The 144179-nt window shown below is 43.5% G+C and overlaps 3 protein-coding genes and 1 non-coding gene across 8 annotated transcripts; 3 read left to right on the forward strand and 1 right to left on the reverse strand.

Moving 5' to 3' along the window:
• Positions 1–2682: 2682 nt before the first annotated feature.
• On the forward strand, positions 2683–20601 carry Kif7 (kinesin family member 7). Of its 5 annotated transcripts, none has more exons than XM_047539941.1 (19): positions 2683–2840; positions 4560–4896; positions 6729–6929; positions 7252–7645; positions 7843–8377; positions 8815–8931; positions 9529–9756; positions 10586–10719; positions 11140–11255; positions 11407–11559; positions 12722–12924; positions 14867–15064; positions 15422–15547; positions 15723–15899; positions 16999–17214; positions 17945–18151; positions 19243–19441; positions 19528–19674; positions 19889–20601. In XM_047539941.1, the coding sequence occupies exons 2-19, from the start codon at positions 4584–4586 to the stop codon at positions 20257–20259; spliced, it is 4035 nt and encodes a 1344-aa protein (XP_047395897.1). In that variant the 5' UTR covers positions 2683–2840; positions 4560–4583; the 3' UTR covers positions 20260–20601. The 5 variants fall into 5 exon arrangements, with proteins under 5 accessions (XP_047395897.1, XP_047395899.1, XP_047395900.1 ...); XM_047539943.1 differs by having other exon boundaries at positions 15726–15899; XM_047539944.1 differs by having other exon boundaries at positions 11410–11559.
• Positions 20602–38769: 18168 nt separating this feature from the next.
• Positions 38770–38876, forward strand: LOC124978329 (U6 spliceosomal RNA). The gene has a single exon (XR_007107366.1). It is a non-coding gene; the product is annotated as a U6 spliceosomal RNA (small nuclear RNA).
• Positions 38877–41403: 2527 nt separating this feature from the next.
• On the reverse strand, positions 41404–81616 carry Ticrr (TOPBP1 interacting checkpoint and replication regulator). The gene is made up of 22 exons (XM_047540519.1): positions 80926–81616; positions 76510–76789; positions 75184–75422; positions 73417–73663; positions 70656–70785; positions 68792–68931; positions 67697–67885; positions 64748–64899; positions 63607–63707; positions 63211–63304; positions 63054–63133; positions 62643–62882; positions 62028–62124; positions 58950–59007; positions 56746–56910; positions 50434–50524; positions 48635–48696; positions 47746–47880; positions 47001–47158; positions 43215–45390; positions 42949–43074; positions 41404–42124 (listed from the first exon to the last, which is right to left on the reverse strand). The coding sequence occupies exons 1-22, from the start codon at positions 81586–81588 to the stop codon at positions 42012–42014; spliced, it is 5736 nt and encodes a 1911-aa protein (XP_047396475.1). The 5' UTR covers positions 81589–81616; the 3' UTR covers positions 41404–42011.
• Positions 81617–117584: 35968 nt separating this feature from the next.
• Rhcg (Rh family C glycoprotein) lies at positions 117585–141299 on the forward strand. The gene is made up of 11 exons (XM_047541215.1): positions 117585–117771; positions 126433–126619; positions 128535–128685; positions 132577–132724; positions 133414–133580; positions 135486–135623; positions 135809–135945; positions 136451–136572; positions 136777–136850; positions 139607–139777; positions 141033–141299. The coding sequence occupies exons 1-10, from the start codon at positions 117585–117587 to the stop codon at positions 139751–139753; spliced, it is 1458 nt and encodes a 485-aa protein (XP_047397171.1). The 3' UTR covers positions 139754–139777; positions 141033–141299.
• The last annotated feature ends 2880 nt before the right edge of the window (positions 141300–144179 follow it).

Below are 144179 nucleotides of genomic sequence, written 5' to 3' on the forward strand. Positions count from 1 at the left end.
TGGTCCTAGTTGGAGACCACAGATCAGGTTCTACCTGATATATTGCATAGTCTGACTTTCTACTAATCATCACTGAGCAGTCTGTCATAAATCTAGCTTCCAAACATGGATTCACCTGTTTCTGTGGCATTAACACATATTCTGAACTACAATAGTTTCAAATATATTTTCTTATCTGCTTGAGCAACTCGCCCCACACTGCCCATCTGCAGAAGTGTCTTTGCTATGTCTGATGCTTTAAGTTTTCATATAAAATCATAAAATCAACTTACCAAATTCCACAAAAGGAAACTCTATAGACTCAACTTATTTCAATTACCTATAATTATTCTTTGCTCTTTTAATACCAATATTATTACTCATAGAAACCCCTTTTAGTTGGGGCCTTTATCCTTTCAGGAACATAACTCACATTTTAAAAGCATCTGAATTTTCTAACCCTCCACACAAAAAATTTCTAGTTCTTGACCTAGTAAGTGGAACTAATTATTTTTAATGGTGAATAGAGATAAAACCTAAAATTTGGACACTGGGGTATGCATACCAGATTTTTCCATGTGGGTATTAGTGATAGACATAAAATCATTACATGTTCATGGCTAAGAGTTAGGAAAAGTGTACTACTTTCTAAAGTCATGAATTCATATTGATAGTTCCAACAAACTCCAGCATCACAAAATTCTCTAAAACTTTTATTGTAACATAAATGTTTTAATTTTATTTTTGCAACTACTTAATTACTATAATTGTAATGATAATTATAATTATACTCCTCTGAAATGTGATTTCATCCATTATTATAACCTTTTGTAACATTTATGTGCATAAAAATTCAAGTTTAGTGCTCGGTATTATTAAACTCAGAGTCTTAAACAGATCCCTTTGGTTATCATGGTGGCAGGCTGCTCTGTGCCAGTGTCATTTAGGCCCCCATTGATTTAGAATATTTGGGGTAATCCTACAGCATGTCAGAGAACATCTACTTTTCCAAATCACTTGAATTTTTAGTTTCTCTTTAATTGAATTCTTGAATAGAATATGTCATAGCTTCTGGCAACTTCTAATAAATACATATTTGGTGCCCAAGTGATAGTCCTTCATGATATACCCATCAGGTGTCCAAGCTTCTAGCATGTGGTTTGGACATTGTGATGACTTCTCCATATCCACATGATTTCACATGGTTACTGCAAGCCAATTACAGTAACGCCATCCCCTTGCCAGTGATTAGCTCAGGGGTGAACAGGTTCAAGTCATGTGGCATACGAGATATGAAAGAAAACAGATCACAGGAAAGGATCCCTTGATCAAAAAAGCAGCACACAATGCTCATTTTTTCCTCTGAATGGTTTGTGCCAGAAAGTGATGGCAGAAAGGAATGTTGAAGGACCCAGTTTCAGCGAGGCACAGTTTATCATCCCAACTTATCATCCCAGTAACGTGGCAGGCTGAGGCAGGAAGATCGCAAGTTCATGTCCAGCCTCAGCAACTTAGTGAAACCCTGTCTCAAAATTTAAATTAATAAATAAATAAAAAGGATTGGGGATGTAACTCAGTGGTAAAGCACCCTTGGGTTCAATCCCTAGTATGAAAAAGAAAGAGAGAGAGAGAGAAAGGAAAGAAAGGACCAGGTCCTGGTAATGTTGCCCCTGACTCAGTCTGCTTGGGAGCCCTCCTCTCTCCTCTCAGCTAACTGTGAGAAACAGATGGCCTTATTGTTCAAGTCATTTCAAGTTGTGGCTTCTATTACTTGAGGTGAAGTTTTCCTAATATAGGAAAACTCTACCTGAAGAGAGCTGGCAGTTTCTACACCCTTTAATTATGCTATGATAGGCAATCTTTTATATACATAATAAATTAAATTTCATTACTACGTTAGAGTTCAATTTCTCTAAAGATATTTTAAGTGACAAATATGTTTCCAGAGCTTTCGTTTTTGCAGTACTGGGGATTGAACCCAGGGCCTCCTGCATGCTAGGCAAGTGCTCCACCACTGGGCTACACCCAGTCTCCTCTTTCCAGATTTTAATCAAAATTTGGCAAAGTGTGGTGCTCCCAATACAAACAATCCCTTGGAAATCAAAGAGAGCTTTTGTCTTTTTTAAAAATATATTTTTTAGTTGTAGATGGACACAATTCCTTTATTTTACTTATTTATATTTATTTATTTTTATGCGGGGCTGAGGATCAAAGTCAGTGCCTCACAGGTCCTAGGTAAGCACTCTACCACTGAGCTACAACTCCAGCCCTCTTTTGTCTTTTTGAAGACACCATCTCCTTAAGGCTGCACGTGTGGACACCCCTCTATGACCTCCCCTGGTGTCAAGTTTCCCTTGACAAGACCCTAAGATGCAATTCAATTTCAGGAATGCTAAAATGTGAGAAAACGAGTATTTTTTAAATGTGGGAGATGGAAGTTTCTGCGGACGTCCCCATCCACTCCCCACCCTCAAGAAGGATGGTTTGGCACTGGGAGCAGAAAACAGATGGGTGAAGAAGGAACCCTAAGCTGAATAGAATATTGTCTAGTGTCCAGTTTGGAGCCTTGACTTCTAGAAGATAGGGGGAGGACCTAGGAGGGTGTCAGTTTCTTCTCCAGCCCCGCCCCTCGGACGCAGGTCCGCCCCCTTTCCGCGGCCCGGGTCCCGCCCAGCCTGTCTGCTGCCGACTCCGCGGCGCCCCGGGCTCCCGCCTCCGCCCCCGAGAGCCCCGGCGGGCGGAGTTGCGGGTGAGAGGAGGGATATTTTGGGGGGCGGGGGTCCCGATGACGGCATCGGAAGGCGCCGTGTTAGGGCTTGGAGCCTGACTGCCCAGCCCGGACTGCCCCCGCATCCAAGCAGGTGGGTGTGGGCCCCGGTGGGGCTGGAGGGTGAGGACAGGGGTGACCGGGGAGGCGCACTAGCTCCCTACTTCGCAGGCCTGGGCGGGCGGCACTGGGACCCGCATGGCTGCAGAATCCTGACCCGGCTCCTGGAAGCTCATCCCTGGGTGGGCCGGCATCCTCCTTCCTTAAATATGGGGGCCGAGACTGGCATCTTGGGCCTGGTCAGGGGGAGCGATAGCCGAGGCTGCGAGGGCCCATTTGTAATCACTTCTTCAAACTTTGCAGGAGCGCCTGCCTGGTGCCTGCAGACTCCGGCGCGGGTGGAATTGTCGGGTTCCTTAGGGGCGCGGAGCATTGTGCAACTAGCGGGGATCCTGAGAAGCCCGGACCACCCCGGGCTCGAAAAGCCCACGGAATGGGGTCGGGGGCGGGCGCCTTGGACCCCACAGTCCTGAGAGGCAGAGTTACCACGGGTGTGCCTAGGGCTGGTCACCCAATGATTGAATGAACGAATGGTTGAGTTACACGTGCGGAGGGAGGAAAAACAGTAAACAACAAAAGTGTTTTGATTGTGGCTGGGGGACTGAAAAATTCAGTAAGAGGAGGGTGAATGGGGTAGTTCCTTGGATGAGGATTAATCGCTGTTTACTGGGCACTATTGGATCTTGTGTTGGGTGCTGGAGGATACCGCTCAAAGGGGACAAAGAGGGGCCCTGCCTTCCAACTCCTACTCTGGACCTTGGAGGAGACACGCCGGTAACTTGGCAATTGCATCGTGTGGTCAGTGGCCGGTGGGGGCAGCACAAGGGGCGATGTGTGTGCTGGTGCGGGCACAGCAGAGGAGTTTCCCTGACATCTGAAGAAGGTGGGCACAGTCAAAACCTGGAGAAATGAGATTTGATAATATTGAGTGGTTTTGAGGTTGGGGTCAAGAAGGTGAGTAGTTAAGGTAGGCAGTACCTGTTTTAAGGCTTATCTTTAGTTTTTGTCCTGTTAAGGTTGAATCCCAAGGGCAGTGGGGAACCTTTTTTGGAGATTCGGGTTTAAGCAGGGGAGTGACATGATTGACTGCCTTTGCAGTTTTGGAAGATGCCCCTTGCTGCTGTGTTGGAGGGGACAGGGAAACAAGGAAGAGGGAAGGCTGACCAGAGTCTGCCCATCAAGATATTAGTGGCAAGACCTGGGCTTTGGCACAATGGTGGGGAGCAGCTAATGAACTGAAGAGATGTGTAGGAGATGGAAGTGGCAGGATTTAGTGGTAGGAGCTTGGTCCTGAAAGATCTGTTTTTTAGAAGATGGTTGGAGGTTGATGATGTGACAAAGACAGAGACTATGGGAAACCCAGGCTGTGTTAGTGGGAGGACTTCCGTGGTGTGGTGTGGTGCTCAGAGTGTGCTTAGTGATGGTATATCCACATGTCTATTATCTGTGATAAGATCACAGAGAGGTGCAGCTGGAACACAGAAGACCCTGGGTATCAAGTGGAGTACCCCAGGCCTTGATTTGCCCATGTTGGAAACCATGAGATGTTACTGTGTAAGATTATATAATGGTTCTTGCAGCATTTGGGCACCAAGTTGTGCACAGAGGATGTTCTGAGTTTTAACTACCACCCCATCACACACCATCACTTCAAGGTCAGGAGCTGCATGATCTGGCACCAGGTCACCTGCAGTGTGAGTCTAGCTCCTGGAGTACAGATGCTAATGTCAGGGACTTTTCATTCTCTCCACAGGTCTGGGAGCAGCCCTCCCTCAACATGGGGCTGCCAGGGGCTGAAGAGGCCCCTGTGAGGGTGGCCCTGCGAGTTCGTCCACTGCTGCCCAAGGAGCTGTTGCATGGGCATCAGAGCTGCCTGCAGGTGGAGCCAGGGCATGGTCGAGTTACCCTGGGGCGTGACCGCCACTTTGGTTTCCATGTGGTGCTAGCAGAAGATGCTGGTCAGGAAGCTGTGTACCAAGCTTGTGTGCAGCCCCTCCTGGAGGCTTTCTTTGAGGGCTTCAATGCCACCGTCTTTGCCTATGGTCAGACAGGTTCCGGGAAGACCTATACTATGGGAGAGGCCAGTGTGGGTGAGTGACTGTGCTGGTGACCCTGTGCCCACTTTGAAGGGCATTGATGTCATCCTGAATTTTGACCCCTGCTCTCCTTGTTGGAGGTGAGGATAGGGGAGGGAATATAGATTTCCTAGACAGAGATCTGCAGCCCATCCATGGTGGGACCAGCCATATCAGTGGGCTGAATAGAAAGGAAGGGTTTTTGGAGGTGGGTGGATTTTGCAGGATGAAGTGAAATGTGGCCATGCAGTCTGGCTCTGGGGATCTCAGCAGAGGCAGGGCATGGGAAGTTGGCATGTCAGGATGACTGCTGAGGGTCAGAAATCTGCATTCAGTCCTAGACAACAACTGCTTTGGTTGCTGCATAGAGGATTGCAGGCTGGTTCAGTGAGGCTCTGGAGCAGAATTTTGAAAAAGTTCCTATGGGTCAGTTGAAGGAACTGTCCCCTTTTGAGTAACATAAACTGTTTCTCCTAGATTACAGTCTTAGTGCCTTCCAGCTGCTGTAACAGAATATCACAGGCTGGGTGACTTATAAACAGAATTTTATTTCTCACAGTTCTGGTGACTGGGAAGTCTCAAAATCAAAGTGCTGACAGAACTGAGGGCAAGGTTCCTCATGAACAGCTTCCTTCTCTCTAACCTTACATGATAAAAGAGAGAAGAGTCTCTCTCTGGTTTCTTTCATTAAGGGCACTGAATCCATTCATGTGTTCCATGACTTAGTCACCTCACAAAGTCACCTTTCCCTAAGACTAACACATTGAGGGTAAGGATGTCAATGCATGAATTTTGGGGAGACAAACATTCAGAACATAGCTGTTATAAGAGCTCACTTATTTACGCTGGAAGATGCAGAAATACACATGCACAAATTAACGTACTTGATAATTGCCTTTCAAAATCATTCACCCTGTGAGCATGCAATACTCTAAGAAAATTATTATACTTTTACTTTTAAAAAACTGATTATTTTATGCCCATTCTTTGGTATTCTGTTTCATTTTCTTATCAGTATATCATAGGACCAAAGAAGTAGCTCAGTGATAATGTGTACTTAGCATGCTCAAGGCCATGGTTTATCCGCAGTACTGCAAAAACCAACCAACCAACCAACCAAAACTAAATCTATATCTATGTCTATATGGATACCTATATATCATGAACATTCCTCTGTATCATTAAATGTTCCTTAATCTTTTTTTTTTTTCTTTTTTTTTTTTTTTTTTTTTTTTGCGGTGCTGGGGAATCACTCATGCTAGACAAGTGCTCTACCTAGGAGCTATATCCCCAGTCCTATTTTTTTATTTTGAGACATGGTCTTGTTAAGTTGCTGAGGCTGCCCTCAAACTTGAAATCCTGCCTTAGCTTACCAAGTCACTCAGAGTACAGATGTGTGTTACTGAGTGTGACTATTTTTTTGAAATGGCCACCTGGTATTCTGTTATGAATACAGATCTCCTATTGGACCCTAGGATGTACACTCCAGTTACTTCCTGTGAATAAATTTAGGAGTACCTTTAGTTAACCGAGTGCGTACTGTGGTCACGAATTTCCTGTCCTGGAAGTAATCAAGCCAAGGATACCTGATAATCCATCAGGGATGTAGTGAAGGATATACTTCATCATAAAAGAGATTGTCTAAACCATGAAAGGTTGCTTCCAACTTGTAAATTCTGTAATTCTGCCTGACCATCCTGGAGCATGGCCTACAGGCTGCCCCTCCCATCCTGGCCTCTACCACTCCATGCTGAAACCCCATCCTCCAGCTGCTGGCAGGGACCTAGGGACCTTGGGCCATGTCAGCTGTAGGCATGGCGGTAGGAGGTCCTGTGGTGTCTCCCCAGCCTCCCTGCATGAGGATGAGCAGGGCATCATCCCACGGGCCATGGCGGAGGCCTTCAAGCTTATTGATGAGAATGACCTGCTAGACTGTCTGGTCCATGTGTCCTACCTAGAAGTGTATAAGGAGGAGTTCCGAGACCTGCTCGAGGTGGGCACTGCCAGCCGTGACATCCAGCTTCGGGAAGATGATCGGGGGAATGTTGGTGAGGAACCCTGGGGTCCTCTGCTGACTGGAGTGGGGCATATAGCATGGCTGCTCTGAGAGTATCACTCACCTGTCTGGGAGGGGCACCACCTTAAGGGACACCCAAACCCTGGCTGGTTTTGCTTTAGTTTTCCCTGTCTCCAGAGAGGTCAGATTTGAGAGGCATTAATGTAGGCATAGGGGAACCTGGAGTCACCCCAAACCCAGAACAGGATGGGCAGGACTCCCGGACATGGGTGTGAGGGCCTGGGTCAGGAAAATCTGACTGATCAGTCCTAGGCTGCTTTTGCACCTGGACTTACAGTCGTCTGTGCCCACAGTGCTGTGTGGGGTGAAGGAGGTGGACGTGGAGGGCCTGGACGAGGTGCTGAGCCTCCTGGAGATGGGCAACGCAGCGCGCCACACAGGGGCCACGCACCTCAATCGTCTCTCCAGCCGCTCACACACTGTCTTCACCGTGACCCTGGAGCAGCGGGGGCGTGTCCCCAGCCGACTGCCCCGACCTGCAGCGAGCCAACTGCTTGTCTCGAAGTTCCACTTCGTGGATCTGGCCGGCTCAGAGAGGGTCCTCAAGACAGGCAGCACCGGTGAGCGGCTCAAGGAGAGCATCCAGATCAACAGCAGCCTGCTGGCGCTGGGCAATGTCATCAGCGCCTTGGGGGACCCCCAGCGCCGAGGCAGCCACATCCCCTACCGCGACTCCAAGATCACGCGGTGAGCTGGCGCACCAAACCACCCTGGGGGTAGGGGTGTTGAACCCAAAATAGGAATGGGTTTCCTTGACTTCTGGGCGCACTGGCAAGCGCAGTTGGAGGGCTCTGCCCACAGGAGCCGCGCCCAGGAGTAGCCTCTAGGTCTGGCTTGCCGTCTCTGCAGCCACAAGACCCTGACCCTCACCATCTCGCCCTCAGGATCCTCAAAGACTCGCTGGGCGGGAACGCCAAAACTGTGATGATCGCCTGCGTCAGCCCCTCCTCCTCCGACTTCGACGAGACCCTGAACACCCTTAATTACGCCAGCCGCGCCCAGAACATCCGCAACCGCGCTATGGTCAACTGGCGGCCGGAGGCCGAGCGGGCGCCTGAGGAGGCCGCGGCGGGTGCACGGGGGCCACCAAGGCACCGCTCCGAGACGCGCATCATCCACCGCGGCAGGCGCGCACCGGGTCCCGCAGCCTGCTCCGCAGCAGCCGCAGCTCGCCTGGGCGCGGAGTGCGCACGCTATCGGGCGCGCACCAACGCCGCCTACAGCCTCTTACGTGAGCTGCAGGCTGAGCCCGGTCTGCCTGGCGCCGCCGCTCGCAAGGTGCGCGACTGGCTGTGTGCAGTGGAGGGTGAGCGCAGCGCCCTGAGTTCCTCTTCTGGACCTGACAGCGGCATCGAGAGCGCCTCAGCAGAGGACCAGGCGGCGCAGGGACCTGGAGGGCGAAAGGTGGCAGAGGGCCAGGTGTGATCGCGGAGAAGTTTGGGGAGGAAGAGTGTCTTTAGACAGCCAGTTGTGCCCCTGCCTCTTGTTCTTTTTTTAACCTCACTGAGCCTCTGGGTCTCTTCCATCTATAAAATAGGGATAAACTTGGTACTATATCCTGGTACTATGTAAGAACTAAAGGAGTAACAAGTACCTAGCATACTATTCCAGGGTAAGTTCTTCTGATAATACTAATATTAACAAAAATATAATTAACACTTACAGGAAATGGCCCAAATGGCTTGCCCGGTGGGATCTGTAGTGCCCTCCCCACTAGTGGGTCCAAATCCCCCATTGCACTGCAGTCAGAGCTCTGAACAGAGTGGGAAGTCGTAGTAAGGAAGCAGGGCAAAGAGCCACGGCGTGCCAGCTCCTTGCCAGATTTGGTCCCTAAAACCTTCCTCCCTGCTCCACAGGAAGATGAGGGGTCACAGCAGCTGCTGAACCTGCAGAGTCAGGTGGCACGGTTGGAGGAGGAGAACCGGGACTTCCTAGCTGCACTGGAGGACGCCATGGAACAGTACAAACTTCAGGTGGGGCCATGCCCTTCCACAGAGCAGGGATGGCTTCTTGGGAGAGGGATCAGAGGAAGTCTGCCCTGAGTTTCCCAGGAAGCAAGGGGGTTAGCCAAAGCAGGGAACTGGGGGGCAGGTGTGGAGGGACACTGTAGAGGTATGGGGTACACAACATGAGCCAGTGTGGAGGTGAGGAACAGAAGTGTGGGTGGGTGTTGGAACTGCCAAGCAGAGCACCTTTTTGCTGGGTCCCTGTGAGCTTGGATGGAGGCTGGGACCTGAGGGGCAGCAGTGTGCACCTTAGAGCCAAACCTACCTGGATCAGCATTGCACCTGGCACCCTCTGGTGGCAGAGGTTGGAGGTGGAGGACTGGCGTGGTGTGAATGTGAAGAGGATGGGACAGGGTGCGTCTAGAGCTCTAGTCTCTGGGAGTGCAGTGGGTGGGTGGGATGGGAAGGGACTGAGAGGTGGTCAGGGGTATTTGGACTTCTTCAGTTTTATTGGGGAGGGGGTCTGGTCTCAGACTTGTCCAGTTTCCTATACTTCTGCCTGTCAGTGAGCATCCCTTCCCCTGGCCTCTTGAACACCTGTTAGCACGTGGACATGTCTTGCAGAGTGACCGGCTGCGTGAGCAGCAGGAGGAGATGGTGGAGCTGCGACTTCGACTGGAGCTGGTGCGGCCTGGCTGGGGGACTCCAGGGCTTCTACAGGGCCTGCCTCCTGGGTCCTTTGTTCCTCGACCTCACACAGCCCCTCTGGGGGGTGCCCACACAAATGTGCTGGGCATGGTGCCACCTGTCTGCCTTCCTGGAGATGAAGTTGGTCCTGAGCACTGGAACGAGGTGAGAAGGTGGTGAGACTAGGTGTCTGCTAGGCCTGGTAGGACTGGTCAGGCAGGACAAGGGTGATGCTGGGACACATGTCCCTCACCCATGTTTCCATGGCACCAGCTGTGATATAAGGTGTCTCTTTCAGCTGTCCCTGGAGGAAGGGCCAAGATTTGGGTGACTGTATAGGGCTTCTCAGAAGGGTCCAGTGCTACTGGGCATCCCTGGGATAGCTTGAGATTGCTTGAAGTGAGGAGGTTTTGGGTTCTGGCACCATGTGGAAAGCTTGTACACCCCTGGAGGTGGAGAGGTCATCACTTCAAGGCCACCCCCTCTGTCTTTGAATGGTTCTCTTTGCTAGTTGACTCTTCCATGAGCCGTAATCTCATTCCCTGAATCTTGGTCTCCTGCTTCTAGTCCTGCCACTTGGGGCCTTTGGACAAGTCCTCTCTAGCTCTGCCTCAAAGCTCTAGAGGTCATCTCACCTCTAAAGGTCTGGGAGGACTTGGGTTGGATGGAAATCTGTTTATATGTACCAGTCTGGGAGGGTATTGTTAGTGAGATAGGATTTGAGTGCTGATGATCTACCTATGAGCTAGAGCAGGTTGTCACCTGAGGAGAAACAGGTGCTATGGGAACCGGAGATGAGGAGGGAAAGAGGAGGCGGAAGGGGTGCTGGTGCCCCAACTTGAGATTGGGAAGACGTCCCAGTGGTGTTCCTTGAGCTAGATTTTTAAGGTTTGGCAGGGCACATTGCAGGAACAGATTTCGAGTAGGAAATGGATCATGAAGGATGTCCTGCAGGTACTTCTGTCCTGAAACCCTGATGCTCCACCCCCAACAGGTGACAAATGGCAAGGAGGCTGGAGCTGAGTTACCAACTGAGGTAGATAGACTGGGCAGTAGCTCTTCAGCTGCATCAGAGGAGGAAGTGGAGGAAGAGGAAGAGCTGCCCAGGCAGACCTTACACCTCCGCAGGTGAGTGGGACCCTCTGCCTGACCTGATAAGGACCAGCTCAGGGCTGAAGCAAGGCTGGATGAGGATGCAGGGAGGCTTCTCAAGTCCCAGGTGCTCCCTCCTACATGGCCCTTGCCATGTCTTAGGAGAGAGCAGACCAGGGTTTATGCGCTCTGGACTGTGAGGTCTTCTTTCTGGGGTCGGTGTGAGGTGGGGTGGGCCCAGGCCTCTTGGTGGTTCTCAGTGTCCAAGGCGGTCTTTGGTGCCTGGGACCTCCTGAGCTCTGCCCTTGCCTCTGAATTCTGCCAGACTTACATCCTGGGATCATATCGACTCTGGGGACTGGAAGACCCAGAGGCTGATCTTCCTCCAGGCCTGAGAGGGGCTAGTCTGGGGCAGGGGTTTGGGGAGGAATAGGGACTCCTACTTCTGCCCTCCAGAAATGGGATCAGCAACTGGAGCCAGAGGATGGGGGCTCACCCAGGGAGCCCACCAGACAGAAAGGGCCCAGAGCTTCACCTTGGAGAGCTAGACACTGCTATACCAGGGCCCAGAGGTAAGCTGGGTGGGGTGCAGAGGGTCCCCTCCCTTTATGCCTCCTCCCTAGTCTTGGGTAGGCCATCCTGGGACAAGTCCACACACCATGGCTGGCAGCCCCCTCCCCCACACTCAGTCTGGGTGATGACCTTGACAGTCTGCCTGTTTAGCAGTTAGTGGGAGCAAGGCCCCAGTTCAGACCCGCCAGGCCCTCGCCACCATGGCCTCTGAATGGCGGCTGGCCCAGGCCCAACAGAAGATCCGGGAGCTGGCCATCAACATCCGCATGAAGGAAGAGCTCATAGGCGAGCTGGTCCGCACAGGTGAGGGGTGAGCATTGGGGTGGGCCTCCCACCTGAAGGTGATTTCCTATCTATTACTTCTCCTGTGCTGTTTGAGAAGGTTCAGAAGTGTGATGGTTAGGAGAGGGGCCAGATGGCCTAGATTTGAAACTCAACTTAGCTTCTACTAGCTGTGTGATCTCAAGCAAGAAGCATAACCCCTCTGTGCCTCAGTTTCCTCATCTTTACCTACTTCATAGGTTGGTTGTGAGAGTAAAATGATTCAGTTCAGGTAAAGTGCTTAGAATAGCTCTCAGGGGGGCATATACCTGTAATCCCTGTAATTCAAGAGACTGAGAAGGAGGATCAAAAGTTCAAAGCCAGCCTCAGTAACTTAGCAAGACCCACCATGCCTGGCTATTGCTGGTATATTTTGAAGCAAATCCCAGACACAATGTCCTTTCGTCTCTACAACTTCTAGTATATCTAGAAGTATATCTTTAAAAATTTGGACATTATTTTACCTGACATAATGCCACTCCATTAGCCCAGTTAACAAAACTCATGTCCTCTTCTTTCTTCCTGCAGTGCTTGGAATCAAAAACAGGGCCTCGTGCATGCCAGGGAGGCATTCTGTCACTGAGAACTTATGTTCTCTTCATTCCCAGAGCATAAGCACCTTCCCTCAGTTGTTTGACAATGTCTTTACAGCTAGTTTGCTTGAAGCAGGCTCCAGACCCAGTGCGCACACACACATTATATTTGCTTTGGTCTCTGAAGTTTCCCTTTTCTCACCTCTTCACAGTCATCCTGTAGATTGTGCCAGACCCCAAATATCTTGGGTTATTCTGTTTACTTCCTTATGGTGTCATTTTAACTTGTTCCTCTGTCCTTCATATTTCTCATAAATGAATGTTAATTTTAGAGGTTTAATTATATGCAGGTTCAGGATATGTATTTGTTTTGGCACTTATTAGGTAAAAATAAAACAAGGTAACTTGTAATTGCCTTGGGTCACTGCTGTGGGTGAGGCTCATTTAAAAAGTGAGTTAATTTAAAGAAAATAGTCACAATACTGATAGAAAGGCTTGGTACAATCCATGCAGGTGTTTGTGGCTAACAGGAAACCTACCAGAGGAAGGAGTGGGTGGCCCTCTTTGGGGAGAGGGGTCACCTGTGCTGATGTGGCCCCACTCTCTTCCAGGAAAGGCAGCACAGGCCCTGAACCGCCAGCATAGCCAACGCATCCGGGAGCTGGAGCAGGAGGCAGAGCGGGTGCGGGCTGAGCTGAGCGAAGGTCAGAGGCAACTGCGCGAGCTCGAGGGCAAAGAGCCGCAGGATGCTGGCGAGCGGTCCCGGCTCCAGGAGTTCCGCAAGAGGGTCGCAGCTGCCCAGAGCCAGGTGCAGGTCAGTGTTGGGACCTTAGGGAGTGGGGGACAGGGGCAGCTGCGACCTCCCAGGATGGGGTCCCTCAGACAGTATACTGATTCCAGGGCCCAAGTCCACTGTGGAAGCTGTGCTTGCTTGGAACCTCATGTACCAGCCCCTGGTGGCTGATGCTAACACCCCCTGGGTCCCCAAGGTGGGGCTGGTATTGTATAGAAGCTGAGGTTGGCTTCATTTTCAACACATCAGAGGCAGAGAGGCAGGTCCTGCCTGAAGACCATGTAGGAGACCAAGAGAGGGTGAGGGGTGGGCATCCAAAGAAAAACTACCCTGCTGTTGTGCAGCCCTCCCTGCCTCCAGCCACAGGTCACCTCCCAGCGCTCCCTTTACCCCCCTTCCATCCCATCATCCCTTTCTGTCTACCTGCCAGTTCATGTTATCCCTCTTACCCATTATCTTTCTGGCCTTTCATCAGCTGATTGATCAACCGTCTGTTTACCACATGTGCACTCACCCTTCCATTCCCTTCTAGCAGTTTGCACCTTATCTATCTGTATTGGTGTGCTAAAGTAGCATAACACAGTATTTACAGACTGGTTGGCTTAAACAACGTAAGTTCAGTTTCTGTGTGTGAGAGAGATCCTGGGGATTGAACCCAGGGGTGCTGTACCTCTGAGTTACTTCCCAGCCCTTTTTTTTTTTTAATTTTTAGTTGTTGATGAACCTTTATTTTATTCATTTACTTATATGCGGTGCTGAGAATTGAACCCAGTGCCTCACACTTGCTAGGCAAGCACTCTACCACTGAGCCACAACCCCAGCACATTCCCAGCCCTTTTTATTTTATTTTGAGACTGTCTTGCCACGCTGCCCAGGTTGGCCTCAAGCTTTTGATCCTCTTACCTCTCAGTCTCCTGAGTAGCTGGGATTACAGGTGTGCACCCCCACATTAGAAGTCTAATTTCTTACAGTTCTTACAATTCTTACAGCTCTGGAGGCTGGAAATCTGAGACCCAGGTGTCCATGGGTCTGGCTTCTCCTGAGGCCTCTCTTCTTGGCTTGCAGATGGCCACCTTCTCCCTGTGTCTTTTCCTGACTCTCCTCTGCATCCCTGGTGTCTCTATCTCTTCTTAGAAAGACAACAATCATATTGGATTAGGGCCCCACCCTTATGACCTCATTTAGCCTTAATGACCTCTTTAAAAGTTCTATCTCCAAATATAATAACATTTTGATCTATGGAGGCTTGGGCCTCCACATAGGGATTTAGGGAACACAATTCACCCCATAATATTATCTGTCCTATTTTTTACCTTCACATGACCTGCTCACCTATCCATCAGTCCATCCACCCTTCCATCTATCCATCCCTCCCTCATTCATTTCTTCCTTTCTCAGTTCAGAGATCCAAGAGGTAATAAAATAGAGTGGTCAAGAACATGGGCTCTGAGGGCTGGGGAGATAGCTCAGTCGGTAGCATGCTTGCCTTGCATGCACAAGGCCCTGGGTTCGATCCCCAGCACCGCCAAAAAAAAAAAAAAAAAAAAAAGAACATGGTCTCTGGAACTGGACTGCCTGGGGTTGAATCCCAGTGTTACTTACTAGCTGCGTATTCTCGGTCAAGTTCCCTAATTTCTCTGTGCTCCAATTTCCTAATCTGTAAACAAGGGATAATAATAGTCAAACATTTTCATAGGCTTGTTAGGATCAATACATGGAGAGCGCTTATATAGTACCTGAAACATAGTAAATATCATACTACTGTTATTAGCATTTTGTTATTATTAGTCTGTCATCTACCCTCCTTTTTCTCCTTCTGCTTGTTCATCTATCTGTTCATCTGCTTGTCAGTAGTGCCCACCCTTGGTGAGTGCCAGGTGCTATGCTGGGCATGCGCTAGCTACTCGCCCCCAAACCTCCCCCATCCCCCTTCATGGCCCAATAAAATCTGTATGGGTCCCAGGCACTGAAGGAGAAGAAGCAGGCCACAGAGCGGCTGGTGTCACTGTCGGCCCAAAGTGAGAAGCGACTGCAGGAGCTGGAGAGAAATGTGCAACTTATGCGGCGGCAGCAGGGCCAGCTACAGAGGCGACTTCGTGAGGAGACAGAGCAGAAGCGGCGCCTGGAGACAGAGATGCACAAGCGGCAGCACCGTGTCAAGGTCAGGCCCTGGGTGCAGGTGGTGTCCTGACTGGAGCAGGAGGTGGAGCCAGGCTCAACCTGGGGCACCCAGACAGGCACTCATCTGCTCCCACCACTCCCAGCCATGTGCCATAGAAAGTAGCTCAGGCATTTTTTCTTCTGGAAATGAGGAGCATCAGGAAAGTGAGGGTTCAGGGAGGTGAAGCATGGAGGCGCCGGCAGATCTGGGGACAGGTGTTCACATCTGTTTGCTGGGGAACACTTGCAGGACGGTCTCAGGAGTTGGGCAGGCACTCTTGCTGGGGCATCACTCTGGGTAGCTTGGGAAGGACATGGCACTCTGAACACCCCCTCCCCATTGGGCTTCCTCCTCCAGGAGCTGGAGCTGAAGCATGAGCAGCAGCAAAAGATCCTGAAGATCAAGACAGAAGAGATTGCGGCCTTCCAGAGGAAGCGGCGCAGTGGCAGCAACGGCTCTGTGGTCAGCCTGGAGCAGCAGCAGGTGGGCGGAACTGAGCCTGTGTCCCCATGAGCTCTGCAGCCTGGCTGGGCAGCCCTGGCTGGTTGCCTGGAGGTTGGCTGCTGGGTCTGCCATTCTCCTCACTGGAACTCAGGGGGCCACCCTCTAGCCAGAGATGGGAACTGAGGTCCCTCTTTGCCTCCCCACTTTCCCTCAGAAGATAGAGGAGCAGAAGAAGTGGCTGGACCAGGAGATGGAGAAAGTGCTGCAGCAGCGTCGGGCGCTGGAGGAGCTGGGGGAGGAGCTCCATAAGCGGGAGGTCATCCTGGCTAAGAAGGAGGCCCTGATGCAGGAGAAAACAGGGCTGGAGAGCAAGCGCCTGCGGTCCAGCCAGGTGAGGTCCTAATAGGTGAGGTTTAGCCAAGTGAGGACCCTCCAGGTGATAACCCTGCCAAGTGAGTTTCTGCCAGGCAGTGTGCCCATTAGTGAGGTCTGGACAGGTGAACGTCTTCTAGTTGGTGTCCCTGCCAGGTGAGAGCTAGGTAGGTGGAGTTTTAGATGATTTCTTTACCAGGTAAGTTCCAGACAGGTGAGGATCCTGTGGATCCTCAGTAATTCTAGTACTTTAGGATATTTATGACACAGGTCCTGATGTGTGGGACACAAGTATCCATCCCACAGTCCATTTCACCTCATTAACCACCTATTTGGATTCTGTGCAGGTAGAATAGGAGGAGCAGGTGTAGGAAGTGGTATGGCCAACTAGAAAGAGACTCCCCAGACTTTGGAGGCAAGTAGGCCTGGGCAGGTGGACTGGGTCTACCTGGCATCATTACTCCATCTTGAACTCAGCTTCTGAGCTGGATTCCTTTTGTCAGATGGGATCAGAATGTAGCCATGAGGATTAGAGGGACTATGTCAAATCCAAAGCCTGTTGCAGCCCTGGTACTTGGACCAGATTCCTGAAGGCTTACAGATGCAGAGGCCAGGAGCACTGCCCCGTCATCATGGAGAGTTCTGACGTCCCACAGGTGTGGGGTGCTACTGAATGATCTGTAAATTCTGTTGACCATTAGTGCCCTGGCTTCCTCCCATATCAGCCTCCCAGAAAGGCTTTTGGGACTTGGTCATTAATTTCTCCTAGCGCTCTCATACACAGTCCAGCCAAGTCATCTCAGTGACAGGCCACAGCCCCCTAGCTCTGCCTTTGCCCATTTTATCACTTCTTACTGTTAGGGTCTCTTCCCTCTGCTTGTCTATATCCTCCTCCAGGCCATTTCTGAGGGCTCCAGCACAGATGCTCTGGTCCCTTGGGCCCCCAGCTCCCAAGTTTCTGTGAACTAAAAGGCCTTCTGTTCAGCAAACATCTGGATTTTGGGTTTTTTGAGGGAATGGCCTGCATCCCCTTAACATCCAGTAAGCTGGGCCCATTCTGTCCTACCTGAGAAGATGGTGTTTGCTCCTTCCCTAACGCCTGGTGATGCTGCCTTCAGGCCCTGAATGAGGACATTGTGCGAGTGTCAAGCCGGCTGGAACACCTGGAGAAGGAGTTGTCCGAGAAGAGTGGGCAGCTGCGACAGGGTAGTGCCCAGAATCAGCAGCAGATCCGTGGGGAGATTGATACCCTGCGCCAGGAGAAGGACTCTCTGCTGAAGCAGCGCCTGGAGATTGACAGCAAGCTGAGGCAGGGCAGCCTGCTATCACCCGAGGTACATCCTGAGGTGGCCGCCCAGCTCTGCTGTTCCACCTCAGCCTTCTGCTCCCATCATCCATCTGTCAATCTGCTCCCCTCAGCTTCCTCTCCTGGCTCTCTGTTGGCTCTGGCCTTGCTGTTGGGCTGCAGGCTCTCTGTGTGTATTAAACCCTGCACAGCATGGGAGGGGATGAGACGGCTGCTCCCTGCTGCAGCTCCCTTGATTGGGACATAGACTGGGCCTTGCTGCCCTCTCAGCCCCCCAGTCCTGTGCTGCTCGGACCCAGTACTCACATGTCTTAACTCTGCATGTGAAATCATGTCAGGATCATGTTTAGCATGCCTCATGGCCCACATGTGCCTGCTTCTCCAAGCAGAGTGAAAGCCTGTGCTGCACAGACTTACCCAGCAGACCTCAGGTAGCTCTGTGGCAGTCCTGCCCTGCCTTCCACTCAGTGTTGGGTGCTAGGAGCTCCTGAGTGTGGCTCACTCAAGAGGGTGGTATGCATTTGAGAAAGCCTCCTCCTAGCTGTTGCCATCCTCACTCTGAGTTGGACTTTGACCGCAGTGTCCCTATTGCTAGCACAGTGAGCAGGATTGCTTTTCTCTTGATGGGCACAGGACATTCTCATGTTGAGGGCACACTGAAGACTCTTGTGGCTGTCTTGACTGTTGCATGACCACTCAGGACTTTGATGTTCAGGAAGCCCAGGACTTTCCTTCCATGTGTGCCTCTCTTCCTGTAGGAGGAGCGAACGCTCTTTCAGTTGGATGAAGCCATTGAGGCCCTGGATGCTGCCATTGAGTACAAGAATGAGGCTATCACGTGCCGCCAGCGGGTGCTGCGGGCCTCGGCCTCCTTGCTGTCTCAGTGTGAGATGAATCTCATGGCCAAGCTCAGCTACCTGTCATCCTCAGAGACCAGAGCCCTGCTCTGCAAGTATTTTGACAAGGTGGGTCACCAGCCACAAGCCCTGCTGCCTCCCTCTTCTGCAACTCATGCCAGGCAGAGATGTCTGCTTGGCAACTCCAGTGAATACCCCATTTTCTTCTGAATGGGACACAGATCAAGACCACCTCCAGGCTCTAGTTCTCTAGTCCTCACCCTTTGGAAGCCAGTCTTCTTCCTGTTTCTGGTCTGATTGCCAACTTCAGGGGGTCCTTGCCCAGATCATGGGTCTCAAGAGAGGATGGTTTGCCCCCTAGGGACATGTCTGCAAATACTTTGGTTGTCGTGGTGGTGGGGGTAGAGGCCAGGGATGCTGCTAAACATCCTACACCACACAGGACAGGCCTTACCATCAAAAATCATCTAACCCAAACACTGATAATGCAGAGAAGTCCTAACCTAGATGCATTTCCACAGCTGAGGCTCTCCCCAAAAGCATAGCAACATGTGACTGGGAAAGGGTTTGAGACAGGATGACAAGTTCCATCTTGAGAACCAGCTCTGGTCATTTGGAACCACAGCCTGGAACACTGTTGAGAAGGTATCTGAAGTCACTTGGTTGGGCAATTGTTTTACTCAGCTTTTCTGTTCTTGTGACTGAAAGACCTGACAAAAACAATGTAGAAGAGGAAAAGTTTATTTTGGCTCACAGTTTCAGAGATTCAGTCTACAGTTAGCCAACTCTATAACTCTGGGCCAGAGACAGAACATCATGATGTAAGGGTGTGTCTGAGGAAAGTACCTTAGGATATGACAGAAAGCAGAGAGAGAGAACTCTGCTTACCAAGGACAAAATATAAACCCCAAAGGCATGCCCAGTGAACTACTTCCTCCAACCACACCCTACTGCCTATAGTTACCTATCAGTGACTCTCATAATCTAATCGTTTTTCACCTTTAATAATTCTTGCGTTGTCTCATACGAGCACTTTTGAGAGACACCTTATATCTAAACTATAAGAGCAGAAAAGACTCTGGTGATTTCTCAGCGCCTTCTGCCATGGGACCAGGTTTGCCAGCACTTGCTACCCGTGGCTGAGGGTTCCGTTGGGAATGGGGCTAGTGGGGGACTAAGCCTAGCTGATCTCTGGACAGGTGGTGACACTGCGGGAGGAGCAGCACCAGCAGCAGATTGCCTTCTCAGAGCTGGAGATGCAGCTGGAGGAGCAGCAGAGGCTGGTGTACTGGCTGGAGGTGGCCCTGGAGCGGCAGCGCCTGGAGATGGACCGCCAGCTGACCCTGCAGCAGAAGGAGCATGAGCAGAATGTGCAGCTGCTCCTGCAGCAGGGACGAGGTGAGCAACCACTGGCCCCAAGGCTGGAGGCCCTGGCTGCCTGCCTGCAGCCCCTCACCCCCGTCTTTTCTGCCTTTCCACACTAGACCACCTTGGCGAAGGGTTAGCAGACAGCAAGAGGCAATATGAGGCCCGGATTCAAGCTCTGGAGAAGGAACTGAGCCGCCACATGTGGATAAACCAGGAGCTGAAACAGAAGCTCAGTGGGGGGAATGCTGCAGGCCAGAGCAGGGGTGACTGTCCTCCTCCTTCCCCCGCAGCTTGGGTCTACCCTGCTGTGCCATCAGGCACATTCCTTTGTCTGGGGATACTTAGAAATCACCCTCACTTGTGTTTTTATTGACTCCATTTCTCAGATTTCTTATTGTGCGCAGCATTGGGAGGCTAGATTTCAGGGCCGGGTTGCCATCTCCATTTCTGATATGGATGTGCTGTTTTCTGTGACAGGTGGTGAGAGGAAGAACCTCTGCCTAGAGAACAGACCAGGTCCTGGAAGTGACGATGGGCTCCATGCAGCAGTGCCTGAACTTCTCTGGCAGTCCTCCCTCCCTGAGGGGGTCCCCCGTGCCCGGGAAGAGCCACGGGACTTGGTCCATGCCCCGTTACCGCTGACATGGAAACGCTCCAGCCTGTGCAGCGAGGAGCAGGGCTCCCCTGAAGAGCCAAGGCCGCGGGAGGCACCTGAGCCCCTGGTTGGGCGGGTGCTACCTGTGGGTGAAGTGGGTCTGCCCTGGAACTTTGGACCTTTGTCCAAATCCCGGCGGGAACCAAGAAGAGCCAGCCCAGGGATGATCGATGTCCGGAAAAACCCTCTGTAGGCCCTTGGGACCTTGCCTCAGAGAGAGAGTCCGTCCTGCTAAAGATGCAGTTGCCTGTAGTTTGCTTCTGTGAAGGACAGTCCTCACCTCACCACCTAAATCCAGGTCCTCATGTTTAATTGGAGTCAACAAATTTGGGCTAAAGCCCGAAAGAACTGGTCCTTTTCCTTTTTTTTCTGGGGTGCTGGAGATCAAACCAAAGGCCTTGTGCCTGCTAATAAGCATGTACTATACCACCGAGCTACACCCCACCCCTCATTTTTTAAAAATACCTAAATTCTGTAGGGCGCAGTGGTGCACACCTATAAATTTAGCAACTCAGGAGGCTGGCACAAGAGGATCACAAGTTCAAAGTCAGCCTCAGCAATTCCTGAAGGCCCTGAGCAACTTAGCAAGACCCTGTCTCTAAATTAAAAAAAAAAAAAAAAAAAAGGGCTGGGGATGTGACTCAGTGGGTAAGCATCCCTGGGTTCAATCCCTGGTACAAAAAAAAAATTAGTATATTTTTATCCTCCCACTTCCTTTCAGCTACAGTACCTGATTGTCAGCTGTTAACTTACTCCAGTTTCATGACAATTCCGGCTTTAAGCATAAGCCTATGTGCCCATAGTTCTCGGGTTCAGCCAGGATTGTCACAAAATATTCAGTGGCAACAGGGTGTCATTTAAATGGTCTTATGTAGATGAAGGAACTGGGAAATTTAGCATCTTTTTTAGAATTTTAAAAAACATTTCATAATAAACAGAAATAATATCTTGTTATGGTTTGGATCTTAAATGTCTCCTAAATGCTCTTGTGTTGGTCCCCAGCTGATGGTGCTGTTGGGAGGTGGTAGAACCTTTAGATGTGGTCTAGTGGAAGGAAGTTACTTCACTGGGGACATACCCTTGAAGGGGCTGTGGGGACCCTGGCCCTTCCTCTTTCTCTCTGCTTCCTGGCTGTCGTGAGTGAGCAGCTTGCTCCACTATTTGCTCCCCACCTGGTCTTCTACTTTATCACAGGCCCCAGAATGATGGAACCAATAGACCATGGACTGAAACCTTGGAAACTAGAAGCCAAACTTAACCTTTTCCTCCTTTTAAGTTATTTATCTCAAGTATTTGTCCTAGCAACAGAAAGCCAACACAGAAAATCGGTACCTAGAGGTGGAGCTGTTGTTACTGAATCTGCAGATTCTTTTCTTGCTCAACACCATCCACAAATAACCAAGCAGTTCAAAGAGCAGGCAGAAAATTTTATATAATGGCCAATAAATGGAGAAGGGGAGCTTATGCTCTTAAAGGTACCTTCTCTCCAAGGAGGTCTGGGTTCTGGGTTTTTACCAGAACTGGGTTATGAGGAAGTATAGTACTATGCTGTCATCAGAGCTTGCCATGGAAAGGAGAGGTTTCCAGGAACCAGGGTACCACTTCTTACCCCCTTAGTTTGGTCATAGTTGGAAATAGCAAGGCTATGGTGAATATTCTTCATTATAATGAGTTTATAATGAACCCAAGGTTATCTGGAGTATCAACATGTCATCTGGACCAGATTAAGCTGATCTGGAGCACCTCTCATTGGAAGTACGTAAGAACTTGGTGCTCAGCAGCTGGGAACATATGGTTATCAGCAGCTAGGCTTTAACTTTTGCAGGCATGTACCATCTGATGGACAGGACAGCAGACTGCCAATAACTTGGGGGTTCTGTCTGGTGAAAGTTGCTGTGACTATACCTGATGATGTGATTTAGAAGTATTTGGAACTGGTTTGCAGAAGGAGCTTGGAAAAGTTTGGTGATATATACTGGAGAAGGCTTAGAATTTTGTAAGCAGAGTTTTTTCTTTAAGAGGGGCTTTTCCTTTATTTTTCCCACATTTCTGTTGGTGCATTATGGTACATATTCATGGGATTTGTTGTTATATATTTGTACATGCACACAATATAGCAGTATAATTTCACCAATATCACTCCCCAGCACTTCCCCCTCCTACCCCACCTCCCACTCATTGGTCCCGTTCCTCTACTGATCTCTCTTTGATTTTCAGAAGATACATCTCTCTTTGTTTTCCTTTTTCCTCTCTAGCTTCTGCCTGTGAGAGAAAACATATCACCCTTAATCTTCTGAGTTTGACTTGTTTCGCTTAACATGATGGTCTCTGGTTCCATCCATTTTCCTGCAAATACCTTAATTTCAATTTTCTTTATGGCTGAATGAAATTCCATTATGTATATATACCACATTTTCTTTATCCATTCGTCCATCGATGGACACCTAGGCTGGTTCCAAAATTTGGCTGTTGTGAATTGTGCTGCTATAAACATAGGTATGCATGTATCACTGTAATAAGATGCCTTTAATTCTTCAGGATAAATACCAAAAAAACTATAGCTAGGTTATTTGGTGTTTCCATATCTAGACTTTTAAGGAGTCTCCATACTGATTTCCATAGTAGTTGTACTAATTTAGTCTCAATAACAGTGTAAAAGTGTTCCCTTTTCTTCACATCCTCTTCAGCATTTACTGCTATTTGTATTCTTTTTTTAAATTGTTTTTAGTCGTATATGGATACAATCCCTTTATTTTATTTATTCTTATGTGGTGCTGAGGGTTGAACCCAGTGCCTCACAAGTGCTAGGCAAGTGCTCCTCCACTGAGCCACAACCCCAGCCTGCTATTGATATTCTTGATGACCGCCATTCTGACTGGTGTGAGGTGAAATCTCAGTGTAATTTTGCTTTGCATTTCCCTAATTGCTAATGATGTTAAACATTTTTTTCATATATTTGTTGGCCATTTGTATTTCTTCTTTTGAGAAGTGTCTGTTTAATTCATTTGCCTGTTTATTAATTGGGTTATTTGATTTTGGAGTATAGCTTTTTGAACTCTTTATATATTCTTGATATTCATCCTCTGTCAAAAGAATAGCTAGCAAAGATTTTCTCCCTTTCTATCGGTTCTCTCTTCACATTCCTAATTGTTTGCTGTGTAGAAGTTTTTTAATTTGATGCAGTCCCATTTATTAACTCTTGGCATTATTTCCTGTGCTTTAGGTGTCCTATTGAGACCTATTCACAATGTCCTATTGAGTTGTTGTCCATGCTGAAAAACTAGAGTGTTGATCCTACATTTTTCTTTTCCTTTACTTGCTCTCTCTTTCTTTCTCTCTCTCTCTCTCTCTCTCTCTCTCTCTCTCTCTCTCTCTCTCTCTCCATTCTTCTTTTCCTTTCCTTTCTCTCTCTCTCTTTCTTCCTCTCTCTCTCTCTTTCTCTCTCTCTCTCTTTTTCGTACCAGGAATTGAACCTAGAGAGCTTAACCCTTTTCGTATATTTTATTTAGAGACAGGGTCTTGCTAAGTTGATTAGGGCATTGCTAAATTACTGAGACTGATTTTGAGCTTGCAATCCTGCTGCCTCAGCCTCCTGAGTCACTGGGACTACAGGCATACATCACCATGCCAAGCTTGAATCTACATTTTCTTCTAGGTGTTGCATAGTTTCTGGCTTACTTCTGAGGTCATTGATCTATTTTTAGTTGATTTTTTGTGCATGGTGATAGATAAAGGTCTAGTTTCATTTTTCTACATATGGATAACTAGTTAGTTGTTCTAGCACCATTTGTTAAAAAGGCTGTCTTTTCTCCAAAGGTATGTTTTGAACACCTTGTCAAGGATCAGATAACTGTATCTGTATGAGTTTGTCTGTATTTTCTGTTCTGTACCATTGGTCTATGTGTCTGTTTTTATGCCAGTACCATGGAGTTTTTGTTACTATAGCTGTGTACTATGGTTTGAAATCAAGTAGTGTGATACCTCCAGCATTGCTTTATTGGCTTAAAATTGCTCTGGCTCTTCTGGGTCTTTTTTCTTCTAAATGAAGTTTAAGGACTATTTTTTCTAGTGCTGTGAAAAATGTCACTGGTATTTTGATGGGGATTGCATTGAATCTGTGTTTTAATCAGCTATTTTGCCACTGTGACTAAAAGACCCAACCCAGAACAATTGTAGAGGAGGAAAAGTTTATTTAAGGGCTCATGGTTTCAGAGGTCTCAGTCCACATACAGCCAGCTCCATCATGGTAGAAGAGTATGGCAGAGGGAAGCAGCTTACATGATGATCAGGCAGCAGAGAGGGAGGGAGAAGTCTCCACTCACCAGATACAAAAACATACCCAAAGCCATGCCCTGAATGCCCCACCTCCTCTAGCCACACCCCTCACCTTCAGTTACCGCTCAGTTAATTCCTTCAGGTGATTAATTCACTGATTGGGTTAAGTTTCTTATAACCCAGTCATTTTTTCTCTGAACCTTCTTGCATTGTCTTACACATGAGCTTTTGAGGGATACACATATTTTGGAGGGACAAGGCAAGAAGGTTTGGAGAAGAAATGATTGAGTTGTAGCCTTAAGAAGGTTTGGAAGAGAAATGATTGGGTTATGGACTTAACCTAATCAGTTGATTAATCCCTGATGTGATTAACTGGTAATTGGAGGCAGGTGGGGTGTGACTGGAGGAAGTGGTTCATTGGAGGGCACAGCTATAGGGTATATATTTTATATCTGGAGAGTGGAGTCTCTCTGTTTTTTCTGATCATCTTGTGAGTCACTGCCCTCTACCACACTCTTCCATCACAATGTTTTGTCTCATCTGGAGCCCTGGAAAATGGAGCTAGCTGTCTATGGACTGAGACCTCTGAAACTGTGAGCCCCCAAATAAACTTTTCCTCCTCTACAATTGTACTGGTCAGGTCTTTCAGTCACAGCAGCAAAAAAGCTGACTAAAACAGAAATTGGTACTGAGAAGTGGGGTCATGGTTGTGACTAACCTGACCATGTGGTTCAGAAGACTTGGGAGCTTTTTGGAATGGGTGGGAGGAATTTTGAGATGCTTAGCAGTACAAGCTAGAAATGCTTTAGATTATTGTAAAGGGAGCTTAATGGCTAATTCTGGTGGGAGCTCAGAAGACCAGAATGCCAATAGGACCATGGACAGTGAAGACAGAGCTCAAGCGGGTTCAGAGGAGGAGTAGAGGTCATTTGTGATAAGTTCTGACTGAGATGCTATCTGTATTTTGCCCATATCCTGAGACTTTGAGGCTAATTTAAAAATGAGGGATTTCTTAATGTGGCAGAAAAAATTTCTAGACAGGATAGCATTCAGGTGGTGGCATAGATATTGCTGAAAGCTTTTAGCCAAGTTTATTGTGATAATCAAGCAGAAAGCAGAGCAAAAAGATCTGAAAAACTTAAGACTTGAAAGGCAGGAGTAAAACTGGGCCTAAACAAGTTGCAGTTGTTAAAGACATTACCGATATTAAAGAAATCCTGAAAACTTTGCCTAGAGACAATAAGAAAGATGACTTGAGGGCATCTCAGGAGCTGGTAAGACCACGCCATCTCAGGCTCAAGGGGGTAAAAGTGACAATTCTCTTGAGAAGTCCCAAGAGGGGAATCCTTCTTGCACAAGGGGGCCTAAGAAGTTTTTTCAATGTGTTCAGCCACCCAGACACTCAAGACTGCTGCAGCCAAGGTCCCTGGAGGCTTGGCTACTGCTTGAGAGGCAGACTTTGGCATCAACCACATGGTGCTGTTTCTGCAGGAATGCAGGATGCTAGAGTTAAGGGGTCATGGAGGCTTCTACCAAGATTTCGAAGGAAGTCCTGGGAGGTCAGGCAAAGTGCAGCAGAGTCTGAGTTCTACCAGGCAGTCCCTGAGAGGGCAAAGCATGGAGGTGTGAGGAGGAAGCCAAAGCTGCAGTGGAGACCCCCCAAGATTAAGAAATGCCAGTAACTGGGACATTGTCCCAGGAAAGCTGCAGGAATTGAGCGGAGACAAGCCAACAGAAAGGCTGCAACCAACAAGGCTCTAGGAGTGGAGCTACACAAGTCCTTTGGAGAGGACATCGTGCCATGTACTCCAGATACCAGACACACAACTACAGGACCTGTTTGCCCAGCTGGATTTTGGTATTGCTTTGGTCCCATCCCTTCTCTCTATGCCCTTATTTTTGTGAATGGAAATGTTTACTCTGTACCTTTATATATTGGATACTTATAAATTGCTTTTAATTTTACAGGAGCTCACAATGAGAGATTGCCTTGAGCCTCAAAGAAGACTTTGGACTTGAACTTTGAGCAATCTCAGAACTGTTGAGACTCTTGGGAATGGACTAAATGTCTTTTGCATTGTCAGATGAGTGTAAGCTTTTGGGAGCCAGGGGCAGAATGTTATGGTTTAGATGTGGTGTACCCCAAAAACTCAAGTATGAGACAATGCAAGAAGATTTGGAGGAGAAATGATTGGGTTATAGGCTTAACTTAATCAGTGGATTAATCCCTGATGGGATTAATTGGTAACTGGAGGCAGGTGGGGTGTGGTTGGAGGAAGTGGTTCATTGGGTGCATAGCTATGGGGTATATATTTTTTATCTGGAGAGTGGAGTCTCTCTCTCTGCTTCCCTTTGCCACACTCTTTTGCCATGATGTTCTGACTCACCTCATGCCCTGAGGAATGGAGTCAGCCTTCTATCGACTGAGACCTCTGATATCATGAGCCCCTAAATAAACTTTTCCTCCTCTACAATTGTGCTGGTTGGGTCTTTTAGACAGAGCTGCAAAATGACTGACTAAAATGACATCCAAACCAAAACAAACTATATATTGCTTTTGGTAGTATGACCATTTTAACAATATCAATTCTGCCTAGCCATGAACATGGGAAGTCTATTCATCTTCTGAGGTCTTTTTCAATTTCTTTCTTCAATGCTCTAGTTTTCATTGTAGAAATCTTTCACTTCCTTGGTTAGATTTATTCCTAGTGTGGTTTTTTTTTTTTTTTTTTGAGGTTATTGTAAATGGAATTGTTTTCCTGATTTCTTGGCAAATTCATTGGTGGTATATAGGAAAGCTATTGATTTTTGTATGTTGATTTTGTAACCCACTACTTTGCCAAATTTGTTTATTAGCTCTAGTAGTCTTGGTGGATCTTCTGGATACAGGGTCTTATCATCTGTAAACAGTGATAATTTGACTTCTTCCTTTCTAATTTTTATCCCTTTTATTTCCTTCTTTTACCTAATTGCACTGGCTAGAATTTCTAGCACTATATTAAATAGGAGTGTCTCAGATTTTTAAAGGAAATACTTTCAGTTTTTCCCTATTTACGATGAGGTTAACTTTGGGTTTTGATATATAGTCTTTATGATATTGAGGTAGGTTTTTTCTAGCCCTAGTTTCTTTAGCATTTTTATCATGAATGGGTGCTGAATTTTGTTCAAGACCTTCTCTGCATCTACTGTTAATGTGATGAATTCCATTCATTGATTTGTGTATATTAAACCATCCTTGCATCTCTGGAATAAAACCAACTTGGTTGTGTATACAATCTTCTTAATATGTTAATGGAAAAATCTGGTGGGAGTTTAGAAGGCCAGAATGCTGACAGGAAAGCAGACAGTAAAGGCCATGCTCATGAGATTTCAAATTGAAATGAGAACTCTATTAGGAATTGGACTAGAAGGTGTTCATATTATATTCAGACAAAAAACTTGGCTACATTTTGTCCATGCCCTGAGACTTTGTATGATGATGAGTTTAAAGGCAGTGGAATGACTGTTTCTTTGTTTTGTTTTGTTTTTTTGGCTCATGCCTATAATCCCAGCAACTCAGGGGGTTGAGGCAGGAGGATGGCTAGTTCAAGGCCAGCCTCAGTAAGTTAGTGAGATTCTCTGCACCTTAGCAAGGCCCTGTCTCAAAATAAAAAATAAAAAGGGCAGAGAGAGTCAAGATGACAGATCAGAGGAAGGCTGCATTTCTAGTTGCTCTGTGGCTCAGGATTCAAGCAGTAGGAGTACTGCTCCTCAGCAAGGTGGGTGAAAGAGAGAGTTAAGTGAAATTCAATATCAGTCAGAGCCTCTTAGAAACTCAGAAATTTGGGCGCATTGAACAAAGAGCAGGAAAGAGTACTTTGGAGCCAAGCCAGCTGCAGCAGCGGCTGTGGTGCTGGTTCACTGCAGACGGGAGGGATAAAAATGGGAGAGAAACACAACTGACAAATTTGACATGGAAAAACCTGTAAAACAGAAAGGTAGCCTGAATTCAACTGATCCAGAGGCTGCACGGAAAACTGGTGTTTGAAAAGTACTAAGTGTTTTTCAACCAGCAAGCAGAGAGCTGAGATGGAGAGCCATCTTAAGGGTGCCACAGTATAGCTTGCTGCTATGGGAGCCCAGGAAATCAGCAAACATTGCCATATTGTCCCAGAAAGACCTAATATGTGACCTAGGGCATACCTAGCCTCATGTGAGTGAAACAAGCACAGCGGGATTCAAGTCCAAAATAGGAGGGACTTGCTGTCCCTGAGTCTGGCAGCTCATGTGAGCAGCTGTAGGGTCAGGAAGCTGAATAGGTGGGCATGATTACACTCAGGGACTAAGCCTGGGAAGGCCATGTTTGTGGGCAGCAGAACATATGAAACATGTGAGGGTTGATGCCCCTAGAATTCTTGGGAGGCTCCTAAGATTCAGACTCCAGGCAGAGATTGGCATCTAATCTCTCCAGAGCAGGTACCATCCAACAAAGTCCCTGAGGTCTGATTAGACTTACACTTAATCCCCAGTCACTGGATCTCCCGTTTTAGGGGAGCAGTCCCTCCCTGGGAGTGCATTGATCTGGTATGTCCTGACAAAACTCCAACCAATGGTACTATCATTCTGTCCTACCTTATATTCGTGAGAAGTGACGTTAAAGGCTATTTCAACCAGTTTTATATTTAGATGACTCCAGTTGGCAGCTTGCGGGGTGCACAAAAAGGAAGGGGCTAACAATGCCCAGTCCTTGTTCTCTTGTGCGCTCTCTCTCAGTACATCGCCCAAGGCCAGTTGGGCAAAGGCGATGATGATGAATCCTCATCGACGGTTTGGGCCACCTCAGTGCAGACAATTCTTTCATTTTTCATCCAGAATCTTTTTTCCACCTCCAGGTGTTGTGGCACATATCTGTTATTCTAGCAACCAGGTGGCTGATGCAGCACAAAGTTCCAGGCCAGCCTTAGCAACTTAGTAAGGCTCTGAATGTGAGATTGTCTCAAAATAAAAAAGACTGGGGATATGGCTCAGTAACAAAGCATTTCTGGGTTCAATTCAAAATCCCCAGTACCAAAAAAAAAACAGGTTTTCTTCTTCTTCTTCTTCTTTTTTTTTTTTTAAGGTGTTCTTGCTGTGTTGATTGGTTTGATACACACATACAATTTGTTTCTTTTAGGTGAGGATTTGTGTGTGTGTGTGTGGTGCTGGGATTGAACCTAGGGCCTCATGCATGCTATGATTGATCTCCTTCTCCAGACCTTCATTTTTAAACAATTGTCATTTTTCCTTGCCTTTTGGGGGAGTTAGGGTTTTTGGTTTATTTTGATCTTGTTTCTCTTGTCTCTCCTTTCTTCTCTAACAGCCAAATTCTCTTGTTCTCTCTCTCTTTACTTTTTCTTGTTTTTTCTCCTTCTTCTTTATAGTCATAACTTGCTATACATTTTCTGCTTTATCTGTTTACATTTGGAACATTCTAAACTCTTTTACCTTCCCATCATTTTTTTTCTTTTAATGACATGCATTTTTACCATTTTTTAAAAGAACTATTTAGTTTATAAAACTCCTGCCCCCACCATTCATGTTGTCTCAGTTATTACCATGGTTGATGGCATAGTTGACACCTGCTGTTTAATGCCAGATCTAATTTATGACTATTTATTATTTTTTCTGTTGGCGATTGCTAACCCACCTTTCCTGTTCCTGTGGTAATTAGTGTTGTAGATGTCATAGTAGGCACTGGGTCTGTATTTTAATGCTATATTGTTTGCTTCAGTTGTTGCTATTGCTTGTTTCCCCTTTTCTGTGAGGTACTGGGAACCTAAGGGGATTCTAAAACTTCATAGTGTGAAGACTGCTGCTGAGCTAAACTGAGCCAGGAGACAGCAAACCTTGCTCCACACACAAATTAACCCCACTCAAACTTCAGCAAAACGTTAATACAAAGAAGAGACAAAGACTGTTTTAGTTAGCTTTTATGCTGCTGTGACCAAAAGACCTGGCAAGAACAAATTTAAAGAAAAAGTTTATTTTGGGGCTCAAGGTTTTGGAGGTCTCAGTCCACAGAGGGCTGGCTCTGTACCTCAAGGCTTGAGGGGGGCAGAACAACATAGTGGAAGTGTGTGGCAGGGGAAAGCAGCTCGGGAGGTGGCACCAGGAAGTAGAGAAAGAGAGAGCTCTCCTTACCATGAAAAATGTAAATCCCAAAGGCACACCCCAATGACCCACCTCCTCTAGTCACACTCTACCTGCCTACAGTTACCACCCAGTTAATTTCTTTCAGGGGATTAATTCACTGATTGGGTTAAAGCTCAATCATCTCGCCTTCAAACTTTCTTGCATTGTCCACACTTGAGCTTTTGGGGACATCTCATATCTAAATCATAAAAAACCTTAAACTAGCGACCAGGCCCAAAGTAGGAATGGCTAGGGTGGCCCTTGAGTCCCACTCATGGACACCCATTCCTAGAGAAAAAAAAAAAAAAAAGTAATACAAAGGCTGTGAGTACCATACCTATGAGGGGCCTCAATCTACATCACTCTAGGATACTTTGGCAAGAGAAGGCTGTGCCCTAAAAAGACCCACAAATGAGAGTCGAGCTGAAATTCATCCCAAAAGATACTTAAAACTCAACACAGGAATAAAGGAAATGGGGGTAAAGGTAACACAAGTTTGGGGTTGTGGCTCAGTGGTAGAGCGCTTGCCTAGCATGTGTGAGGCACTGGGTTCGATCCTCAGCACCACATAAAAATAAATGAATAAAATAAAGGTCCATCAACATCTAAAAAATATTTTTTAGAAATGATCCATGAATTCCAAGAGAACATGGAATAAATTCCAAGAGAACAACTGAATGAATTAGTATAGAACATGAATGAGATATCCAAGAAGTAGATAGAGATATTGAAAAAGAACTAAATAAAAAGATATTGACAAAGAACTAAATAAAAATCTTGAAAATGAAAGATAATAAATCAAATATAATGTTCAATTGAAAGTCTAATAGGGTAGATCATGCTGAAGACAGAATCTCAGAGTTGGAAGACAAAGTGGCCAACCTTGAACTTTCGGACAGTATTAAAATAAAATAAGTAACCATGACTAGAATGTTTAAGGAATGACATTAAGAGACCAAATTTAAGAATCATTGAAATTGAGGAGGGTTGTGGGATAAGGTCCAAACCTTGAGAATTAAATGGACATCTAGAGAGATGATCAAAAAAGAACCTTTCCATGACAGACAACTGAAATGGCTAACATACAGAGCAAGGATAGAATTTCAAAAGCCAAGAGAAAAACATCAGGTCACATTTAGAGTCAAGCCAATCAGAATTACTTCTGATTTCTCAGCATAAACTTTGAAATCCAGGAGGGTTTAGAACACATCACCAACAGTTGTAATAACTGCAACAACATGAATTGTGGGTACAGGAGTTAAATAAACCAAATAGTTCTAAAAGATGGTAAAAATACATTTCATTGATTTTTATCTCACTCCAGTCAGAATGACAATAATCAAGAATACAAGTAACAATAAATGCTGGCAAGGATGTGGGGAAACGGGTACACTCATACATTGCTGGTGGGACTGCAAATTGAGTCAACCACTATGGAAAGCAGTATAGAGACTCCTCACAAAACTAAGAATGGAACCACCATTTGACCCAGTTATCCCAGTCCTTGGTATATATCCAAAGGAGTTAGAATCAGCAAACTACAGCGATGCAGCCACATTAATGTTCATAGCAGCTCAATTCACAGCAGCTAAGCTATGGAAACAACCTAGACACCCTTCAACAGATGAATGGATAAAGAAAATGTCATACACAATGGAACATTACTCAGCCATAAAAAAGAATGACTTTATGACATTTGCTTGTAAATGGATGGATCTGGAGACTACCATGCTAAGTGAAATAAGCCAATCCCAAAACAACTAAAGGTCAAATGTTCTCTCTGACATGAGGATGCTAACACACAACAAGGGGATGGGAGAAAGGAAAAAAGAGAAATTCAAGGGATTAGACAAAGGGGAATAAAGAGAAGGGAGTGGGGACAGGAATAGGAAAGATAGTAGAATGAATCTGACATAACTTTCTTATGTACGTATATGAATACATCACAGTGAATCTCCACATCATGTACAACCACGAGACTGGGATCCTAATTAGAATAAGATATATTTCATGTTTTGTATAAATATGTCAAAATAGATTCTACTCTCTGTCATACATAACTAAAAAGAATAAAAATACATTTCAGGGAGATTCAAGATGGTGGACTAGAGGGAGGCTGCATTCCTTGTCACTCCATAACTTGGGTTTCAAACAGAGGGTATCTGTTTCTTGGTGAGGTAGTTTTTGCAGCTTATTGATCCCCTGCTGTTTACCCCATTTGTCTACTGGGATCACCTGCAGTCTGCCAGAATATTGACTACTTTTTGAGTGCAGATTGCTCACTGTCTGGTGACTACCATCCACCATTTGCCTGCTGCTTGCCTGCCCATTGCCTGCCTTCCACCTACCCACCACCCACCTCCCGATCATCCGACAGCAGTCAGCAGACTGACAACAGACCGCCAGTGGAGCACCAGTTGCCTGCTGTTGCCTGGAAGTTCCCTGTCACAGTACCTGCAGGTTTGGTTATGCATGGCTGCTGCCATTTTGAGACAACAGCCAGGACTTGTAGGACCCCTGGCCGGAGTGACTGAACCCCTTCTCCAGGATCCCTCAGTGTGACTGATCACTCCCTGCCTTTAGGACCCTCACATCGACTAACTGCTCCCTGCCACCAGGACCACTAGACTGACTGACTGCACCCTACCACCAGAACCCCCAGACTGACTGCACCCTGCCTCCAGGATCCCACAAACAGACCGACCACACCCCGCTTCCAGGACCCCTGCCTGACAAACTGCACCCTGCCTCAAGGACCTCTAGCCAACCACACCCACACCCCACAAGCTGCAGCTCACCATTTGCCAACACATTTGGAAGCCAGAGTGGCCATCTTGGATAATCCTGGAAGCTGTATCTCCCATCATAAAGTGGGGCAAATCCCATTCTGAGACACCTGCTGGAGACTGGAAGCTCATTGTCAGGTACTTCTCATACATTGGGCTATTGAAGACTGGGAGGTTTGAATACTATATGTGTACTATATGTGTATATACTATACTGTATGTGTAGATTTTCTTTTTTCTCCTTATTGAAAAAAAAATTTTTTTATTTCTTTACTTCTCTCACTCTTTTCCTTTTGTTTAACTGTTCCCTCAGTCTTTCTCCCTTTTTCCATGCTAACAACCGACTTCTTTTGATTGTACTCATACTCTTTCTATGATCTACAACTTCTTTATATTCTTTTCTTATCTCATTAACAGCTACATCCTACACCCCTCTGCATCCTCTTTGTCTTCCATTAGAAACAGAAAGACCTTATTGCAAATCTATTTGTTATACTGAAGATAATAATTGAACTCATTCTGTTTACTATGACAATTTTGTTAATGTCCTCATAGGGGCTATTTGGTCTAGGGTTGTATACTGTCTGAACTGGGCACTGCTAATATTGATCTCCCCCTTAAGGACAAGGTTTTGGAAACCTATAGGGTCACTATAAGCCTATAGGGGAAAACTTCAGTACTCCAGATCTTCACTGCTAGAGGGGAAGATACATGAACAACATGAAAAAACAAGGGAAAAAAGATCCAAACAAATCTAGATTTTATATTAATAGAATCCAGTGACAGTATAAGAGAAGAAATGTCAGAAAAGGACTTCAGATTATACATGTTTAAGATGATTTGTGAAGCAAAGGATAAGTTAAGAGAGCAAATGCAGGCAATGATCAAACCAATAAGCACTTGAAAGAGCAACTACAGGAAGCAAAAGATCATTTCAACAACGAATTAGAGATTCTCAAAAAACCAAACCAAAACAAACAAACAAACAAACAAAAAACACAATGGAAATCCTTGAAATGAAGGAAACAATAAACCAAATGAAAAACTCAATGAAAAGCATCACCAAAAGACTAGACCACTTGGAAGACAGAACCTCAGACAATGAAGACAAAATATTTAATTTTTAAAATAAAGTTGCCCAAACAGAGAAGATGGTAAGAAATCATGAACAGAATCTCCAAGAACTATGGGACATCATGAAAAGAACAAATTTAAAGTTATTGGGATTGAGGAAGGCACAGAGATAGAAACCAAAGGAATGAACAACCTAGTCAATGAAATAATAGCAGAAAATTCCTCAAGTCTGAGGAATAAAATGGAAAATCAAATACAAGAGGCTTACAGAACACCAAATGCACAAAATCACAACAGATCCACACCAAGGCACTTTATAATGAAAATGCCTACCATACAAAATAAACATAGGATTTTGAAGGCTGTGAGAGAAAAGCAGCAGATTACATGTAGGGCGAAACCAATACAGATATCAGCAGATTTCTCAGCCCAGATCTAAAAGCTAGAAGGGCCTGGAACAACATATTTCAAGCTCTGAAAGAACACGGTTGCCAACCAAGTATCCTATACCCAGTAAAATTAACTTTCAGATTTGAAGACAAAATCAAATCCTTCCATGATAAACAAAAGTTAAAAGAATTTACAAAAAGAAAGGCTGTGCTACAGAATGTTCTCAACAAAATATTCCATGAGGAGGAAATGAAAAACAACAATGTAGGTCAGCAAAGGGAGGAACTATCTTAAAGAAAAATCCATTCAAAGGAGAGATCAAGCCAATTTAAAAACCGAAAATAAGCCCAAATGACTGGAGTACAAATCATATCTCAATAATAACCCTGAATATTAATGGCCTAAATTCATCAATCAAAAAACATAGACTGGCAGAATGGATTAAAAAGAAAGACCCAACAATATGCTGCTTTCAAAAGATTCATCTCATAGAAAAGACACCCACAGACTAAAGGTGAAAGGATGGGAAAAAACCTACCATGCACACGGACTCTGTAAAAAAGCAGGGGTTTCCATCCTTATTTCAGATAAAGTGGACTTCGAGCCAAAGTTAGAAGGGATAAAGAAGGACATTTCATACTGTTTAAGGGAGCCATAAATCAGGAAGACGTAATGATCTTAAATATTTATGCCCCAAACAATGGTGCCTCCATGTACATGAAACAAATCTTTCTCAATTCCAGGAATCAAATAGACCATGACACAATAATTCTGGGTGACTTTAACACACTGCTGTCACCACTAGATAGATCTTCCAAACAAAAACTAAACAAAGAAGTCATAGAACACAATAACACAATCTATAGATTGTTACTAAATAACCTAGACTTAACAGACATATACACAATATTCCATACATCAAAGAGTGAATTCACTTTCTTCTCAGCAGCACATGGAACCTTCTTGAAAATAGACTATGTTATGCCACAAAGCAGCCCTTAGTAAGTGCAAAAAAATAGAGGTACTGCCTTGTATTCTATCAGATCATAATGGACTGAGAGTAGAAATCAATGACAAAATAAAAAACAGAAATTACTCCAAAACCTGGAGACTAAATAATGTGCTATTGAATAAAACATGGATAACAGAAAACATGAGGGAGGAGATAAAAAAATTCTTACAGGTCAATGAGAACAATGATACAACAAATCAAAATCTCTGGGACACTATGAAAGCAGTACTAAGAGGAAAATTCATTGCATGGAGTGCATTCAAAAAAGAATAAAAAGTCAACAACTAAATGATCTAACATTACAGCTCAAAGTCCTAGAAAAAGAAGAACAAAACAACACCAAAAGTAATAGAATTCAGGAAATAATTAAAATTGGAGCTGAAATCAATGAAATTGAAACAAAAGAAACAATTCAAAAAATTGACAAAACAAAAAGTTGGTTCTTTGAAAAAGTAAACAAAATAGACAAATCCTTAGCCACTCTAACAAAGAGAAGGAGAGAGAAAACTCAAATTACTAAAATTCATGAGGAAAAAGGAAATATCATGACGGACACCACTGAAATACATAACATGATGAGAAGCTACTTTGAAAACCTATACTCCAACAAAATAGAAAATACTGAAGATACTGACAAATTTCTAGAGACATATGCTCCTCCCAAACTGAACCAGGGGGAATTACACAATTTAAACAGATCAATATCAAGCAATAAAATAGAAGACACCTACCATCAAAAGCCTACCATTCAAGAAAAGCCCAGGACCAGACAGACTCTCAGCCCGAGTTCTACAAGACCTTCAAAGAAGAACTCATTCCAGTACTTCTCAAAGTATTCCAGGAAATAGAAAAGGAGGGAACCCTACCAAACTAATTCTATGAAGCTAATATCACCCTCATAACCTAAACTAGGCAAAGACACATCAAGGAAAGAAAATTTTAGACCAATATCCTTGATGAATATAGATGCAAAGATCCTTAACAAAATACTTGCAAACCATATCCAAAAACATATTAAGAAAATTGTGCACCACGATCAAGTGGTGTTCATCCCTGGAATGCAAGGATGGTTTAACATTCATAAATCAATAAACGTAATCCATCATGTCAACAGACTTAAGGATAAGAATCATATGGTTATTTCAATTGATGCAGAAAAAGCATTCGACAAAATACAACACCCCTTCATGCTCAAAACACTAGAAAATATAGGGATAGTAGGAACATACCTGAACATTGTAAAGGCTATTTATGCTAAGCCCATGGCCAACATCATTCTTAATGGAGAAAAACTAAAAGCATTCCCTTGAAAAACGAGAACAAGACAGGGATGCCCTCTTTCACCACTTCTATTCAACATTGTACTCAAAATACTAGCCAGAGCAATTAGACAGACAAAAGAAATTAAAGGGATACAAACAGAAAAAGAGGCACTTAAGCTGTCACTATTTGCTGATGACATGATTCTCTATTTAGAGGATCCAAAAAACTCCTCCAGAAACTCATCAATGAATTCAGCAAAATAGCAGGTTATAAAATCAACACGCATAAATCTAAAGCATTTTTATACATAAGCAATGAAACATCTGAAAGGGAAATGAGGAAAACAACTCCATTCTCAATAGCCTAAAAAAAAAAAAAAAAAAAAAACTTGGGAATCCTTCTAACCAAGAAGGTGAAAGATCTCTACAATGAAAACTACAAAACATTGAAGAAAGAAATTGAGGAAGACCTTAGAAGATGGAAAGATCTCCCATGTTCTTGGATAGGCAGAATTAATATTATCAAAATGGCCAAACTTCCAAAGGTGCTATACAGATTTAACGCAATTCCAATTAAAATCTCTATGACATTTCTCATAGAAACAGAAAAAGCAATCATGAAATTCATCTGGAAGAACAAAAGACCCAGAATAGCCAAAGCAATCCTGGGCAGGAAGAGTGATGCAGGAGGTATCACAATACCAGAACTTAAACTCTACTATAGAACAATAGTAGCAAAAACGACATGGTACTGGCACCAAAATAGACAGGTAGATCAATGGTACAGGATAGAAGACGCAGAGACATACCCACATAAGTACAGTAACCTCATACTAGACAAAGGTGCCAAAAACTTACAATGGAGAAAACGTAGCCTCTTCAACAAATGCTGCTGGGAAAACTGGAAATCTATATGCAGTAAAATGAAATTAAACCCCTATCTCTCACCCTGTACAAAACTCAACTCAAAATGGATCAAGGATCTAGGAATTAGACCTGAGACCCTTCACCAAATAGAAGAAAAAGTAGGCCCGAATCTCCATCATGTTGGCTTAGGACCAGACTTCCTTAACAAGACCCCCATAGCGCAAGAAATAAAAGCAAGAATCAATAAATGGGATAGATTCAAACTAAAAGGTTTTTTTCTCAGCACAGGAAACAATCAATAATGTGAAAAGAGAGTCTACAGAGTGGGAGAAAATCTTTTCCACACACACTTCAGATAGAGCACTCATCTCCAAAGTTTATAAAGAACTTAAAAAACTTTACACATAAAATACAAAGAACTCAATCCACAAATGGGCTAAGGAAATGGGCAGACACTTCACAGAAGATATACAGATGATCAACAAATATATGAAAAAGTGCTCATCATCTCTAGTAATTAGAGAAATGCAAATTAAAACCACCCTAAGATTTCATCTAACTCCAATTAGAATGGCTATATCAAGAACACGAGCGATAATAAGTGTTGGTGTGGATGTGGGGAAAAAGGCACAGTTGTACATTGCTGGTGGAGTTGCAAATTGGTACAGGCACTCTGGAAAACAGTATGGAGAGTCCTCAGAAAACTTGGAATGGACCTACCATTTGGCCCAGCTATCCCCCTCCTCGGTTTATACCCAAAGGACTTAAAATCAGCATACTACAGTGATGTAGCCACATCAATATTCATAGCGGCTCAATTCACAATAGCTAGATTGTGGAACCAACCTAGATGCCCTTCAATTGAGAAATGGATAAAAGAAACTGTGGTGCTCGCTTCGGCAGCACATATACTAAAATTGGAATGATACAGAGAAGATTAGCATGGCCCCTGCGCAAGGATGACACGCAAATTTGTGAAGCGTTCCATATTTAAAAAAATAAAATAAAATAAACTGTGGTATATATACACAATGGAATATTACTCAGCCATAAAGAAGAATAAAATTATGGCTTTTGCTGGTAAATGGATGAAGTTGGAAAATATCATGCTAAGTGAAATAGGCCAAGCCCAAACAACCAAAGGTTGAATGTTTTCTCTGATAACTGCATGACAATATATAATGAGGAGGGTGATGGGGGAAGAGAAGAATGAAGGAACTTTGGATGGTGTAGAAGAAAAAGGGGTCAGAGGGGTGGGGATGGAAAAATAGAATGAAACAGACAGTATTACCCTATATATATGTATGCTTGCCTGAATGGTCTGAGTCTACACTGTGTGCAACCACAGAAATGAAAAGTTGTACCCCATTTGTGTACAATGAATCAAATGTGTCTGTAAATTTTTTTAAAAAAATACATTTCATTAAGAGAAAAGAAAAAGTAAAAGAAAGTTTAGATTGTTCAAGACATAAACAGAGATAAAGCAGAAAATATCCAAGGAAATAACTGTTAACCAAATTAGTTACATCCATCAAAACTATCCTTCAGAATTGAAGAAAGAAAATCTTCCAAGATAAGAGAAACTAAAAGAAACTAAAAGAATTCATAATGAGGAAGGCATACTAAACCAGCACCACTAATACTATGTACAAGAAATAAAAACGTGTAGGGGGTGGATCTCATGGAAATCAAAGGGAGAGGAGTAGAGAAAAGGGACCAGTGGAAGGAGGGAGAGGAGAGAAAAGGGAAATACTAAGGAATAATATTGTCCAAAGAATATATTGTGTGCACCTATAAATATGTAACATATCTCATCATTATGTACAACTATAATGTACCAGTAAAATATGGAAAAAAGTTTTAAAAAATAAAAACAGCTAGGAATGTATTCACTGATAAAGCACTCCTGGTTCAATCCCCAGTACCAGAAATAAATAAATAAACAAATAAATAAATGTGCGTAATAGACTAATTAATGTGATGTAGAAAATTTCAAGGAAACACAATCAATGTTCAATTTGTGGCATAGACTTTGCTGGTAGACTTACAGTATTAGGAACAAAAAAGGAGTGCAGAGAGTTGAAAAAATTGCAATGTGGCCAGAAAGGGTACTGTTTCAAGTTACAATCAAGGAGGGTAGACATGTGTATCATTAAAAAGAAGCCAAATACTTTACGCTGCAACAATAGGAAAGATGCCTTGAGTGCATTTCAACAATTGGCAAGAAATCCACTACTGTAGGCTTGAGGGTGCAAAAGTATAAACTTCTTTCAAGTATTTTCTTTGAGAACACTGGGGCACCCCATTTGCCGTGGGCTACTAGGGATTGTTCCCTAAGATTCATTTCCTTCTGAGGAAATGAGGCACTCTGAGGCTGCTGCATCCCCCACTTAAGCTGGCCCACCCACTGCTCTGGTTGATGGCAGAACCTTACATTGTCCATGTGATGCTGGTTTTGCAGGTATACAGAATACAAGAATTGTGGGGTCATGGAGGCTTCCACCAAGATTTTAAGAGAAAACATGGGAAGCCAGGCAGTACATGGAAGGGTTAGAGATCCTGCAAGTAGTCCCAAGAGAGTGATACATGAAGCTGTGAGTGAAGCTGAAGCTGTAACAGAGACTCTGAGAAGTAAGAGACATCAGAAATGTGGAATGCCTCCTGAGGGAAGCTTCAGGTACCAAGCAGAACCAGCTAACAGAAGCCATGTGGGCTCCAGCTAGGCTATAGCTATGGGTGGGGCTGCCCAAGCCCATGGGGGCCCAATGCTGGACATGAGCTGAAGGATTTAATGGTTTACCTGCTGGGTTTTGGTCTTGTATTGGTCTGATTCCTCATGATTTCCCTATTTCTCCCCTTGGGAATGGGAGTTCACCCAATGCCATTGTATCTTGAAAGTATATAACTTTCACTGGGGGCATGCCCTTGAGGGGGCTCCTGGGACCCTGCCCTTCCTCTTTTTGCTTCCTGATTGCCACAGGATTGTGCTCCCCACCACAGTGTTCTGCCTTGGCATAGGCCCCCAAACAATGGAGTCAATCGACCGTGGCCTGAAACAGTGAGCCACAAAAAACCTTTCCCTTTTTTTGTTTTTGTCATCTTTGTCACAGGAATGGAAAGCAAACATACCTCTGAAGGGAGAAACAGGAGTTTTCACTTGAAATTTGATTTATAAGACAACAGGAGGAATCAGATCCGAGGTCACACAAGGCTTGAGTATTTTTAAGAAACTATAAGGGAGTTTTGAGTCAGTACAAAAAGTTGCTCCACAGGTCACTCCAGATGGAAACCACATGCCAGGTGATGGTCTCCCTAGGAGTGGGCAAGGACTATGATGTGAGTTGGTTGGCTCTCAGGATAGACCTTGAAATGTGGTTGCTCTGGAAACCACTAGAGCTGGACCCTGGTCCAAAGTAACCTGAGATAGTAACATTAAAGTGCTGAATGCTAAGTAGCCAGAGATGATTTTATTTTTACATGGGGAAGACAAAAATGTAATCTCTTTCACTCGCAGTCTTTAATTCAGTCTTTAATTTCACGTACTGGGCTTCACAGTTTACAAAGTATTGCTTGTGTCATATCATATCAGCCTTACAGCAACTTCTTGAGGCACCCCATGAGGTGCTCTCCTTTCTGTTCTCATAAGCGAGGCAGTGGCCCTCTGACTTGCCAAGGTTATAGTCAGGGTGTTGCTGGAATGGGATCCCATCTTAGTTCCTTGTCTCTGGTTGCCCAAGTTACAGCACCGCTGCACAGATGTTCACCTGACCTCCCAAACAATGGGCAGGACCAAGCAGTGGACAGATTCCATGAGGGGATTCTGAAGACCACAAGGTATTCTAGAGGTAATTTGAAAACTGGCTATGGAAAAAAAGGTTTGGGACCAAGTCACCAATTTCTCTTAAGTCCATGGGGACCTGGTTGACTTCACCTTCAGCTGTTGAACTTTCTTGATCCCATTAATCCCTGGTCACTCCTGTGCTGGGCACACTGCTTGAATACCTTGATACCAAGTTTGGAATTGCTATGCCTAGAGAAACTACTCTTGGAGCAATTCTGTCTAGGACATGCAGAGGCTCTGGTCAGGCTCAGTAGTGTTTGTAAGTCCTTCAGTGGGGTCCCATCCTAACTAGCTAATGAGCTTCTTCCGTGTATAAGTTCTGCTGAAGGGGCGCCTCCTAGAGAAGGCTTGACTGAATGGCGATTCTTCTGCAGTAGAGGGAAATACATCCACATCCTCATCTAGAAAAAGGTAGAAAAGTGACTGGGGACTGAACAAAAGAAAACGGGCTTGAACAGCAAAGGGTCACACACAAAAATAAACTTAAAAAAAAAATTAGTACTGCAGTGTAACCTACACTTGTGATAATGCTCTGCACCCTTCATGGTTGTGCACCAATTTGACAGAGTTAAACCACTGTGGAAATGCAAAGTACTAACATTTGAGTTTCTTCAATTTTTTGTATTGTACATTATTTTAGGTTTTGGATCTGTGGGGTTTATGGCTATTTTGCATGACTTAAAGAGACCCCCACATCCCATGTTCCTCCTTCCATGTTACAGCAGAAGAAAACATTTCTAGCCAGTGCAGTGAACAGTAAATTCTGTGTTTTTACAGAAGGGCTTGAGAAAGGACTCAAGGAAGGGACATCCTAGGGTCTGATGGATGATTATGATAGTACTTTATCATAATGAATGTTCAGAAAATATGGACATAACCCACTGGCAGGAATGGCTGTCTCTGAACACACTACCTACCACTTGTGTGGCCCAAGTGCTTTCCTGTCCAGATTCTAAGATTACATACAAATAGTGTCATGGTGTCCCAATGTTGTCACCATCTTCAAGATGGTAGGATCTTGAAGCGGTTTCTGTTAAGATGCACACAAGCTCTACTGTGGAGCTTCTCTGGGAAGAGCACATGACACTTGAGGCACAAAGCCCTCTATCTCATCCCCAATTCCTCCAGAACTGATTTGCTTGGCAACCCTGAGCAAATTTTTCAAGTCACACACAAGGGAGGACCATGGCCCTGATAAACCCAGGACCTTTAACAGGGAGATTACCTCTGGTGTCCTTGCTCTGAGAGGAAGGCATCTTCCCCTGAAACAGCAGCGGAGACTGGGTCAGAGCCTGCAGACCACTGGCTGAGAGGCAGCTCCGCACAGCACAATTGGGAGATGAGGTGGAGCCTGAGGAGATGCCATATGTTAAGTGCAGCCCCACAGGGCCCCAAACAGAGAAGCTTGGTCTTCCCAAGCTCCAAATGCCTACTCCCAAACACTCTGCCCGACAGAAACCACATGGCATGTGGATTTAAAAATAAACTCACCAGAAACAAACACCTCATCATCCCCAGTGGAGGGGAATAGTGGCACACTCTGACTTGGAGACCCCTCTTCGTGCTTACTGGCTTCTGAATCTTCACTCAGGGTAGCGCACACTCTTTTGGGCCCGCACTCAGCTTCTTCCTTAGCAGACAGGTGTCTCTTCCTGGAGCCCAACCCAAACTGTCCCCATGAGAAGACCTCCTCAGCTCTAGGAACACAGTCCCTAGGAGGTGACTGATCTGGCAGCTGACACACCCCCTCTAGCTCAAAATCCTCCAAGATGGGAGTCTTGTGGTGGCCAAGATCAAGACCTTGCTCCCTTCCCTCAGGCTCAAGCAGTGACAAGCCTCCAGGAAGGTCTGTACTGGCCTCACCCCGCCCAGCAAAGGGCCCAGTGCTGTAGTCTACTGCCCTCTTCCTCCGAGGCCAGTCTTTAATTGTGTCGGGTGTGGTCTTCCCACTGTGCTTGGGGGATGGAGTCCAAGGAACCCCAACATCTGTTTGAAATGGAGAGGGAGTACTGGAGGGGCAGCGGGTGGGGGTACAGGACTGGCAGATGTAGGTTTGTCCCCTGCTTTTGCCAGGTGTGCTGTGTGAAGGGCGGAGGCAGGGTGGTGACATGTAGGTGGGGGGTTCAGGTTTGTTGGAGGACCTGCTGCCTCTGGGAACACTGAGATCGGGGAAGGAGCCCTCCTCCCCTATGGGACTCTCTTCCTTTCCTATGGCCTCAATTTCAAACACAGAGCTGGGGTCTACCTTTTTAATCTTAAGCTTGGGAAGGCCAGAGGCTTGCATCTCCAGCTCGACCTCATAGGTCTGAGGGCTGGCAGGAGGCTTGGAATGCCACATGGAAGCGTCCAGGTTCTCCAGTTGTGCTGTGGCCTGGCACTGTCTTCTGTCTGAGGTGGACAGGGCATAGGATAGCACCACAGGAGAGCTGGGCCCAGACAATGGAAGAGGCAGAGGAACTCCAGGGTCAGACACAGAGGGCTTCTCATTGGCAACTTCTGTCCTGAGACCCTCACCAACTTCCCCCGGTGAGACACTACTTTTCACATGGTCATTCTCCTGGCCATGGTGTTTGGCTTCACTGAGCAGAGTGAGGTACTCCGTGTCACTTGCAACAAACAAAGGAGAAGATTCAAGCCAGTCACTTCCAAAACCAGGGACCAAGTAACTCTGTCCTTCAGGAGAAGACTGAGGAGACAGGTTCCCTTCCTTCTTGCACTTCCTAGAGCCTGTGATGGCAGCTGGGCTGTAGGCTGTGTTGGTCACAGGAACCACAGAGGGGCCAGACTGGCACTTTGAGAAACCTTGTTCAGGATTAGAGGTCTTTCTACACTTTCTCTTAAGTTTAGAAGGTAGTGGAGGTGCAATGGAGGCAGATGTAGTTCTTTGTGGGATTTTGTGGGGAGTTAAGGGAATAGGACAAGAGAGAGAAGTGGCTATGCTAGGTGACATCTGGGGCTCTTTCCAATCCAGTTCTCCAGGGGGAGGGGATGCCGTCAAAGCTTTTCTAAGTGGGTTCTTGGAAACATCATCTGTGGAAGAGGGAAACTGTTTCTCTGGGGAAACAGGTGGGGAAGAAGTATCTCCTGGTCTCTTTGGGGTTTTGACAGCTGTATCCTTTAGAGTCTGTGCTGGTTCCTCTGCCTGAGGAACTCTGGGAAGACAGGGCTGTTGGTGTTTTTGATTCTGGGGCATGCCCATGAGGGCTGCTGCCCTTGGGGGTGTTCTTAGGGAGTATCTAACAGGAGTCAGATACCCACTCCTGAGTATCTGATGGGCACTTGATGGAGCTGGGGATGCTGGACAGCAGAGGCTTTCTGGACTGGAATTCATTGAATATGACCATTCACAGTTTGGCAAAAATCCAGATGGCTGAGCACTTGGCCTGCTGGGAGTTCTTGGTATGTTTGTTTCAACAGGAGAGGCCCCTTCTCCTGCCAGGGAGGATCCTTTCTGAGGAGTGACTTTTGACGCCAATGGTGGCCCATAGCCATGTAAGGAAGGATCTTTTAAGGACTCCTGAGACACTGGCTGCTTTGCAGGTGTGGTTTCTGCAGGGGAGTTTTGCATTCTTTCTGGAGTATACCCTGGAGTCTGTGGTGTACGAGGGAGCCTTCTCAATGTAGTTTTAGGAATGCTTGGAGATTTCCGGTAACTCTTCTTGGGAGTCTGAAAAGAAAAATGCTTATTTCAGTACCTGATTATTGTAACCCATATTCTCTAAGCAGTGTCTCTGTAATCTCTCAGACAATTAGAAAAGCAAACTGGAGATTTAAAGTCAACCAAATGAATGCAAATGTAAAATTTACAAATTTCAAGTAGTAATGTTTCCTTCTCCAAAATGTGATTCTGATTTTACTTTTCCACTATTTCTAGGATCAAGCACTACATCCAACCTTGGTTCTTTTAGAACTTAACAATTTTAATAATTAGCAGACTATGGCTAAACCATGCTTTGCTTCTGTCTCATTTCACCACTCAGAACTATCATTAGACTTCTCTGCAAACAAAACAATGATTTCCTTTGCCTTCTATAGCCTCCAGGAGCCACCTCATCAGGCCTCAGCTCCATTCAATCTGTGTTTGCTAAATACCTACTATGTGCAGACACTTGGTGGGGAGAGCCATGGAGTCACATGAAGCACAGCAACAATATCTCAGAAAGGATACTCCCAACCAAAAATTTCCCTTCCTTCTAGTGAGAAAAGTAATTAAAAACTCTAACAAATGAGGAGGTCAAGCACTTACCTTTTCTATACCCTTACTAGATCTTCTCAAGGGAATACCAGTCTAGATGGCGTTTTGTGTTCAGTTGGGCATGGACAGGTGCTAACAGTGTGGCCAACACAATGTCAGGAACATGCAAAGAGCACAAAGGAGGCTTGGGGGCAGGAAGGAAGAACTTTGTGAACTGAATGTTTGAGAATGGGTATCAGTAGGAGCAGGGGCAAAGGCTTGAAAACAATAAAAGCAAAGGCACAAATAGGAAGAACAGCAGCTGTGTGGGAATAGAGGACAGCCTGATGTTGCTGAGCAGGAGGAGTGTCAGGAAGGGAGGATCCAAAGGCTTAGGCCAGCCGGGTGGGCAGTGACCAGACCACAGAAGACCTTGCCTGCCTGGGGAAGGAGAACTGACCTTGGTCATAGATCTGTGGTTTTCAAACCTTTCCCCAGAGCTTTGTCCTCCCCCAACCTCTAGCAGTTTATCTGGGTTTTTCAAGCAAAGATTATTATTTTTGAATACAAGGGTTCCATTTTAGGAAAATGTAGCTATAGAAGATAAAGAGTCTACAGAGCATTAAGTAAAGCAAACATTTTGATCAAAGTCAGATAAATGTTTTGGAAAGATCACTCTGACCTTTCTGTGGAAGGAGAATTTGAGAGGGAAAGGGCTGTTGAAATGTTTCAGGTAGAACTGAACTAGGACAGGAATTGCAAGGATGGAGAAGGAGGAATGGGTAAATAAAAGAGGAAGAACTCAACTCGTTGGTTATGTCCTGGGAGAGGGAGAAGTAAAAAGCCACTCCCAGGTTTCTGCCACAGAGTGGGCAATCAAACAGAAATTGATGAATGACTGGTATACATTTCAGAAAAACACATATGTGTAATATAGTAGATGAAACCCACCTCTACCTCTCTACCGCCATGCCCTCAGCCTGGTGCTTTAAGTTCCATGTGCCCAGTGACAACTCATATGGCACAACCTAACCACACCACAGCTCTTACTATCTACAAGTCACCTGCTTTGCTCCTTCCTGGACTCTACGTTCTGTGTATACCTGGTAAACTGTGGGTATCTCAGAACCCATGCTGCTTCTTGAAGGCTTTTTATTTGGGGCTGAACCCTTCTCTGAGGGGCTGATCATCTCAGACACTGCCCCAAAGAAAAGCCTCTTTGGAGACCGAATACTTTGGGCTGCAGAATTTTCTCTTTGGCCTGCAAATCAAAAATAATAACTTTTAATTCTTTTTCAATACCTGTCCTCCCAATACTATTAAAACAGCCACTTCACACGAGAAAGAAGACGACAAAGTTTTAGAGCAACTGGTGGGGAAAATCCCACCTAATTATGTCCAAAACTGCAACAATCGTTGTTTTCCTGAATTTTAACAGATTGATCCCATGTCCTATGTTAGGAAATGCATACAACTGAAATAATTTAATCTGTAACTATAAATTATTTTAATTTTTTTAGTATAAATATAAAAAGGTATCTATTATGTTAATTGTGAACAAAATAAAAAAAACATACAAACAGATATCACCCATTTCTACCTGTGATACTTGTGTGCAGCATTTGGCCATATGGCATAGATTATGGCTGACCAGTTGTGGGAATCCAAGAGATGAATGATTAGAGTCAAAGGACTGTTCATCTAGTCATCACCCTGAACCTCGATTATACCTACCTCTTCTATTTTTCCAACATCAAGTAACAAAATGTCAGATTATATGCTTCTTTTCCCAAAAATACTTCCCACCAAGTCAGCACAGACCTGTGAAGATAGGTGGGCCCATGTTACCTGACTTGTCTTGCTGGAAGGAGTGGACTCTTTGCACACTTCGGGACCTTGGCTGAGATACAGAGTAGAAGGAACCAGAATTTGTTCTGCTAAATGACAATTGCTTGATTCGAGGACTTCGTCTCAAACTTATTTCTGCAAACCAGAAACAGAATTAGTATCTCGGAAGAACTACAAACTTAGAATTTTCCCATATTGTCAGAAATGGGCAAAATTTATGTAATACCACATACAGGATGGAAATTTAACAGTGGCTGTAAGACATTCTGAAGCGTCTCTTAAACAGTTAAAGGGGTTTGATACATGACCCCAACAAGGTATTGAAAAAAACCACTGACCCATTAGACTGCCACTTTCAGAAGTCTTATAAACTGCCAACTGACACAGGGTGAAAAAAGGTATGTATAATGTGCTGTTTGTTAAAAAACAAAAAAACAGGCTCCATATGTGCATACTACATATATTTGTATAGAAATTGTACTGCTAAGAGTATATGCTAAATGTTAACCAAGTATATCTGAATTGTGGGACTATCAAGTAATTTTTAAATTTTTTTACTTCTCTATACATTCTAATTTTTCTACAACATAAATTACTTAAGCAATTAAAAAAAGAAGTTTGTGAAAATCCCTCCTGTCATATACTTCCTAAATGAGCCACAGCACTTCGTGTAACACAGTAGTTTAGCACTTCTAATCTTATTTCTATTACACAAAAATATTTCTTCTCTAGAAATTCAATTAATTCCATGTAAAAGACCATTCACTTATAAATACTGAGCTACACTGGGTAACTGGTGCCATCACAATTTCTGTAAACTATCTGAGGATATGCTGAGTACAGAAATGTACAGCTTACAGAATGTAAAAGCATAGTAGGTAGGACTCACCATCTTCTCCTTTTACAGGGGATTCTTCTACCACATCAATATCAGGACCAGGATCTGAAGACCTTCAGGAATAATCAGCATTCAATATCATTCATAATTAATGCACATTAAAACCAGAGACAGGTTTTCATCTAACAAGATAACAAAGATCAGTGCTTGACAATATTAGTGTTGGTAAGTACTCTCATAAATGATTATTGTTATTTTTTTGGTGCTGGGGATTGAACCCAGTGTATTGAGCATGTTAAGGACAAGCTCTACAACTGAGCTATACCTCCATCCCAACATATCATTATGAGATGGAGTGCTTTTTAAAAACCAATTTTGTAACATTAAAATTACTTTAAAATAGATTAATACTTTTATTTTATTTATTTTATTTTAAATTTTATTTAAAATTTATTTTGTTTTTAAAATACTTTGTTTTAGTTGTAGTTGGACACAATACCTTTATTTTATTTTTATGTGGTGCTGAGGATTGAACTAGGGCCTCACGTGTGCTAGGCAAGCCCTGAGCCACAACCCCAGCCTGGATTAATACTTTTAATTACAATAATTTATTAAAAAATTATACCTAAATATTGTACTGTCACAGTAATAAGTAGCAATGTTTGTTTGTTTGTTTGTTTGTTTATTTTTGTACTGGGGATTGACATAGGTGCCCTCAACCACTGAGCCATATCCCAAACACTTTTTATTTTGAGACAGGATCTCACTAAGTTTAGTGCCTCACTGCTGGCTTTGAACTTGTAATCCTGCCTCAGCCTCCTGAGTTGCTGGGTTTACAGGCATGCACAACCACACCTAGTAGCTCAAGTTCCTATTTAAGAGCTTTAATTTCTGCCATTTTGTCAAGGACTTCTGACCCACCAATTTTACTTCTCGCAATTAATCCTCTAAACTTCACCAGTATGTAACTCCTGTCAACGAATATTGTAGACATGGAATTTGGACAAGATGAAAAAGATGTGCCTCTTATTCCCTTTTAAAGTGTGGTTAAAAACCTTGAACATTATATATAAAAGAGGAGATAACTCTGAAACAGAAAGCAACCTGGCTGGGGACCTTAGGACCTGAGAAAAGATGGAGCAGTGAGCTCCCTGGGTTTCCTTCTGCTGTTTATATCCTAGCTGGGTGCTAGAGAAGCTGACAATGTAGATATGCCAGTAAGATAGACAGATAGGTAGATAGATAGATAGATAGATAGATAGATAAGGAAGGAAGGAAGGAGGGAGGGAGGACGAAAGGAAGGAAGGAAGAATTGAACAGAAAAACAAACAAAAAATGCAATGCCACACAGAGAGACAGTTCTCTCAAGACAAAGAACCAGGAAAGGGACATCTAAACAAGACAATAGTTCAGATAACTACTCTTTTCCAACTGATTGTTATAGAAATCAAACCCATAGCTCTGTCAGCAGAGGTTGAGTAAGGATCCTAGACTTCCCACTTTGCCTAGCAGGAATGGGGACATATCATTTTGCATGTTAACAGTGAATGGGTTTAAAAACTGCACACTATCCATTTGATGGAATACTACTAGGCAATGAAAAGGGATGAACAATCGATATAAGCAACAACAAATCTCAATTATACCAAGTAAAAGAGGCCAGATAAGAGTACACTCTTTATGGCTCTCCTGTCCCACACAATTTATAGAGTCCTTTATAGTTATAAGCAACATGGTTAAGATTGAAGTCTGGATTGAAGGTCAAGAGGAGGCAAACAAACAGTGGTCCCCAAGACCATGGTGAAGGTGGTGTGAGTGTATGAAGAAGCCTGGACAAGGATGTCACTCACCTGCCCTTGATTTGTCTATGAAGTAGTCTCTTGGAGATTTGCTTATGTACTGGAGTCTCAGCCACACTCTTAGTCAGCAGTTTGTGATAACCTAAAATGTAAAAGAAATTTAAATTACAAACTTCACTTAACCTTTTGAAGCAGCAGATGGTAAAAGAAGCAACTGAATTTATATATGGTTTATTAGCTAGCTAGAGTAGATCTTAAAGTTTTAGGTTTATAAAACTCAATGGGATAGAACAATTCGTCAGCATTATTAGAGATTAAATAATGACAGACCAATGTAAAATACTCAAAATTATTTATCGAATAGGCAATCCTGAGAAACAAAAAGTGCTCACTTCTTAAGACTAACATATCCATCCACCTTGTTAGTGGTTTTTATATTTATGAGGAAATAATATGTAAAAATGATGACATGTCATGCAAGTATTAATTGTTAAGATAAATCTAGTTGGCATAATATATCTCAGAGTAGGTGGCCAAGCTATTTAAGGGGAGGACTGGTCTAGAGTGAGCTAAAAATGACTAGCTTGGGCAGGGGTTGTGGTTCAGTGGTGGGGCGCTTGCCTGGCATGTGTGCAGCATTGCATATAAGTAAATGATTCTCACACTGTGTATAAGTAAATGAATAAAATAAAAGTCCATCAACAATGAAAAATATATATTAAAAAAATAATTAAAAAAAAAATGACTAGCTTGCTCAGTGGTGGGGTGCTTGCAAGGTCCTAGGCTCAATCCCTGGCACACCCACCCCACCCACACTCACCCACACACAAAGGAGTGACATCAGCAGAAATGGTGGAGAAGGACCTCTGAAAAAACCCTTCTCCTAAGGAGGAAGAACTCTGGAAAAAAACTAGTTTTTTTCAGAACTCTGGAGATTAGCTAAAGGTTTACAACAATTTAGGTAGCATTTTTTTTTTTTTTTTCTCTCAGGAAGTACAGTGAGGATGATGGCACTTTAACCTGCCATAGTCCCAACACTCTCTCCCTCACCCTGTGGTCACCTTGAAAACCAAAAGCCCTGCAGTTTCTGAATGGGGTTGGAACTCTTCCAAAAGCCCTGCTCACAGATACCTGTTATCATATGACCCAACAGTTTCCTGAAAATTCTACTCACAAGGTTGGTCTCTACTTACCAGACTTACAACTCACCTGGCATAAACTATCTTTTGCTTAGAAGTGTTTATTAAATTGTTAAATATCACAGTTTCCTGAGGTGGTGGTAATATTTGGGGAAGAATTCTATACCCAACAAAACTACACTTCAAAACCAATGGAGAATCTGGCATATTCAATAGAGAATCTGGCATATTCTCAGATTAAAACAAAACCAAGGGCTGTGGTTGTGGCTTGGTGGTAGAGCACTTGCCTAGCATGTGTGAGGCTCTGGGTTCGAGTCTCAGCACCACATATAAATAAATAAATAAAGATCAATTGACGACTAAAAACAAAAACAAACAAACAAACAAACAAACCCAAATAGGTCAGATGTGATGGAACATGCCTGTGATTTCAGTGACTTGGGAGGTCAAGGCAGAAGGATGACAAGTTCAAGGCCAGCATGGGCAACTTAGCAAGAACATGTCTCAAAATGAAAACATAAAAAGGGCTAGGAGTGCAGCTCAGTGTTAAGGTGCTTCAGGGTTCAATCCCCAGTCCAAGAAGAAAACAACAAAACCCAAACAGAATTTATTACCAGCTGGCCTGTCCCACAAATAACACTCAATAACACTCAAATAACACTTCAGGCTGACAGGAAAGGCAAGAGAGTAATTCAAATGCACAAGAAGCATTAAAGAAAACAAGTCTGGTAAAGAACTTACAAGTAAATATAAAAGACAGTATTAACAATTTTTTTTGTTTGCAACTTTTTTTTACCCTGTGATTTAAAAAATAAAACAAATATAAGTCTGTGTTGACAGTCATAAAATATAGAGATATAATTTGTATGACAAAACAGCACAAAGGACAGAAAATAGAATTACATAGGAGCAGTTTTTGTAAAACTGAAATTAAGTTGTATCAACTAGAAGTTGGCTGTTTTAAATTATTAACTGTAATCCCCAAGGACAGGAACTCATGCACAAAAATGCAAAGAGAAGCTTTAAGGGTTGGTGATACCATCGAAACAACTTGTAAGCTAAAGAGATCAGAATCCAATACTTAGGAATTCTGAAACCTGCCCAGACACTTATCACAACCACAGGTGCTTGAAGAGGACAGGTTGCTGCTATTTAGAAGGAATGAGGCCCACAACCAGCTACTGCCTGCTTTCCTCAGCCCACTGCAGCTGTGGGAGACCAATCCCCACTCTAGGAGCAGCTGGTTGGTGCTAGGGCAGACAACAGGGACCCTGCCTCCCAAAATTTGGAACTGTATGCTTTGGTCAGCCTAGGGATCCTGTGGGACTGGTGCACACACCACGGTTTCAGCCCTCTGGGGCTGCAGTGGCTTCCCTCACCATACCTACTGCAAGATTTAAAGGGACAGAAATACCCTTCTTCCCACCCCATTTTTGGAGCCAGACATTTGGAGAACATACTTCACAAAAAAGTTTGGAAAAGGTACAGAAGGAGAGCAGCAACCCTCAAAAAGAAAAAATCAGCTATCCCTGAGGGCTTAGAGAATCAGATTCCCACAATCAGCACATCATAGTATCCTTCACTCCTAGTTCTTGACAAAAAATTTAAAAGCATACAAAGAAACAGGAAAATTCACCCACTCATAGGAAAAAAGAGTTTGACTGAAATCATCCCTAAAGAGTCCCAGATGTTGAAATTACTAGTCAAAGATATTAAAACAATTTTTCCAAATATGCTCAATAAGCTCATGAAACTAGGGATAAAATAATAAAAGAAACCCAGGAAAACAATGAAAGAACAAAATGATAATACAATAAGGCAAACAGAAACTATAAAAAGGAACCAAACAAATTCTGGCACTAAGAAGAATAATAACTGAAATGAAAAATTCACTAATAGGATGCAAGCAGATTTGAGCAGGTAGAATTATCAGTGAATTTAAAGATAAGGAAAAATTCCCCAATCAGAGCAGGAAGAAAAAAGAATGAGGAAAATGAACAAAGCCTGAGGAACTGGTGGGATTCCATCAAGCATACCAACAACCACCAGGGAAGACAGAGGCAGAAACTGTTTTGAAAAAGTAATAGTTAAAAACTTCCTAAATCTGATGAAAAACATGCACCTACACATCCAACAAATTCAGTGAACCCCAAGCAAGATAAATCAAAGAGATCCTACTGAGACATATTACTGTCAAACTGTCAAAACTCTAAGAATAGCAGGGAACACTTATAATTCCAGCAGCTCAGCTGAGGCAGGAGAATTCCAAGTTCAAAGACAGCCTCAGAAATTTAGAGAGGTCCTAAGTAACTTAGTGAGACAGTCTCAAAATAAAAATAAAAAGGGCTGGGGATGTGGTTCAGTGGTTGAGTGCCCCTGGGTTCAATCCCTGGTATAAAACAAAACAAAACAAACAAAAGAACTACCAAAAACAAAAACTCAAGCAAGACTCTTGAGAGCAGCAAGAGACAAAGCAGTTCAATAAGATCAATAGCTGATTTCTTATCAGAAACCTTAGAGGCCAGAAGACCACGATTAATATATTTAAAATCCCGGAAAAAAAAATCCTGTTGAAAATAATTCTGTATCCTTCAAGGCTAAAATAGAAATGAAGACATTTTCAGATAAAGAAAAATTGAGGAAGTTCAAATATTAGTAGACTTGCCTTACAAGAAAAGCTAAGACAGTGCATCAGGCTAAACTGGAAGGACATTAGACAGCAAAAAGAAGCCATAAGAAGGGGCTGGGGTTGTGGCTCAGTGGTAGAACACTTGCCTAGCACAGGTGAGGCACTGGGTTTGATCCTCAGCACCACATAAAAATAAAAAAATAAATAAAATAAAGGTTAGATTCTTAAAAAAAAAAAAAAAAAAGCCATAAGAGATTGAACAATAGAACACACTATGCAGGTTGATACAAAAAATAACATTAGCCAGACACAGTGATGCAAATTTATAATCCCAGCTGCTCAGGAGGTTAAGACAGTTGGTTCAAAGCCAGCCCCAGCAATTTAGCAAGGCCCTAAGCAACCCAATGAGACTATCTCTAAATAAAGTATAAAGAAGAATGAAATTATGGTATTTGCTGATAAATGGATGGAGCTGGAGACTATCATGCTAAGTGAAATAAGTCGAACCCCAAAAACAAAAGGCCAAATATTTTCTCTGATAAGCAGATGCTAATTCACAATAAGAGGGTGGGGAGTGGGCGCTAGGGAAGAATAGAGTTACTTTAGGTAGAGGGGAGTGAAGGGCGGGGAAGGGGTATGGGGGTAGGAAGGATAGTAGAGTGAACTAGACATTATTACCTCATGTATATATATGACTGCATGACTGATGTGATCCTACAATATGTACAGAAAAATGAGAAATTATACTCCATTTATGTATGATTTATCAAAATGTGTAAATGCACTCTACTGTCATGCATAACTAATCAGAACAAATATAAATAAATAAATAAATAAGTGGCTGGAGATGTGGCTCAGTGGTTGAGTGTCCCTGGTTCAATCTGTAATACCAAAAGAAAAAAAAAAAAAAAAAAAAGACGGTATCATGTTACTTTTGACTTACAGCTCCTCTTTTTTTCTATATGATTTAAAAGGCAAAAACACAAAACATTAATTATTGGTCTGTATTAATGGACATACCATGTACAAAGATGTAATCTATGATGATGACAATAAAGGGGGAGGGACAGAAACATAGAGGAACGAAGTATATAGTATTGAAACTAAGTTGGTTTTATCCTAACTAGGCTGTCTTAAGTTAAAGATGTTAATTATGATTGCCAAGATAGTCACTAAGAAATAACTACAAAACACACAGAAAAAGACTGGAGGGAATCAAAATGAGACACTACAAATAAGTAAGGTAATAAAAGACCAAACAAACAAAAAGGCAATAATAGAGGAAGTAAGGAAGAAAAGGGCATAAAGTATATAGAAAATGAAAAATGGCAGCAGTCATTCCTTATCAATAATTACTTTAAGTGTAAATAGATTAAACACCACAATTAGAAAGCAGAAATTGGCAGAAAAGATTTAAAAAATGTGATACAACTCTAAGCTACCTACTGGAGACCCAACAAAGATACAGAGGTTGAATATTAAAGGATAGCAAAAGATATCATATGCAAAGGAGCTTCTTGCTTATATTATTGTCAAACAAAATAGGATTTAAGCCAAAAAAAGGTTACAAAAGACAAAGATTTTACATATTAATAAGAAGTTCAATCCATCAATAAGATACAACAGTTATAAACAGTTACATCTAACAACAGAATCCCAAAATATATGAAGCAAAAATTGACAGAATTGAAGGGAGAGATAATTGAATAATAAATATCAATACATTTTCCCCGCTGCAGTGCTGGGGATGGAACCCCGCGCCTTGCACATGCTAGGCAAGCAGTTCTACCACTGAGCCATATTCCCAGTCTAAGGGCAAATAAATTTAAAAAGACTGAACTCATACAAAGCATGTTTTCCAACACAGATGGAATGAAACTAGAAATCAATAGAAGGGCTGGGTGCAGGAGTATACGCCTGTAATCCCAGCAGCTCAGGAGACTGAGGCAGGAGGATCTCGAGTTCAAAGTCAGCCTCAGCAACAGTGAGGCACTAAGCAACTCAGTGAGACTCTGTCTCTAAATAAAATACAAAAAAAGGCTGGGGATGTGGCTCAGTGGTTGAGTACCCCTGAGTTCAATTACCAGTAACCTCTCCCTGCTCTCCCAAAAAAGAAATCAATAGAAGGGAATGTGGGTAACTCACAAATATACCGAAATTAACACTTCTAAATAACCAGTGGGGGCTGGGGAGATAGCTCAGCTGGTAGAGTGCCTGAGTTCGATCCCCAGTACCGCCAAAAAAAAAAAAAAAAAAAAAAAACAACAAAAAAAAAAAACAAGTGGATCAAAGAAGAAATCACAAGGGATTAGAAAGTGTTTCGAGATGACAATGAAAACACGTCATACCAAAACTTACAGGATACAGCTAAAGTAGTATTTAGAGAGGAATTTGTAGCTATAAATACATGTATTTGAAAAAGAAAGTTCTAAAATCAATAACCTAAACTTCATCTTAAACTAGGAAAAGAGCAAACTAAAATCAAACCAAGTAAAGGGAAAAAAATTAATGAAATTGGGATTAGAAAAAGAAAAGTTGAACTTCCTTGAAAAGACCAACAAAATTGACAAACAAAACTCCTCTTTATTCGCTTACCCTGAAATGTGGTACTTTTATTGGTCTTTTTGAAGTGGTCAAGTTTATGGTCCAGACCTTCCACAACTGACACAGAATGGCTCCTAGGCAATCCCCGTTTTAGTGATCTCTTTGAAGGAGAAAACATTGCCTCATTGAAGAGATTTCTTCGAACTTTGGTCACTTCTGAAAGCATCATGGGTGAGGGTAGGGAGAGAGAAAGCCAAATACTTAAAACAGAGAAACTACTTAAGGAAACTACTGTACAGACTGATTGCTATTTTCACATTTACTAAAAAGATTTCTTTAGAAAGTATACTCCAAGTGTGGTTTAAAACATTTACTCTTACAGATTCAGAAATTTTTGTTAATGATTTTGCATGAGGTAGGGATCCAATATCATTTTTTTGTAGGGGGATATCTAGGTGTTTCAGCATCACTTGGGTTCAAAACTATTCATTCCCTGGTGAATTGTCTTGGCACCCTGGTCAAATAATCAGTTGACCATAATAAATGCTAAGGTGTTCTCTGTGTGTGTGTTACTGGAGATTGAACCCAAGGGTGCTGTTACTACTGAGCTATATCCCCAGGCCCACTTATTTCTTCTTTTCATACAGAAAGGGTCTTGCTAAATTAGCCTTGAACTTGTGATCCTCCTGCTTCAGCTTCCTGAATAGATGAGATTATAGGCATGTACCAACATTCCCAGTGATGTTTTAATTCTTTTTAAAATGTTAAGCAGATTTCAGCAGTGAAATTATCTATTCCTGAGCATTTCTTTGTGGGAAGTTTTTTTTCATAACTAATTCAATCTTTTTTAAGTTGTTGTAGGTCTATTTAGATTTTCTTTTTCTCCCCAAATTTCTTTTTCAGTAGTTTGTGTTCTTCTAGGAATCTGTCCCATTTAATCTAGTTTACCTAATTTTTTGGCATACGGTTATTCATAATTTTCTACCATAAAATTTGTTTAAATTAACTTTTCAGGAATACAAGGAAGGCCCGCATCACTTATTAAATTAGAAGCTTTACACATTATAAAATAGAAATTATCCTCATAAAAGAGGATGGCTAATACAGGTTTTGGTTAATATGGCCCAGTGTTATTTTTCTCACTTTGGACCTTTTTGTTGTCTTGTATTTAGCTCAGCCTGTGTAGAGAAACTGTTTTCGGTCCATAGATTTCTTCTTCTGACTACTTTACTAATCTGCTGGGTTATTTTTGTTTTTAGTTTTTTTTTTTTTTGGCGGGGGTGAGGGGAGACAGGATCTCACTATGTTGCACAGGCTGGTTTTGAACTTGTGGGTTCAAATGATACTCCTGCTTCAGCCTCCCTGCTAGGTTATTTCAAATTTGGTTCTTGATTTCAGAGCATGGATGAGTTTGAGTCTAGAAGACTCAAAGTTAAGAAAACAGCTAATAAGTTGATAAACACTTGACAAAACTAGCAAGATGGCACCTTTAATGTTTCAAAAATTTTCTTTATCTCCATTAAGCAGTCTATGAAACTGATTTGTGACCTGAAAGCCAAATTCGATTTGTTATTTTCTCTTTTCTCCTATGTTTTAAAATATTTACTATCTAGAGAAAATTTCAAAAAATAGCACAATAAACATAAATTCGCCAGTTGTCAGCATTTGCTTTTTCCCTTCGCCTCTCTCTGGTGTGTATAATTTCTCTCTCCAAACCCAGGAGACTAAGTTATGGACTTCACAACTCTTTCCTTCCCTGTGTTGGCATGTGTCTCCTAACAAGGACATTCTCCTACATAACCATGATGCCATTATTACACACATTATCTAGCATACATACTATCTTCCTTCAAATTTCTGTAGTTGTCTCAATATTATACTTTACAGTTATTTTTTCCTTTCTAAATTTAAGATCCAAGCAGGGATCATGGAGTGCATTTAGCTTTCATGCTTTAACTCCTTTCATCTAAAACAGTTCCACTGCCTCTTCTCTTTGCTCTTTTGTTGTTGTTGTTGTTTTGGTATGGTTTTTTGGCCTTCATGATAATGGCATTTTAAAAGATTTCAGGTCAGTTATTTTGTAGAATGAATGCAGGATTATGGGATCACATTCTCCTGAGTAAGATTTTGGGACATATTTTGTTAACCAACAATTTAAAGTCATAATTTACAGCTGAATGCAGCTGCTTAAATACATGCAATCAAAATTTGTCATTCCAGTGAATAGATCCATACCCTGGAAGAACAAAGCATACCTTGTACTGTGTCTTTCCCTGAGAGTCCAGGCTGCTGAGGGGCAGGGTGAGAGTTCTCCTGGAAAATGAGAAAATCCTATAAGGAAATTTACATAGGTATTCGTTTAAACTGAAAGAATAAAAGTTCCATATAAAGTCCTTCAATCCTTGCAGTGCACTTACAGGGACTCATAGCAGACACAGTAAAACACACTAAAAGTAGATCTTTCAAAGATGTTCTCTACTACATTGTGATAATACAAAATAAGAAACCCGTACATGCTCATAAAGAATGAACCAGTAAATTGATTTATATATCCATCCAATGCAGACATTAAGAGACTAAGAAAGGAAGACTTATAATGTAGAAAGTGAACTGTGAAGGGGGAAGATTTTTTTTAAGGCAGAATAATAAGTACAGTAGATGAAACCATTTTTAATATTTATGTATATAAGGGAATATTACAGATAACTATAAGCCTTTATGCTTAGTATACACAGAAAAGGGCTTGGGACTATATATAACAAACAATTGATGATTATATCTGTAGAACTTATGGAGAAGGAATATATTATTAATGTTATATGATTTCAAGGTTTTTTTTTTTTTTTTTTGAAACAAAGATCATGTATACTTTTTATATGTTTAAAAAAACAGGGAGCCTTTAATCCCAGAGGCTTGGGAAGCTGACATAAGAGGACTGCAAGTTCAAAGACAGCCTCAGCAACTCAGTAAGGTCCTAAGTAACTTAGTGAGACCCTGTATCAAAATAAAACATAAAAAGGGCTGGGGATGTGGCTCAGTGGTTAAATGCCCCTGGGTTCAATCCTTGGTATCAAAAAAATACACACCCAGGGAAAACCACATAAATTAAGCATAGTTACATGCTTAGCAATGTCTCTCTATCAAACTTTTATTTACTTGCTATTCTAGTAAAGGATTTAGGAATCTAAGACTCAGATATATCTAAACAAGGGAATGGTTTTTCATGATTTGTTTTGTCAGTTATGCCACTGTAATCACTGAAGATTGAACAGAAACTTAACACATTATCTCAGTGATAAAATGGAAGTTTTGCTGCAAAAGACATGAAAAGTTGTAATTCTTAGTCATTTACCTTGGTTAATAATAACTCTTTTAAAGAGTTAAATTATTATTATTGTAAAAATATGTTCAACATTCAGTTTCCTAATCCATGGGTCAGCAAACTATAGTACATAGACCAAATCTGGGCCATCTCTTATTTCAAAAATAAAACTTACTGAAACATGGTTGAGTCTGTTTGTTTATATATTGTCTGTGGCCACTTTCCTACAACAACAGAACTGAGGCAATGCGCCAGAGACTGAATGGTCTGCAAAGGCTTAAATATTTACAATCTTTACAGAAAAAGTTTGTCAACACTTGTTAATCTATATAACTGAAAGGAAAAACTGACAGTTATATCCATGAGGCACTGGGTAGGATCAAGCTTTTTTAAAATCATTGTGCTCTTCTGGAACATATATTAATTAATATATACACTTAGCTTATAAATAAGTTCACTGCTTCTAAGTTCACTACATTGATACTTCAGAAAATTCAGATTTACTCTATAAAAATTTAACATCTGGTCCTTTCAGTTAAAGTGCTATCATTAACTGGGCCATCTCTTCCAAACGATACTGATTTTGACATGAAAAACTTTGTTAACCAAAATCACATCCTGATCTCAATAAATCTGGTCTTAAAGATGTGAACAGTCTTGGTCACTATAAAAATAAAGGTTCAAATAATGTTAGAAAGTACAAACATCATTGTAAATTCTAAAGAGAAAGAAGGTCTAACAACCTTAGCTGTCCACTTTTGGATTTCACACTAATCAATCAGGATTGCAGGATAATAAGATTCACATCTTATTCTCAGGAAAGGTACAGTAGGAAAGTGAATGCTACCAATTCTTTAAAAGAATTCTTGCTTCCAATGCCAAAGGTCAGCTATAAATATTTGGAAAGACAATAAACTATCATAATAATTAAGGTTTTTGAAGTTATTGCTCAAGAATTTTAACTCTTCTCAGTTTGTGCATTTCAAAAGTTTCACTATACTTTAGTCTTCCTTCTTTCCTTAGAAAGACATTAATTTCACTAAGTAAGCAGATTCCAGCTCAGTTTTTTTTTTTATTGCAACCAATAAAAACGTCAAGTAATTATGTCTACTGCTAAAGAAAAACCAATTGCTGTCTGACTTCATGACGATCATTATCTGTTTATTTTTACTCTCAAACTTACCACTACAGTAAAACTTGTGAGTGAAGTTAACTTCTTATTGAAGTAAAATAAATATACTAAAAAGTACTTTTGTGAGGGACAAAGTCCTATTATGATTGTAAACCATTTTATATGACCTTTTCACTTATTTTGTTGTATCATGAGTTTTGTTACCTATATTCAAGATTTTCAATTAATTTATCCATTCTTTTTTTTTTGGTACCAGGGATTGAACTGAGGGCACTTAACCACTGAGCCACAGCCCCAGCCCTTTTTATTTTTTATTTAGAGACAGGGTCTCGCTGAGTTGCTTAGGACCTCGCTAAGTGGCTGAAGTTGGCTTTGAACTCAAGATCTTCCTGCCTCAGTCTCACAAGAGGCTTGGATTACAGGTGTGCACCACCACACTCAGCTTAATTTATCCATTCTTAATTTTACTTGATGTTTTTCTTTGAATTATCTCTATCAATCTCTTGGGTAAAATGATTACTCTCTTAATTTTTATTTTTTTATCGCTTGGGTTATAGTCTCATGTGTATTCATAAGAATATTTAACACCAGTTGAGCATCTGTAATTCCACAGAAATCTGAAGTGCTCTAAAAATCCAAAATTGAGCATCTGTGCAAATACTCCAATATGCTCTGTGCAAATACTCCAAAATCCAAAAAACTCTAAAATCTGAAATACTTCTGGTTCCAAATGTTTTGGATAAGGGATACTATTTCTGTATCCCCCAAAGTCAATTTCTTAAAAGTAGAGACTGTCTTTCATCCTTATTTATTATGTCAACTCAAGACAGCAGGAACAACCCACTTAATGCCATTTTGTATTTACTGGAGATTACTTACTTTTTTTGTAGTCCTCTTGGACACTTTGGGAACTTCAATTTGTCGAAGATTCTGTGAAACCTCTGCAATGCTTTTATGTCTTCTTAGTGCATTTTTCCTTTTAAAAATAGAAGGAAAGTCAAGACGCACTAGATAGAAGTACGATAGTTAAATTGGAATGGAATCAGAGTCTAAAATAAAACCTTACATTAACAAAAGCCAGATATCTTGGGGTTACACTAGATTTATTAAAAAAAAAAAAAAAGAAAAAAAGTCAAACCCAGGATTTTCAAATATAAGCACTATAAATTCAACTTCTTAATAATAATAAAACTTCTCCAAGGAAACTTAAAAAGTAAGCTGAAACTCTAACTTTATTTCATAAAAGGCTCCTAGTTATTAAAGACCCTAGGTAAACAGAGTAAAAGGGCTTTAGGAACTACAAAGTAAATACTATTTATTCCCTAGGGTCAACTGTTGATTGGTAGAAGCTCAGATAATTGGTTTTTGTGATTCAGACATAAGAGTGATTATAATTCAATACATTATAGGGACAAAAACAACTAGACTATGGTTTAAATACACCCTTTGACCTGTAACAGTACAAGTAATTTCTTTGGTGCCTGGAGTTCCTACCTTCTCTTCTTGGCTGATCTGGTGCGGAGTTCTTCCAGTTGGTCAGATTCAGTGCCACCAGACACTGATTGGTGAGCACTGGATGACAGAGGCATGGAAAGAAGTGGTGATTTGCTCTCTTGTGTCATGGAGTCATCACTGAAAAAATCTGTAGGAAGGACACTAGCCAACTTCTGAGGAATCAGAAACCCGAGGCTGTTGTAAAGATTTCCAAGTGTCTTTGGGATGGAGTCAATATACCTGTGGAGGAGACTGGTTAACTATAGAACAGAGAATTACCACCTTACCCCCTTTATTCCCTTCTTCATCCAACATGAGAAATGAGTCCTTATAGTTCCATAACTGAGATAATACTGTGTGCAGTTCTTGACAAAACAATTTTGAAGTTAAGTTAGTAGCCATCAAACTTACAATCTCAAAATCTCCTCCAGAAACTTTGCTAGGTAAGCTGGATCTTCAGTTACACACACCATGCGCAGCAAATTTGTCACCTGAAGGAGAATTTAGAAAATTACCATTTTCCCACTGTGGGGCAGCTGAAAATACTAGGGCATAACTATATACATGCCTCCTCCACTACTTGCTCCATCTCATCTGCACTTTCCAGTATCAAAGGGCACTGTAGACACATCTCCAGATAAAGAAACACCTGAAGCTGGCACCTTGAGAGAAAAAAACACTCAGTCATATCTACTATTCATACCACTTAACTGAAAAACTCCCTTTTTAAGTATAGATCTATTTATATAAGAAATGACCAGTAAGAAGCTAGGTATGGGGCACATGCCTATAATCCCAGCGATTTGGGAGGCTGAGGCAGGAGGATTGCTAGTTCAAGGCCAGCCTCAGCAACTTAGTGAGATCCTGTCTCAAAAAAAAGGGGGGAGGGGTTGGGATGTAACTCTGGTAGAGCACCCCAGGGTTCAAAACTTAGTATCAATAAATAAATAAAGTAGCTACTTACTCTCGGACTTTGTCTTCCTTGTTCAGTTTTTTCCCTAGATTTTGTCGGAGACTTTCACTAGTTTTTAGGAGGTTACTTTTTATATGATTCAGACAGTTGACCTGAAAATATAAAGTCATTACATAGAAGAATACTAAGTTTCTTATCGCTATTTCTAATTTCATATAAAATAACCTAAAAAGGAAAATATATTCCATTATAAATTTCCTTCCTTTCATTTGAATGAAAAGTAGTGAATGAATAACTTCTTTTAAATCTTTGAAAAGTACTTGATCAAAGGGGATGGGGTTGTGGCTCAGTGGTAGAGCGCTATCTAGTACACGTGAGGCCCTAGGTCCAATCCTTAGCACCACATAAAAATAAAATAAAGGTATTGTTTCCACCTATAACTAAAATGTGTGTGTGTGTGTGTGTGTGTGTGTGTGTGTGTATGCATGTGTAGAAAGAACTTGGTCAAAAAGTATTTGCAAGCTATTGGGCATGGATACAGCAAGTTCAAGCTTTAAGACTTGAACTGTCTTAAAAGGAAGGTTTCAGAAAGTAGTAATGGAGAAGCCTAAGTGTCATAAATAACTCCTTCTGTTCACTTTAGAGGAGGAGTCCTGCTTTTGCTACAAAACATGAACAAAAATAACAATATGTTCTAAAATATGGATTTGTAAACCTCCCAGTCATAAGCATCTAAGGAGCTTTTTAAACTAAAGATGCCCAAGTTCCAATTCTAGAGATCTAGAGTTAATCTCTTAGCCTGGAAGAACAAGCCATCAGCACAAAAAAAAAAAAAAAAAAACAAAAAACCAAACACATTAAAAAAAACCCCAAACCAAAAATGTTCTTGGTGATTCTGAAGTACAGCAAAGGTTAAAAAGCACTGACTTAATTCATCCAGCTAAGATGCAGCTCAAAAGAGCTTTCATTAGGAGGAAAGTACATGTAAGTACCTCCTTTCACCCTTTTCTTTAATTTCCACCTTACCAGTTCATCATGTCCACCTTCTAAACTCTAGAACTATACTCACTTCCTTGCTCGACATTTCTGAATCATGTACAGTATGATGGAAATCTCCAGAGATAAATGAACCCAACCCATCAACTACCAACCAAAGACTACACCACTGACAGCATCATCCACACTTCCTTACTTCTAATTCCTTAGTTCCTTTTGACTTTAGAAACATTTTAATGGTTGAGATCATGTTCCGAGCACATGAATACAATGTGCTTTCTTCTGTGGCCACAGTCTTTTGGTAATTTTTATGTATGTAAGATAGCAGCTCTTCCTCGGTTTTAAAATCTGTGAAAAAAAGTAAAATTGACTATCACATTTGGTTCATGTCATTGTATAATTTAAGCCAGTGGTTGTCAACTCAGAGGGATTTTTGTTGTCCCACAGGACATCTGGCTATGTCTGGACTGTCACCATTGGGAGGTGGGGGGGTTACTGGCATCTAGTATATAGAGGCCAGAGATGCTGTTAAACCTCCTACTATACATAGGACAAGACCCACAACAAAGGACTATCCAGCTCAAAGTGCCAATGGTGTCAAGATTGAGAAAGTAGAGATAAGTGATTAATCTTCAGGCTTCTCAAATCGAACACACATGTTAAAAAATGTAAGGTTAGCCAGGAGCAGTGGTGCATGCCTGTAATCCCTGCAGCATGGGATGCTAAGGCAGGAGGATGGTGAGTTTGAAGCCAGCCTCAGCAACTTAATGAGGCACTTGGCAACTCAGCGAGACCCTATCTTTAAGTAAAATATAAAAAAGGGCTGGGGATGATGTTGTTCAGTGGTTAAGCACCCCTAGGTTCAATCCTCAGTACCAAAAAAAAAAAAAAAGTAAGATTAGGAAAAAAACAAAACTCTGTTAATAAATGACATAATTATCTATGTAGGAAATCTGAAACAATCAAGAAAATTCCTTGAAATTCCTTGAATTAACATGGGATTACAACATTACTTTCCTGTATATCAATAATGTACAAGAAGGAAGACTCTATATAGTCAAGATGTCAAGTCTTGCTGGGCACTCTGGAGCACACCTTATAATACCAGCATCTTGGAAGACTAAGTCAGGAGGATCACAAGTTCAAGACCAGGTACAGCATCTTAGTGAGACTCTGTCTCAATAAAAAAAAATACAAAAATGGCTGGGGATGTAGCTGAGTGGCAAAATGTCCCTGGGTTCAATCCCTAGTATTAAAAAAATAAATAAATAAAAAATAAATTTGTCCCAACCTGACCTATCTCCTTCTTCTTTCTTTTTTTCCTCAGTGTTGGGGATTTGAACCCAGGGCCTTGTGCTTGTGAGGCAAGCACTCTACCAACTGAGCTATATCCCCTCAGCCCACCAACCTGACCTATATATTTAATGCAAACCCAATCAAGATTCCAGCAAGTTATTCTGTGGATATTGACAAACTGATTTTAATGTTTATATAGAGAAGCAGAAACAAAATTACCAAAGAATGCCAAATAGTCAAACATTGGTAAACATGATTATAATGGATATATATAGAATCAGGTACTAAATAATTAGATAATACGCATTATTTTCAAATACACATGGAATATTAACAAAACTTGACCACATAAGAATTTTAGCAAATATTAATCAATAACTTACAGACAACATTGTATAAGCACAATCTAAAAATATTAAAACTAAAAAAGACACTCCCTTACTTTATTAAGTATCAGTAAAAATAGAAAAAAGGAGTCTCATATATAATGCAGCTAAATTTATACTTATAGGAAAATTTATAAGCTTATATGATTATTTTTGTAAAAAAGTTCAAAAACCATTAATTAGCTAAGAGTTCAACACAAGAAGTAATACAAGACAATAAGCCCCCAAAATAAGAGAGCAGGTAATAATAAAGATAAGAATAGAAATGAATTAAGCTGGGCATGGTGGCGCAAGACTGAAATCCCAGCAGACTGGGAGGCCAAGGCAGGAGGATCTCAAAGTTAGAGGTCCATCTTAACAACTTAATGAGACCCTGTCTCAAAAAATAAAAAGGAATGGGAGTATAATTCAGTGGTAAAGTATTCCTGAGGGCTGGGGTTGTAGCTCAGTGGTAGAGAGCTTGCCTCAAATGAGCGAGGCACTGGGATCGATCCTCAGCACCAAATAAATAAAATAAAGGTATTGTGTCCTTCTACAACTAAAAACAAAAAATTTTTTTAAAAAAGTACCCCCGAGTTCAATCCCCAGGACGAAAAAAAAAAAAAACAAGTGATTTCAATTTAAAAAGGGAGAGTAAGCATAAATAAGCCATTAGTATCTCAAAGGTGACATCATGCAATAATTACTGCTCAAAGTTTATAAGCTACAGTCATAATCAGCTTCCAGGACTGGCATCATTGCTGTGAGTTAACAATGTACCCTGGGAATAGGAAACACAATAATTTCATCTACTTAATAAAAAAGAAGGGGGGAAAAAAAACAAATAGGAAAATCAAAGTTGCTGGACTAAATTCTTTGGCTCACTTTTCAAAGACCTCAATATCTAGGCATAAGTTATTCATGGATCCTTTCCCTCTCCTTTTATCCACAAATGTAAAACTTCTTTAACCACTGTCATATAGCCAAGACATGGACCTTCTCTGAGACTTTGCTGGTGCTGATCCCCCATCTGGAATGCTCTTCTTTTATCTTTCTGCCTTCTGAACTCTGCGTACCCTTAAAGTCTAGCCTGGGTTCCAGGGGTGCCTTAGGAGCCTCTTTACCCTTTTCCAGCCCTGACCTCCCTTTCTCTACTACTAGTGTAGTCTTTACTTTCCAAATGGGCAAGTATTTTCTGTTTTAGATGCATGGCTCTTTTATATTAACTTCATTAGTTCATTATATATATTATACCTGTTAATATATATTAGCTTATTAGTGCATTAATTTTATCTCTATAGTTAGTTCATAAATCTAAGACTATGATATGATCTTATTACTTACATATTCACCACAATACACTTTTACCCAAAAGTATATACATATTCAATAAATGAAGAGATAGGATTAAAACTTATTTAAAAAATACAAGAGGTTTAACAGAATAAACATAGACACAAAAATGCTGTAGAATGGAGGAATACCTTTAGGTTTAGAACTTCTTAATGTTCTTCCATTGGCTATCTTTTGGACCCCTTTCTCTCCAGTCACATCTGGACTGCCATCTGGATGTAACTTCTGAGCCTTTACATTCAGCCTTGCAACGTTCAGCATCTTCAGGGAACGGCACATGGTATTCATCTTCTGCCTCACGGGAGTGCGGGGGACACCGCCTATCACAGGGACAGCACAGCAGGAAAAGTTAGTTCACTTTCATTTCTGTGGAGTCAGACTTCTGTGAAAGAACACTGAAATGCAGTATCTGCCTTCAGAATGATCTGAATTCAGTAGTTCTTTTATCTCTTTCTACCCATAACATAAGATAGAAAGAGAGCCCTATTTTAGCTGAAGTTCAGGAACTAAACATTTTGATGATTTGACATAAAGCAAATGCCAAACACACTCATTTTGGTGTTATCCAGTGGCCACAGGGTGGTGATGAAACCTTTTTTGCAGTGCTGGGGAAATACTATACCATGGGGCTATATACCCAGCCCTATGGAACCATCTGAAAGACAATTTAGTAATCTGCATCAAAAGACAGTTTTCTTACTCTTTAAAAGTAACTCTTCCCCTCGCCCAAAGGGCAGGGGATTCGAACCACAGCCCTTGCGCATGCTAGGCGAGCACTCTACAAAAGGAGCTATGTCTTCAGCACCAACAGTAACTCTTTCTGTGAACTTCTGCTAAGGAAATTACTCAAAGAACAAATTACATACATGATGTACACTGTAGTATTACTTATAATAATAAAAGCAACAATCTAAACATTAATTTTGTAAATTTTATTAATAACTAAAAAGGCAAAGTAGGTTATACCAGCAAAATAAGAAATTATATTTAAATGTGTCATAACTAAATATGAAGATGGTTTATTATTCATTAGGAAGGAAGGATTATAATATTATTAGATAATGTAAATATTTGCAAATTTGAAATACATGAATTTGTCTTTTATTTAGTTACCATTTGAACCTCATTTCAGGGACTGTCTATCTTTTTAAATGTACATCTTAAAAAAAAAAGACTGGCCTTAAAAAAAAAAACTGCCTTAAGAAACAGCCTTTCAATGTGCTCACGTTTCTTTTTGTTGTCTTCTTGATTAGCTATAGTAGACTCTTCACGAGATTTTCTCTGGTAGTGTTCAGAGAGGCAACGCGTTAATTCACTCTCAGTTTTGGAAAACTCTTCCTTATTAGCTGAGGTAGCCTGTAGTAACCTGTAAAGTCAAGATGCCTAGTATAAAACCAAACTTCCAATTTTTCAAAAAGCCCCCTGCCCCCCAGCACTGGAGATTGAACCCAGGGCTTTACACACATTAGATAAGCACTCTAACACTGAGCTACATTAAACCAACCCTTCTTATTTTGAGACAAATTTTCACTAAGTTGCCCAGGCTGGCCTTGAACTTGAGATCCTCCTGCCTCAGCCTCCTGAGCAACTGGGATTAGAGATCTATGCCACTGTGCCTAGCAGATTGTTGATGAATCAGGGCGCACATCTAATTATAATTATTTCCCTCTGGGCTTCCATAGTTACTTTTTACTCAGTTTCCACACACTGAAGTATAAGATGATGTAATGATTAATATTGCAATCACTTCTGAATAATTCTTTAGCATCGTGAAAAAATAATGGGGTGTGGGTGGCTGTGGATCAGTGGTAGGGCACTTGTTTGGCATGCAAGAGGTCCTGGGCTTGTTCCCAGCACAGCAAAAAAATCTACCAAACCACAAAAAAACAACCAACAACCAATATGGAGTTGATAAGAAAAGGAGATAGTGGGGCTGGAATGATGTTTAGTAATTAAGTGTTTTCCTATGTAAAGATCAGTCACTAATGAAATTATGAAAACAGTACAACATTTAAGTATGTATTTTTGGGTTTTATTATCTTCCGTTACTTGATATCATGTGATTAAAAAGTGGGAGAAAGTTACGGTGACATCTGGTGAACAGATATCACACTTTAGGTATGTGCAGGGCTACCAGTCTTACACGTGCAGTTGGTCTACAAGCAGATGAATTCTTTTTTCCTGTGGGTGTGTCCTCTCATTGGGGAGGGTTTACCTTTCTTTTTTGTTGTTAATTTTTAAAAACAAACCTTTCAATTAGAAAAGTTTAGAATGCAATATAAACTGAATATGTATCTCCCACTAAAATTAAGTAGTTGTTCATACTTTATTTCTTTATTTATTTTTGTGGTACTGGGGATTGAACCCAGTGTCTTTTGCATTGTAAGCAAGTGCTCTACCACTGAGCCACACTCCCAGCCCTATATGTATCTTAAAGATACACATACATAACAAAACTAACACAATTGGTACTTAATATGTTGTCAATTTTACATTATCACACAATATCACCCTCTTTCAACTGTTTGTACTCAACATATTTTTCAGTTTTCCATGTACATATAAATAGTTCTAGTTTATTTTTACTAATCTCTAATATTCTACTATATGACTATATTGTGTTTTACTTAATCATTTTCCTTCTGAGGGTCAATTAGTTCTTTCCACTTTTTCACCATTTCTAACAATGAATATTTAAGCATAGCTCTTGGGTCTGTACAAGAATTTATTACAGATGCATTTAAGTGGAATATCTAGGTAGCAAGAGTATGTAAACTTTGGCTTAAAAAAAATTCCAAGTTATTCTTTTAAAATGGTTGTAAACATTTATACTTCCATCATCTATGAGGCACACTTTTCTTGCTATTTTCAGATTATTAATTTCTGACAATCCAATGAGTACAAAATAGAATCTTTTTGGGTTTTTTTTCTGTACCCATGAAAAAACCCAGGTGTCCTGAGCAGATGGAGTTACAGGTGTGGGCCACCATGCCCACTGACAAATTTCTGTAATTGTAAATTTTTAAAGTCACATGCAGATAACAGAGTTAACTTTAATAATCAATGACCAGAAAAATAAGAAAGTTTTACCAAAATGACTCCATCAAATTTGAACTGGCACCACTGATGTTAGAGAAAGGAAACCATTTTTCTACAACAGCTGGACTCCAGGGAATGGTGCAGTCAAGCTCCTGCTGGGCCCACTCAGGAACAGGCGGAGCTGTAAGAATAAAGGGACAGAGGCAAGACAGGAAAAGAGGAGTCAGAACCAAAGCAAAGAAGCCAATCACTTGCTCTTCCCCTGGAATGACTGTCTCCCTCCAAAGGACAAACAGCGGAATTAGTATTAACATTCTTCATTTTCACCACCAACTCCTACAGTCCTATGTTGTCTATGAACAATACATAAATCCAATTTAGTTTTTTGTTCTTATTACTGGCACCAAATCCCTTCATCTTATTTCAGAACTGTTCCTCTAAATAGAGAAATATGCTACTTTCTTTATTCTTAAAAATGTATACCTTAAAAGTGGCTTTGGTCAAAAATAAAAAACAGTAATATAAAAGCAGCATAAAACTGCAGAAGTAACAAATATGCTGCATCTAGTAGGTAAGTTAAAATAGTAAGCTGTGGCACTGCCTTGTGGGAATGTAAGGATAGGTTCTCTGAGGGAGCCATCAGGGCAGACTAGCTGAAACTAACAGACACATCAGTAAACTCAGTAATTCTGGGAGGCCCTTAAGACCCCAAAAGAAATACTGTATGTTCAGGAAGTCTCTTTTTTATTTATTTTGTGTATATGTGTGTGTAGTACTGGAGATTGGACCAAGGGGCACTGTACCAATGAGTCCAGCCCTTTTAATTTTTTGTTTTGAGTCAGGCTGGCCTTAAACTTATGATCCTCCTGCCACAGCCTCCTGAGCCACTGGGGTTACAGGTCTCGGGGAAAAAACCAAAAATTTTAAAATGTATTCAGACTCATACTGAGAATATCAAGTGCTAGCCTCTGCTTCAGTGAAAGAATAAAGAGATGAATAAATCACAATGCCAATTTTGAAAGGAGTTCCCAGTGTCAAAAGGGTACATTTACTCTTGAGTCATGTCATAAAGACGGGTGGAAAAGGAAGGTCTCCAGGAGAATATGATGCTTGGGCTAGATCCTGAGGCATGAGTAGGACCTCACTGGGACAGAGTGTGGTGGGGAGACTGGACAGTAAGTCAGCATGCTGATTTATACCCTCAAAGAAACTGGGTCAGGCTAAAGCATGAAGTACCAGTAAATACTCTAATTCTTTTTACTGCATTCCAAAAGAATTTTCTGACCTGCTTCTAAGGCTTTATCAATAATTAAAGTGCAGTCTATTCTAAAACAATATAAATCTTCTAAAATACAAATAGCCTATACATGATCCGCATAAGGTAATGCCATCAAGAGAAAATATTACATAATTTTGGTTGATATGTGATTATACCTGATGTGTTAATACTAGGTGCAGCAGCTGAATTGAAGTGGACCAACATAACTAAATACAACTAGCCAGGGGAACACAGCAACACACCAAGTTCTTTGAACCTACACCCTTCTTCTAGCCTATCTGGTCACAGCTCTTTCTTAAAGTCATCACAGTTCTCTATTTTTAACATTTGCCCTTGCCTCCACAGTACCACAGACTCATCCCTGGCCCTTCCATAACATCATCTTCACCTTTCTTTTTAAAGGATAAAGTACACATATAATGGCGTTTACTTATTATAAATTCAATGTGTCTTTTTATTTAAATTAGAATTTTAGGATTGCTGTTGCTTTTCATTACTACCCAAGAGTTTGAGAAGTCTATCCTAATCCTAGCTTTCTTAAAACTATTGTTTTTAGAATAAGATTTTGTAAAAAAAATTTTAAATAAACTATAGAAACTTCACATTACATCAGAGCCATTAATGCCTGAATTGCATTTGCTATGTCACATACAAAAATTCAGAGGACAGTAAAGGTCTATGAGAAAAGGATTGAGAGCCAGGAGTAGTGATCCATGCCTATAATCCCAGTGACTTGGGAGGCTGAGGCAGGAGAATCTCAAGTTCAAAGGTAGCTCAGAAACTTAGCAAGGCCTTAAGTAACTAAGCAAGAACCTCTCTCGAAATTAAAAATAAAAAGAGCTGGGGATGTGGCTCAGTGGTTAAGAACCCTTGGGTTCAGTCCTAGTATCAAAAAAAAAAGAAAGAAAATGACTGAAGCTGTAGCTCAGTGATAGAGCGCTTGCCTAGCATGCACGAGGCCCTAGGTTCCACTCTTAGTTGTGTCCCCATTACCCCACACACACAAAAAAAGGGTGTTAAGGTCTACGGAGACAAATATAGACACAAATATCTCCAATCAGTACATTTGCTCCAACAATCCTTGGGCTCCTACAGTCCGTGGACCCTTTTGCCTTTTCTCTGTGCCTCTATTATCCTCCCTTCTCTCCTTAACCTGACTGATTCCATGGACAATTACTATAATCCCTTTCTGTTCACACTTTAGAATCCATTGCCCCTCTGTAGCTTTACTACCCTCATTTGGCAAAATCCTGAACCTGGTCAACATAGTTCTGTCTACGCTATAACCACCCCCAGTAGGTGACTGTGTTTGAAGACAAGCAAAGCTGTGGAATCTCATATTCATGACCAGCTAAGGCAACGTTACTCATTTCCTACCTTCACCCTCACACCCGTAACTTCCTACTCCTCCCCTCTGCTCAACAGTCAACACTCTCTTAAACCTTGATTTTCAGCTGAGGACTCTGCTTCCTAGTCCACTGAAAGAACTGGTGGATTCAGAAGACAAACACACTCACCACCAAGTCCACTCACCTCCCAGCATGCCAGAAGAAGCAGCATCTTCAAATGAATTATGAATCTGATTCAATACATCATTCATAACCTCTGAGAAAAGGGAAGCAGTATCCTGGAGGCCTCCAGTCACAGGTGTTTGGAGAAAACACCTTTGAAATTCAGCCTCCTTGGTGCTGAACACAGTGAGAATTGTAGCATTGGCAGACAGAGGGGAAATAACTCCAGTGATGGGGGGCCAACCTTCACCAGGGTCCACATTGGCAACCTGCAAAATATTTCTGGTTAGTTGAGAATATTATTATCAATATGCATAAGGAATTTAACTTAGTAAAAGTCAGAGTAATCATTGGTCATAGAGGCAGAAGAGAAATTATTAATCATGTAGTCTTTTTTAAAAACATTATTTTTAGTTGCAGATGGACACAATACCTTTATTTTATTTATTTATTTTTATGTGGTGCTGAGGATTGAACCCAGTGCCTCACATGTGCTAGGCGAATGCTCTACCGCTGAAGCTACAATCCCAGACCCATAATCACATAGTCTTAAAGTTTCAATTTACAAATAAACCTAGCCTTGCCAGGAACATTTACTTAAGCATTTATCATGTATTCACTGAATCCTTAAAACTGCTCTGAGGGAAAAACTATTATTATCCCCATTTAATTTTATTTTATTTTTTGGTACTGGGGATTGAACCCAGGAATGCTTAACCAAGCCACATTCCCAGCCCTTTTTAATATGTTATTTAGAGACAGGATCTCGCCAAGTTGCTTAGGGCCTCGCTAAGTTGCTGAGGCTGACTTTGAACTTGAGACCCTCCTGCCTCAGTCTCTCAAGCTCCTGGGATTTTAGTCATGAGCCCCTATGCCTGGCTCCCATCTTATTTTATTGTCCTCATAAAGAGGAGGGATTGAGGTTGAGGCAGAAGAGACCTCAAGGTCCCCTCTTAGTATGGGGGAAAGTCAGGCACATCAAACTTCAAAGCCCCACACTTAACCCTGGGGTGATGTCCAGAACATGCAGTGGACATACAGTGGACAGCAGAGCTAATCCAGGCCACCTGATTCCTCAACCCAAAGCTCACAACTCAGAACAGCACTCATTCAGTGACTACCTCGTTCTTCTCCAGGATATTCTAAATTGATCAAGTACCTGCCCCAACACTAGTTTACTCAAAACTATTACTTTTAGAATAAGATTTGTAAGATTTTTTTTAAGCAAAAGAAACCTCACATCACACTATAGTATCAACATGACTTCTGGGATTATGAGGCAAAGAGAAATGTAGGGGATTTGCTGGTAGTTTAAAAATAGCCATCATTTTTAAATCAAATCTGTGTATACACTTACGTTCCTTTTTAAAAGACATTTCTAAGTTTGTGTAACTGTTGTGATATGATTACATCTAATGTTAGTGTAGCAGCTTTTTCTTAGACATTCATATATAAAAGTGATAAAAACATAGCAGAACATTTAAAAACTAACAAGAAATCACCCATCACTTCATATTCTAATTCAACCATTCTATTTGGCCAATGATCTTTTATTCCTCTGTGAATTTGAGGTACTTAACTGGATTCAAGGTACATGCAATTTTATGAATGGTTCACTAATGAGCATTGTTGTCATGATGCTACAGTACACACAATATTATTTGCAAAAACATAACCAGTTTTACTGAGACCGTGTTATAGAGAGAGATCATTGACATTTTATAAACATACTTATCACACATTACTGTATTATTAAACAAGATTCACTTAGCAAATGGAGGACACTTACCAGATGCAACTCCTCAGCAGTCAGCCTGCTTACCAGCTGCTGAAATAACTGCCTTTGAGTTGACATGTTCTCTTCTGGACCTTGTAGCATCCAGCTATCAGTGCCCAGAGTGCCATTCATTGGGAGAGACCATTGAGCCACTGAGCCTTGTAGAAAAATTCGGACTGGTTTCTGAAAATGTTTCTGATTCATAGCCAAGGGCTCTAGGGTAACTGTCCATGTTTCTTGCATCTCTTTGCCTATTAAAAATAAAGAATATTAAAATCTAAGGTAAGAAATAGTTACTAAAAAGAAATTTAATACTACAAAAAAAATTAGATATCCAGTTAAGGGACTAGTATTGTCACTTAGTTCACATTTTAACCTTATTTTATTGTCAACAGATCATCACAACCAAGTTACTTTAGCTCTTTATAGGAAAAGTCATATAAAAATGGAACAATAAGGATGAGACATGATGTCAGAACTTCTCATTAAGGCTTAGAAATATGCATTCAAGTAATACTACTTACAAGAAAGACACTTTTTTAAATCCATAAAATACAGTGCATCATATTTTATGAGGTTAAATTTCTAAAGACTGAATGATAAAGTTACTTAAACAAAAGTACTCTTGGAAATTCCTTAAATTGCACATAACATATAACATGGTTTAATGTATACATCTCCATGCAATACTATTTCTGTGGGGATATATAATATGTTGAGAACTGAGACTCATCATATAGCAAATCATATGGTGAAACAAATGTATTAAGATTCCAACATGCTGGCTTTTCTTGGTAGCAAGCATAATGTTAGGGTTCTATAGGCTAATTTAATTTTTCTCTTGGTCAATCATTGTCTCTTTATAGTTTTCATCAATCTCTTTTATGAGGCAATGAAATCTTAACACCCATGTGCTTGGACACCTGAACAATATTATTTTTCTTTGGGAATAACTGGGAAACTTTAAAATCATTCATTTGTTTTTTTTATAAATGAGCCACAGTTGTATTATACTAGAATTCGATCCTTTCCAATGGTGTCTTTGATTTTGCTTATACATTTTTAGTTTCTTTTAAATTTTTTTTAGATGTTGATAGACCTTTATTTTATTCATTTATTTATATGTGGTGCTGAGAATTGAACCTAGTGCCTCACACATGCTAGGCAAGTGCTCTACCACTGAGCCACAACCCCAGTCCTGCTTATACATTTTTAAATTCCTTCAATTATAAGCACTGAGTGTCCAGGCTGTGACAAAATGAATGTAACTAAGATCAAAAACAAAACAAAAAAACCCACACACCAACAAAAAACCACTCCAAAATATTATTTGCTTACCTTTAATGGGGAGAAATAACGTTCCTTCTGTCCGTGGAAATGAGGCCTCGTACTTAGGAGAATTATAAAGCAAACGATTTAAAGTGGCATCAGTTGGCAGAGTTGAAATCCATGGGGTGAGGTGAGGTTCACTTGATATCTTTCTTTCACCACTGGTCATTGTTTGCTGGGATTTAGTAAAACCCCAGCTGAAAGTTTCAGATGGCAAGATGGTGCCTCCTCCATGGTGGAGCAGTTCACAAACTGTCCAGTACCCAACATGGTCTGGGGATTCCCACAACTAAAATAAAAATGACAAAGAAGCTCAGATTAGTGTAAATTAGGCACTCGGAAATAAAGCTAAAATCAAGAGTAAATAAAGTGGATACCAACATTAAAGGATCAAATTATATCATTAATATACTTAATGAAGCTAAAATTCAAATTAAATAAAATTGATGCCAACATTAAAGGAGCAAATTATATCATTAATATATTTGTTGAACCAATCACAAATATTGGCCAACATCCTTTACAGCCCAAGAACATAATTACTACATAATACACTTTAAGGAAAGCATTCATTTAGTGAAATAGACCTTATATTTTCTATCAAGGTACAGAAGTGATGCAAATCACTGTGTATAAATCATAAGTATAATATTACAGTCAGGAAGAATACAAAACCATATGCTAATAAAAATAATTCTATCCTATACAACATAACCCAGTGATGACCAGGTGCCAGGGGAGGAAACAGGAGCACCTCACCTAGATGGCAACCATAACTCTGCCTTGCCCACCCACAGGTCTATACCAGGACTAAACAAGTCCTCTTGGGTCCATCTTCACTGCCTTAACTGAAGCCCTCAACATCTCTTGCTAAACTCTTACTATAACCCATAAAGGTTGTACCTTGTCTCTAACCTTCCTTTGGTTGCTCTAAATTTTCTTCCAAATCACTTGTCTCTAAAAGTTTTAAGGGCTTTCCACAGCTTCTAGGAGAAAGTAACTCTTTAGCATAACCATACAGTTCTTCACAACCAAATCCTAATGACTTTTCCAGAACACATTATCTTCTGTTTCCCTCACCCATCCCTATCTTCTAGGCACGCTGAATCATTTCCTATTGCCTAAACGTGCCATTTCATAATGCTTCCCTGTTTTTGCTGATCTTATTTCCTGTGCTTCCCTTTCCTTCTTCATCAATTGAATGATTATTATATTTCTGTATCTAAATCAAATCCTACTTTCTCTGGGAAAGCCCTATCTCAAAGCCCTGTCTCACTCTTTCACATGTAGTTGACTCTTCGATGCTCTTTCAACAAACTTATTGTGCAACTTCTATGTAATAGGAAATAAGACACTTCCTGTCTTCTAGGATCTTGAATTTGGGGAAGGGAGAGTAAGAGTAATGATAGGAAATACATAACAGAACCACAATATAACATGACAATACTATGAAAATATGAAGGGACATCCACTTTAGAATATGATCATCATACTGGTTAATAATTATGAACTATAAATTGCTATACAAATGTGAGGAATATGAACTAAAAGGGTCTTCAAGGTCATCTAGGTGATTCCCCCAACTTTTCATTATATTCAATGTCAAAGAGAGGCTGGAAATTGCCTACAGATATAGCAAAACAATGATAGACCACTCCAAAAATCCAAGACTGTCTCAAAAGAACTTTTAAAATTGATTCTTCAATGGATCAAACGAATAGTTCATGATTAGCATAAAAAAAAAAGTACAATAGGAAATACCACATGTACAAAAGATAAGCACTGTACTATGAAACTTGTTTCAGTTATGCATACCAATCTGGAAAATGCTATAACAAATTAATCAATTAGTTAGTATTTACTGTTACCACCCATGTGGTCCAATGGTATGGAGACAACCATAAGCTAAATCAGGGGCCAAAGATCCTGATTTTTTTTTCTGCCAAAGGGATAGAAAAACTTTGTTGAAATTGATTCAGCCAGATGACTAGTCACAAAAAAAAACTGCTTCCTATCAAATGAAAAGGAAAACAATATAAGTTGAAAAGAACATTAATTTTTTATTAGAAAATAATTATGCACATGATTAAAAAAGTATAGAGTATGGGTTATATTTTTCATTTTTATGCACATTATATTTTATATATATGACAGATATGTCCTAGTGGTAATGTCAAGTTTGGGGACTTGCAACTGTCCACTACTCTATAAGCTTCAAGAAAGTAGGAACCATATCTGTTTAATTCCCTAATGGTAAAAGAGCCCCCACATACCTAGCGGGTATGTAAGAATGTGTTGAGTAAACCAGAGGCACAGTTGAAAATGTGTCAAAGGTCTCCCATCCTCCACTCCATCCCATATTTGCAAAAGTTTTGTGTGCTTGAATCTTTTCACTCCCTATCTGAGTCCAAGTTCTTTTTCTCCTGGTTTCTCTTCCCAGACTGTAAGCTCCCCAAATTGAAAGCCTGCTTAAATCTCTCCTTGCCTCCACAATGTGGCTGGTTAGAAGTTTTTGAATAGGAAAACAAAAGATCTTCAGCAGAAAAAAAAAAAAAAAAAATTTAGAAAAGCTTAAGATTATCTGATGGGCATTCCTCTAAAAAAGAGGAACAAGTTAGCAAATGTGAAAAAGGAAAGACCCATTCCAACTGACAGTGGTATGTCACACCTGGATGAAAATCTTTCAGAAAACTCAATCAACCTCTTATTTTAATGCTATTCCAAAAAAGAGAACTGGATCTGGTAAGATATATTTCTATCAGTATTTGGTATAATACAATTACAGAATAAACTCTTTGATATTTGGTATCAATCATTCCAAATTAAGCACTTAAGTATCATATACTATGTCTAATGCTTGATTTACAGTCTTAACAATTTTAATTTCTAGGCTTCCATTTTCCCCATCAAATATTTACCATCCTCTTAAACACTTTTTGCCCATTTCTTTTTGGACAAACTGCTGCTGCCTTATTTTGTATTTGCCACACCTTTTGGGGGCTTCATATGTGCAAGTACATTAGAAATTTTAACACATTGGATCATTGTTTTTAAAGTACCTGATTTTCTATCTGTAATCTTGCAATTAAACCCACTCCTAGTTTTGTGGCATTTATTTCCAGTAAGTGGAATCACAGCTTTCACCTGGTTACATTACCTTCCAAAGCCTTCTTGCTGATTAGAATACAATCCACACTGAAGAACTGGGCCCTATAGACTGTCTTCTTTATAACTTCTACTGCTCTATCCATTGCTTATTAGCTCTGCACTCCTAACCTTTTTGTTTCTGAAACAAAGTTCATTCCTAGCTCCTCTCTATGCCTTCCCAGTCCTTATATTACTCCTCTTTCACCATTCAAGTCTGCTCGAAAAGGCCTTCCCTGTCTATCCCTATTATACAATTCCTACTTACCTCCACCTCCCTACCCTATTCCCATCTCCTCACTCAGATTTTTTTCCCCCAGAGCATGATTTTTGAAATCCTATCACTTGCTTGCTCATCTGTTTAATCTATTAGCCTTTTCTGTTTAACACATCTTCTGCTGTAGAAGGTAAATTCTACTTCAGGTGCCATAGCCCTAGCACCTAAAACAGGGTAGTATGTACTCAATGCAGTGACTTATCAATGAGTATTTGTTGACTAAATGACATGACATGTAGAAAGCAAAAATATACACTTATCATAATGCTTAACAGGAGCAAGGAGTTTCTCGGCCTTAACAAAATTCCAAATTAGCCATTTAGAATTTTAAGTTTGTAACAATTTATTCATTTAGTAAGTAATCTTTACTGAACACCCACAATATTCAATACACGTCCGTGTTGGACTCCAAGATGTGAAAGATTCGGTGCCACCCTTTGAGGTACTTTTAGACTAGAAGGAAGATGACAGGATAGACAACTGGAACATAATGGAGAAAGGGGGTCAGGCGCACACATAAATAATAAAAAATAAAATTAAAAGGCTTAGAAATTCAGAAGCCGAATCGCCTCATCGTCATTTGGACAAGGTCCTAAAGATTGAATAAGTGAGGTTTAGGCTGGCTTAGAAGGGTGAGGACAGGAGGCCTAGGCAGACTAAATGTCACAAGATAAGACAAAACGAACAGTTAAGACCTGCTTATTAGCTAGACCAGGCTTCCACATGCTGGAATATATGTCATGGTAGGAGAATAAACTCAGGAAAGGTAGACAGGGCCCAAACTGCAGAAGAGCTTACACACTTTTACTTAGTAGGTACTGAGGACTTACCCATTTTGTTGTGAAAACTGTCCCTATTTATTTGTGACAACAAAACTTTTCTTCTGACAGGATATAGGGTTGTGTTCGTTTCATTTTGGGTCTGTGGCTGCTCGGCAGACGCTGCCAAATTCTAGTTAGCAAGGAGAGCAGCATGTGCTAAATCGGAGACTACTGTCACCTTACCTTAGACCATTCGGTAGTATCCACCCAGTACAAGGTGATTTTTCGGGTGATCATGACCTCCTGGACTCTCCTGGGCAACAACCTCTCCATCACTTGCTTGGGAGTGGGCGGCACGCGCTGGGCCTGGGCCTCGCACCCAGACACGAACTGCAGCAGCTCCCTCTGAGAGTGCGGACAGGGGGCCAAGAGGAAGACAGCGTTTACAAAGCCCCCAAGAGCGGCCTCTGCCTCCTTAGCCTCACTCTCCGCGTCCAGCAGTCTCCTCCCGCTGCTCCGCAGGATCGGTTTCGTGGGCGATGTGATCTCGGGTCGGTCCCACTGGTAGTCAAGCAGCGTCTCCATCAGGGCGCTGTGAGTGTGAGCTGCCCTGGAAGCTGGGCCGGGCAGGTGGGCACCGTGGACGCGATCCCCGAGTCGGGCCTCCAGCTCTTCCTCAAAGTCCTCCCAGGAGCGGGTTCCCAGCTCGCGGAAGTCAGACCCGCGCGAGGGCCGGCTTCGCGCCCCCTGCGAGTCAAAGAACTTGAAGGCCCAGTGAACTCCGGCCAGGCCGAATCGGCAACTCAGGTAGGTGAGAAGGCGCAGGGCGACCCGCCGCACCGGGCTGTGGCGAGCGGCACCGCCCGCGGTGTCCAGCAGCAGCATCACTTTGTGACAGCAGGCCATGTCGGCCCCGCTACCGACCCCGAACTCCGGCTTGGCCCGCGCGGCCCTTCTCTAGGCCCTAGCTTCAGAGAACCAGCGCCATTCAGTGCTTCCCTTAGAAGTCCTGGTCTAAAGACTCCCGCGCTCTCCGAGCGCTGCTGCTATTGGCGGAGCTAATTCCCAAAGTCAACCCTTATTGGCTGATTGACTTACGCAAACTACGTGAGCACTCCCATTTTTGACGCTGATTGGAAGAGCGGAGGCGAAAGCCTTGGCTTGATTGGTAGAGGGCGTGACTATGGGCGGGCACCGGGTTCCGGGAGAAACTGCACTTTCATTGGCCTGAACCTTCGTTTTAAAATTTAAAGAGGTGGTGCCTCGGAGGCGTGTCAAGGAATTTGGAACTGGAGGCTCTAGTTTGAGCGATCCTGCGCACACTAGGGTGCGGACTGCCTGGAGGCCCAGTAGGTACAGGGGCTATTTACCAAGACCTTGAAAATTTGGTGCTTGAGGGAATTTGGGATTGTTTAAATCAAGCCGGTTTTACACCCACAGTGGTTTAAAAGGTGACGAAGTCTTTACTTTTCTGTAAATTTTAAAGAATTATTTTAAATTAGTCGGGAGCGGTGGCCCAGTCCTGTAATCCCAGCGGTTTGATAGGCTGAGATAAGAGGATAGTGAGTTCAAAGTCAGCCTCATCAATTTAGCAAGATGCTGTCTCTAAATAAAATATTTAAAAGGCTGGAGGGCTGGGGAGATAGCTCAGTCGGTAGAGTGCTTGCCTCTCAAGCACAAGGCCCTGAGTTCCATCCCCAGCACCGCAAAAAAAAAAAAAAAAAAAAAAAAAAAAAGGCTGGGAATGCGGCTTAGTGGTTAAGCGGCCCTTGGGTTCAATCCCTAGTACCAAATTATCCATATAGATAGATTCATATATATTGATATATATATATATATATATATATATATATATATATATATATGAACATGTGCCTCTAGATCAATGAAATATGGTATTTGTGAAGAAGAGGGGTAAAAAGTAAGGGTGGGTAGTTTGTGTTTAAGAAGATTGACCCAATCTTTCACCTGGTTGAATCCTGCCTGTTTCATTCTGTTCCTGCCTGGTTTCTGCAACTTCCTTTATATTCTGCTTTTCCAAGCAATATCCTCAACAGTTACTACATTTTACTTTTTATGTAAGTTTTCTAGGGCTGCCTGCCATAACAAGGAACCAGAAGCAAATTTATTCTCCCAAGTCTGAAGGCTAGAAATCTAAAAATAAGGTATTGACATGCTCGTGCCCCTCCCCTCTCTCATTTCTCTTTAGTTTCCTCTCTCCATCTTTGTCTAATGATTCTACAGGAGAATCTGGTATTTGCTATCTATCCTTGGCATTCTTTTGGTGTTTTCCCATTGCGTTCTGCATGTCTGTCTCTTATCAAAATGTCTCCTTTTGATAAGGACACTAACGTTATTGGGTTAGGGTCCAACTTAATGACTACATCCATTTTAACTTGATTACCTCCATAGGACCCTATTTCCAAATAAAATCACATCTTTTTGGACAGAATTCAACCCATAAAACTTTTCATCAGTCATCCTCTATCCTCATGGAATTCAGAGTCTGTTGGTGGGGCGGGGCCCAGACATTAGACAAATCCTAATACAGATGAATATAATGATAATATGTGAAAAAAAATTGAGGGGAAAGTGAAGCATGTGATAAAAATTACACTGGCTCTGGACATGGTAGCACACACCTGTAATCTGAGTGTCCTGATCAGCCCTGGAGACCTCCTGAACTGGCAGTTTGGTTATTATATTGAGGATAGGATGACAATGGAAGGTTTTAAGGAAGGAATCCTGATATGGTTTTTGAGAAGAGCACTCTGGCTACTAGGTAGAAATTGAACATAGAATGGAAAAAATATAAGTGATGAGACCCACAAAGAGATTCTGCAGAGCATTTGGGAGGTTGTTTTCCAAAGTCATGGGCTTACACATCAGAGAGTGTCCAAAGCAATTTACTGGATGTAGAAAGAAAATAGTAAGACTTCTATTTCTCTCCTTTTTTTTTTTTTTTTTTTTTTGTTTAATGTCTCACTCATTCATTGGATATCATTGTTCTGTGACAAATTGCATTTTTCTTTTACCTAAGTGGATTTGGGGATTATTTGATTGGGTTTTAACTAAAATAACTTTCAAAAAGTGAACAAGTGACCTTATAAGATTTTTGATAAGGAACTACATGTTAGTTGGGTGCAGGGGCACATGCCTGTAATCCCATTGGCTCTGGAGGCTGAGGCAGGAGGATTAGGAGTTCAAAGCCAGTCTCAGAAAAGCTGGGCATTAAGTAACTGAGACCCCGTCTCTACATAAAATGCAAAACAGGACTGGGGATGTTCTCATTGGCCTAGTGCCTCTTAGTTCAATTCCTGGTACCCACCCCCCAAAAAAGAAACTACTCATTATTAATAATATGATCACGAGGAAATCACATGAAAATGACAGATTTGGCACTCTTCCTAGTATGAGATCTTTGTCAGTCACATTTTTTTCTTTTTTCAAATTTTTTGTTATCAGCCACATTTTGCGATTTTAAAAGACAGACTAATTTTGGGGCCTGGTGGTGCACACCTGTAATCCGAGGGACTCTGGAGGCTGAGGCAAAAGGATTGCAAGCTCAAGGTCAGCCTCAGCAACTTAGTGAGACCCTGTCTCAAAATAAAAAACGAAAATGACTGGGGATGTAGCTCAGTAGTAGAGTACCCCTGGTTTCAATCCCCAGTGTATGTAATGTGTGTGTGTGTGTGTGTGTGTGTGTATGTAATAAAATATAATTTTTTCTCACAGTTTCAGTGGTTTCAGTCTATGGTCCACTGACCATTGCTGCTCTTGGACCCGAGATGAGGCAGAACATCATGGTGAAAGGACAGAGGAAAGCTACTCAGCTCATGGCAGCCAGGAGCCAGAGAGAGAAAGACTTTAGGGGATGTTCTAGATCCAAACCATAATGCTACTGGTCCACACTGTTTATGATGATGGCTTTGGACAGGGTGCAAATGATGGAGCTGATGAATCATGACTGTATTTTGGGTGCATTTTGAGTGTAGAGCTGACAGAACTTGCAAACAGATTATAGGGTACGATGGTAACTTCTTGGGAGCAGCAAATGAATTATAGGTTTGTTTGAACCGTCTCAAGACAGAGGTGATGCCCTTTTGAGAACTGTTGGTGGTATCTAGCTGATTTTGAGACAGCACGTTCGCTGCTCAAAGAGAGTTCTGTGTCTCACAGAATTTATTGGTTCAGATAGCCTTAGGGTCAAACACCAGCTGCTCTGGAGTGGAAGAGACATGGGTATGCTCAATAGCCTCGAGATACCAACTGCCCAGAGGAGGAAGAAATACCTGGCAATCCGATAAACCCAATCGGGCTGTTTTCCTCACAACCTCACTTTTGTTTATCTTGAAGAAGCTTTCTCACAATAAATCCTTTTGATGTCTAAACCTATATAATAAACATGGGGAGCCCCGTTCTTTGTTCAGTCAGAACCCATCAGGGCTGGCTCCCCACTGGGTCCCGCTTTCACCTATTTCCGTGTCTTTTGTCTTTATTTCTTATTCTCCCTGCATGTTCTAATCCACTTATTACCTGCATTCAAAGAACTGTTTAATGCTGTGTGGGTTGAGACAGTACCTTCTTCATTTAGGCCCTGAAAAGTGAACAAAAAGGTAAAGCAAACTCAGTGAGGAGGCAGTGGGAAGGAGGGGCAGAAATGAAAAGAGAGCCTACAGAGTGGGAGAAAATCTTTTCCACACACACTTCAGATAGAGCACTAATCTCCAAAGTTTATAGAGAACTTAAAAAACTTTACACACAAAGTACAAAGAACCCAATCCATAAATGGGCTAAAGAAATGGGCAGACACTTCACAGAAGAAGATATACAGGTGATCAACAAATATATGAAAAAGTGCTCATCATCTCTAGTAATTAGAGAAATGCAAATCAAAACCACCCTAAGATTTCTTCTAACTCCAATTAGAATGGCTGTTATCAAGAACACAAGCAGTAAAAAGTGTTGGGGTGGATGTGGGGAGAAAGGCACACTCATACATTGCAAATTGGTGTAGCCACTCTGGAAAGTAGTATGGAGATTCCTCAGAAAACTTGGAATGGACCCACCATTTGACCCAGTTATCCCACTCCTCGGTTTATACCCAAAGGACTTAAAATCAGCATACTACATCAGTCAAATCAATGTTCATAGCAGCTCAGTTCACAATAGCTAGATTGTGGAACCAACCTAGATGCCCTTCAATTGATGAATGGATAAAGAAATTGTGGTATATATACACAGTGGAATATTAGTCATAAAGAAGAATAAAATTATGGCATTTGCTGGTAAATGGATGAAGCTGGAAAATATGCTAAGTGAAATAGGCCAAACCCAAACAACCAAAGGTTGAATGTTTTCTCTGATAAGTGGATGACAATACATAACAAGGGGGGGTGATGGGGGAAAGAGAAGAATGAAGGAACTTTGGATGATGTAGAGGAAAATGGAGCAGGAGGGACTGGGGGAAGAAAAGATAGTAGAATATGTATACATATGATTACATGAATGGTGTGAATCTACATTGTGTACAATCATAGAAATGAAAAGTTGTACCCCATTTGTATGCAGTGAATCATAATGCAGTCCATAAAATAAAAAAGTTAAATAAAAAAAGAATATCAAAGGTTCTAGTTAACCAAGGTTAGGTTTAAGATGTCTTTTGGACTCCCAAGTAGAAATGTCAGGTGTGCAGTAAGATACAAGATTCTGCAGCTCTGGGGAGAAATTGAGGCAGAGAGTTAAGTTGAAAATGATCAGTAACTAGCTGTCATTTAAAACCGTGGGCCTGAATGAGCTTACCAAGGTGATTCAGCATTGAGAGGTTAGAAAAAGAAGGCGGGGACAGCAGTGTCCACTTCAATAGGAGGACACTGTGGCCTGGATGTTCGTGTCCTCCTGAAATTCATGTTGAAGCCTAATCACCAATATGATGGTGTTAGAAGGTAGAGCCTTTAGACAGATTGTTGGGTAATGAGGGTTCCAATTAGTATCCTTATAAAATAGGGCCAATAGGGCTCATTTGCCCCATTCACCAGGTGAGGACATAGTGAGAAGCGTCATCTGTGAACCAGAAAGTGAGTCCTCACCAGATACTAAATCTTATGGAGATTTGACCTTGGACTTCCAGCCTCTAGAACTGTGTGACATAAATTTATGTTGTTTCTAAGTTACCTGGTTCACAGTATTTTGTTATAGCAACACAAATGGACTAAGAGAAGAAAACTAGAATTTCATTAATGGAAATTCAGTGAAAACAGGTTTCAAGAATGATAGGGTTGGGGCTGAGGATATAGCTCAGTTGGTAGAGTGTTTGCTTCACAAGAACAAGGCCCTGGGTTCAATCCCTAGCACAGCAAGAAAAAAAGAAAAGAAAAATGAGAGGGCTGTTGGATTTTTTTTTTTCAAAAAGATACAGAAGGAATGTGAATAGGATGTACTTGACCATGGATCAATGGTGCGTTGTTTGGGTGGTGTGTATGTTGAGGTTCATTGCCTACTTCTGCATGTGTTCAGAATTCTCTGTAATAAAAGGAAAGTGACTAAAGAGGCAACTACTTTATAGAATTTTTAAAGTATTTTCTCTAAATATTACATTATTATTATGTATACATCTTACCAAGTGTAGTGTAGTATAGAAAGATCTTCCTTTAAGTCCTTTAATCTTCCCCCACTTATAAATATCAACTATTTCTTTTACAAATATTGATAACCATATTAACAATGTTGCAATTTTTGCTTCAACCACCAAACATAATTCAGAAAATGCAAGAAGGAAAGCTTCTTGAATTTACCCATAGTTTTACTCTTTCCATTGTTTTTTTCTTCTTTCCTGATGTTCTAAGTTTCCAAAATTCCTTTTTTTATCATCTCCACTTTTTTTTTTTTTTTTTTTTTTTTCGCACCAGGGATTGAACCTAGGGCACTTTACCCCTGAGCTACAACTGAGCTTTTTGTTTTTTTTAAATTTTTGAGACAGAATCTTGCTAAGTTGCTTAGGGCCTTAGTAAGTTGCTGAGGCTGGCCTATGAACCTGTGATCCTCCTGCCTCAACCTCCTGAGTTTCTGGGACTACAGGCACATGCCACACACCTGGCTTGTCATTTTCTTTTTTTATTCCCCTGTGGTACTGGGGATTGATCCCAGGGCCTTGCGTATGCGAGGCAAAAGTCCCCAGCCCATCCTTTTCTTTTTAAAAATCATTTTTCTATTTCTAAAACTTCTTTCAGCTTTTTTTTTTTTTTTTTTTTTTAGTGTTAGTCCACTGGCAGCAAATTCTCTTACTTTTCCTTTTCCTAGTAATGTCTTAAGTTTTCTTTATTCTTGAAGAATATTTTCACTGGATATAGAACTCTGAGTTGACAGTCCTTTTCTTTTAGCGCTTAAAAGTATTGTTTCACATCCACCTGGCCCCCTGGGGCTTCCACTGACACCATGAGGTGGGGAGCCTCCTAACCACTGAGAGGAGGAGAAAGTTCTAGCTTGCCCCTCTGCCTTCTGACACCACCCGGCAGGAGGAGAAGGTACCTCATTATCACTAGGTGGTGGTGGAAGTCCTGGCTCTCCACAAGGCCTCCTCTGCCAGTCCCCCAGCAGGGAGGGAAAGGGCATCTTACCCCTGATGGGTGTGAAAGTCCTAACTCCTTGGGTGGACTCCACTAACCCTGCAAGGCTTGGACCTGGGGATCAACCAATGGAGATTGGAGTCCAGCTCTCCACTGCTGCCACGCCACCTTATTATAGCTGAACAAGGGAAGAAGTCTAGGCTTTCACTCAGCAACTCCACCATGATTTTCTGGGAAGTTAGACTGAACCTGGATGTTTATTGTCTAAAAGTTTTCTGTCTTGCCTAGCTGCCCTTATTCTAGTTAAATAGAGAGTACGTTTTTCTTGGGGCTTTTGTGGTCTGTGTTCACCAATGTATGAGGTTGCCAGCTTCTCAGAATCCAATCAGAATATATAAGGCAAAAACAGAACCGAGGAAATTTCTTGGGTTCCAAGATCCCTGACCAATCTCTTCTCTCAATCCTTGAGAGTGTTCTTATATTTGTTATATATGTGATATATGATACATACATATGTGATATATGTATATATATATATGGATGATACATATTTGTGATATGAGTGGTATATATTCTTATATTTGTGATATATGATATGAAATATATTTGTTTTATATATATATATATGAATGTTCTTATATTTGTGATATATGATATGAAATATATTTGTTTTATATATATATATATACACATATATATATATGAACAGGTTTAAGCTTTACTTAGTGGGAGGAGAGGCATAAATGCATCTATTTCATTTTGTCTGGAACTAGAAGTTGGGAGCCTTTATTTTTATTATAACCATTATATCACATTGTCTAGAGGCAACAAACTACTTTTTATTTGCCTTGTGTTGTTAGTGTCTAGCAAAATATGTACTTGATAAATTATTTTTAAATCGAATTAGAAGTGTTACCAAGCATTTCCCAGAAGTCAGCAATGCATGCAGATAATGTAAGTTATCACCAGAGGGCAGCAGCAGCAACCCTTCCATAGTAGCTCTGAAGCCTGCACCCCACTCCAGAATTGAAAGGTTCACCAAAATTGCTTGTTCTTTGTGTGAGAAAAGCAGTATCCTCCCAGGGAGAAGAAGGACTTTGAGTGATTGACGTGCTGCACCTGGAACATGTGGGACCCATTCTTTTGGAGAAGGATGCTTCCTCCTCTTCACCATAAAGGGAGGAGATGCCACATATTCCCAGCATCTAGTGGGACAGTCACAATGTTGGACCCTTCTCATAGTAATTCTACAAGGTAGTCACCCCTTCCTTTTACAAACGAGGAAGTTGAAGTTCAGAGGACTTCTTAATGAGGAGGAGTGGATGTCTGGTGTTCCCTGGCAATGGGGGCCCAGGCAGGGGACATGGACCAGGGAAGCTGTACCTCCCTCCTTGCTGCCCCATACTCAGAAAGCCTTTGAACCCTGAGAGTGTTCCCAGCCTTTCTTTAATGGGGAGATAATCCACTCTGCCTTTAAGTGCTGTGGGAGCTAGGACCAGGACCAGCTACATAACTTGAAGGGTACAAAGTGAAAATTCAGGGCCCCTTGCTTAAAAACTAAGACTTTCACAATGGCAACATCAGAGCATTTGATCAAACACTAAGACGTAGGCATGAGGTTTGTGTGTTTGTGTGTGTGTTGTGTGGGGGTGCTTCTTTTTTTCTATTTTCCTTTCTTGGTACTGGGGTATAAACCCAGAGGTACTTTATCACTGAGCTACATCCCTAACCCCTTTTATTTTTTATCTTTGAGACAGAGTCTCACTGACTTGCTAAGTTGCTGAGGTTGGCCTGGAACACGTAATCCTGCTTCAACCCCCTGAGTCACTGGGATTACACGTGTGTACCACCACGCCTGACTGCATGTATGTTTTTATCTCTATAATGAGGAGATCGGATTAGACAGTAGTTCTTAACCCTGGTTACACATTAGAAACTCCTGGGACTTTAAAAATAAATGCCCAAAGCCAGCTCTGCCCCCAAATATTCTAACGAACGGGTTTAGGATGGAGTCTGTGCACGTGAATACATTCACCCTCATTGTGAGACCCTGATGTCTATATGAGGGTAATGAGGATGAAAATGTCCTTCTCCTCCTTTAAAAAGAGCAACTGAGTTGTCTGGATGATCCAGACATCTAGTTTGGCCTGGAGTCTTGAGGTCTCAGGTTTGAGAAGTTTAACAGGCAAAGAAGAATGTGTTCTGGTGGGTTCGGATAGGGGTGGGTCTTCTGGGACACTGTGTCTCTGCAGTCATTTGCCCAAGAGTCTATTCATTCTGCTGAGAGTCTCCATACTCCATTGGATGGTCTCTGGGGAATGCCATCCATCTGGGCATGAAGGGAACAACAATGGCTTCTCACTCCTTCTGGAAACTTCTAGTTTGCCTGAGCAATGTGTGTACAGCTGTTAAAGAGAAGAAAGTAAAAATGGAAATAATGTTTATTGAGCACTTTCTGAGAGTCTGGCATTACACTTAGGAGCAAACATATTGAATCCTCCAGAAGCCCTCCTAGTTAAGTATTTTTCTTAATCCCCAGTTTTACAGCTCAGAACAGTTGAGTAAGTTGCTGAATATCACACAGCTGATTGAGTGATTCCTCCCACCCCAGCAATACTCCCTGACAAAACCATATCTAAGGATCAGCATGATCCCAGACCTCTGTGGCACTGGCCCTTCCTTTTCTGGCCAGGAGAGCCAAGCCATGGCTGAAGGTAGTGGGGCATGACCCAGCCTGCCTTATCTAGGCTGCACAAATCCCAGAAACTCCTCACAGCAGGTCCTGGGGAAATGGTCTGGAACACTGCATCCTTGGAACTCAAGGACAAAGGAAGGTGCCCTAGGGAGGCTGCCTAGGCTCTTCACAGGAGCCCATCAGGAAATGTAGCCAGAGCAGATGGGGAGTTGTGGGGAGCCGAAAATCCCTATAAACTCAGACTTCTTCTCTGAAGTCAGTCATGCTGCAAAGAAGCTGGTTCTGCCAGCCAAGACTGTAGTGGTCCTTACCCTGATGCCCATCAACCTCTGGCTCTTCCAAACAGGGAATTGCCTTGTTTTAGAGGAAGAGGCTCAAATTCCTCTCACTGTACTTGCAGTGGTGGAGCTGATAGAGGCTCAAGGAAAGAGTGGGGTCCTGGGTGAATAGATGGGAAAGAAGGGAGACCCCAGGCAGCTTGTGGGGTGTATAGAATCAGTTTCCCTAAAGGAGCCATAGCCAGAGTAGAGACTGGAGTGAATATGGAGGCCCAGGTGCTGGAGCTGAGGTCCCTGTCCCTAGGAATTTACATCACCCCCTTCCCCAGTGTGGGCCTACAACTTTACAACATAGAGCCAGTGAGGCCTGGACCAGCTAATAGGAGCCGTGAAGAATGATTTCTAATATATTGTGAATCCCATCACTGCTAAATGGTTTGGAAGCAGAGGACTGGGAAGTCCATTTTAAATTCGTAGAGTCAGAGCTAGGCATGGTGGCTCAGCCTGTAATCCCAGGACCCTGCCTTACCCACCTCAGCAACTTAGCAAGACCCTATGTAAAAAATAAAAAGGGCTGGGGACGTAGCTCAGTGGTAAACTGCCCCTGGGTTCAATCCCCAGTACCCTGGTGCCCTTCCACCCTGCCTTACCCACCTAGCCAGCCTCTGTGCCCCTCTGTGATCACAATACTATCAGCCAAGAATCTTTCCCAGACTTTCTACACTTAGGTAAACAACCAACTTTAGGTAACTAAACATCTGCAGTGGCTTTACCAAATCGAACTTCATGCTTTTCACATACCCAGCAGTTTGAAAGAAATTGTTCCAGGGGAAAGAACAGCATTTCTATGATGTCCTTGATATTTCAGGCTTCTGTCCTTCTACTCTGGGGTCCTTGTCATTTGACTTAACCCCCTGCATGGTCACAAAGTGACTGCCCCAGCTCCAGCCTCATGTCTGTGTCTGCCTTTTCCAGAAGGCAAAATAAGGAAGGAGAAAAAGGCGGCCACTGTGTTAGGAAAGCGATACCTATTCCAGAAATTTCTAGTACATGTTTGCTTAGCCCATGTACAGAAGAACTGTGTCACATGGCCACCCTAAGCTGCACAGGAGTCTGAGAAAGTATTTCAACTGGGCACACTGTTACCTTAAAAGACAGTTGGGCAACAGGGTGAAAAAGAAGAGATGAGAACAACCCCCAAGTGACCACATTTGGGCCTGTGTTCTGCCGCTGTGGCTACAATGCCCAAGAGAAAGGCTGAAGGGGATGCTGAAGAAGATAGAGCCAAGGTGAAGGAGGAACTACAGAGAAGATCCGCCAGGCTGTCTGCTAAATCTGCTCCTCCAAACCAGAGCCCAAGCCTGAAAAGGACCCTGCAAAGAAGGGGGAGAAGGTACTCAAAGGGGAAAGCTGAGCTGGTAAGGGTGGGAATAGCCCTGTGGAAAGTGGAGAGGCCAGGACAGACCAGGCATAGAAAGCAGACTTGCTGGAGACGCCAAGGGAAGCGTGTGCATTTTTGATAGCTGTGTACTTGTGATGACTGTACAGTGTGAAGTGGCATTTTTATCAAGTTTTATAAAAGTGCAGAATTTTATTTTACTTTTTTTTTAAGCTATGTTGTTAGCACACAGAATACTTCATTGTATTTCTACCCCAGAGTAGAAAAAAAAGTAGTGTAAATCACTAGTAGTATGTCTCCAAAGCTGAATTGCTGTGGGGAAATGTCTTTCCCTGCTGGTTTTGAGAGACTTCCTCTTGGCTCCAAGATGAAGGGATTTCCTCAGCTTGGCACACACAACTACCTTGGCACAAGTACTTTGTGGTATGGAAAAACTCAAACTCATCTTCTCCCTCTCTGCTGTTGGCATAGACTTAACTCCCCTAAACCCAGAGAGACCTGTTGGGACCTGACTCCCAACAAATTGGTTTCACCAGTGTGTCGAGCAATCTGGACTTTCCAGTGACATCATTGAGATGGTGTCCCTCAAAGAGCAGCAGTTCCTTTCCTAATCTGTGGATCTTCAGACTGATAATTCTGCCATTCTCATTTCATTTCCTGAAAATCAGGATCTGCTCATGAAAAGTTATTAAACAACAAGCTAAACATGAAATGTCAACCGTCACTCTTAAATCCCTATTCAGAGGATCAGATGAAAACTTTGTTGGATTTTATAGTGGTTCTCTAATTTCGGTAGCCCATCCAAGAAGGCAGTCTGAAAGTTCTGTATACTGTTAATGATTGTCTGCCCACGTCCTGCCTGGAATACCATGATTGTTTATGAAAAGTATTTTTAATAAAGATGGATACAGTTTGGCTTTGGGAAAAAAAAAAAAAAAAAACAATTGGGCTTCTATTAGTAAGGAAGAAGGGGGAATAGATTTTGGGTAGGCAACTAGTCATGTTCCCCACTGTAAGTATAAAATTATATTATAATATTATACTTTATCAAACCAAACCCTCCACTGGAGTTTTTGATGTATCATCTAAAGAGGCATGTGCTTCTCCAGCACCTAACATGTCCTTGAGAACTATCACACTCTCTTCTGGCTTCCTGTCTCACTGCGTGACGCCAAGGCTCTTCCCAGAGCTAGCACCATGCTGTTTGGACATTTAGGCTCCAAAACTCACTAAAAAGCAAAATAGACCTCTTAAAAAACAGGAATTAGCACATTCTAGTTAATTCATAATTGCCACAGCAGGGGCCCTTGATCACTACCAGTTGCTTCCTGGATCATCTGGCCAGGAGTTCTCTGCCATTTCCAGCAGGCTAACTGGCCCCCATCTCTCTTGTATTCAGAAAGCAAGCATTTCAGAATGTGTTCCAACTATCTAATTGTTTACTAAAAAAAACTGCCCCAACATTTACTGACCTCAAGCAAAACCAAGCATTATTTTGCTGACCAATCTTTAATTTGGGCAGGGCTCAATGAGGACAGTTTGTCTCTCTTCTTGTGATATCAGTTTGATGGGAGATAAAGGAACCAACGGTCATCACTGAATTTTTATTTCAGTTATTTTTTTATGTGTAAAGATTAAATTCTTTTTCAAATCTGCTCGGTCTCTCTTTATAGTGGTCTTTAAAGTGATGGAAATATTAAATAACAGCTATTGTGCATCTTATCCCAGCTCCACGTTCAGTGATGTCACTTTGGGAGCTTGCAGTCAGTCATGGTGGGAGAATTTACAACATGGAAATCCGCAAATGTTATGAACCAAGGTTTGGTTTATTGCTTTATTGATTGTCTAGACATAAAGAGAGCTAAGGAAAAATATTAATAATTCAAATTAAATTTTAAATTGTTTTGTGTCTGTAGCCATGACATTGTGAATAGTACAAAAAAAATCAAGGAAATATTCCTTCAGTGTTTGATCCAACTTATGTTATTGAGTAATGAGTGAAGTTTTGACAAGTCTTTATTGTTTCATTTCGTCTTCCTCCTTCACATAAAAGTGTCAATCAACATTCATGTTAGAACTATGTGAATTGCAGCCATGGGCTGGCTACAGATAAAAGAGGTTGGCAAAAATCAACAAAAATATTTTTTGAGAATCAATTGTCTATGTAGAATTCATAATAAAGAGAGTTGTATATTTTATGATTACTTGCAAGTGGTGTGCTACACTTCCTTTATACAGTAAGATTTGTGTGTATTAGGCACACAACATGAATGGACCCTAAGACTTCTCTTCTATCCTCCCACCTGGGACAGCCATCAAAGTACATTCTCAAGGTCTAAAATCTTCAGTGTACCTGCTGGTTTTGGGGTTCCTTTACCTTCAGGTTTTAGTTCTGCAGATTATTCACTTTTGTGTTTACTCAGTGAGACATTTAAAAAGATATTTTGTTGAATGTTTTATTCAGCACTTACTTTTTTTTATTGGAAGGACCATTCAAATTAATGTTTTCCATTGACTCCCAGCTGCAAGGGGTGTGATTAAACTCTAGTGGCCAGGGATTATATCCTGTTTACCACAAGGATGAAGACTCAGCCATGATAGTAGATGCCGTGAATTAGTGGACAGTACTTGACTGTGATGTCACTTTCTGCCTTTTCATGAAACATGTTTGGATTTATGGTGAGGTTTGAGGTATCTCCATTGTTCTGAGCTTCTTTTGTTGTGCTTGCATTTTGTGAATGTTACTTTGATTTTAGTGGTTGTCCTATAGTCCTAATCATCTTCCTCCTTCACATAAAAGTGTCAACCAACATTCATGTTAGAACTATGTGAATTGCAGCCATGGGCTGGATGGCCTAATCAGTTTTGGTGGAACAACATTCCACAAAAAGGGAACCATTCATTGTAATCAGCATCCTGGGCTACCCAGGAAGCTGCTGGGTCCCTGTCTTAGCTCTGGCTATTACATTTAAAATTATTTTTTGTAGTAAGAAACTCTATGCCCTTAATGAATTGCCACAGATTGGGTTCCTTGAACAACAGAAATCTTTTTCTCACAATTCTGGAGGGTAGAACCCAAGATCAAGATGGCGGCCAATTCAGTTCCTTGATGAAAGTTCTTAGCTTGCAGAGGGCCACCATTTCACTGTGGGCTCCCGTACTGGAGAGAGTCGGCAAGTTCTCTAATGTCTTTATAAGTACACTAGACCTGTGGGACCAGAGCTTCTCTCTTATGACTTCATTTAACCTTAATGGCTTCTTTATTCCAAATATAGCCATGGTGTGAACTAGAGCTTCAACATATGAATTTAGGGGACACAAAATTCAGACCATAGCAAGTACTCTGATTTAGCACACAGACTTCCATTTCCAAGTCTTCAGTTCTCACCACTAGCCCTCTTGCCCCATTTCTGGATGACTAGGAGAGTTGTGTGAGAAACTTTTACCTTGCTGTTCACACCCAGGAGTGGATGAACACACCCAAGGATTCATTTGGTGCTTGCTGACCTCTTCCTTGGCTCCTGGCTCTTAACCTCAAGCCAACCAAGGCTGCACAGCAAATCCAGCCCAAGGATTGGCCCCACCATCCATTCTGCACCATAGGCAGGATCTTTCCTAGTGACAGGAAGTGCTGTTTCAGATTCTCACTTAAGACCTCTTCTCTCTCTGGGGAACCCCAAAAAAGCTGGGTGGGACTCAGTGACACTCCTGGAAGTCTGACTTGCACACATTCCAGGTAAATAGACCCCATTTCCTCTCTCTCTCCTTTCTCTCTCTTGTCTCATCTCTGAGACCCTCTGCCTCCCTGTGCATCAAGTCCTGACTGTGAAACCTCCAAGTTTACTTCTTTTATGCCTCATCAGCATCTCTTCATAATTAGCAGGTGTCAGGCAGAACTTTCTCCTTCCACAAGATGGTGGAGGGAGGCTTCTCCCTAAGGCCAATAACCAGTACTTCGCCATACACCAATAACCTGGTCACAGGAGTAACAATAGGCCTGTTCCAACCCTATGATTTTATGCATGATTTCTACTTTTCTAGAACTGTACAGCTTTTTTTCAACTTCATGTATACAGTACTCCCTACCTAGTACATAGGGAAAAATTTACATATCTGTATTTGATAATCAAGTATATGCTTAATAAAGAGATCAAACCCTTGATAGGGTCCACAGGGTCTGTAGTAGGCAGCTGATTGTCCATTCTCATGCTCTTCCAGTAGGACTAGAACCCAGATGTCATGGTCTGAATGTTTGTGTCTGTCAAAATTCACACTAGGAAATCCTAACCCCCCGGTTTGATGGTATGTGGAGGTAGGGCCTTTGGAAAATGACCAGGTCATGAAGGTAGAGCCCTGGTGAATAAGATTAGTGCCCTCTAACAGAGGCCCTAGGGAACTCAGACATCCCTTCCATCATGTGAGGGCAGATGCCTCTAATCCCAGCTACTCCGGAGGCTAAGGCAGGAGAATCACAAGTTCAAGGCCAACCTGGGCAACTTGGTGAGACTCTGTCTCAAAACAAAACAAACAAACAAAGGCTGGAGATATAGTTCAGTGGTAGAACAATCTGGGGTTCAATTCCTAGATCCCCTACCCCTGCAAAAAACAGCGCCATTACCGAGGAAGTGGGTTCTCACTAGATGCTGAATCTGTCAGTGTTCTGATCTTGGACTCCTCAGCCTCCAGAACTATGAGAAATAAATTTCTATTGTTTCTAAGCCACTCAGTCTTAGGCATGTTTGTTATAGCAGGTAGAACAGACTAAAGTATCAAGTGAGGCTTCTAGGGCCTGAAGGACCATTGATGAAGTGAGGGACTGGAAGACTCATGCCTTTGGAAGCCCTGCTTTACATTACATAGAACATATTAAAATGCCCCCATTTCACATTAAATATAAATTTGCCATAAAATAACCTGAAATTATTTGAGGACATTTCTTTCTCTTCTTCTTACTTTAAAAACATACTTTCAAGAAAAAAAAAACATACTTTCAGACTCTGTTACTACTTTTTCATATGTAGAAAAAGAGACAAAGAATAATATAATTAAAACCTATGGGATTTTCCACCCAGCTTAGGAAATCAAATGTTACCCAGATGACTGAGCCATCCTTTGCTACGTCTCTGATTCCCTCTTCTTTGCAGAGCAATCTACTACCCTGAATTTGGAGAATATTTTTTCCCATTCATCCTTTAACAAAAAGAAAAAATACATCCCTTAAAAAGGTCTAAAATTTTTGCATTTTCAACTCTTTCACAATGATTTACCCAAAATCATGTTTATAATTTCACATTGGATGTTATTTGGTGACAAGTTACTTAAATTATGATTGTGATACCTTAGTCATCATCATTCATTTAAAGGTTTGAAGAATGGAAAAAATCTAACCTATAAATTGATTTTAAATGTTATTAAATGTTTTCAAATATGATTAATAAATTTGAAATAACAGTATGTTTTACAGACAAATTAACAAAACTGTAATTTTGACTTTGCTGTTTTCCTTTCATAGTTTGGGACCAATAATTATTTTTCCCCCTTAGGCTTTATACATGTTTCTCCTAAGCACTAATTCTGTGTCCATTGTCCCCAAGGCAGACAACAGACCCCAGTGACAGAACAAGAGCAGTAAGAATATCAGTAGCTATGGTAAAGGTGACAGTTTGGAGAACTCACTGGATTAGCCTCTGTCCTGAGCAGTTCACATCTATTAACTCACTCCTACCAGGTAGTTGCCACTGCCACCCTAAGTCCCAGAGGAGGGAAGAGGGAAGGCCAGATAGAAGAGGTGGAGCTGGGATTGAACCCAACCTGCCATTTTCTGAGCCCCACATGTACATATGGTTCAAGTATGTTCTCAGACTCCTCATAAAAGCCAGATATTATTATTATCCCTGTTTTATAGGAGGAGAAACTGGTCCAGAGAGGCTGAGCAACTTGCTCCAGGTCCCACAGTTGAAAGGGACAGATTCTGTATGAGTCCCAACACTGCCTGTGCTTTTCAGGGCTCCACACTTGCCACTTTGCAGCCAGGCTGAGTCCTCCCCTTCCTGTCCTTCACTGTTCTCCTCTGTAACCTTGGTGGTTGTATGTGGCAGGGGTGGGGTGGGGGACTGACAGGGGTGAGGAGGATGAAAAGGGGCATCAGTTACCTGTTTCTGTTAGCCCAACACCTGCCCTGGGGAAGGGGCTAGCTGTAGGTCCTTGCCCAGGCCTGGTCATGTCCCTTCCCCATCCCCCTTCCCTCTCACTCTTCCCCTGCTGCCCAGGGCAGGTGGGAGCCCGCAGGTGCAGGTCACTTTTTAGATGCGATAGTCTCAGCTGGCTGCCTCTCCTCCCATAGGTCTCACCTTATCTTGGGCCATCAGAATCTCTCCTGCCATCAGGAGCAGGTCCCCAGCTCAAGGTCACCTCCAGCAGGTTCCAGTCTTGCTTACTGCACAGGGCCACCTCTACATACCTGGGATTTGGAAGGGAAAGGATTTGTTGTTATTGGTTGTTTTTTTTTTTTTTTTTTTTTTTTTTTTTAATATTCAGGTTCTCACTTGGAGTCCCCCACTTTCCACACAGGAAACAAAGACAGAGTGAAGGTGGGAGGTGGAAGGACTATAGGTTTTAGACACAAGACCAGGGTTTTGTCCTCGTCTCTGGGCTTCCCTCCTATAACCTTGGGCTAGTTACCTTCTCTTTCTGGGCCTCAGTTTCCTTACTTGGAAAGGATGTGGCAGGCCTAGATGCTTTCTCTTGTTGTAAGTGTGCACCTAAGTCTGTTCCCTGCACCAGTGTTAGGTTTGTGAGAGGTGTATATGTACTTTTTATTTATTAAATGTAATTTTTCTTTAATTACAACATTTTATATTCCAATAAAAATTACATGTTTGCATATATATATATATATATATATATATATATATAATTTTTACTTTAATTAGAAATACTGGCAAGTCCATCCTTGCCATCTTAGAAAGAAGGCTGCTCAGCCAAGAGGGAAAAAGAAGACCAAGAAGGACCCAGTTTCTTGGGGAGAGAAAATTGAAGCAGGGGATAAGAATCCCAGGTTTTCCGTTTGGGAAGTGCACATTGAAAATGTGATGTCTGAGCCCACTCCAGACCAATTAAGTCATAAGTTCTGGAAGTGGAACTGTGAGTTTTAGAAACTTCCCAGATGAGTCTGATGTGCCCCAAGGGTGGAGAACACTATTGGAGCATGACAGTTCTCAGCCTTTCATGGTCTCTGAGTCCTATGAAGGGTTGGGTACCTGGCCCTGCCTGTAGACCTTCACACTCAGTAGATCTGGGATGGAGTCTGTATCAGTTTCCTCTGGCTGCTTTAACAAATCACCATGAACTCTGTGACTTAAACACTGTGAATCTATTGTTCAACAGTTTGGGAGGAGTGACTTTCGAAATGAGTCTCACTGGGTGAACATTAGGGTTAGTGTGGAGACATGTTCCTTCTGGAGGCTCTCGGGGAGAATCTGTTTCCTTGCCCACCATTTTCAGTGAAAGTTAATTCTCAATCTGACTGGATTAACTCAGGTCACTTGTTCATCCTTACCCCAACACTGTGGATTGGAAGCCCTAACTGGCCCAGGGTAGATGACATTTCTTATTCCTGACTCCACTCTAGTAAATGAACAGCTCATCAGGGAGGTAGAGCAGAAACTCATGGACTTTAAAAATCAAACATATCCAGGTTATTGATTCATTCATGAATTTAAAACACTAAGCATAAAGTACCAGACAAAACTGACCTAGTCCTTGCCCTGAGAGACATTTAAACCAATGTATCGATTATTTATTGCTGTGTAACAAATCACTTAAAACTCAACGTCTTACAACAACGATATTTCATATGTTGACCATGGTGTGGATCTGCAGTTTGGTCTGGACTCAGGTGGGTATTTCTTCTGTACTCATTCATGTGACCGCTGTCACCATTTGGTGCAACGAGGGCTGGATGATCTAAAGTGGCCTCACTCCCAGGTCTGGCAGTTGGCATGGGCTGTTGGCTGGATTGTGAGCCTCCAGCCAGTTAGCCTGGGCTTCTTCATTTGGCCTCAGTGTTCCCAGAGGGCAAACCCAATGCATGAGTGATTTTCAACCTTTTGATTGTGTCCTCTTGCTAATGTGCCATTGGTTCAAGCAAATCACATGGCCAAAACTAGAGTCATTATGGGAAGAGTCTTCAGAAAGCTATGGATATGGAAGACTTGATCAATTTGGGAGATATGATAACAATGTTTGGGACTCTCCAGTGTCTACCTGCCCTTGCCCACAGAGCACTCTACTGCTCCGTTGAAGACTCTCCCACTGTGCAGGAGGACTTCCAACTTCCCACTAGGAAAGCAAGAGGTCCCCAGGCTCCTGGACTCAGAGCAGCAGTGCTGGGGAGGGGGAGGGAAACAGCACAGCTAGTTCAGGCCTCTGGGTGTTTCTCACATCTTAGATGTTTCTACTGTGACCAGGCTTCTAGGCCAAGAGAGTTCATCCCCCCACTGCCCCATGACCCACAGGTGGGCTCCACATTCACAGTTCTGTACTAAGGATGGCTTTGGATCAGTGCATGTCACCAGCAAGGAACATCTAAAACTGGAGTTTTGCTGGGCTTGGCAGTGCCCTTGCCCTTGGATAGGTGGGCATAGTCCAAATGGGGCCTCTGTTTATGTACAGACAGTTCTGGGTGGGGACAGAGGCTAGTTGTGGATCAGCTAGTTCTGGGGCAACCTGATGACCCTGGGAAGGTCAGACCCTCAGGGCTGCTCTGTCCTCTGGCCCCTTACCTGGTGTGGCATGTGATGACGAGTTCTCAGTTCTCTTCGACCATAAGGTTACCAGGAGGATTTCTTGGTGGGCAAGTGGGTGGCATCTAACTGTCATGCTAGGGTGACTCTATGTCCCATTTGCCCAGGTCAGTCCTGTTTACACCTGCTGGTCTAGTGTAATTATTAATAATTCCCCTTCTTATTCTAGTTTGGATGATACATACAAAAGGTCACCCTGGGGAAAGCCTGTGCTAATCCCAGAGACTAGGAAGGTGACTCTGAGAGAGCACCACCCAGGAGTGAGCCACAGGTGCTCTAGTCTTGCACTGCTGCTGACAAGCTGGGGCACTTGGGCATGTTCCTTTTTCTTTCTGGTGGCAGTGGCCTTGTATCTGAATTGAGGGTTTGGATCAGACAGCTCCTCCTAGCTGGGGAGTAAATGAATGTGAGATATTTCCCCCCAGGGGTTCTGCCCCATTCATAGGTTGGTGAGGACATTGCTCCTTCTCTAGCATTCGAACTCAGTGTCTGTTAGGGACTCAACCATATTCTGCTAGTTCTCCTCTCTTCCACTTCCTGCCACAGAGTAGCCTGTGTCCCTGAGTCTCTGCCTCAGGGCTGGACACCAGCAGGGACTAGCTGTTCACCCCTCCCTCCCCCATGCTTAGCTTCTCAGACCTTTCTTTAACCTGTACTTCCTTGTTGTATGACCTCTGGGAGAAATAACTGAGTCACCTGTGACTGTTTCCCCATCTGTCATGAGGGATGATGATGTCATTTTTGCAGTATTAGGGACATTATACAGGAAGTGCCTGGCTCATATAGGAACACAAAGGTGTCACTACACTAACTTCCATCTTAATACTAACCATATGGAGGGTCCAGACCAGACCTCACAGTGTTATCTGAGGAACAAAGAAGGTGATTTGCAAATGTGAAGGTGCCAGAAGTTTCCTCTCCATAACACTCTGTCCCTGGAAGCTTCTGTAAACACTCTCAATCCTCAATTCTACTTCACAGACTACACGCCCCACCTGTCATTTGACTAATATATGGGATGAAGCAATGTGGACACTTTAATCCCTTTAAAATGATCACATAGTTTCCGTAATCTTTACCCTCGCAAACCATGTTGTGAAGTTCCACTTCCCTGACTCCAAACCCTTCGGCTTTGTTTTTGGATCTTTTGCTCCACTAGAAAGAACATCAGTTCTGCAATCTGACATGTGACTAACTGAAGCCTTGTCCCCTCTGAACCCCAATACCTTCTTTTTGATAAGGAAATAATTGTTCCCAACTCACAGAATTATGAGAGCTATACAAGGTGGATATGAAAAAGATTTGTCCTATGGTAGGACTCAATAAATATAGGTTTTCTTGCCTTTTATCCTGTTATCTTTCTGATTGCTGAGCATATTCAGTTTTCTGGGGGGTAAGATAAGAAAGTTTCTATTTTCTAGTTTCTATTGCTGCATAAAAAATGAAACCCAAACTTGGCAACTTAAAGCAATCACACTTTTTTTTTATTAAAATATTTTTTATTTTTACAGACACATTTTGATTCATTGTACACAAATGGGGTACAAATCTTCATTTCTATGGTTGTACACAATGTATATTCACACCATTCATGTAATCATACATATATATAGGGTAATACTGTCTGTTTCATTCTACTATTTTTCCATCCCCACCCTCTCCCACCCCATTTTCCTCGACACCATCCAAAGTTCCTTCATTATTCTCTTCCCCTCATCACCCCCCCATCATTATATATTGTCATGCACTTATCAGAGAAAACATTCCACCTTTGGTTGTTTGGGCTTGGCCTATTTCACTTAGCATGATATTTTCTAACTTCATCCATTTACCAGCAAATGCCATAATTTTATTCTTTATGGCTGAGTAATATTCCATTGTGTATATACACCCAGTTTCTTTATCCATTCATCAATTGAAGGACATCTAGGTTGGTTCCACAATCTAGCTATTGTGAATTGAGCTGCTATGAACATTGATGTGGCTGCACCACTGTAGTATGCTGATTTTAAGTCCTTTGGGTATAAACCGAGGAGTGGGATAGCTGGGCCAAATGGTAGGTCCATTCCAGTTTTCTGAGGACTCTCCATACTGTTTTCCAGAGTGCCTGTACCAATTTGCAACTCCACCAGCAATGTACAACTGTGCCTTTTTCCCCACATCCACGCCAACACTTATTATCGCTTGTGTTCTTGATATAGTCATTCTAATTGGAGTTAGATGAAATCTTAGGGTGGTTTTAATTTGCATTTCTCTAATTACTAGAGATGATGAGCACTTTTTCATATATTTGTTGATCACCTGTATATCTTCTTCTGTGAAGTGTCTGCCCATTTCCTTAGCCCATTTGTGGATTGGGTTCTTTGTATTTTGTGTGTAAAGTTTTTTAAGTTCTTTATAAACTTTGGAGATGAGTGCTCTATCTGAAGTGTGTGTGGAAAAGATTTTCTCCCACTCTGTAGACTCTCTTTTCACATTATTGATTGTTTCCTGTGCTGAGAAAAAAACTTTTAGTTTGAATCTATCTCATTTATTGATTCTTGCTTTTATTTCTTGCGCTATGGGGGTCTTGTTAAGGAAGTCTGGTCCTAAGCCAACATGACGGAAATTCGGGCCTACTTTTTCTTCTATTTGGTGAAGGGTCTCAGGTCTAATTCCTAGATCCTTGATCCATTTTGAGTTGAGTTTTGTACAGGGTGAGAGATAGGGGTTTAATTTCATTTTACTGCATGTGGATTTCCAGTTTTCCCAGCAGCATTTGTTGAAGAGGTTATGTTTTCTCCATTGTAAGTTTTTGGTATGAGGTTACTGTACTTATGTGTGTATGTCTCCGTGTCTTCTATCCTGTACCATTGATCTACCTGTCTATTTTGGTGCCAGTACCATGTCGTTTTTGCTACTATTGTTCTATAGTAGAGTTTAAGTTCTGGTTTTGTGATACCTCCTGCATCACTCTTCCTGCCCAGGATTGCTTTGGCTATTCTGGGTCTTTTGTTCTTCCAGATGAATTTCATGATTGCTTTTTCTGTTTCTATGAGAAATGTCATAGGGATTTTAATTGGAATTGCGTTAAATCTATATAGTGCCTTTGGAAGTTTGGCCATTTTGATAATATTAATTCTGCCTATCCAAGAACATGGGGAAATCTTTCCATCTTCTAAGGTCTTCCTCAATTTCTTTCTTCAATGTTTTGTAGTTTTCATTGTAGAGATCTTTCACAATTTTTGGTTAGATGGATTCCCAAGTATTTTATTTTATTTTTTTGAGGCTATTGAGAATGGAGTTGTTTTCCTCATTTCCCTTTCAGATGTTTCATTGCTTATGTATAAAAATGCTTTAGATTTATGCGTGTTGATTTTATAACCTGCTATTTTGCTGAATTCATTGATGAGGTCTAGACGTTTTCTGGAGGAGTTTTTTGGATCCTCTAAATAGAGAATCATGTCATCAGCAAAAAGTGACAGCTTAAGTGCCTCTTTTCCTATTTGTATCCCTTTAATTTCTTTAGTCTGTCTAGCCCTCTGGCTAGTATTTTGAGTACGATGTTGAATAGAAGTGGTGAAAGAGGGCATCCCTGTCTTGTTCCAGTTTTTCAAAGAAATACTTTTAGTTTTTCTCCATTAAGAATGATGTTGGTCATGGGCTTAGCATAAATAGCCTTTACAATGTTCAGGTAGGTTTCTACTATCCCTATTTTTTGTAGTGTTTTGAGCATGAAGGGGTGTTGTATTTTGTCGAACGCTTTTTCTGCATCAATTGAAATAACCATATGATTCTTATCCTTAAGTCTGTTGACATGATGGATTACGTTTATTGATTTATGGATGTTAAACCATCCTTGCATTCCAGGGATGAACACCACTTGATTGTGGTGCACAATTTTCTTAATATGTTTTTGGATATGGTTTGCAAGTATTTTGTTAAGGATCTTTGCATCTATATTCATCAAGGATATGGGTCTAAAATTTTCTTTCCTTGGTGTATCTTTGCCTGGTTTGGGTATGAGGGTGATATAAGCTTCATAGAATGAGTTTGGTAGGGTTCCCTCCTTTTCTATTTCCTGGAATACTTTGAGAAGTATTGGAATGAGTTCCTCTTTGAAGGTCTTGTAGAACTCAGCTGAGAATCCATCTGGTCCCGGGCTTTTCTTGGATAGTAGACTTTTGATGGCTTCTTCTATTTCATTGCTTGATATTGATCTGTTTAAATTGTGTATATCCTCCTGGTTCAGTTTGGGAGGAAGCATGTCTCTAGTAATTTGTCAATGTCTTTGGTATTTTCTGTTTTGTTGGAATATAGATTTTCAAAGTAGCTTCTCATTATGTTATGTATCTCAGTGGTGTCTGTTGTGATATTTCCTTTGTCATCACAAATTTTAGTAATTTGAGTTTTCTCCATCTCTTTGTTAGTGTGGCTAAGGGTTTATCTATTTTGTTTACTTTTTCAAAGAACCAACTTTTTGTTTTGTCAATTTTTTGAATTGTTTCTTTTGTTTCAATTTCATTGATTTCAGCTCTGATTTTAATTATTTCCTGTCTTCTTCTACTTTTGGTGTTGTTTTCTTGTTCTTTTTCTAGGGCTTTGAGCTGTAATTTAGGTCATTTAGTTGTTGACTTTTTATTCTTTTTTGAATGCGCTCTATGCAATGAATTTTCCTCTTAGTACTGCTTTCATAGTGTCCTAGAGATTTTGATATGTTGTATTGTCGTTCTCATTGACCTCTAAGAATTTTTTTATCCCCTCCCTGATGTTTTCTGTTATCCATGTTTCATTCAATAGCATATTATTTAGTCTCCAGGTGTTGGAGTAATTTCTGTTTTTTATTTTGTCATTGATTTCTACTCTCAGTCCATTATGATCTGATAGAACACAAGACAGTATCTCTGTTTTTCTGCACTTACTAAGGGCTGCTTTGTGGCATAACATATGGTCTGTTTTTGAGAAGGATCCGTGTGCTGCTGAGAAGAAAGTGAATTCGCTGGTTGATGGATGGAATGTTCTGTATATGTCTGTTAAGCCTAGGTTATTGATTGTGTTATTTAGTTCTATGACTTCTTTGTTTAGTTTTTGTTTGGAAGATCTATCCAGTGGTGACAGCAGTGTGTTAAAGTCACCCAGAATTATTGTGTTGTGGTCTATTTGATTCCTTGAATTGAGAAGGATTTATTTGATATACATGGATGCACGGTTGTTTGGGGCATAAATATTTAGGATTGTTATGTCTTCCTGATTTATGGCTCCCTTAAGCAGTATGAAATGTCCTTCTTTATTCCTTCTGAATAACTTTGGCTTTAAGTCCACTTTATCTGAAATAAGGATGGAAACCCCCACTTTTTTACTGAGTTCGTGGGCATGGTAGGTTTTTTCCCATCCCTTCACTTTTAGTCTGTGGATGTCTTTTTCTATGAGATGAGTCTTTTGAAGGCAGCATATTGTTGGGTCTTTCTTTTTAATCCATTCTGCCAGTCTATGTCTTTTGATTGATGAATTTAGGCCATTAATATTCAGGGTTATTATTGAGATATGATTTGTATTCCCAGGCATTTGGGCTTATTTTCGGTTTTTAACTTGACTTGGTTTCTCCTTTGAATGGATTTTCCTTTAAGAAAGTTCCTCCCTTTGCTGACCTACATTGTTGTTTTTCATTTTCTCCTCATGGAATATTTTATTGAGAATATTCTGTAGTGCAGTCTTTCTATTTGTAAATTCTTTTAACTTTTGTTTGTCATGGAAGGATTTGATTTTGTCTTCAATCTGAAAGTTAGTTTTGCTGGGTATAGGGTTCCTGCTTGGCAACCATGTTCTTTCAGAGCTTGAAATGTGTTGTTCCAGGCCCTTCTAGCTTTTAGAGTCTGGGTTGAGAAGTCGGCTGCTGTCCGTATTGGTCTCCCCCTATATGTAATCTGATGCTTTTCTCTCACGGCCTTCAAAATTCTATCTTTATTTTGTATGGTAGGCATTTTCATTATAATGTGTCTTGGTGTGGATCTGTTGTGATTTTGTGCATTTGGTGTTCTGTAAGCCTCTTATATTTGATTTTCCATTTCATTCCTCAGACTTGGGAAATTTTCTGCTATTATTTCATTGACTAGGTTGTTCATTCCTTTGGTTTGTATCTCTGTGCCTTCCTCAATCCCAATAATTTTAAATTCGGTCTTTTCATGATGTCCCATTGTTCTTGGAGATTCTATTCATGATGTCTTACCATCTTCTCTGTTTAGGCAACTTTATTTTAAAAATTAAATATTTTGTCTTCATTGTCTAAGGTTCTGTCTTCCAAGTGGTCTAGTCTGTTGATGATGCTTTCCATTGAGTTTTTTATTTGGCTTATTGTTTTTTTCATTTCAAGGATTTCTGTGGGTTTTTTTTTGTTTTGTTTTGTTTTTGTTTTTTGAGAATCTCTATCTCTTTGTTGAAATGATCTTTTGCTTCCTGCAGTTGCTGTTTCAACTGCTTATTGGTATTATCATTCATTGCCTGCATTTGCTCTCTTAACTCATCCTTCGCTTCACGAATCATCTTAATCATGTATAATCTGAAGTTCTTTTCTGACATTTCTTCTCTCATAATGTCACTGGATGCTATTAACATAGAATCTAGATTTGTTTGGATCATTTTCTTCCCTTGTTTTTTCATGTTGTTCATGTATCTTCTCCTCTAGCAGTGCAGATCTGGGGCATTGCAGTTTCCCCCCTATAGGCTTATAGTGACGCTGTAGGTTTCCAAAACCTTTTCTTTAAGGGGGAGATCGATATTAGCAGTGCCCAGTTCAGACAGTATGCAATCCTAAATCAAATAGCCCCTATGAGGACATTAACAATATTGTCATAATAAACAGAAGGAGTTCAATTATTATCTTCAGTATAGCAAACAGATTTGCAATAAGGTCTGCAGTTTCCAATGGAGGACAAAGAGGATGCAGAGGGGTGTAGGATGTAGCTGTTAATGGGATAAGAAAAGAATATAAAGAAGTTCTAGATCATAGAAAGAGTGAGAGTGTAATCAAAAGTTGCTTGTTAGCATGAGAAAAGGGAGAAAGAGACTCTGAGGGAACAGGTAAACAAAAGGAAAAGAGAGCAAGAAAAGTAAAGAAATAAAAACTTACATTTTTTCAATAAGGAGAAAATAGAAAATCTACACTATAACAGTCATATAGTATTCAAACCTCCCAGTCTTCAGTAGCCTGATGTATGAGAGGTACCTGACAATGAGCTTCCAGTCTCCAGTAGGCGTCTCAGGATGGGACTTGCCCCACCTAAAGATGGGAGATACAGCTTCCAGGATTATCCAGGATGACCACTCTGGCTTCCAAATGTGTTGGCAAATGGGGAGCTGCAGCTTGGGGTGTGGGTGTGGTTGGCTGGAGGTCCTTGAGCCGGGGTGCGGTTGGTCAGGCAGGGGTCCTGGAGGTGGGGTGTTGTCGATCTGTTTGTGGTATCCTGGAGGTAGGGTGCAATCGGTCAGTCTAGGGGTCCTGGTGATAGGGTGCAGTCAGTCGGTCTGGGGGTCCTGGTGGCGGGGAGCAGTCAGTCTATGTGAGGGCCCCAGAGGTAGGGAGTGATTGGTCGGGCTGAGGGATCCTGTAGACGGGGCTCAGTCAGTCTGGCCAGGGGTCCTACAGGGCCTGGGCGGTTGTCTCAAAATGGTGGCAGCCATGTGTAACCAAACCTGCAGGTACTGTAACAGTGAACTTCCAGGCAACAGCAGGCAGGGACGCTCCACTAGCAGTCTGTGGTCAGTTTGCTGACTGCTGTCAGATCGGGAGGTGAACCTTGGGCTTTGGATGATGGATAGGTGAAAGGCAGACAACGGACAGGCAAGAGGCAGGCAAATGGCGGATGATAGGTGCCTGACAGTGAGCAATCTACACTCAAAAAGGCGTCGATATGCTGGCTGACTGCAGGTGATCACAGTAGACAAATGGGGTAAACAGCAGGGGATTGATAAGCAGCAAAAACTGCCTCACCAAGAAACAGATACCCTCTGCTTGAAACCCGAGTTAAGGAGCGACAAGGAACACAGTCTCCCTCTAGTCTGCCATCTTGGATCTCCAGCAATCACACTTTTGCTCAGGATTTCATGGGAGAAATTTTGAAAGACTCCCCTGAGTCATTTTTGCTGGAGGTCTCAATGCAACTGCAGTCAGATGCTGGTTGGGGCTGTGTGAAGGTCCAAATGGACTGTGTGCAAGATGACTCACACAGCAGGCAGCTGATGCTGGCTGTCAACTGGAGCTCCATCCAGGATCAGCCAGACTGCCTACACATGCCCCTCCAGCAGGACAGTCTCAGGCTAGCTGGATTTCTTACAGAGGCTGATTTTCCCCTAAAGCAAGCATCTCAAGGGGACCAGGCAAAAGTTACATGGTTTTTTATGACCCAGTCTCAGAAATCACATACCAACCTGGCACAGTGGTGAATGCCTGAAATCCCAGCAACTCAGGAGACCAAGGCTGGAGGATAACAAATTCAAGGCCAGTCTGGCCAACTTAGACCCTGTCTCAAAAAATAAAAGGGTTGGGGATGTGGCTCACAGAACACGTACAGTCACTTCTGCCATACTGTATTGGTTTTATTTGTGAGATGGCCCAGATTCAGTAGGAGAGGACACAGATCTTGCCTCTTTTTAGAAGGATTGCCCAGGTTATATTGTTGACCAGCACATGAGATCAAGAAATTATTGAAGCCTTTTTGGGGAATGTAATCTGTCACATCTCCCTATTTCTTTAAGTAAACTGGAACTTTAAGCAGTTAGAACTCTTACTCAGTAGCTGCAAAATTTGGATTTGGTTAGCTTTAAGCAAAGTCATCTTTTTGGAAGGCCTTTCCAATTCATAGAATGGACATAAGCCAGAAAGCCAGGAGTGGAAAATGGGCCAGAACCAAGGAGCTCTGGAGGATTGGTTGACAGGTACCTACACAAAGGAGAAAGCTGTCTGGCCCAAATAGCACTGGCAACCACTGTTCAGAAACATACTATCTCCACAAGTGCCCAGCTTCCTTGCAGTGCTCCTTAAAGAGCAGCATCCACAAAGAGGAAGATGATGGTTGAGTTACATGCTGCTTCCTGATGTGTACAGGAGGAGGAGCCATAAGGACCTCCAGCGATTGCCACCTAGGAGGTTCGCCAAAGGACAAGTAGGATACCATGGCAAACAGGGAGAAGTGAATACTGATATTCTCAAACCACAAATGCCCACCAGGGAGCCCACAGACTCAAACATTCCACCTGGAGCAATCAGTACCCCCAGTGAATGAAGGAAGGGACTTAGAGCTGAGGAAGCTCAGAGGAAGCAGAATGTTGTCTAAAGTATTAAAGGACTGGCACTTAGAAGACAGATTTAACTTGCTCCAAATGGTTGTAGATTGGCTTTTGGCTCAATACCAGGAGGAATTATTTGAACAAAAAATTAAATTTTTTTTTTAGTTTGGATGAACCTTTATTTTATTTATTTATATGCTGTGCTGAGAATCAAACTCAGTGCCTCACAAATGCTAGGCAAGCATTCTACCACTGAGCCACAACACCAGGCCCTATTTAAAAAAAAAAATTAATTATATTTTTAACATTCAAATAAGTTATAGTCATTAAATACATGTATTATGTATAATACATATATATCATATTATATATATATACAGGTATACATATATATATACAGGTACACACACACACACATACATACAGAGAGAGAGGGAGAGAGAGTTTTAAAGGAATGCAGTGAAGGTCCCCCTTCTACTTCTGTTACCACCTACTCCTCACTTCTTTGCTCACCTCCTTTTCCAATTAAGATTTTTAATAGTGCTTTGTGTGTGTTCCTACTGATATTTTCCTTTTGCATTTTCACTTTTAATTATAATGAAAAATTTTTAAATTTATTTAAAAAATTGTGGTAAAATATACATCAAAAAATTTATTATTTTAACTGTATTTCAGTGTACAGTAAAGTAGCATTAAGTATAAATGCACATTATTGTGCACGCATCAACACCATCCATCTTTTTGTGGGGGGGCCGGGCACTGGGGTTGAACCCAGGGAACCTCTACCACTGAGCCACATCCCCAGCTCCTCCCTTTTTAGTTTTACCAAGCATGTTTCAACTTTATTTAACACTTAATCAGAACAATACTTTTGACATCTAAATAGTGCACATATTTAGAAAATGCAAAATATTGACCATAGCATATGGTTATGAAACTGGTCTTAGCTAAATCAACACTTTTGCTCATTGAAAAAAAGCCACAGCTTTTTCTGAAAGTTTTCTGTACCTTAACTGCTGATCAACATCTTCCGTCTACCTTTTCTGAACTGGTTCAGACTGCTTCGCACATTTGTAGCCAATAAAAATCCAACAGCCATTTCCATGGGCGACTCGAGTCGCTGTAGTGGGGCCTGGGAGTGCACTTGGCAGCTGCTGGATGCAGGCAGAGCAGGACCATGTGGAGGAGGAGCAAAGGCAGCATCTGCAGGGGAGGCCTGGTGCGTCAGGTGAGAACAGGTGAGGCAAACCAGACACCACAGGAGAGGCGAGGTGAGGTCCAGCGGCAGAAGCAGAGTACCAGACCTTTTCATATTATTTTGAGACAGGGTCTAAGTTTCCCAGACTGCCTTAAATTTGTGATCCTCCTGCCACAACCTCCCAGGGAGCTGGAATTACAGGTGTGGCCACAGGGTAGACCTATTTTATCTCATAAAACTAAGACTCTGAGCCGGTAACTGCATTTCCTTCACCACAGCCCCTGGGATCCACCCATTGTATCCTTTGTCTCCATGAATTTGATTATTTCAGCACCTCATATAGTGGAATCTTACATTATTTATCCTTTTGTGACAGGTTTACTTCATCCAGCATAATATCTTAAGGGTTTTACCATGTTCTATCACATATCAGGATTTTCTTCATTTTTAAGGAGTAGTATTACATTGTATGTACATACCACATTTTGTTTATCTGTTCACTTGTTTATCCAAATGTCACTGGACATTTGGGTTGCTTTCACTCTTTGACTGTTGTAAATAAACAATATAATGTTGACACTCAAAAATCCTCACATTGATAAATTCCATTGCCTAACATGCTGCTCTTATTTTGTTTATTCTAGTTGTTCCAATAGTTTTTTGGGGTTTCTGTTTGTTTGTTTTGCTTTGTATTTTTGATACCAGGAACATTCTACATCCCCAGTCCTTTTTATATTTTATTTTGAGGCAGGGCTTTGCTAAATTGATGAGACTTGCCTTGAACTTGTGATTCTCCTGCCTCAGTCTCCCTGGACGCTAGGATTACTGGTCCACCTTTGCACCTGGACTCAATAGCTCTTTTTTTTTTTTTTTAATAACTTTTTGTTTTGACCCAGGAGCCCATCAAGGATCAATCAAAGCACATTATGTACTTGTCACACCTCTTTAACCTAGAATAGTTCCCCCCCTTTTTTTTTATTATCTGTGACACCTACTTTTTTTTTTTTTTTTTTTTTTGGTTTGCTTTAGTATATTGGACATCTTTCTAAAATGATTCAGTTTCTCTAAACTATGAGAAAGCAATTCTTTTTCTTAAAAAATTTTTTTTAGTTGTAGGTGGACACAATACCTTTTTTTTAATTTTTATTTTTACGTGGTGCTGAGGATTGAAACCAGGACCTCACATATGCCAGGTAAGTGCTCTACCACTGAGCTACAACCCCAACCCATGAGAAAGCAATTCTGATTTAATTAAAGAGATGCCCAAAGATTCAAGATTAATGTCATCCATTATTAGCATGTAAAACTGAGGGAAAGATCAGTGAATTGTGCTTGTAGAATTCTATCCCCAGGGCTCAGGAGTCTGAGGCAGGAGGATTGAGAGTTCAAAGCCAGCCTCAGCAAAAGCAAAGTGCTAAGCAATTCAGTGAGACCCTGTCTCTAAATAAAATACAAAACAATAGGACTGGAGATGTGGCTCAGTGGTTGAATACCCATAAGTTCAGCCAGGGGTATCCCCCCAAAAAAGAATTCTACCCCCGTGGGAGATCATTTTTTAAGGAGTCTAGGTCAAGTATTTTGCAGAACATCTCTTAATTTGAATTTGCTTCTGCTTGATTAAATTCAGGACATGCAATTTTGGCAGGAAGAGCCCAGAAAGAATGCTCTTTCTCAGAACATCCAGTAGGGAGCATGTCGTGCACAGTACTCTGCTATTGGTGTTCTTATCTTTGATCCCACAAGTTGTTGTGGAAGAGAGAGGGTTGCAGAGAGGGCTATGCCCTCTTCCCTCTCTCCGCAGGTCACCCACATTGAAGACTCCCCATTAGTGTGGGAGAAAGCCCTGTGATTGAGGGATGGGGGCAAGACTGAGGCTCTTCCTAGCCTAGCCCCATCCCCTGTCCCATTCTGGGGAGGGCATGGATTGCTCTCCTGGGCCTGCCTCTGCAGACTTTCAGAGAGCACCAGAGAGGAATATCATTACCCATCACATAGAAACAACTCCCAAGTACATCTGTGACACCTTTCAATTTGCAAAGGATTTCCCCATTCATTTCTAATTACCAATAACTAGAAATAGTGCTTCATTCAGTACCTAAGCCAGGCTCTATGGTAAAAGGACACGTACCAGAATCATCTCGGTACTTCTGCCACCCTCATTGTATGAATGGGGAAAGAGATACCCAAAGAGGCTCAGCAGCTTGCCTGGAAGTGACAGGACTGAGACTCACGCCCTGGTGTCTTTGAATCTTTGAGTCAAGGTGCTAAGCACCACGGTGTGTGGTTTCCATGGAGGTGTGCAGGGCAGATCTGAGGTTTCCATTTGCAGACAGAGGAGATCCAGAGAGATTTTATGTTCTTATCAGCCTGTGGAACTGTGACCAGCCCCAAGAACTTCTGACTCCTGGCTTAGTGTTCTTGTCACAATCTCAGGCTGCTGTGGGACCAAGGGTAAAGATGCCAAGAGTATTCCTGGTGACCTGCCAAGAAGGAAGGGCAGAGGGAATGCAGACAGCAGTGACCACTCCTGCACTGCTCCCCAACACAGCCACTCCTCAGGCATGGGAGCCCCACCTCCAAGAAAGACAATGGGAACACTCTTTGGACCCTAACTACTTCCTTCCTCCTGCCTGCCAAATTGATTACCACACCTTACCTCTCCCTAGCTTTGGGGAGAATCATCCGGTCCTGGCCACCAGTCATCTCTGCTCATTAAGACACCCATATTTTAGGAGGAAGTTGCTAGTTCCTCAGGTAAACCCCTGTCTAGCCTGCTAGACTTAAGCAGTAGATTTCTTGAACCCTAGTCTCAGAGGCTAACCCAGAATTCCAGTCTGTGGGCAGCTAATGGAAGTCCTAGGCCAAGGGTGGGGAATGGGGGACATGGCCTGGAATCACCTGGCAGGGGTGTATGAGACAAAAAAAGCCAGAGGGCAGAGGAAGAAAGAACTACCTGTAACCCACTCTGCAACTCCTAGATCAAAGTTTACCTTTTCTGCGAAGCCCACCTGATCACTCAGGACCCACCAGGCTCCCCAGGTTATTCAGAAAAACACTTGATCTGTTTTAACCACCTGCTATTCCTTCTCTTTATAATATACACAACTACTTAGGCCTAATATCCTGAGGTTGGGCAGCATGACATCCTGCTTCCCCATCTGTAAGGTGGCCAGCCTGGTGAGCAGACCTTCCATCTCCCCATCCCAGCCCAGGTCTCAGGGACCATACTGCCTATAGCCTCTCTTCCCCCATTACTGCCCTGTTACTCTGTGGAACTAGAGGCCACAGATCTACAGGCAACAGCCTTGCCTGCTCCACCTCTTGTCTCCCTACCCTCCTCTTACTTTAATTGCTGTGTTCTTAGATGCCTGTTCCCAGTAGTGAATGCACATGCCTAACATCAAACCTCCTTCTGGCTCTGATCAGAAGGGGCAACAGCATGGTAAGGTAGAAAGATGACAGCCTTTGAAATAAGATAGCTCAAGGTTTGACTCTCAAGTAAGTTCCTTAGCCAATCTGAGAACTCAATTTTTTCATATGTAGGATGTGGCTATAGTATTCATCTTATAAGTGTTAAGAATTTAAAAATATGTTGAAAGACTCTAAAAATATATTGAAAGAGTCACAGCAGGCACTTAATAATGGTTTCTATTGCTGGTAATGCCCTTGTGGTATCTGGCTGTCTTAAAGCAGGATGTTTCTCATGCCAACTCAGTGGAGCCACCTTCCAGTTCTGAGCACCACAACTGGGTGCTCAGGTGTTATATGTGGCATTAGCAGCTTTTACAAATCTGGTATTCCAATTGTCAGGGATTTTTTTTTTTTTTTTTTTTTTTTTTAGCCCAGCATTGGCCAGGGTGCATTGGAAAGGCCACTTACCCCTGGCTTGTAAGGTACATGCTCTGTTTAGTAGAATCTTTCTGTGGGGGGGGGGGGGGAGGAAATATACCAAAACAGTCCTGTCCGTAGGAATTCATGCTGACTTATGAGTCTGGAAGCTTATGACAGCATTATTTAAAATATCAAATAAATAAAAACAGCCTCATTGTCTGATCCCAGGGAATTGACTGAATAAAGCATGGTATTATTCTGCAATTAAAAATGATGTCTGGGTTGTAGCTCAATGGTAGAACACTTGCCTAGTGTGTATGAGGCACTGGGTTTGATTCTCAGCACTGCATATAAATAAATAAAATAAAGGCCCATCAACTAAATATATATATTATTTATATTATATATACATATGATGTTGTAGGGGCTGGGGTTGTGGTTCAGTGGTAGAGTGCTTGCTAACATGTTGAGGCATTGGGTTCGATCCTTACCACCACATTAAAAATAAATAAATAAATAAAATAAAGTTATTTTAAAAACGATGTTGTAGAAAAACAGTATGGAAAGATGTTTACAAAATAATAAGTGACTAAAGCAGGACATGACAGTGTATGCCTGTAATCCCAGTGACTTGGGAGACTGAGGCAGGAGGATCACAAGTTGGAGGTCAGCTAGGGCAACTCAGTGAAATCCTATTCAAAATAAAAAATAAAAAGGGCTGGGCATGTATCCTAGTGGTAGAGTGCCCCTGTGTTCAATCCCTAGTACCACAAAAAGAAAAAAAATTAAGTGAATAAAATAGGCTATAAATCACTATTATAAAATAATGCATTCCTCCCCATCCCTTTCTAACAAGTTCTAGAAAAACAATATAGATCAAAATGTCAGCATTGCTTCTGGTGGTGGTTTTTTACTTTTTTCTTTGTGTACTTTTTTCTACATTTTCCAAAATTTCTACAAGAAACGTTAGAAGGTCAAAATTTATTTTGACAAAATAGAGTAGGCATAGATTTAACTTAAATTTATGGTTAATTCATGTGAAGATCATACATATTAACCAATCATAATTCCTGATCATAGATCAATGAACTTGCCAAAAAAAAAAAAAAAAACAACGCTTAAATCATTTTATATTTTTTCTTAGCACTTTTTAAAAAAAATTTTGGAGTCATTTAAGGTTTACAGAAAAGTTGCATGATGATACAGAGTTCTAGTACACACTTTACCCACTGCCCTGTCGTTAATATCTTACATAACGCAGGTTTATTTGTCCCAACTAAGAAAAGAACGCGGGTGCATCATTGTAAAATAAATTCCCAACTTTATTTGGATTTTACATCTCTCCATTAACATCCCTTTTCAATTCCAGGAGCCAATCCACACAGTGTCATATCACATGGAGTTGTCCTGTCCCCCAAGGTTTCTCTGGCCTATGACACTTCTTCAGACTTTCTTCATTTTTCATTCAAGTATCCTGTGTGCATTTTGTAATTTTAAAAAAGAAGGGCGAAAGAGGAGGATTCGTGTGTGGGAATTCCTTCATTCTGATCTCGGTGGGAGACCAAAGACCCCCGCCCCTTCTTTCTCTGTTCATTGGAACAAAAAGATTTTCCTACCAGGTGTAGGTAGGATCCACAGAAGTTGGGACGCCCTGATCCCTGCCCGCTGCCCTTTCTGGCCTTGCTCGAGTCACCGCCCCCAGCCCACCGCGGGGAACCTCGGGGGCCCGCTTGCCGGTTGGGCAGCGCGCGGGTGGCTCCGGGTCAGCTGTTCCGTGGCCCCCAGCGGCCGCCCCGCCCCTGCCGAGTCCTATAAGTTCGCCAGCCCGGAGCTTGCTAACCGCCCGCTGCTCGCCGGCCGCGCCCCGCAGCATGGAGCGGAACACCAACCTCCGCTGGCGGCTGCCGCTCACCTGCCTGCTCCTACAGGTGGCCATGATAGTTCTCTTCGGCGTGTTTGTGCGCTACGACCCCGAGGCCCATGCCCAGTGGTGGATGGAGAAGAAGCGCAGGAACTTCTCCAGCGACCTTGAGAACGAATTCTACTATCGCTACCCGAGTAAGTCCCACCCTCGGCAGGGCCCACCTGAGGCATCTCCAGGCGGTGCCCACCTGCCTGGGGGCCTGCCTGGCTGCACCTCCGCAGCCTGCCTGCCGCTCACTCTGAACAGCAGGTATGGACAGGACACCGACGGGGAGATGCTGCTCCACAGCACCCCACCCTGGGCCCCACCGCAGGCTCCCCACCAGAGCAGTTGCGGACCACTGAGGATCACCCTGGAGAAATGCTCAGATGTGTACATGCCCCTTTTCCCTGTCAAAAACTAGTAGGGAACACTCACCTAGAAAAAAAAAAAATTTTTTTTTTTTTTTTAATTTGACCACCCTCCCAGCCATAACCGGCTTCTAGCATCCCTATGTGAGAGCCCTGCTCCTTGTCCTCAAAAACCTGGAGTCTCATTGGGGTCATCAACCTGTGAGTGACGTGGCTCCCAAGTCTAGCTGTATCCTTTTATTCCAAGTACAGGGGTAGGTCCAATGTCAAGGGTCACAGGGTTGGCCTGTCAGTCTTGCTGGAACAGCAGGTGGGACCAGTGGTGGTGTTGGGACAAGAGATCATGATACCCATCTTTTTGGATTTGGAGAAGACCAATCAGCACCCCCTGATTTTTCCGGGTCCTTTGTGCTGTGGTTAAAAGAATGACCCTGGAATCACAGAACTTCTTTCTATCATCACTGTGCTTCTACCCAAGTGTGTGGTTTTAGACAAATGACAACTTTGATGAACTTCTTTCCTCCTCTATTGAATGGGGATGATAATATAGGACCTACCTCACAGGGGTGGGATGAGGCTGGTGCGAGACAACATGTAAATCTCTGGCACAGTGCTAGGTACGTAGGTAATTCTCACTTTGTAATGGAGCAATCTCTGGAATAGCAAACAGATATCCTAGCACCCTAGGCTGCTAGGAGGTAGAAGAACTGGCCCAAGGTCACTCTGGACAGCCCAGCCTCCAGCCTCCAAGCCCAGTACTCTTTCCATGCCCTAGTGCTTTCTGATTTTCTGCTACATGTACCAGAAGATATTGACAATCCTTCTAACTGTTGGTGCTCACGTGGTCTTGGAACTTAGTTTTAGAAGAGACTCTGAAGCTCATCTCCAACAACCACCTCTATCAACCAGTATTCCCGCCATGGCTTGTACACTCAGCAACAGAGGGGATTCTCTACCTCCAGATATAATGTTTCACATGGGTCCAAAAAACAACTGCTTACATTCAGAATGGCAGTCTAAGTGAAAAGAGATTACATTTGGGATGGCTCCAGGCTCAGTGGAATCCAACTGTATTAAGTAGCTGCCAAAAAGTTAGGACTATTATGGGCTACAGTCATAGATACATGGTGCCTGGAAGAAAGGAGTTGAATAAAAAAGGGTGTGCCCCCTGCTGACAAGACCACAGCTACTGGACTCCATTAAGAACTATGTTTTATTAATTAATTAATTCATTCATTCATTCATTTATGGTACTGTGGATTGAACCCAGGGGTGCTTTGCCTCTAAGCCACACTCTAAACTCCCAGTCCTTTTTTTTTTTTGAAACAAGGTCTCACTCAGTTACCCAGGATGGCCTGGAACTTGCAATTCTCCTGCCTTGGCCTCCCAAGTCACTGGGATTACAGCACCCAGCTAGAGCTGTGTTTTAAAATATATGTTGACAAGCGTGGACTTGGAACTGAGGCTCCAAATCCACTCTTCACATTGCCCACTTTTCCTCTCCTTGGTGGAGAATGACCAAGAAAACAGGGAGGCAGACAAGCTTGAAGCTTCCTTTGCCTGTTTCACTTGTCCCTCCAGCTCTTGCTTACCTCTTTGCCCCAGAACCAGCCCTCCAGGAAAGTCGGAGGGGCAAGGCTTTCTTTCCATGGGCTTTTTTTTTCTGGTGCTGGGGATTGCACACTTCGGCACTGTATGGAGCTACATCCCCAGGCCTCTCCCCCTTTTTCATTTATTCTGAGATAGGGTCTTGCTAAGTTGCTGAGGCTGGATTTGACCTTGTGATCCTCCTGTAATCACTGGGATTATAGGTGTGTGCCACTGCACCTGGCTCCCGTGGGCATTTGTAGGTCCTTGATGTGTCCAGGTAAGTGAAGGGCCTTAAGATCTGACCGTGAAGCTTCAGAAACTCACCTAGTCCTCACATCTCCCCAGCTCCTGTGCCCTTCCTTCCACACCCACCCACTCACTTTTTGTGCTCCACCTTCATTTAATTCATTCAATAAATGATTATCTCTATACTATATCATCTGAAGTGACTTCTGAGAGCAAAGCAGAAGTTGCTAGTTGTGACATGCCAGGACCCAGGCATAAATCATGACTGTCCCAGCAAATTAGGGCTTACAATCACTCTGAACAAACAAGTTCAATATCCTGAGTCTGTGACCCCAAAGGACTCCCAGACTTATTGGAAGCAAAGAGGTGAACTCCAACACCCTCAGGGGGACCAAGTGCTCTGGGCAGACAGGTCTGTGATAGTTTCTTGGGAAGTAGTTGACGGTGAAGAGGTTAGAGGCAGGGCAGCCAAGGGGGCCTCCAAAAGTGGGTGCTCCAAAGCAAGAGTAGGATTTGTGAAAGGGGTGGGGGAGGTTGCTAAGGGTAGAGACAGCCCCAGTCATGAAAGGAGTTCCTGGATTTCCCCTATGCATTGCAGGGGAGTACTTGGCCATCGGAACAGAAGGACATAGGAGAGGTATGTAGGGAGGGAACCTTGGCCTCAGGTTGCCTGTGCATGGGCAGGAAGTACTTCAGTGGCAGTCCTTCCAACTGCACATGCATTCTTTCCTTTAATTGGTGTGACCACACCATGAGGAACTGTTGGGACCTCTGTTTTACAGGTGAGGAAACTAAAGCCAAAGAGAAGTGTCTTGTAAAACCCATTCAGCAAGTGGCCCTGGAATCTGAGCCCACACTCCTGGACCACTCTCCCACCTCTAGTCTCACCCTTCCCTTCCCCCTGGCCCCACTCTTTTTAGGCCCCCAGGTCATGATGGTTATGGTCAGGAGCTAGAGGGCACAAGTCTTCCTGGCTCAGCTGGAACCCCAGGCCTCAGTTCTTGGGCAGCTTAGGTAAATCCCTGGGGTATGGGGTGAGGGCAGGTCCTTGTGAAACCTTTCCAGGCCATCAGCATCTGTATGGGCCTCATTCCTGAACAGGGAATTAGTGAGCCTGTTGGGTGTCTCCGGTTCCCAGCAGAGTCTGGCTCCAACTGGCTTGAACTAGGGCTCAGGAGGGCCTGAGGACCGCTTCCCAGGTATGAGCCCCTCAGCAAGAGACTGGCACAGAACTAGCTGGGGACCTGCACTTGCAGTGGCAATGGTGCAGTGTCCACTGCTGATCTTGAAGCTTCCTTGAGGGCCAGTGACCTCAGCTTGAGTGGCTGAGGGAAATGTCTGTCAGGAGGTTGACTCAAGGGGAACAAGCTTGGTGGGGGACTCTGAAGAAAAAAGGTTAACCTGTGTGCTCACCATGCGCCCTCTGGTGGCAGCTCTTGTGGCTGACGCCAGCAGTGCCATCTCCACCCATCAGAGATCTCCAGGTGCAGGAAGCAGTTTCTGGCAGGACAGGTGGGGGAGGGGGTTGATGGTCCACATTCACTGGCCCTCAGCCCAACACAAAACACTGGTCAATCTCGAAAGAGAAAAAGAAAAAATAACAATTCATATAATTGAGGAATCGCTAAAGAATCAGGTTGGTGCCAGGCCTTGGATTAGATCTCTCATTAAATGTGTGCCTAGGAACGTCTGGGCCAAGTGCTATTTGAACACTGTCACTATCTCCCAGTTTTGCCAACAGAAAAATTGGACCAAAGAGGTTATGTCCTTTGCTGAAATCATACACATCATTACTACTTAATTCATTTTAGGTAGCACCAAATCTTAAAAAACAGAAATGAATGACTGGTACATTTCAGTGCTATATCAGATCCAGGTTGGGAGTAAAAGACAAAGGGACATGCCTGAGGCACAGGAAGCTGGTATCTGTGCTGGGGAGAGGAAAGAAATAGGGATATCCCCATAGAGGGTCATTAAGAGGCAGGGAACCCTAGGGAGCAGGGACAGAGACAGAGAACTGGTGAGAGGTGGACAGGCAGAGAGGAAGGACTGGGAAGGTGAAGACCACTTGCTCCTGCACTGGGGCCACTGTGGGGAGGCTGAAGGCAAACCAGCACTGCAGGTGCCCATTCGATGCCCCTTAGCCTTGCCTGGGCCTACATGGCTCCTTTATGCCACCAGGCGGTCAGCACCCTCTCCTTGAAAGTCCCCATCTTCTGAGAAGGTGTCTTTTCCCAGGGTCCCTCCTCCTCCCTGCCAGCGCCTCTCCCTATCATGCCTGCTAGCTTCACAGCACAGTCCCTGCTCCACCTGTGTCTCTCCCTCTTTATTCCCATGTTTCAATTCCCAGTTGTTTGCAGTCCTGCCCCCCAGAGCCAGGCACTGTTTCTCCCTAGCTTCCCGGTACCCCCTTACCCCCTTCCTCATCCCCATTGGTCATCTCAGGTTCACCATGGTCAGCACACAGGACCCCGCACCTCCCTCCCACCATGGAACTTCTTCCCTCCTACCTCCCTGTATTTGTCAACAGCCCTGCCATGCTGCCACCTTCCATCCTGCCATTCAGCTCCCCTCCCTGCTTCTGGAATTGTCATTTGAATGCATCCCCTCCCTCTCCTTCACAGCTCTCTTCCAGTCTGTCACCCATCAGTTCTTCCCAGAATAACCATAATACCTTTTATGGTGCCTCACATACATTAGCTCAGCCTCCTCCACGGCAGCTGGAAATGTGATAAACCATGAAACACGATAATACATAAAATCAGCTGCACACATTGAGAAACCTAAGCCAAGGTGTGTTTATTCGTGTCAACTTGACACAGAAGCCAAACCTCAAGGGCAGTTCTGAGCATCATGCTGGGGAGTGGGTGGAGGCCCACGGCTCCCCTGCATCAGCCTGTACCCCTGCCCTTCATTTTTCCAGGCTCCCTATACATCCTCTAGGTGACTGCTAGCCAAGGGGTCTGTGGTCATCCATGGTGTGGGCCTCAGGGAAGCCTGGAGCGGGGACAGATGAGGACAGATAGGGCAGACGAGGTCAAGGTGGCTGCAGCACAAGCATTGCCCTCAGCTACCTTGGCCAGGCTGCAGTGGCCACCAGGACAGGTCAGCTCTGTGAGTGGGAGATATTGGACTGGAAAATTAATTCCCCAGGGGCTTCCTGACTCCTGCACTGCCAGGGGAGCTGGGTGCTCTGAGACAGAAGCCATTCAGTCGCTCATAGATGCTCATTGAGAGTCTCCCTGGGAGCACTCACAGGTGTTGGGAATACCACCACGAATAGGCACAACTGCACCTTCTTGGAGTTTCATAGTCTAGTGGGCTAGAAAAGCAAACCAACCTATAATTTCAAGCTTGCTAAGAACTATGAAAGAGAAGAGGCTGCCTTGAGGGAGAGAACCTGCTTGAAACTGGGTGATCAGGAAGGCCTCTCTGACAAGGGGGCATTCTGCTGTGACCTGTAGGAAGAGAAGTTTGTTAGCCATTTTGAGGGAACAGCAATCCCAGGTGAATGGACCACCACAGGGGAAGACCCTGGAGTGGGACTGAGGACCAGAGGGAACCAGTGTGGAGGGCCCTGGCACAGGAGGGAGGGAGGCATGGGGACAGTGGGGAGGAAGAGGCAGGTGGCCTGGCAGGCTCCTGAAGTTCCCTTTTCTTTTTAAACTTTTTAGCTGGAAATGATTTCAAATTTACAAAAGTTGCTAAAACAGAAGTAGTACAAAGAAATAGTACACTATATGGTTTTTTGTTTTTGATACTGGGGATTAAACTCATGGGTGCTCTACTGAGCCACAACCCAAATCCTTTTTATTTTCTATTTTGGAATGGGGTCTCACTAAGTTGCTGAGGCTGGCCTGAATTTTCAATCCTCCTGCCTCAATACCAGTGATCCAAGTTGCTGGGATTACAGGTGAGCACTGCTCATCCAGTTACTATGGTTTTTTTTTGTTGTTGTTGTTTGGTTGGTTGGTTGGTTTTTTCTTTTTCTTTTTTTTTTTTTTTAAGATGGACACAATACCTTTATTTTGTTTATTTAGGGTTTTTTTTATGTGTTGCTGGGGATCAAACCCAGTGCCTCACACATGCTAGGCAAATGCTTTACTACTGAGCCACAATCCCAGCCCTACTATGAATTCTTTAACTCAGATTCAGCTGTTTGTTCCTTTTCTCTCTCTTCACCTAGACACACAAGCTCATATGCACACACACTCACACACATGCTCACAATACTTCCCTCTACCCAAACCATTTGAGGCTCAGTTACATGCATTATAATCCACTACCCTTAAATACTCTATATATTTGCTAATTGTGGGCATTCTCTTCCATAGCCACAGTACTCATCTTCACAAATTCATATTGATGCACTATCTTAATTCACTGTTTATATCTGATTTTCTTAGTTGACCAATAATGATGTTTATAGCTCTCCCCTGCGCCCTCTCTACACAAATACAGGATCCAGTGTATAGAGTTAGTTATTGTATTTAGTTAGCATGTCTTTTTTTTTTTTTTTCTTTTTTTTGGTACCAAAGGTTGAACCCAGGAGCACTTAATCACTGAACCCAGTCCCCCCTTTTTAATTTTTATTTATTTTTATTTTGAGATAGGGTCTCACTAAGTTGCTTAGAGTCTCACTAAGCTGCTGAGGCTGACTTTGAACTTGAAATCCTCCTGCCTCAGCCTCCCAAGTTGCTGGGATTATGGGCATGCACCACCCTGCCCAGCTTTGACACATCTTTTAATCTGAAGCTTTTTAAAGGCCCTTTCTTTGTCTTTTATGACATTGATTTTTTTACATGTTTGTCTTTTTTATTTATTTGTTCTTTTTAGTTATCCATCTTGATATTATTATACAAGCATGGAATATATCTTGTTCTAGTTAGGATACCATTCTTATGAATGTACATGATAGTGGACACTGATATTTTTCAAGAATAGTCTTGCTCCTTTTAACAACATGTTCTTCATTTTGTGTTTGTCTGATATTTTCTTTTGATGAGATTGGGGTATGCCATCCCACCTAGCTGGGATACTAAAACAGGTGATATGAGGCAATATGTATTTCCAGGGTTTCACATCTGGAGGCACACAATGTCCATCTGTCCTTCATTAGTCATGTTAATTTTGATCACCCAGTGAAGCTGTAGTCTAATTTCTCCACCTGTGTAGTTACTGTGGTTGTTTTCCTCCCTCCCTTGAAGCCAATTAGCAGTCTATAGGAGAGAATCTTTAAGAATGGGCAAATGTCCTGCTCCTCATCAAAATTTCTCCTGCATTTAGCATCCACAGAACAAATCTTTACTGTGAAAATGATTTTCCAACTCTGGCACTCTCCCCATGTTTTACAGTGAAGTCCATGCATTCTGTTGTAAGCAAGAGACCCTTGCTACCACTTTTATTTGTTTACCATTTATTATCAGTATGGACTTATGAATTTCTATTCTTAAATAGCTTTAATTCATTAAGGCACATAATTATTTTGGTGCTCGAATTGTTCCAGATTTGGTTGGTGGGAACTCTTCAATCTAGCCCCTGTGTCCTATGACACCTGCAGTTCCTTTTAGTGTCTTATACTGCTGTACTTCTTTGCTTCTCAAAGCTCTTGGCCTTCTGTCATCTTCTTGGAGACTAAAAGTAATATCAGCACTGGGAGGATGGTTAAGATCACTTTAACTTCTCTTCAGTGTTATCGTTGAGAGCATGGAGGCTCCAAGAGGGGAAGTGGCTTTCCAAGCTGACATTGTGAATTGGCAGAATTGGGTCAGAACTCAGAACTAGGCCATGCCTGAGTAACAATAATAGCTGTCCATGTTGATCACCTATTACAGAATAGACATGGCTCTGCACTTAACGTAGACATGTGCATTTAATGCCTGCAGCATCCATGAAACCAGCGTTACAGAAGGTGCTGAACCCCAAGTGTGTTTAGTAAATTCCCCAGAATCATTCACCCAGGAGATGCAGGATCTACAGTCCATATTCAAGTCTCAGTGATGTAGGGAAGTTTACTTGCTGGAGGTGGTGGTGGTGGGACAGGGAATGTGCCCAGTTACGTGCAATAATGCGCTTGGCCAGTCAAGGCACCATCTGGCCCAATGAGCATTAATCCCCCAGAGTAAAGAAATACGTTTGTGGTGGAGAGGGTGAGACATAATGATCCCAGATGGTCTGCACTCCAGACCTCAGACCCTGGGTATAACTCATGGTCTGGCCCTAAATTCAAATGCCCAGCTGCCCACCTCCATCCTGGGCCAGCAAAGCCATGGGGGTTGGAGGGTGGAACCAGGAAACTGTTATCTCCCAAGGGGAGCTCTAGGGCATCTCTTGACCTTATAACCCAGTGGTCTAAGCTAGGGTCCCATCTCAGATCCCCACAGACCAGTCTCTTCCTAAGACGCAAATGACAAGTTGGGGGTGGTGACAGTTCTGCCAGCAGATGAGTCTCCTTAAAATGCCCAGCTCAGGATCTGAATGCTCGTGTGGAGGGAACGGGGCTTGGAGGGTTAAACAAGGAGATCCATGGAGGATTGTCCTGGGCCAGACTCAAGGCTATGGCGGGCCTTAACTAGGCAGCAAAGATTCCCCACTGCGGTCTCCCTGCAGGCTTCCAGGACGTGCACACGATGGTCTTCGTAGGCTTCGGTTTCCTCATGACCTTCCTGCAGCGCTACGGGTTCAGTGCAGTGGGCTTCAACTTTCTGCTGGCGGCCTTCGGCATCCAGTGGGCACTGCTCATGCAGGGCTGGTTCCACCACTTTGAAGACGGCTACATTCTCTTGGGCATTGAAAAGTGAGACCCAGGGGCGGGCATGTGGGGCTGGAATAGGGGTGGGGGCGGCACGTAAGGCAGGGTATGGGGGTTGGGGGCGACTGGGCGGGGTAGTGGGTGTGGGGCCCTGCAGATAAGGAGGGGCAGGATCTGGGGGTCTCCGTGTGCTGACGGCAGGGTAGAGTGGGGTCGGAGGCTTGGGCTATAAGGGCCTCCTCCAGATCAAGTGGGGCCTGGACAGACAGACACACGCTCGCAGGCACATGCATGCACTGTGCTTCAGTGACTCTCCAGGGTGGAGTTCCAATGGCAATCAGGTGCTGAGGGATGGTCCCTCCCCCTATGACAGAGACTGTAGGGACAAGAGGCCCAGGCCCTCAACTCTGGAACACCAAAATTATCAAGCCCTGGGCCTGAGAGAGCCGCAGCCCATGGCACCCAGGTGGGACAGCCGGATGCCTAAGTCAGCCTTAGAATGTCCCTTGTTGAACAAGAAAATGAAGAGCAAATTGAGGTTTCTCTGCCTGCAGTGCCCTTACTCCCTCCCCAAGGGAGCAGGCATTAGAAAGAGCTGTGAGACAGGCAGGGTTGTAGAGGGTTAGGACTTGAAACTTTCCTGCTTCAACCTCCAAGGCCCTGTCCTCAACTTGCCTAATCTCTATTCTTCTCAATGACCTTTCTCTGATAACCCTTCTGTTTGATGAATACCACCCGACCCTCCCCACCAGGTCACAGCCATCTCTGTTCTGAAGTGACCTCCTCCAAGCCTCCACCTACCTACAACACCAAACAGGTTATAAAAATAAATTTTGCCCAACACCAACTTGCCAAAAATCAGTGGGCAAAGCAGTTCTCTCACTGAATGGTCAGATTCCCTCATCAAACTCTTTCCCATGGTGCCCTATGAAACATACAGCAATTTAGGCCACGTAGGGCAGAATCAAGAGCCTTTGGGAAAGAGTTAGGTGGTGTATCTTATAATCTCAGTGACTCAGGAGTCTGATGCAGGAGGATCACAAGTTCAAGGCCAGCATGGGTAGTTTTAACAAGACCCTATTGCTCAGGGTGCTGAGAACCAGCTACATCAAGGGTCTGCTTTGGAATCCAGAACATCTTTGCTGCTGTCAGGGAACTAGGAGGCCCAAGTCAGGCAAAATGGGTGCATGGATGGAACCAGGGTCTCCTGTGGCCATACAGTGCCCGCCTGGCTGTCCACCTCTCCATCAGTCCTCTACTGGGCTGGCTGGGCTTGGAGGGCCCAGACTTGAGAGAGCCTGTGTACCTGCCTCTTTGCCTCCATTTTCTCTGGGCATCTTCCTGCCAGTCCCATCAAGACCCCTCCTTCCTTCAGGAAGGCCAGTCAGTGTGTGTGTGTATGTGTCTGTCTGTCTGTCTGTCTCTCTTTCTCTCTCCCCCACCCTACTGGACACTGATCCTTTCTTGCAGGTAAGGTGAAGGGAAGGCACCAGTAGCTCAAACCCCAGCAAGGCCCTGATAGTCAATGGAACAGGTATGCACAGAGTGAGGCTGAAGGTCTAGAGCAGAGGCCACGTTGGATGGAGTAATCAGGGAAAGAGGAGGCAGTGAGAGGACATTCTGGAAGGATAGGTGGAAGATAAAGGCAGAGCAGGGCCCCAGATAGGGCCCCATTCAATAGCAGCAGCCAGACCACTTGGGTGCCCTGAACACAAACTGTTTGCAAAGAGCCTGGGCTACAAGGGCAAGGTGTGGCATCTCATGGGTGCCATTTCTGCTTCTGGTACTTTGCATGTGCATCCTGAAATGTTACGTTCCCATTATAACAAATGGGGAAACTGAGGCTCAAGTTAAGCCACAAACCCAAATCCACAGATGACCCAAGTCCAAACTCAGGCACAGGATTTGGAGAGTTGCTTGGTGCTGTCACCCCACCCCCTCCTGGCCTGTCTCCCCACAGCCTCATCAACGCTGACTTCTGCGTGGCCTCTGTCTGTGTGGCCTTTGGGGCAGTTCTGGGTAAAGTCAGCCCAGTCCAGCTGCTCATCATGACCTTCTTCCAAGTGACCCTCTTCACAGTGAATGAGTTCATTCTCCTCAACCTGCTAGAGGTGAGCAGGGATCAGACTGGGGACAGGGGTGGAGGGGACATTGGTGGGGATACAGAAAGAGAGGGCTGGGGACACATACCAACTTGGCAAGTCACTTAACCTCCTGAACTTCAGTTTCCTCCTCTCTAAAGTAGGAGTAATGGCATGTCCTGGGCAGACATGATAGTCTACCTAGCACATCAGCCCAGCACCTGGGCACAGCAGGTGTTTTCCAAACATTGGGGTTTTCCTTTCCTTTCTCTTCCGTCATCTGGAAGTAATGGGGTGTTCCTACTTATACTTCTGCACATACTCACTACATCCCCAATTGCTCTGCCAAGAAAAGGACCCCGTGTTGAGGGGACAAATCTGTCTGTAAGGATCCCAGGGGAGTGTCCATATACATGTGCATAGGTTATGTCCTTACAATCAAGTATTATACAACTTGCCATTCACAAGGATTATGGAAAGAATGCTGCCCTCTAGGATTGGCGAGTGCCATGGCCCAGATAAGAGGCACTTTGGACCTCTGACTCTCAGACACCTACTTGGTGCCTTTTGGTGAAAGAGGGTCCCTGCTCCACTCACCCCATCAGGCCAATCTTCACCAGCAGCCAGAATGGCCTGTTAATGCATTTAGGACCATTCCCCTAATAGTGGTAGTGGTTTTGAACTTCACTTTGAATGAAATCTAACTTGTTCTAAAATCCTATATGTTCTGACCCCAACCCTTCTCTCCAAGCCTCTGGTCCACTCTCTCCCTGCCTTCTGTGCTTTGGCTCTGGCCGTCTGCCTGCTCCTCAGGCACACCAGGCTTGGTGCCTCCCTAGGTCTTTGTACTTGCTGTTCCCTTGGCCTAGAAGAGCATCCTTAGTCCTTCTCATTAGGAGGTCATGTTGAAGAGGCCTCTTCAGAGAGGTCCTGTCAGACTCCCCTACACAATGTGGCTCCCCCTCGTCCGATCCCAGGCACTGTCCTGCATGTTGCCTGGTCTGTTTTCTTCATGGCACTTCACCCTATCTGACAAGGAGACCTGATCTGTCTGGGCCACCTCTAATCCAGCCCCTAGCCAGTGCCAGTAGGTGCTTGACAAGTATTTGTCCAGTGAATGGACTCTGGAGTCTGCAGGCCTGTCTGCAGGCAGCGAGGGGACTCCAGTGGCTTAATCTGGCTGATAGGGAAGTTTGGAAGGACAACAGGGGTGCGGGAGGAGCATGGATCATGAAGACCTCTGGAGACTGTGCCAAGGAGTCCTGAGGGTAGTGGGGGAGCTATGGAGGGTTCTAAGCAGGGGAATGGCGCAGGCAGACCCATGTAAGGGAAATGTCACTTTGACTGTGGTGACAAGAACAGGGGAAGGAGGGAGCTCAGTTAAGAGGCTGTCCTGTTCACTCTGGTAAAAAGATAATGACACTGGGACTGGGTTAGTCTGCTGAAAAGAAAGTGAATGGTTCAAGAGAAGTAAAGGAGGAGAATAAATGGGACTAGGGGACAGACTGAGGGCCAGTGTCTGAGATCTGAAGGACTGAGAAGATAGTATTTGGGGGCTTAATGAAGAGGCAGGGAAAGCTCCTTGACACTGAAAAACCTTTTCCCAATCTGCTGCAGAAGTTCTTTTAGGGCATGACCATTTTTCAGCCTCTCATTGAGACAACTTTAAATACAATAATCATTGCCAACATGTAAGGAGCGAGTGTCCTTTGCTGGACTCTGCTCTGAATGTTTGACATGAGTTAACTCCCCAAATTCCCATCCTGAAGACTATAGTTATTACCCTCACTTCACAGGTGAGAACACTGAGTCTCAAAGAGGCTAAGGGGCTTGTCCAAGGACACACAGCTAGTAAAGTTACCCACAGAGTTGGGAGTCAAGAAACCCAGCCCTGTCAGCAACAAGTTGTGTGACCTTGGATGACACACCTCTCTATCTGGGTTTCCCATCTGTCTTAGAGTATTTTATGCTGCTATCACAAAATATTAGAGACTAAGTAATTTATAAGGAATAGAAATGTATTTCTCAGAATTCTGGAGGCAGGGAAATCTGAGGTTGAGGGGCCAGTACCCTGTGAGAACCTTCTTGCTTTGTAAGAGTATTGCCGAATCCAGGTCAGGAGGCTCATCCCTTAGAAAAACCAAAGACCAAGAGGTGAATGTTTGGGAGAAAGAAATGCTTTATTCATTGGCCAAAGGATGCAGAAGAGGAAGCTTTGTTCACAAATCGGCTTCTCCACTTCAGAGGGTGCAGGGGTTACAGATATAAGACAGGAATAATGAGGTAGGGAGGGGCAGGGAAGGAGAGGAAGAGGGAGGAAGAGGGGGGGCTAATAAAGCAGAGGAATATTCATGTCTTTTCTGGGAGTAGGTGGAGATCTTCTAGAAACTCAGGTGCCACCTCTTTTCCCCCTTTCATGGTCTGGTGTTTCTGGTCATGGTGGTCAGTAGGTGTCTATGACCTTGAAAGGGGAGCAGAGAGTTTAGGCAAGTCTAGGTCAAGTTAACTCTGTATTGTAGTTCAGGATATGACATTACTCAAATGATCCCCCTGTCTGCATGCTGTGCCGAGCAGAGTCTGACCCAAAGGTTAAGGCAGCAGAGGAGACAGACACAACATGAAGCAGAGCTGCCATGCCTTCTCCTCCCATTCCAGTCACCCATGGGGCATCTGAGGCCCAAGTGAAGAGTCAGTGTTTTCAGCAAAAGTGGCCTTCAAGTCCCTGAAATGTAACCTAAGCAACTGTTATCACCATAACCCACATGCCAGAGGTGTTATCTACAGCAATGGTAGTGGGAGACTAATAATGTGTTGCCTCAGTTGTGTGACCTCCAAAATTAGTGACTTTTACATCAACTAAGAGCAAACAAAGCTAGAGTGTTTATTTAGATTTTTTCTCAGTAGCAACTACAGAGCAGAGGGCAGAAAGGCAAGAAAGGATGAGAACAAGAGAGAAAGAGAGGACAAACTTACTTTTATAATGAACCTGCTCTGGAGCTAAGGAGCCCACACCTCAATAACAACAGTAATCCACTCCTGAGGGCAGAGCCCTTGTGACCTAATCACCTCTTAAAGGTCCCCTCTGCACTGGGGATGAAGTTTCCAACGCATGACCTTTGGGGACACTTTCCAACCAGCTTGAGGGGAGGAGTGAATCTGGTCTGTTCCTTTGAGCCTGGTTCTGAGTGGGGAGCAAGAGGAGGCTGAAGAGAGGGGAGGGGCCCTCAGGGGCACCTATGGAGTGCCAGACCCTTGCCAGGTGTCATTCATAAGTTGTCTAGTTTAATTCTGGCAACAGTCCTGCTAAGCCACTATGATCTCCCCTACTTTGCACATGAGGAACTTGAGAGGAAGTCAAGCCAGAAGTGCAGAGTGGTGTAGGGCAGGAAGGGATGGACAAGGAGGGGACAATTCTGCCTGTGCAGACTTTGGGGGCCTGAGGGGCAGGTGGTGGGAGGTTGGCCTGGTGATTGGAGAGCAAGGACCATGACAGGATGTGGGAGTGGGTAATGGTGATCTGGGTGGGGAGGTGTTAGAGCAGTTGTATAAAATGAAACAAAATCTGGAGACCCAGAGAGAAGGGGAGAAGTCCCAGGAAGCCAGTGGGTGACAAACTAGGGTTGCCCTGGATTCTAACTCTCTTTCTACCAACTATGTGACTGAGTGAATCCCTCTCGTGTGTGGGTTTCCACATTTGGGATAATCCCATTTGTTAGGTGAGGATATTGCTGGCATTTGCCAACAGGCTTAGGGGGTTCAGGGGTTTCCGCTGCCCCTTTCCCAGCTGATTGATCTGTGGGGACCTCAGGCTCTGCCCTGCAGCCTGAGGAGTCAAGAGACAGCTGAAAGTGTGTTGGGGGTGGACTGCTGAGGAGAGAGGACGAGAAGGTGCCAGACCCTGACAGGTGCCTTGCACTCCAGGTGAAGGATGCGGGGGGCTCCATGACCATCCACACCTTTGGTGCCTACTTTGGGCTCACAGTGACCTGGATCCTCTACCGACGCAACCTAGAGCAGAGCAAGCAGAAGCAGAGTTCTGTGTACCACTCGGACCTCTTTTCCATGATTGGTGAGAGCTGCCGGGATGGCTGAGGGCCAACGTGATGGGTGAGGGCTGTGACGATCGCACCTGATCCCCACTGTGGTCTCCGGGGAAAGGCAGAGGGAGGTTGCCTGCAGATGATTCTAGGACCCCAGGAGTCTGTCTCTCTTCCCCGTGGTGCTGAAAGAAGTTGGTCACTCATCCTATTATTTTTCCCTAGAATGCCCCAAGGCAGATGTAATGGTAACCAGGAACTGGTCACTCCATCCCTGGGCTAGGGCAAGGTGTGCATTCTTACCTCCTATGTACATTCATTCCAGAGAACACATGTGACCCAGGCACATGGTATCTTAGAATCCCCGCCCCACAGGAGCCCCTCACAGTGCAGTGTGAGACAGCAGAGCCACCACATAAGCTCCCTGTGGTGGAGAGAAGATCCTCCCTCATGGTGCTGTGGGAGTGGGATGGGGGGCACTTGGCCAAGTTAGTGGGGTTGGGGTAGACTTCCTAGTGAGTGTGGGAGGCTGAGTGGGAGTGGCAGGTGAGTAAGGCAGATAGGGCCTTCCAGGAAGAGTCCTTGGCTTGAGCAAAGCTATAGAGGTGGGGAATAGCTGGGCCATATGGTCACTTGGCATTTCTAGCATTGAAGGGCAGGTTCTCTGCTGGAGCTCGAACGCCTACTCTGTTGGGCCACTGGCCCTGTCTGGCTCACCCAGGCACCCTCTTCCTGTGGATATACTGGCCCAGCTTCAACTCAGCCATATCCTACCATGGGGATGCACAGCACCGAGCTGCCCTCAACACCTACTGCTCCTTGGCAGCCAGTGTTCTCGCCTCAGTGGCAGTGTCCAGTGCCCTGGACAAGAAGGGCAAGCTGGACATGGTGAGCAGCGGGGCCCTCGGTGGTGGGGAGGGACAGCTCTGCCTGCCTGTGCCTAGTGGGCACTGATCGCCATGACCTGCCAGCACCTCCAGAGGCAGGTAGCATCTCGATGAGCACTTCATCTCACAGATGAAGAAACTGAGGGTCAGGACGAAGCGGGTTTATGGCAAAAGCCAGGACTGGATTCTTGAGGTTCTGCTTGGGGGCTGCTCAGGACAAACTGGTTCCTTCTGCTCCTCGTTCTCCTCCCTGCCGTCTGGTGTGCCAGCAGCCATCATGGGCTGATCACTGCATCGGGTCTTCCTGCACGTTGCTGGGGCCAAGTCCCCGCTGGCAAGTTTCTGCTCCTCCAGATACCAAATCTCAGGCCTCTTCAGCCCCATCCCGCACACTCAAGGAGCATTCATTACCTCGTTTGCTTTACTGAGGAAGTTTAGCGGGCAGATATAGTGTCGCACAGTGTCCTTTCTATCACACCACTTGTTTGGGTTTTATTTTGTTTTGTTGCGGTACTGGGGATTGAGCCCAGGTGTGCTCTACCACTGAGCTACATCCCCAGCCCTCTCTCTATTTTTTGTTTGCTTGTTTGTTTTTGTTTTATTTTGAGACAGGATCTTGCTAAGTTGCTCAGGCTGGCCTCAAACTTGCGATCCTCCTGCCTCAGCCTCCTGAGTAGCTGGGATTACAGGTGTGTGATGCTGTGCCCAGCATACATCATTGGGTTTTGTTGTTTTTTTGTTTTGTTTTGATTTTGTGGTGCTGGGGATGGAGCCCAAGGCCTTGCACATGCTAGGCAAGTGCTCTAGCACTGAGTCACAGCCACAGCCCTCATATCACACCACTGGGACCGCTATTTTGGGGTGGGAGGGACAAACCTCATGAGTGTTGACTGATTTTTCTATAAAAATGTAAGTGGACATGCCAACTCCCCAACACGTTCTGTGCTTTTGCTTTCTTTCTTTCTTTCTTTCTTTCTTTTTTTTTTTTCTCTTGGTTTTGAACTCAGAGGCACTCAGCCACTGGGCCACATCCACAGCCCTATTTTGTATTTTATTTAGAAACAGGGTCTCCTTGAGTTGCTCAGGGACTCGCTTAGTTGCCGAGGCTGGCTTTGAACTCACGATCCTCCTGCCTCAACTTCCTGAGGTGCTGGAGATACAGGTGTGTGCCACTGTGCCCGGTTTCATTCTGCACTTCTTTTAAATTTTTTAAATTTATTTTTGTGTGGTGCTGAGGATCTAAACCAGTGCCTCACACGTGCTAGGCAAGCGCTCTACCACTGAGCCCCAACCCCAGGCCTGTTCTGCACTTCTTGACATGTCTGTTGAGGCACTGTCAGGAGGACCTGTTATAAGGTCCCTGCCACAGTCCCCAGATGCACTGGACACAGAGGTGACCCTTGGGCACCACAGGGAACACATCTGTCTGCACTCAAAGCTATGCACAGGGAGGGATGGAGAATAGACTAAAGAAATAGACTCATCTTTCTGCCTCTTGTGGCTCTGTGCTCTTTCAGAAGTCACTCAACCTGCCTGCACCTCAGCTTCTTCACCTGCATACCCGTCTCCCAGGCTTGCTGTGGAGATGGAATGAACCAGTCCCCACAGCTGGCAGTGCCACACCCTCAACATCAGCTGGTGGGGTGGGGACATGTAGGTCCCACAGGCACCTGATGTGTTCACTGGCATGTCCAGCAGCAAACAGGACAGAGGACGCCGAGGCCTGCTGGGTTGGGTGGGTGGCATGCTTGCAGAGCACAGAAAAGGCTGCTGTTCTGAGCCCGAACTTGCTGACGTAGACTCTGGGCCATCCCTGACTGGGTGTTACCCTCACCCAACGTGGAAACGCACATCAATGCTCCAGGGAGAGGACTGAGCTTCTCTCTGCTCTGCCCGCCTTGCCCAGGTGCACATCCAGAACGCCACGCTCGCGGGAGGGGTGGGCGTGGGCACTGCAGCGGAGATGATGCTCATGCCCTATGGCTCCCTCATCGTCGGTTTCATCTGCGGCATCTTCTCCACCCTGGGTTTCGTGTACATAATGGTGAGGGCCCCAGGCAGGGGCTGGGGCTGAAAAATGCTGGGTCTGTTTTCCTGTCAGTAGGGGGAGGCCCGGGGAGGCGGGCGAGGATTGGAGAATCCCTGTGTATTTGAGGGCCATCAGAATTCTGGCCTTCCCACGCCCCTGCTGCAGCTTCCTTGCTGAGTTCCACCCACCTCCTCTCTCAGCCATTCCTGGAGTCCCGGCTGCGGATCCAGGACACCTGTGGCATTCACAACCTGCACGGCATCCCTGGCATCATAGGTGGCATCGTGGGTGCCGTGACAGCAGTCTATGCCAAGCCTGATATATATGGAGATTCAGGGTAAATGCTGCGGAGGTGCTGGGAGGTGGGGCTCCCTCCTTCCTCCTTCATCCCTCCTCCCTGCTGGCATTCTGGGATCTAATACTGTGTCTTTCCCCTTCCTTCCCTACTGTGCACGGTTGTGCTGTGGGTCTCTCCCCAACCACATTCCCTCCATAAGAGTCCCAGAGAGGCCAGGTGCAGTGGCACACACCTGTAATCCCAGTGCCTCAGGAGGCTGAGGCGGAAGATTGAGAGTTCAAAGTCAGCCTCAGCAACTTAGTGAGGCCCTGAGCAAGTCAGTGACACTCTGTCTCTAAATAAAATACAAAAAAGGGCTGGGGATGTGGTTCAGTGGTTAAGTACCCCTGGGTCCAATTCCCAGTACAGTGCCCCCATTTTGTAGATGGGAAGGCTGAGGCACAGGGTTTGTCAAGACTTGGTATCCATGCAAGTTGAGGGGTGGCAGCAAGTGGTTAATTGACCTCTCTGTAGGACCCTGACCTGCCCTCTCTCTCCACCCCAGGGTAGTCCATTCCTTTGACTTTCAAGGTTTCAAGAACTGGCCCACAAAAACACAGGGCGAGTTCCAGGCGTATGGCCTCCTGCTGACCTTGGCCATGGCCTTTGGGGGCGGCATCATCGTGGGTAAGTGAAAGCAGCTGAGCCAGAGAAGATGGGGTCCCCGTGGGGCTCCCTGAGTGGGGCACCCAAGAGCATGTCACAGGGGTGAGCAGGAGCTCCTAGGAATCCCTCATCTATGCCCTGCTGGCTGTGGGTCCCAGCTGAGGGCAAGGGCTGGGGTGGGTGGAAAGTGTTTCTTGACCCCCTTTGACCTCCAACTTTCTTTAGGGCTCATTTTGAGATTACCATTCTGGGGACAAGCAGCTGATGACAGCTGCTTTGAGGATGCCATCTACTGGGAGGTGAGTCCTATAGACTTGTCCCCCTGCAGGGTGCTGGGCAGCTGTACCCACTGCCGCCCTGCATCCTCTGGGCGGGGCACACATCTGTGTCATCCTGCCTCTCTATCTGGGAGACCACCTCTCTTGTGGGTTGAAGACTCTTCTTTCCCCTCCCTTCTGAACCCCAGGCTTTGGAGGGGTCATGTGTATGTGTTCTCTTTCTGCACTCCCTGAAGGGTCACAGAAGCACCTATAGTCAGACCTGTGGCTCGACTATCCCCAGGTAGCCGTATTCTGGCAGTGGCTACCCCCATCTGTAGCCGCAGTACCAGGAACTTGTTAGAAATGCAAATTCTCACATCCCACCCAGACCTCCTGAATCCAAAAGCAGCACTCTGCTTTAACAAGCCCCCCAGGTGATTCTGACTGGAAAATCACATCTCAGGGCTGGAGATGTAAGCTCAGCAGCAGAGTCCTTGCCTAGCATGTACAAGACTTTGGGTTCCATCCTCGGCACTTGGGGAGGGGGAACCACAGCTGAGAACCACTGCATTAGACTAGTGGTTTTTCAAAGCATTCCAGTGTCTGGCCTTAGCCCAGAGACTTAGGTTTAATTGGTCTGGGGTAGGGCCTGGATATTAGAATGTTTTTAAAGCTTGCCGGGTGATTCTAATGTCCGGCCTGGATTAAGAATCAAAGTGCAGTGCCTAATTTCATTCTCTATTGGAACCATCTGGAGACCTTGTAAAACTGCAGTTTCCCCAGGTAAAAATGCACCTGCCCAGGGAGTCTAATTCAGCAAAACCAGGACTGCATGTGAATAAGCCTGCAAGTGACACTGGTACAGAGACTCAATTCTGCAACATTCCAGTATTTCAGCACACAGAAGCATGTCAATACGTTGTTTTAAAGCTGTAAATCGTGAAACATAGTTTAAAGAAATTCAGTTTCTTTAAAAACATGCCATACTGTGAGCTTTTTGTGGCTTCAAGTAGGGCTCTCTCCCCTCCAATTGTTATTGTCGAGGCTCACCTGTTTTAAATGGTGGAGGATGACAGAGGACCCCTCTTGTCTCCTGCATGTCCCTATGACAAGGGTGAGGACCAGCCTGTGTCTCTGCACCCTGCAAGAAGGGACATCACTGCCTTTCGTTTGGTTCTGTGTTTTTTAAAACCATACTAGAAGTTTTCAGGGTAATTTTAACTAATATCCACTATAATCCATATATAATTTATATAATTTAAACAATTCATATAATTTTGTATATATAACTAATAAGTCTTTTGAATTAACTCTTAAATTTGTTTTTTAAATTATAAAATAACTAGGAAATTCACTTTAAAAAAAATCTGGAGCCAGGTGTGGTGGCGCACACCTGTAATCTCAGCAACTCGGGAGACTGAGGAAGGAGGGCTGCAAGTTTGAGGCCAGCCTCAGCAACTTAGCAAGACCTTGTATCAAAATAAAATAAAAAATAAAGAGGGCTGGGGATGTGACTCAGTAGTAAAGCCCCAGTAGGTATTTTTTTGGTATATATCTTTTCCTTTTATTCTCTTTTTCTCTCTGTGTAATTTTTCTTTCTTTTTTTAATATTTTGTTCTTTTTAGTTTTGGGTGGACACAATACCTTTATTTTATTTTTATGTGGTGCTGAGGATTGAACCCAGGGCCTCATGCATGCTGGGCAAGCACAGTGCCACTGAGCCACAACCCCAGCCCTCTCTGTGTAATTTTTCTTAAGATCATATTATCCACTCAATTTTACCAGGGATTGAACTCAGGGGCACTCCACCACTGAGCCACATCCCCAGCCCTATTTTGTACTTTATTTAGAGACAGGGTCTCACTGAGTTGCTTAGTGCCTCACCTTTGCTGAGGCTGGCTTTGAACTCACAATCCTTCTGCCTCAGCTTCCCAAGCCGCTGGGATTCAATTTTATATTCTGCTTTGTCCCTTTACCTCTCCAGCATAAGAGTTCTGTTGAATTACATTTTTCCTACACTTTCCTTTTTCTCAGCACAGATATTTTCATTCTGTCTTTAAAGTCAGAACAAAAACTATTCAAGATGCCACACTTAAAAACCACAAGTTTGTACGCAAATAAAATAAACCAGAAATGTTATCCAAATTCCATACATATTGTTTTAATCTTTAGGATTTATCCCAAATTCACAACTTCTCTCAGTTATATACCTTTGATCCAACAATCCTTGGTTGGGAGTAATAAAATCTCATAGAAGCAAAAGCCACCAGACAATTCCTCAGGTCCCGGGGTGGTTTACCTGGGAGGGGAAGTGGCTTCCCAGAGGATGGGGGTGAGACCACAGAGAGGTGGTCTTTTGGAGGACAAGGATCTGCCCCACCCCTGCTACAACTCCCAGACCCCCCTCCCTCTCCTTTGCGCCTTTGCCATTCCCTCTTTGGCCCTGTTGGAAGCTGCCTGACTCCTCATCTTTCAAAAATGAATTCAGCACAACCTCTCAGAATCCCTCCAGGATGGGTAATGACTGCAGTGTCCACTGCAGTCCACTACATCTCTTACATCGCTGTGTGTTTCACTTGAGGACCTCGCCATTGTTTTGTGGTGCATGGACCTTGTCTCCACGGAGCTTAACTTGAAGTAGGGACAGGTTACAAAGCGGCGTGCAATTTTCAAAATTACCACAAGGTGGCGCTCGCTACCCACCATTTGCGCTCCTGGCTCATCCAGTTTGTTGAGCTCTATCAGGGACACTTGCCCTGCGAGGGGTCCTTCTGAGTTGTCTCTTTTCTCCACAGATGCATGAAGAGAAGAGCACTGTCTATGTCCCTGAGGACCCAACCCTCAAGCCCCCAGCACCCTCAGTGCCCTCGTCACCCTCTGTACCCTTGGCACACTCGGTACCCATGACGCCCTTGGTACCTTCAGCATCCTTGGTACCCTAAGCTCCCAAGACAGGGGAGAAGCAGGTGAGCATGAATCCTGCTTGTCATAGAAGATGCTGGACTAGCTTTTTGCAGGGGGGCTCAAAATTTAAAAATAAAAAGGGCAGGGATGTAGCTTAGTAGTAGAGTACCCCTGAGTTCAATCCACAGTACTGGAAGAGAGAGGGAGGGAGGAAGGATGTGAACTTTCACCCCTCCTGCCTGAGGTGGGGTGGGCAGGCTGCACTGGGAGAATACATGGAAGAAACCCTGGGGCACATCTCATTTTGTGACTGCACTTTCTAGACACATCACTTTTTTAAAACAATTTTTTTGGGTTTTAATTTTTTTTTAGTTGTCAGTGGATTTTTATCTTACTTATTTATATGTGGTGCTGAGTATCGAACCCAGGGCCTCATACATGCCAGGCAAGCACTCTACCACTGAGCCACAACTCCAGCCCACCACATCACTTTAACCAAGCCTCAATTTCCTCCTCTATATAAGTGAAGGTGAAGCTGGGTAGGGGTATTGTGCATACCTGTAATCCCAGTGACTCAGGAGGATGAGGCAGGAGGATCACAAGGTGGAGGCCAGCCTCGGAAACTTAATGAGACCCTGTTCCAAAATTAAAAAAAAAAAAAAATGGAGCTGATAGGTCTGGTTCTATTCAGTTGGTCAACTCCAGGCAAGATTCTTCCTCACTCCTTTCTTCTTTTCATCTATTGATGTTTCCTTATCTCCTCTGTGAGATATAGCAGCCCTGACCCAGGGCTCACCCATCTAACCATCCAGAGAATTCCATGAGGCAGGCTAATTACTTTCTTCTTTTTAATAGAAAAAGGAGACTCAGAAAGTTTCAGGATCTTCAAGGCCACATGACTGGCCAGTAGAAGAACTGGGATTTTTCCTGGTCATTGTTATTATTCTTATAGGTATTTGACCTCCTTGGAGATCAGAGCTTAGAAATAGCCAGGTCTGGAGTAAAAGGCTGAGTGACATGGAAGGAGAGGATGCCATGGTTCTAGGCACAAGTTCACCTTGCAGCAGAGTGTGGCTACTCTTGAGGCTGAGGCAGGAGGATCTCTTGAGTCCACAAGTTTGAGGTCAACCTGGGCAACACAGCAAAACCCTGTCTAAAACCAAAATAAAACCAAGAAATCTACCTTAGAAACAAGAAAAGTGAAGCTGTGACCCATTGCTTCTTGTGTCTATCATGTGCAGAAAAGAAAATGTGCCAAGAGGCTACAGCAGGACTGGCAGTGACCATGACCAGTTGTTCTTGGCTCTCTCCCTGCAGGCTCCACAGACTGTCGGGGGGACTCTGGAAGGAGCTGGTGCGACCTAGCTGGGGATTCAAGAGCAAGTCAGCAGCATCCTGCATGCTGCCCTGGCCCCAGGACCTCTCCTCCCACCCCTCCCTTCATCCCAGGGGCCGTGCCTGAGAAAGGAGAAGGAGGAGCTGCAGACCAAGTGGGCTTTCAAGCCAAGGTCCAGCAGAAGAAGGTCTGCCCCTGCCTGGGGTCTTGGTGGCCATTTCCTGAGAAAAGCAGGCCCAAAGTGGACCTGAGCCCTCACAGAAGGGCATTTAGCTGCCAGATAGGGCTCTTCCACCCCTTATCTGCCCCTCAACCAGTACCTCCAGGCTCCCTTGGTCCCTTGCATTTCTGTGCCATGTAGGTGGTAGCCTCAACGAATAAATACTGTTGATGTCCTTTGTAGAATACGTGTGGATACTCCAGTGGGGCCAGTGTGAGGGAGCAATGGACCCCAGAGAACAGGCCTCCTGCCCAACCTGGCCCTCATCCACCAGTCCACCCATACTACCAAAGAATCCAGCTGAAAAAACACACAGACCTCAGCTCTGGGATGGGGTCTTTCCTCAAGGGCTCTGCTTCCCTCATCTCAGCTACTGAGAAAGACCTCAGCCCTGCTATGCCTTCCATGGCCCTGCTCTGGGCACTCCAGCAGGATCGGGGAATAGGGAGAGAGGGCTCTTTGGGGACATCTCCCCTTCCCTATCCCTTCCCTCCTTCCTCTCTGCCAAGCCAGTCCTGTACAGTAAGGAAGGTTTCAGGCCCACCAGCATCCAGTGCAGAGTAACACCACGGTTCCTGTCCTCAGTAGGGTCATGGTCTAGTGGGGGACAGACCTGTCAAGAGTGTCCACTAACAGTGGCATTCCCAAGATGGGCCACCTGAGCAGGGTTCTGGAGGCTGAAGAGGAGTTTATCAGAAAGATGGTAAAGGGAATCAATATGGTGAGGTTGGGGATGGCTAGCAGAGAGGTGAAGCTCAAGTGCGCTGGCTGGAGAAGAGGCAGAATCCAGAGAGCAAAGGCTCCTGGGAAGAAGGGGTGAGAAAGAGGGAGGGGACGGTCTCGCCTGCCTCCAACTCCGCCCTCCCCGCCCCCCTCGCAACACACACACACACACACACACACACACACACACACACACACACACACACAGGCCTCGTTCCTCTTAGAGCAGGGGGAGGAGCAGGAGGGAGCTGAAACGCAACCTATTCATGTTCCCGCGATGTAACACCCCTCATTTTCCATGCTGGGTAAAGACAAAAACCCTTTACAACCTGTTTCTGGAACTTGTCAGCAGCTGCCAAGAGCAGCATGTTAATTAAACGTCGGCAAAGATGGAAGCCGGAGGCCCCGGCTCTAATTGGACAGTTTGCTTCACCGGATTGAAAAACATTGTGACAAAGGAGGAGGTGCGCTGCGGCTCGGCAGGGGTGCGGCGTGGCGGGGCGGGGCGGGGCGCGGCGGCTTTGATTCCAGCTGATCCCGGCCGCCCGCCCGCCCGGCACGCCCGCGCAAGCCGGGGCGGGGCGCCGCGGGCCGACGGCCTCCGACCCGGCTCAGGCCCGACCGAGGGCCAGCTCGGCGCGCGCTCGGCGAGGCCCTCCCGCGATCACATGACCCGGGCCCCGGGGGCTGCCCCGGAGGGCACCGAGGACAGGGATCGGGCAGTGACTTGGACTGGGGCCACGTCCAGGCTGCTCCGCGAGCCCGTGCGGGGCCGCTCCCAGGGAGAGACTTGGGACCAGGGCTCTGTTTCCCACACCTGCCGGGTCACGTGAGCGGGCTGGCGGTCTCACGAATCGGACAACTGGGACTTGTCCCAGAAAACCCACTGCGAAGGTCTTCCATGAGGCCTGCGGAACCTGGAGTTGCTCTCACCCGGGCTGCAGGGGCTCACCCAGAGCCTTGTCGCGTTCCTGGCTCAGCGGTTGGCCGCAGAATGCAGTTGAAGACTGTGTCCTGGGAACTGTGCTGAGTGCCTCACTACCCTCTGTCATTTAACCTCCCGGCACCCTAAGACAGAGAGGCGGTAGACTTCTCTGCTTTAAACCGGGGAAACTGAGGCCCAGGGAGGATAACATCCTATCCAAGGTCACCGGTGCTTTTAAAGGTGGCATTAGGGTGAGAATTGGGTGCAGGTCCCTCTGATTCTAACATCAGAACCTGGACTCCCTGTTCCCTGATTGCTGGCTCCTGTCCTCAGCCTGGTGTCTAGAGATGAAGGCCCTCAGGATGTTTCTGAGAAAAGGGTAAATTCCTAAGTGGAGAATATCTTTCCCAGGGCTCCGGGAGGGGGCTGGGATACCCCATATATGGGAGTAGAGGAGTCTGGAGGTCATTCTGGAGGGGCCTGCCCATGTTCCTCTTCTCTATTGGAATGCTCCAGGGAAAGAGTGCTTAGCTACAAGGACAGAATTCCCTCAGATGAGGGGATTCTGTTCCTTTCTGTCTTGGCCCCCGCTTTGCCCCAACCCTCACCCCCACCCTGAGCTGCTGCCCAGGGGGTGCCCCATTTGGGGTTGGAGGCCAAGCTGGGGCTGCTGAGAGCCAGGAGCAAGTATGGGAAAAGGAGTCATTGTGGCTCGGCTGTGGGGATTAAGAGCTCCAAATTGGATGTGGAGCACTAAGGCCATTGACTGTAGTCCCTTCGAGCCAAGTTCCCAAGGGGGGGTGGCCAAGCAGCCTTTGCCTGCACTGTGTCTGGGCTGCCTGCTGGGCCTAATCCCCTGGGAGCTTTGGCCCAAGGAGCCCCAGAAACAGCTGCTGTGGAGAGAGGGCTGCCCCTGATGGGACTGGGCAGCCTGATGCTGGGTGTTTGGGGGAGCCATCATGAGGAGGGATGGTAACAGGCAGGTGTGCCCCCTGGACTGTGAGTGGGCAGTGTGTCTGGTAGGACACCCTCAAGTGGGCAACCCAGTCTGTTAGGGCAGTGTCACCTCTTGTGTGGGTTTGAGGTTTGGGGTATAGGAAATGGGGCCTGAGCACAGCAACCGGGATGACTCCAGGGTCCCTGACTGAGAGAATGAGACATGGTGAGAAAGTGGCAGGGCCCCCCCACCCCCAGCAGGCCCAAGTGGGTGCTAAGTGTGCATGTGTGTGTCTGTCTGTGTGCACTCAAGGGCTGATCGAG

The sequence above is a fragment of the Sciurus carolinensis genome, chromosome 2, assembly GCF_902686445.1.
Source record: "Sciurus carolinensis chromosome 2, mSciCar1.2, whole genome shotgun sequence".
Classification (NCBI taxonomy): Eukaryota; Metazoa; Chordata; class Mammalia; order Rodentia; family Sciuridae; genus Sciurus; species Sciurus carolinensis.

Coding starts and splice junctions, on each gene's coding strand:
- Rhcg (XM_047541215.1), top strand. CDS start 117,585: ATGGAGCGGAACACCAACCTCCGCTGGCGGCTGCCGCTCACCTGCCTG. Junction 126,620..128,534: donor ATTCTCTTGGGCATTGAAAA/GTGAGACCCAGG, acceptor GTCTCCCCACAG/CCTCATCAACGCTGACTTCT. Junction 132,725..133,413: donor GGACCTCTTTTCCATGATTG/GTGAGAGCTGCC, acceptor TGGCTCACCCAG/GCACCCTCTTCCTGTGGATA.
- Ticrr (XM_047540519.1), bottom strand. CDS start 81,588: ATGGCCTGCTGTCACAAAGTGATGCTGCTGCTGGACACCGCGGGCGGT. Junction 76,790..80,925: donor ATACTACCGAATGGTCTAAG/GTAAGGTGACAG, acceptor TTTTTATTTTAG/TTGTGGGAATCCCCAGACCA. Junction 42,125..42,948: donor TCAGAGCAAGGACACCAGAG/GTAATCTCCCTG, acceptor ACCTTTTTCTAG/ATGAGGATGTGGATGTATTT.
- Kif7 (XM_047539941.1), top strand. CDS start 4,584: ATGGGGCTGCCAGGGGCTGAAGAGGCCCCTGTGAGGGTGGCCCTGCGA. Junction 12,925..14,866: donor CTGCCCAGAGCCAGGTGCAG/GTCAGTGTTGGG, acceptor TATGGGTCCCAG/GCACTGAAGGAGAAGAAGCA. Junction 17,215..17,944: donor GCAGCCTGCTATCACCCGAG/GTACATCCTGAG, acceptor CTCTTCCTGTAG/GAGGAGCGAACGCTCTTTCA.